Source organism: Nesoenas mayeri (assembly GCF_963082525.1).
Source record: "Nesoenas mayeri genome assembly, chromosome: 1".
Taxonomy (NCBI): domain Eukaryota; kingdom Metazoa; phylum Chordata; class Aves; order Columbiformes; family Columbidae; genus Nesoenas; species Nesoenas mayeri.
Genome location: NC_137541.1, coordinates 36,022,598 through 36,152,075, shown reverse-complemented (window position 1 = coordinate 36,152,075; position 129,478 = coordinate 36,022,598). Strand labels below are relative to the sequence as shown.

At 40.5% G+C, this 129,478-nt stretch overlaps 3 protein-coding genes across 7 annotated transcripts; 1 reads left to right on the top strand and 2 right to left on the bottom strand.

The window, feature by feature from the left end:
- Positions 1-59,317: 59,317 nt before the first annotated feature.
- Positions 59,318-87,596, bottom strand: TBK1 (TANK binding kinase 1). Of its 2 annotated transcripts, XM_080363365.1 has the most exons (21): positions 87,553-87,596; positions 85,359-85,479; positions 83,427-83,567; positions 82,504-82,633; positions 81,341-81,522; positions 80,364-80,524; positions 78,347-78,457; positions 76,378-76,557; positions 74,808-75,004; positions 72,588-72,646; positions 71,409-71,500; positions 70,893-70,994; positions 68,120-68,198; positions 67,169-67,290; positions 66,966-67,042; positions 66,571-66,610; positions 64,185-64,286; positions 63,977-64,073; positions 62,909-63,015; positions 62,526-62,597; positions 59,318-61,808 (listed from the first exon to the last, which is right to left on the bottom strand). In XM_080363365.1, the coding sequence occupies exons 2-21, from the start codon at positions 85,443-85,445 to the stop codon at positions 61,757-61,759; spliced, it is 2,190 nt and encodes a 729-aa protein (XP_080219491.1). In that variant the 5' UTR covers positions 85,446-85,479; positions 87,553-87,596; the 3' UTR covers positions 59,318-61,756. The 2 variants fall into 2 exon arrangements, 1 of the variants encoding a protein (XP_080219491.1); XR_013923583.1 differs by lacking the exons at positions 59,318-61,808; positions 62,526-62,597; positions 62,909-63,015; positions 66,571-66,610 and having other exon boundaries at positions 64,034-64,073.
- A 6,850-nt stretch (positions 87,597-94,446) lies between these two features.
- On the bottom strand, positions 94,447-123,760 carry XPOT (exportin for tRNA). 4 transcript variants are annotated; one of them, XM_080360632.1, is made up of 25 exons: positions 123,739-123,760; positions 118,592-118,725; positions 116,604-116,686; positions 115,400-115,456; positions 113,802-113,871; positions 112,390-112,608; positions 111,625-111,809; positions 111,099-111,267; positions 109,563-109,799; positions 109,196-109,234; positions 106,147-106,209; positions 105,043-105,167; positions 104,031-104,175; positions 103,755-103,874; positions 103,507-103,601; positions 102,654-102,723; positions 101,956-102,194; positions 101,166-101,451; positions 100,109-100,298; positions 98,776-98,892; positions 98,575-98,690; positions 98,028-98,075; positions 96,439-96,510; positions 95,496-95,552; positions 94,447-95,015 (listed from the first exon to the last, which is right to left on the bottom strand). In XM_080360632.1, exons 2-25 carry the CDS (start codon positions 118,649-118,651, stop codon positions 94,989-94,991), a joined length of 2,889 nt encoding a protein of 962 aa, XP_080216758.1. In that variant the 5' UTR covers positions 118,652-118,725; positions 123,739-123,760; the 3' UTR covers positions 94,447-94,988. The 4 variants fall into 4 exon arrangements, with proteins under 4 accessions (XP_080216758.1, XP_080216757.1, XP_080216759.1 ...); XM_080360631.1 differs by lacking the exon at positions 123,739-123,760 and adding an exon at positions 123,444-123,611; XM_080360633.1 differs by lacking the exon at positions 123,739-123,760 and adding an exon at positions 123,444-123,611 and having other exon boundaries at positions 98,776-98,886.
- A 1,164-nt stretch (positions 123,761-124,924) lies between these two features.
- Positions 124,925-128,511, top strand: RPL18A (ribosomal protein L18a). Its single transcript, XM_080363863.1, has 5 exons — positions 124,925-125,024; positions 125,429-125,608; positions 126,188-126,317; positions 127,851-127,960; positions 128,368-128,511. The coding sequence occupies exons 1-5, from the start codon at positions 125,007-125,009 to the stop codon at positions 128,458-128,460; spliced, it is 531 nt and encodes a 176-aa protein (XP_080219989.1). The 5' UTR covers positions 124,925-125,006; the 3' UTR covers positions 128,461-128,511.
- Positions 128,512-129,478: the final 967 nt, after the last annotated feature.

The window sequence follows — 129,478 nt, the reverse complement described above, 5'->3', positions numbered from 1 at the left end:
GCCTGGTTGCAGGCTCAAACCTGAGTGTGTGTGGGTGGACCATCAAACTGGCAAAGAGGATCATCAATAAACTGCTGCAAAGCAGCTCGAGTCCATCTGTGCAAGATCAGTTGCAAGTCCTAGACTTGAGCTTCTACGCTCTCTGGCAACAAAGCACAGCATTCACCTTGTCTGTGAAGCATCATTTATATTGATAACACTAACAGTATCGTTTTCTCCTGCTGCAACAAAAAACAGTGGACAAACTATGTCTAGCTTCCTTGTGATATACCTTCCAATAGGATTTCACTCCTCAACTACAGCTCTGGTTTTAAGTCTACTAATTTTGACAGTGATTTTTATTTTTAATTTGACAGTGATTTTTTACTTTAATTTTTTTTTTTCAGATGTGACACTGAATCAAACAATTCACATGAAGGTACAAACAGATGTGATGCCTTTCAATTTTGATTTGCTTGGTGTTTTTGAACAACATTTCCAAATACTATTGATTATTTGCAAGGCTGATACTTGAAGGTGAATTGGTGCCCCTGTGGATTTCCCTGTTCCCAAGCTATTCTCTGTTCATATTTTTAAGTTCTCTGTGCCCAGACAAGTACTTTTCCACCTTCTCAGATTGACTTCTTGATCTTTTCTAGGTAAAAGTCATCCAAGGCTCTTTGTCAGGTGCTGCATTGAAACCTCTACACTACCAGCCTTGCATTATATTCAATTCACTCTGGCAACCCTTTTAAATAGTCAACAAAAAAAAACCCCACAGTGTAATGAAAACAAAGGACAGCCACGTCTCAAGATAAAGTTACTAATGAGCTTTCTGAAATCATACTTGTTCTTAAGGAGAATTATTGAAGCATTAGCTAAAAATAATGAAGTTAAAATCCAAGGAATGTGGCACAGGAGAGAGATTTAAAACACAGATAAGCACTATGAGGCTCTCAATCAGTCCTTCTGAGAAAAAATTCACTCCAGCGAGAAATTAAGTTGGCAATCAGTTATCATAGATCACACAGGCAGTTGGCAAGAAGAGGGAGATACTTCTGTTTTTATTTTTAATGAATAAGTTCAAGTAGCAAGTAGAGGTAGAAAGACTTGTGAAGAAGAGAAGAAACTTTTTTTTTTTTAACTAAAGCTTGATGACACAGATATAATTTCAGAATATTTTTAAACTATAGCCTACTCGAGCCAGTTTAAAATTGTTGACTCACGTAACACAACCGAACATAGTAATGGGGACTCTTTTCCAAAGCAAGAGTCTCATGAATAAAATACTAACAAAAAGCAATCACGGGCAAAGATAACCTGTGTGATACAGTTGTTTGTTGTGTAGGAGGGAAAGCAGTATTTTAAATCACTGTTACATTCGAGGATAAAATTCAGCTTTAAATCACTTTGCAGTTTTGGAGAGTCAGTTCAGAGAAATGAAACATCAGGCATAGCTTCCAGAAAAGTGGAAATTAAAGCTGAACTTTCTAAAAGGCAAAACAGGTGTGAATAATTTTATTAGTTTGGCAAGGATTATGACTTTCAACTACCATAACTGAAATAACCCTTAGCACCAGATATCAGATTTCATAAAGGTGGACTGCTTCACAAGGTCCTGCAGCTTCCTTTGTTTATTTGTATTAAAAGATCACTTTATCAAAGTGATCACAATACCAGAGCAAAGCACAGTTGAATGGGATTACAAGTAGTTCAGTAAATCCACCCCCTGCTCTGAGGAAGAACCAAAGTATTTGCACCGTCCCTAAGAGACCTTTAGCTAACTTGTTCTTCAAACCCAGCACGGTAGTGTAGCACTGCCCCACAGGTCATCCTTTCCAGTGTTTAAGCTACCTATTGAGTTAGAAAGTTCTTCTTAAAGATCTCATAGAAATCCTTAACCTTGCTCATTTGCTTCTTAGCAAAAGAGACAGAGAACCGTCCATTGCTGTTTTTTATAGCAACCTTTTGGGTATTTGAGGACTCTCCTTGTTACCCCCCTTTCTTCTCCTTCCCAGACTAAACAAAGGGGCAACTGATAAACCATCCTATAGCGTTTACATTAACTCCATCAGCAACTGCATGATGTTTACATGCTTCTAAAACATCCCCTCAGACCTCTGACATAGCAACTGGGAAGACTCATTAAAATGGGAAAGCTACAAAACATTCATTCCTCCAGCAATGCTGCATTGAGCACCAGACCAAGATGTTCACATCTACACACAAGCCTTGATCTTTTGTCCAGATTTTTGCCAGACTACATCAAAAAGCAGTGTGTTAAAAGAGCAGAAAAGCTAAAAGCAAGACAGGGCATGGACTCAGACAGTCCTGCAGCATTTCAGACTACATTTCTATTAAAATAAAAACAGTAATGTGGAGTTCTCAAGAAAAGAGTCTACGGATTCCTCCTTTCCTACCTCCCCCCTGGGTAAAACCCTGCAAGGATGTTTGTGTCCCCCAGTAACAGGACCTGTGGCAGCCCTGCAGCTGTGGGCAGCAGCCTCCAGTGGGATGAGAGCCATAAGGGAAGCGGGACCTGCACTGTGGGAGGGAAAGGGTTCCTGCAGGGACTAAACTTCCTCACCTCCCTCTAAACCTGCATTAGTACCCCTTGGTTTGACCAGTGTTTTGCAGGAAGAGTTTCATTAATGACCCTAGCAGTATTTATAATTGCTATGAATTTGCAAGATGCCCCAGCCCCTGTCTGCTTCAGGAACCCTTTTGGTCACTTCTGGAGTCCTGCGGTTTGCTCTCTCATAATTAGTCCATATGGGAGATACTAAATCTTAAAATACACTTAAGACTGAAATCCAAAAGGCTTATCTGTAATATATTTACATGGAAATATAATTATTCCATGATGTCCATTATGCAAGTTATGGCTGCATAGCAAAGACTACCTAAAAACAAGTTGCAGAGGAAGAAAAGACAGTTTGTAACAGACTATCCCTTTAAAATCAGAAAAAAATAATTCCGCTATCATGTGGGTTTAGTTTTTTTCTACATTCTATCTGAAAACAGTGGTAAATTCAAATGATCAAAGCAAAGCAATAAAGTTGACATACAACCCCAACACCGAACATCCACTCAGGCCTGTAGTTTCCTTACACCAGTAAACTTTCTGTTTACTCATTTCTTCCATTTGTCTTGAATTAATAGCTCAGGTCTGTTTAGTACCACTGGCAGCAATGACAATTACCCTTTGATTCATACTCAGTGACTTGTTAATTCAAACAAGGTCATTCCAGCCACACAGGCACATGAGTGCAGACTGAAAACAAACAGGAGCCAGCTAAGCAGCCTCTTTCCATCTCCTGGCGAAGAAATGCCATGGGGACACATCCTTGCTATGGCAGATACAACCTTAGACAGCATTGTTAGGAATCCTGTTCTAGCTCCTAAAATTCTTAACGCTGCCCAGCCCTTGGTGCAACTCTTTCATCTAAAATCCTTAAAACAAAAAGGAAACCTGGAAACTAAAAATAACCCACATAATCGCTTTGTTACATGTTCACACACTTGCAGTCACGCAACAAACGTGGTCTTCATCTACCATACTTGGACTGGTCAAAAGATAACAGAACCCAGAGCAAGCTCACCTCCCCCATCCCATCTGGAGGTTGTGCTCAGAGCAGTCAGACCTATGTTATTTTGAAGGGAGATAAAAGGAACAAGGAGATTGCACTTGTCTCCTTTTTTATGATGCTGCATACATGTGGCCACCTGCCTATGTGCATAGTTTTACTGAAATCAGTAGAGCTACTCATAATTGTACATATACACAGAGTTCGGAGGACTGGGGACTTTAATCTTGGTTCCAACCAAAAGCTATAGAGTTAAAACTGTACCCTTCCTGACAGTTTTGGAATTACCATCATCCTCGGGTTAAAGTTTGACAGTTTCCCAGAATATTCAAGCAATACCTCTTTTTATCTCAAAAAGATGTGAGTGTCATCAATGCAGCCTAGCAAGATGACTCAGTATTGCCCAGTGTAGGACTACAAATACATCCTTCACCACAGGAGTATTTCTGCAGTTTGAAGACACTGCCATGGAGTATGGCCTCATCATGTGGTGTGAGCACCAACCGTCCCACATCCTGCCCTGGCCCAAAACCCACTGGGACCAACTGAAAGACTCCCATTGCCTTTGAAAGGCTTTAGATAAAGCTCATGAAGCCAGTAGTACTAAGAGTTCAAAGCTGAGTGCCACATTACATCTGGCAGTCCATTCCCTGCAGCAATGGCCTTCTTAGCTTATACTGTAGCCGGCCCTAATAATGTCAGATCACAAGTCTGTCAGCACCCAGATGTAGCCCAGAAGCCCTGACTCAATAAACAGGTGAAGAATTCATCTGTACTCGCACAGTCCCATTGATGTGAATAGTCAGACAGAAGTATAACCTAAAGTTGGCGTAGGAGAAGCTCAGAGGCCTGGGAGTGCTGTCATCTAATGCTCTGTAAGCACCCACGCCTTGCCAGGGTAAGCACTAGAGCTGCTATGTAAGAAAATATAATCTTAAGGAAATATTCTATAATAAACTGTACAGAAAACAGACATTCTCCTACTTTTAATTAGGTTCCTAATTGCTAACAGTATGTAAAAATACTCGGGGCACTAAAATTAACGAGGACCTTCTGGTTTAAGTATAGAAACCACAACTGTGGAAGCTCAGCATGCTTTGTGGATACCACGAAAATGTGAGCCCTAATGCACTGTAGCTGCAATCTGATTCCCAGCATCTGTCCTCAGACTGGTGAATTGGTGGGGGAAGGGGCCTTCTGGTCAGGGAATCACATCCACATTGTCATTTCCTAGACAAAGAACAAGAAATTGTCCTGTCATACTGCATACGAGATGACGTTTTGCTCTGTTTAATAAGCCTGATTGTGATAGATAGTAGAAACTCCCTAGAAACTGTCCCTGCAAATTCAGGACTTTCTAGTAAATCATCTTGACAACAGACCATAAAGATGAGCATCCCAGAAAGACAGCGCTAGTTCACAGGACAACAGATCTGAAAACTTGTTGCTGGAATTCTTATCTACTCTATCCAGTCCACCTTTAGCTGGAAAAATCTGAAAAAAATTAGCCTCAAAGTGCAGCGCAGTGTGCAGGCTGGGCCAGCCCTACCAGCTGAAGTGCTGGGGGTGCAGCAGAGCGGCCCCGCTTGTGTTCTCCTGCCCACCCGCCCACCTGCTTCCCAGCTTGCAAGCCCAGCAGGTGATGGTGGAGCTGCTAATGCAAGGTAATTATTATTTTTTCACCCCCTGTATTTCTATAGTGCTGCAGAAGATTAACATTTTTCACATTTTCAGCAGGATGTGACCACCTTAGAAAATTTTGCCCTCAATCAGTCTTTTTTCTAGCTAACTCTCACTAACTCCGTTTACGTTTGGTCCGTGTTCCATTCACTGGCCTAAGGCTTCCCAATTCCCACCTTTGCTGTCATGCTCTTCTTCCCCCACTGTGAAAGCACCAGCGCACAGGGAAAAAAAAACAAAGCAGGACAGCTTAAAGAAGAGATAGGAGTGCAAGGACTGGAGAAAACGAACAAACAAAACAACAAAAAACAGAAATCAGAAATCTGCAAATTGGCCAAAGTAAAAAACAAACAAACAAGGTAATATTTTGAAATAAGTATCAGGTTTTTCTATCCAGAATTCCTGAAAACCCCAGAACAAATGATCAGGCAAATTTCTGCGTGGAAAAAGAGCACATGTCTAGGTAAGCTGAGATGTGTATTTCTTATTTTGAAGGAAGATTTAAAGAAAAAATATACTGAAAAATTAAAAAGGATAATGATGGGAAAAGCAGACTACATGGAAGGGCAGCTAAAGAAAGTGCACGTGTCAGAGGTGAGAAGATACCGGAGAAGTAGAAAGGAGAAGAGAAAAAAAGACTATATGGTCCTTCTTTATTTCTTTCAAAACTGCAGAAAGATGTGCACAGCATCGTGAGTCCTCAGCTTAGGAGGTTTAAAGTCGACTCCCTGGCTTCACATACAGAGGGAAAGGGAAAGGAGGGAGTGGGCACCTTACATCAGTGAGAAGTCCAGCGGATCTGCAGACTGCACGGGGCTGTAGCCTTGTGAGAGGCTTCTTGCTTCTGTGCAGGCTTTGCTCTCCTTTACCTACATTTTATCACCCAGATGTAGTGACAGCACTTTAGAGAAAAAAAGAGATCACCAGAGGGAAAATAAGCAACATTTGCACTTAGATGTGGCAGAAGAACCATTTCACCCTGAGGGAAAGAAGTTATTTATGCCTCTGCCTGCTGCTACATCTGGTCCTGCCACGGGTGAAGAGGTCAAAGCCTGAGTACTGGGCTGATACAGGGCAAGTTGACATGACTTATTCTTATCTATTTCATTAACAAAACCCCACAAATGTCATAAAAAAATAAAACGCAAACAAAGGCCCATACTTGTAAGCTGGGAAATGTCTTCTCCATCACTGGCCACCTTGAGCTTAACACACGCCCCGCCAACCCTGCAACGCAGGGCATGATCAAGACCCCCGTTACTTCTCTAGTTTCCAGCATAGGTCAGACACAGGCCAGTATTCGGGTCATGAAGGAAATGGTTAATCTGGCATTTTATGTACTTTTGCCTATTTGTTAGAGATAGCCTTTTATGAAGAATATGTATGACATGACCTACTTATAGGACTTGGACCTGTCCTGCCAAATAATTCAGCTTTCCAGCTCAGTCCCAGGGTGTGGTGCAATGATAGTCTTATTTTACATTTTAGTTCATCTATGGGCCCTCTTTTACAGCAATTTAGTGCATTTCCTTCAAAACAAACCCCAGAAGTGCTTCCAGGGGCAGTCAACACCAGAAATCACACGATCTTGGCAGCATGGACCCTCAGCCTTCCTCTGCTCTTCGCCATCCTCTTATGCCACCCCAGCTGGTGCCACCCCCTCAGCCTCCCCTCACGTTTTCCAGGCAATTTGAATGAATAAAACATGCATGCTGTATCTTGAGATCCACGGGTACTGGGGTGTAGGACACAGGCTGCTCTAGGAGGGGGCATCTCTAAGAAACGTGGACCTGAGCCACTCTGTACTACCCAAGGCCAGGGGTCACTCCCGGGGATGGAGGCCTTTGGCTGTAGAGAAAAATAATCATGGCTGGCTCAGAATTTGTGCCGCATCAATGTGTTATTTTTCAGTCTTGAAAAGCAAAATACTTAATTTTGCAGTCATTGCTTATGTTTACCTTGCTTATAATACTGAGCTTGTTTTCTAAAACCAGAAAAAAAACCCCACTATTCTTAGAAAATAAAATTCTTGTAATATTTTACTAAGCTTGGGTGATTACTCTTCACTGTGATTTGAAAAGGGATGATCTGAAATTTTAACACTGTTATCATTTGGATGGAGAGAAATGGTGGAAGAACATGTAAAAAGAGGTTTCACTCTGCAGAGCTTTTAATATGAAATTTTGCCAGTTGCAGGACATAGCAAACTGTACAGAGATCCTACCAAAGCAATATCTCTGGTATTTTCCCACTGCAGCAATGTCCAAACTCTGATGCCATGGCCACAGATTGATTTTTTAAGGCTTTAAAGAGATTCTGGAAACCAAACTAGTTTTCAAGTAAGCAAGATTTTTATAAAAATCACCTGTAATTGTTATCCATTCCTTTTTCTTCAGCCATGGCCACAGACTCACTGCACAGAAGCATTATTTACCTGCCACTGTTTAAGAAATCAGGCGGGTTTAAGGCAGGCAACTACATCGGAGTGTTATACAAGAACAGTCTGTATTTGAGCACTGCCTGTCCAGCATGACCTGTGCTTTGTGGAAACTTCGTTAAAAATCACAGATATCAGTATGTGTGAAGGAGAAGCTGGGGGAAGGCAAGCAGAGGAGATGAAGCAGATGTGTCAGACTCAGGCTGTTTTACAAGCTATGACTCCAGCATTCAGTACCGAGCATATGCTATATTTTCTACTTGAAAGCTGACTGCCACTTCAAATGAAAATGGTTTTGTATGTGCTGCACCATAAAATTACACAGACACAGAGGTCTATACTAACTAGCTGTTTACCTCTGTGTTCTACCACAGCACATAAGTTATAATCGGAGGAAGGAAACTCCTAGGAGATCTGAGGGCTTTAATTGTTTCAGCGTGCAGATGGTTTGCATTACAGCAAATCGACACAGCTCAAGGCCAATTCATAGTTCAGCAATAGCTGCTTCGGCAAGTGAATTTCGTTTGTTTACACCTCTTCTGGGGAAGGTTTAACTACTTTGTTACTTATTTTATAGATATTTCTAGGCTTAAGAAATGCCGCAACAGGTGAAACTGGAGGAGCATAGTTTGCCACAGCCATTTCCTTCATGTCTGGTACTAAGCAATTTTTAGAGCAGCTAAATATAGCTGTTTTCCTACAACATTTGAACACTTTGTTTCGACATGTTCCCTTTTCTGCCACTGACATAAAAATGTTCTCTACAGACCCACAAAGCCATCTCCCACAACTCTGATTTTGCTGAGATTTGCCCTGCAATCGCTGTACCCAGAGACTGAGGCCTGATCCAAGTCAGTGGTTACTCTTGCCCTTAGCTATCAATCCGAGCTGCCCCTTTCCCAGAGGTTCCCAGTCCCTTTGCATGGGCAGCTCAACTGTTTGTGAAGCAGCTGCTGTACCGCCATAATTTAGGATTTAGATTGTTAGGATAAACTGGAACCAATTTCTTTTTTTTTAATAGCACCAGGCTGAAATCTGCCACAGTACAGCAGCTGCTTCATCAGCTGAGCCATACTTTCAGGAGAAAGGGAGCTCCCCAGGAGGAAAACACACTGGGCACCAGGGCAGGGGAGGCTACTGTAACGATACCAGGGTAAGATGTCACCGGTCAGAGGTTGGAAACCTCCCTGTAGGAGAGGAACACAAAGTACTGTGGGGCACAGAGCACCAGCCTGCTTGAGCCACAAGAAATTTCTACTGCATATACTAACTGGATCCCAGATCTGTCTGAGTAGCTGCCACTGCATGGGTAATCCCACCAATGCCAACTCCTAAAAAACACAGGTAATCCCACCAATGCCAACTCTTAAAAAACGGCATTTGGCAAGAAGAATGCATGATTTTTGTTTTAAAAGGGATGGTCTTTGTTCCTCACACCATGCCTTTGAGTTCTGCTGATAGGGGTTTATGCCCATCAGTTATATGCTGTCTCCATCATCTACCATCTACCTTTTGTCCTACAGGGGCAGTGCCAGACCCCCACAAAACTGTGGGGCAGCACCATGTCTTCCCACCTGCACTTGGTGTCTGGAGTGACAGACCTAGAGAGAAGCCACAGAAATGCATTGCAAACTGAGGTTATGTTGGTGTGACTCAACAGATGTACCGATGTGTGTACGTGCAGGTAATTCAACACTGCGGATGCTCCTCCCCTCTCCTAATATGTGACCACATTAGCAGAGTCACAGGATAATTGAAAGATGGGTTATACCTCAAAGACAGAAAGTAATTGGTGAACTTGCAGACCTCAAAATATGTCAGAAATGTCACTGAATGTGTGACATCACAGTAGAACTGCGCTAAAGAGCTCACACTCTGCTGTATGCATTAGGGTGTCTACCTTGATTTTGTTGAGGTCCGAAAGTCATTTTAAAAGCTAACTGTTTCAAGACCTGTTTTGAAATTAACCTAGGAAAACTCTGCAACACTTTTTAAAAGAGGCTTGTGGCAGGGTTGTGAGGATTTGAAACACAGATTCACACCAACATTGTGAGCCGTATGTAAGAATTTCACATCCACATCCAGGAAGCCATCTGCTGCAACAACCCCTCAACACTGCACTCAGCGGTCCTCAATGTGGCCTTAACATCTGCTTCAGCATCTTCTCTTCTGGGAGGATCTGACTCTACATGTTTTGCTGTTTTCAGAGGTCTGCCTACTATTGCTCAGGCCGATCTGTAGTTGGGCAGATACCCTTACAAGGAAACGCAGTGATTTGTCCCCCTCCTCAGTGGGAGTCCAGTTGGTACATCCACCGCTATAAATCCAACTTTACTGGGTCCATCTAAAATAACTTCGGGTGGCAAAAGGCAGCCTGAGCTTTAGTTCTAATTCTTCACATAGATAACAAGCTGAGGTGCATATACAGGACAGTGTGTAAAGTTTGTCTAGCTCCTAACTTGGACAAGAGGCTGCAGACATCTGGGCCAGAGGTGTGGGGCTGCCAAAACAAAGCAAGCGGCTGGAAGCAGAGCAAACTGCCTCCAGCAGCCCTGCCAACAGATTCTGCAGGTCAGCTATTGAAATGATTTGCACATCAGCATATTTCAAATTTTGAGTGCAGTCTTTTCCAAAAGACCGCAGCAAGAGCGTTTGTAAAGAAGGGGCTGTTCTCAGAGGAAAGCAATTTCACAAAGAATGCATTTCCTTACTCAAACACCAGAAAGGTGAAGGTTTTCCTAAAACTGGCACCAAGGGCATATCTGTGACATGGAGATAATTACTGGAAGTAACCAGTGAAACTGCCAAATCAAACTGCAGCAGAACTGCCAGAAATTTTTTCCTTCTTAATTGCAGCCAAAAACCACAGGTGCCTTAAAAGAAAAGTGTGGGGAAGAGTGTGGAATGACCAGGCAAGACTGCTCTTTGCATGGCACTTTAGCACAGTCTAGAGGACTTGTCTATGAAATGCTGCCAACCATTGGACCATGGCCAACTCATCTCTAAATTCGGGTAGCCTGATGGTGGATGGGAGGGCAGCACGCACGCTTCCCTTGCCTCAGCAGCCCCGTGTCTGCTACACTCTCTTTCTGGCTTAGGATACTGTGCCGACTCCCCAGCAGGCAATCTCAGTCCAAAGAATGCTCAAAACTGTGAGCTGAGGACACAAAAAAGAAGATAGTTAATAGATGTTTACAAACTGACATTGAAACTGGATCTGTTGTGGCAAAACTATGCTCTCACTGACTCCACTGAAACCTCCATTTCGTTTTTCACTGTCTAACCTAATGAAATGATTCTCAGACCCAGGACTGAGGCTGCCCTGGGAGGTCCAGACTACATGATGGGAGACAGAGAGAGACAAGAATAAAAAAGCCAGATGGCTCCTGTCAGCCCCTCTTGTCCCTTTTCTGTTTCTCTCTTCCTCTTTCTCTACCAGTGAAGGTCTCTCCTCTCTCCAGCCCCACCATGGGGAATGTGCACATGGGGCAACCTACTCCTGCATAGGGCAGCAGGACCTGCCTGGCACAAGGTGGGGGGAGGCCAGTGGCTCCTGGGGTGCGGGTTGATGCAGGGGAAGCTGTGGGAGCTGTGCAGCTCAGCACAGCTCAGGAGGATCCTGCTGGGAGATGGAGTGCAGGATCTCAGAAAGATGGTTCAGCCAAAGGAAAAGACCCCTGACCTACCCCTAAAGAGGTAAGGATGCTTCTCAGACAGGCGGCAGCTGCCTAATGGCAACTGGAAATATGGATCCTAGGTATTTCCAAATCACTTATTTCTTGCATGCATTCACTCCAACAAACCGTTCCTGTCTCTAGCTGTATCTATTAATTGTGGGGAAAAGAATCTAAAGAACTCAGTAAAATCATAGTTAAGAAATGCAGATGAGAGATTTTACTCCTTTCACTTTCTTATACTGAGTTACCTCTGAATTTACCCTATCTGTAATCCTCAGTTTTAAGAACTCATGCTTGCTTTCCTTCCCCAGATTACAGATTCTTTAACAAATGCAGGAACATTCATAGAAATTACAGTAAAGCATAAAGAAACAACCAAGTTCTCAGAATGTAACTCTGTGCCACACTGTACATTTATTCACCAGTAATACTTTGCAAGGAAGAGCTCATCTGCAGTTCAACTATAAGTGGCAGATAGGCAAGGAACATTATTCACAACGTCACCATTTCCAATAACAACTTCTGCTTCTGACTCCCCACACTGAGACATATTTGAGGTAAAATGAAATAGCAGGTTTGCATACTGTGGACACTTACCTCCCCCTAGAAGAAGGAAGAAAAGAAAGTTGGAGGTGAAAGACTAGAAATTAAATCAGCACATCTGAAAACCAAGGCCAAATTGACTTGCTGAAGGCCATATCTAATCAGTCATTAATAGAGCAAGGACTGCAAATCTGGCTTCTTCAGTCCCAGTTTCACGCTCTAATTCCTACCTCCAACAAATTGCTTTATAATAATCATAAGACCTTAGTGATGAGTCACATATGCAGATAAGGAAATCTCTCTTCAAGGTTACTGTAAAGGAAAATATTAGCTAGGATGGCAAAAGAAAGGTCAAGGGGAGAGGACAGTGCAAATGGAAAACTCAGCGCAGACCATGGACTGAATAATGTTCCTTTAAACACAAGCTTAGGAGCATTGGGAAATGTAAAAGTAGTGTTGAGCCTTGCTATACACTGTTTTTCCTACCCCAGAGAATAATGTTGCAGAATTGTCTGGTGAGGTCATTGTGACAGAAAAGCTTAGTGAAATCAAGACAACATAATTTAGTCCCAAAGTCAGGCAGGTGAGGTCATGGCCAGGCAGGATGCGCAGTGCTGACCTCATACTGCTGCCCCATGGTAACTATCACCACTGCTTAGTTCTCACTTAGGATTGTAAAGCAAAGATAATCAATGATGGTTATTTATCTTGCTATAAAAATACACTCTGTCAGAGAACACAAAGCCTTAAAAGGGGGTGGACCATGGCTACATACACACTTGCAAGCACTGGCAGAGAAAGAGGTGGAGAAGCATAGGATATGATTTACGCAAAGCAAATAATTGTATCCAGTTATCCAGCTGACTGCAGTACATCAGTAGGCAAAATACCAGAAATAGGCATCTGCAGCTCTCCATTGGTTCACAAGACTAGTTGTAACATCTGTTCTTGAAGATCTCTTGGGGTCCCATGATGAAAGTTTTCTTTTCAAACGGAAAGGGGAGATGACTTTTTCCATTCTTCTCTAGAGATTAGCCATATAGGACAGGCATGCAGAGACCAGCTGGGTTTATCTTCTCAGGGCACTGTCTGGCATCCAAGTAGCTTGGCTCCAGGATCATCTGGGCCAGGAGCTGATCCAAAACTCATCCTTAGGAGAGGCCTCCTGATTAAGAACCACATTGCAAGTCATAAGAATATAAAGGTCACAGGTGAAAGGTGATCGAGATCCAAAATTACCTCTGGATCAAAAACCTCATCCGGAAATCACAACTATAATGTAAGGTGTATGTCTTGAATGAAGCAATGAAGTCACTTTATCCCATTTTTGAAAGGGTTATTACATCACTTGTGTAGCTCTGTGTCTGCATTCAGAAGAAGCAAGACAACAGCCATTCTGTGTATCTGTGCAGCTTCTTTTGCTTGGCTGTAAGGTCTCAGAAGGTCCCAGGAACCAGAGGTGCAGGATCTCCACTGGGACCTATGCTGCTGGAATGGAGGCTTACAATAGCTTAAATAAACAGGGAGAAGGAAACACGACAAAGTGACTATTGCTCAAGATCTCCCACAAGTCCTATGAGAACCCAGTATGTTATGATCCTGGGAGAGCCAGCTACTTTATGTTTTGAGTAGGAACAAGAGGACTACCCCTGAGAAGTTTAATTTGTATGACTTCACCATTGTTTTTAAATGACGTTTAACAGGTGAGAGTTTCCTCCTTCCCAGTAAGCATTTTGAAGCATTAACACTTACTACATGGCTGAATTTTTACATGCTTATACACTCTATTTGCAGAGTAAATAGGGAACATATAAGTTCTTATCCACACTGCCTGTGGAGCAGACTGACAGGAGGCAACATATACAAGAATGGAGCTTCACTGTAGAACAAGTGGGAGAAGGGGAACCACCACAAAGCACACACATGGAGCTGGGGAGAAACAGAGCTCATGCAAACAGGGAGGCTCCTCTGCACCGAGGGAAATCCTGAAGGGCAGATCTTGGGCAGCATCCCCAGGTAGAGGAAGCCATGAATCAGTAAGGAAAAATGCTACCTCCTGTCGTTTGATTCCCAGTCTCTGTGAAACAAGGCTTTACACTCCTGTAAGATAAACAGGACTGCATCAGAACAACACAGGGCTCTGTTCTCTACCTGTTTTCCCAACAGCTGTCTGTGGCTGCTGGGTGGCAAGCTACTTGCATCAAAGACTGGGAACAAATATTTTCATATCTTCACCTAGCAATGTTATCATTAAAAACAATCAAAACCGCTCCCTACCTTCCTTCCCCACCAGGGAAGGTTTTTGCATCATGGCCTTCCTGCACTGAGTGGAAAGGCAGCAGCAATCTCTTCTCTGTATATTTCCAACAGCTGCTAACGCCATAAGTCAACAAAAGAAGCCTGATACAGTAGCAAAAAAAAAACAACGAGAGGGTGTGAAGCTCCAAGAATATTTTAAGCAATCGGGATGAGAAAACGGGATATGATTTTCACAACAGTTATGATTTTCTCTTCTAATCAGGTCTCACTGCCATCTTGTTATTTGCTTAAGACAGGTGTACGTGGCATGAATTAAGAGGTCTGTAGTTGTGTTACCAGCCCAGCTACCTTCCTGAATATTCAAATGGAAAATAAAATCAGCCTCGTCAATAAGCACACTAGAGACTGTGTGATATTAAACATTTCTTTGGACCGTTGTCCTGCTTGGAAACCAGTCACCACTGTGGTTTAATAGATGAGGACAGACCTGATGTGGCTGCTGGTAGTTCCAATTTGGTCAATATGCTTTATGGATATAAAGTAAATAATGAGACAGTCTGTAAAGGGAGAGAATGAAAACCGCTGTCACTCTGTTTAACAGCCTATCTCTAACAGAAAGGTGAAGTTTAGTTGTCTGTCACAGCACAGGGACTTTTGAGAGAAGTCAGTGTTAGGATTGCACCAAGACAGACTCACAGGGGCCGTTGTTCACTCCCCACTTACCAGTTTCCCAAGCAGCACTCATTTGCATGTTTTGAGGGTTGAATAAGGCACTCAAGACCTACCTTGAAAATAAGACCTAGTGTGATTTTTCAGGATTTTTGAGGATGCTTGAAATATAAGCCCTACTCCAAAAATAAGCCCTAATTACAATTCATAAAAGAAAGTCAATTTAAATAGTGGCCAGGCAAATATATATGTAAAAAAGTACTAAGTTTTGGAGCAAAAATGAATACAAGACCCTGTCTCATTTTCAGGGAAACAGGGTAGTTAGTGATTTATCACCCAGCAACAGGGCAACTTCCACGTACAATCACAACCCACAACATATACCAGCAAAATACCCCTCTTCAAGCACGCACGTTTTGATGCAGGCAGCCAAAATCCATTTGCCTACACACGCCCCATCAAAACCGATCATCCTGGTGATCGTCCTGATCTCTTTGCTGCAAACTATCATATGCCCAGCCCTCGGGATCCTGGCTTGCTCAGGCAGAGCCCGGCCACCCTTCACATCACTGTGCACCTATTTCATGCTGTATACCATACACAACACATAAAACATAATGATTTAAAGGACTGTTTCTCCTTGAACTTTTTCTCCAACAAGATTAGGCAATGCTATTTGAGCATTGTAGAACCACCTAGAACACACAGGATGTCCAAGCCTATATTACTGTATTAAATTTGTAATGTGATCATCTGTGCTCTGCTGAACATGCTGAGATACTGGGAAGATATTAATAACTTTGAATCAGGAAGAAAAGTGCCATAATAAAAAAATGCAGTTGATATTTTACATCCTACACCTGGCACAATACTGACAGCAGGAACTAGAAAAGATTGTGGAAAAATGTGTGCAGTAAGAACCGTCTCTATTAGAAATAAATGGTGGAATAAGAACATCAATCTTCTAACGACAGCTGACAAAACAGCAGGTTGAAGCTGGCCACATTACCAGAGAAACACATATTGTTTTCTATGGATACTATACAAACTTTTTGAATATGAAAACACATAACTGTGCAAAAATCAAAAGTGGATTTTAAATGTTCCCATTGTCTAACAGCAGTATTCTTCTGTAATTTGAAGCCTTATCTGCTTCTTCTACGTAACTAGGAAATCAGAGCTGTTTGACTGGAGTTGATCTCGTTGCTAAACAACCTATAATTGATCTTCCCTGGGTTTCAGCAATATGTTCTTTAAGCAGTGAACTTGCTGCCTTCTGCTTGAAAGGTCAGGTCTGTACTCTATGCAAGTTAAAAAAAGAAATTTAAAAAATTTAAAGGTAGATTTACTGATGTAAATGTGTGATTTTTAAATAACGTTTTATAACCATAGTGGTGTAACAACATTATTCTCATTGCTTCTACGGGCTGAAAATTCCCACCAAGTGCCAACAAGATGAAGTCCGTTCTGTTAAAAATATTAATTCTAGTATTATGTCATTTGGTGGTATGATGATACAGGTCCACTCAACATGTGCCTCATCCAGTCTTTATCGACTGGACTTTAAGATCCACTTTTCATTTTAAAAAGACTCTCTTGTTTAAATGCATCTTTTGTATTCATCCTACTTGCAATATTCAACTACTGCCTCGTCACCATTGGCCCAAGCATTTACTCGGTCTGATCTAGCAAATCTGACAGACTACTTCCTGATGCCTACCCCAGAGAATACTAAAGAAGCCTAAATATCTGATACAGTAAATTAGACTTCTTAAAAATGTTGCGAGGAATATATAATTTGAAGAACTCCGGTCAGTACTGTGCAAAGCGTATATTAGTGATACTCCTGTGAAGGAAAGCTGCACACAGTGGCAGAACAGTTGTGGATATTCTCAAATTATTTTTGAAAACTTGGGACTAATTTCCAGTCCATATCATCTGTCAGGGCTTTTATTTATGCCAAATGGATTTCCCTAAAAGTAGCCTGAGCAATATTAGAACTGAAATCAGCTCCAGGTTTAGTTCAAAATTTTTCCCAGTCACTGGTAAAAATGAAACTAAGCTCCACCTGCCAAAACAAACATCATTCAGTTTTCCTCTTTTCCTTTCAAGTACTACCAAGCATAGTCAGGTTTAGCAGAGATCTGAAATACATAAGCCATAAAAACCATACCCATTGTACATACAGAGTACACACCACTACCAAGAGTTAGTGTGGGAGAGCAGTCAATAGCTCAAGAGTAGCTTTCATTATTAATCAAGAGCTGTATACATCTCCATCATGATATTTTGCTCTGTATTGTCCAATTTTTCCTAAAGGAGATCTTTTTGAAGAGATGTCAAACTACCTGACTTCTGAGTGGGAAGAGGCGAAACTACTTTCAGTTCCAGTTACATTCAGATGGTAACCTCAGTGCACACACAGGTCCTGATGTTTCCGCATTTGCACTGAGATCCTCTCAGTCTTCTCTATAGCAGGCTCATGGGGGTTGTTATTATTCAAGTCATTTGGGACAGCTTATATGTCTTTCTATACTTTATCAAGTGCCTCTGGTCTTGTACAAACCTCATCTCTGACCATCTCTGTCTTTGGGAAAATGTGAGTGCAGTGAGACGTCTTTGGGACGGCATGCTGTCTTGAAGGAGGAAATAAATTGTATCTGTGGATCATACACAGGAAATTTTAACATTTTGATCCATCTGGGATGTAAAAGGCAAAAATGAAAGTCCACATAATGGCTTTGATACTTCTTAAGAGTTTGAGAAGTCCTGGGCAGTGTCAGTCAGAAGGTGTTGGTCCTGTAACTGGCAATGTGGTAGCACAGGAGAAGATGGCTGGGAAGGGGCTCTGTTCATCCCCCTCTGCTTGTTCCTGGAGGAAACTGGCACCTCTTTACACAGTTCTTTCTGAGTGCTCTGTTGCAAGGTCACAGAGAACGTATATCCATCATTTCCTCTTTAATTTCTGTAGGAAGCCTTCTTGCAAGCGAAACATTTAAGGCCACACAATCAAAAATATCATCCCCTAGTCACCTGAGCCATGTATTTCTGCAAGTAGGTACTTGCAGTATGTTTGAAATTGTGAGTTTCATTTACAAATAGTCAGCCCTGTAGCCCCAGCAATCTCTCAAAAATAGCTGCATACTGGAATTTCTTAGACCTTTTAAAAATGAAATATGTGTGTATATGTATATACATAAACACACACAAAGTTCAGGCCTTTTGAGCTCCAATGACTTGTTAACATTGTCAAGCAGCATGTCCATGTTCCAGATTCTGAAACTATTTGATGGCCCATGGGTGCACCAAAGGGCTCCAGTCACTGGCCGAGTTGCACAGGATGGAAATTCCTTGTAAATCTGTTGACTGCATTTGCAAAATCACAGAATCACAGAATGTTAGGGATTGGAAGGGACCTCAAAAGATCAACTAGTCCAATCCCCTTGCTGGAGCAGGAACACCTAGATCAGATTACAGAGGAATGTGTCCAGGCGGGTTTTGAATAACTCCAGAGTAGGAGACTCCACAACCCCCCTGAGCAGCCTCTTTCAGTGTTCTGTTACCTCCACTGTGAAGAAGTTTCTTCTCATATTTAAGTGGAACCTCCTGTGTTCCAGTTTGAACCCGTTACCCCTTGTCCTACCATTGGTTGTCACTAAGAAGAGCCTGGCTCCATCCTTGTGACACTCACCCTTTACATATTTATAAACATTAATGAGGTCACCCCTCAGTCTCCTCTAAGCTAAAGAGCCCCAGCTCCCTCAGCCTTTCCTCATAAGGGAGGTGCTCCACTCCCTTGATCATCTTTGTGGCTCTGCGCTGGACTCTCTCCAGCAGTTCCCCATCCTGCAAGAAATTCCTCTTCCCCACAGAAAAATCCTAAACCCAGATTCTCAATCTGTGGTTCAACAAGATGTTTGTTCAGTGTTATTTGGAGTTCAAGGTGTTCCAGCCACACCACGACACCCAGCCCATTGTGCTGACAGGGCTGGTCACAAGCTGTGTTGCAAACTAAAGAGCTGACTGGGCTTTGCAAGAGCAAACATTGGCAGCCACACCATTTCCCCTATCCATATTAAAACACATTGTCCAAAAGCAGCAGTACTGGCACCCCTGGGAGTGGAAGGGCATTGGGGAATGTGTGACAGCATGAATGTGTGAATGAGCATCCAGGACCAGGAGCTACAGCCGAGCCACAAGCTCTGCTGTGCTTAGGGTGCCACGAGGTCACTGCAGCAGGACAAAGTGCAGTTTATGTCACCCAGAGCAAGTAGGAGATACACTCACCTTGCCCCACTAGCCTAAAATGGTCTTACGCCTTACAGAGTCAGGTCTCAAAGCATTTGTCTACCATCATACTCAGAGAAATTGTCTGCCTGTGTGGAAGAAGTCACCAAAGTATAAAGGTGCTGTGGCCCTTCACAAGGAAAGATCTAAGCTGTACCAGCACAAGAATGGCAGTATAACAACTTCAAACTAGCACTTTGCCCACATAAAATTATTTTAACAAAAAAAAACCCCAAACTTTTCAAAACAAAATGGTCATCCCAGCAGGAAGAAAATGGACAAAGCTCAGGACTAAGTCTTGTTAGCAAGGCGTTCCTCTCCATAAATACTATAAATATCCAGCAGTTCTCCTAAATCCTTCCATATTTTCAGTTGATGCTCATCATTTGGGTCGGATATCCCCAAAATACATGTGTGGTGTTTGCAGCTATGCATTTTACTAGCATAGCTCATGCAAAATTAACTGGTTTTGCAATGTCACAATGTAGATAAAGAAGAATCAGGCATCACTGGAGCACTTAATGGTTTGCTTCTTGCTGAGGACTGTTCTGTGCCAAGTATCTGATGCCTACATTAGTAAATACTGTGGTGCAACTCCAGCAGCTCTGTAAAGCAAAGCAAGTGGTGCTGAGAACCCCCAGTCCTCAATATAAACACTTCATAGGTTTTGCTTAAGGTAATCTCTGTTTTGATGCTGTAGACTGAATGCCCATTGTGGTCTGAGCATGTCAGGTGGGCTCCTGGAGCGCCTCTTCTCAGAGGCTTCAGGAAGCAGCTTGATTTTCATCTGAAAGGGAATTAAGTTTATGTGCTGTAAGACTGCTTGCTGATACCAACCAAAACAAGGGAAGTGAGGACAATTGGAAGATTTGCTTCAAAAGCACACTCCTGCATCTAGCTAAAACCCTGCCGACCAGACACCATCCACAGAATAAGGATGCAAGAATAATTTTGTAAAGGAAATAGATACAGCCTTTTCCCCATCCCCTGTCTCCTTCATTATCTTATACTAAACACCTACTCAGTTGTGTATGTGAGATGGAGGTTCAAAGGAAAAATCACCTTAAGACTAAGTCCAGAAAGTTTTAGCATGGAAGGAATAATTTTGAGAAGGCGGCTGAGCAGGGAGTTGTATTTGATTAAATAGTAACCAGTAAATGCCAGCTCTTGAGACAATGTTTCCAATCACAGATCTTAAAATTATTTTTAAAAATTCTAGCTCCTTTTTACCTAAAAGAAGTCTAGAAAGACAAAGCGGAACAAGCAGGTAAGTAGCAGAGCATGGAGCGAACACGAACCTTGCAGCCTCCATCAGTGGCTGTGTCAGCGCTGTGCACAAGGGACAGCCATGCACAAAGAAAATTACTTCACCCAGTGGGAAACATTCCAGGTTTTGTGCATGGTAATGATTGCTGCTTCAAAATCAATGGATGATGAATGCTGAAAACAGCATTTGAATCCTCACTTACTTCTATCAGTTGTCAGACACACACTGACCCAGATACCAGTGAGAAAAACTGAGATGTGAACCACTGTCATCCACAGCAAACTGCCAAATTGTGACTTCTTCCAAGAGAAAGGAATCAGTAGGGAAAAAACAGTACTTCTTTGAAGCAATCTTGTCACACACAAACAAATGCACATGAAATTTGGCTTCCCTGAGTACTGTGAGGCTCAAACAACAAGGAACAGTTTCCTTGCTCAGTATTCATAGCCGCCTCACCCAAGACAGCACTAGCGCTTTTTCAGATCTCTCATGGTCAAGCTGTACACGCCTTTTTGAATATAAATGGCTTTTAATGGTCTTCTCTTTCTGCTCTTGTAGTATTTACTCGCTGATAGTCACCCACACTTTCAAAATCTGTGTTGCCATGTCCTTCCTCCTCCTCCATCCCTGCTGCTCCTCCTTTCAGCATTTGAGTTATTCTCCTTTGCTCTGCCCAACAGCAAGTCACCAGGAGCTCACAAGAGACACTGTCTCCTCAGTCACAGTTTGGGTGACTGGAGCAAGGATCACCTCTACCAAATAAATGTTGCACTTGCGGAGAAAATTCAGTGCTGACCTGGACCACATACAGCAAGCTCAGCAAAGGCACTGAGAATTCTGATGCCCTCAGAAGCTTCTACTGGCTAGGTGTAAATATTCAAGGGCTTAACATCTGATTAAGTTTGGATGGACTTTTGTGGAGGACAGAAGGTAAATGTATTTGAAAATGCAAAGAGACACGAGCTAATTAGCACAATACAACCTTTGCCACACTGAAGGTCTATGGGGCTCATTATCACTGTAGGAATCTCCTTCTCAGAGAACGTCCCCTGCTTTGTCTGCAGAAATGTGCTGCTTTGATGTGCTCCCTGAACAAAGAGAAAGGCCCTGATGTCAAGGGTGAAACACAAGGAGTATCGTGCTCTGTGGTGGTTTAGGAAAGGAAATGAGGAGGCACATTGTGACCCACTGAAGCTGCTGGGGAATCCAGGCAAGGAAACTGGAAACAACCCTAAGAGGAGTTTGATGTGAACTGAAGGATTAACACAAAACCAAGACAAAACTAGTAGGATCTTTAATGGTCACAAATAGCCAAGCCCTCGGTTTTATTTATCAACTCGTGGCACCGCACTCAGCAGCAGAGGGCACCTGGGTTCCGAGCTCATTTGTGAGCTGCTGCATGCTATGGCCAAGTCTGTCTGAGCATCCAGCTTCGTGTTCCCATCCCCTGCCATACATGCCTGCTCTGACCCCACAGTGGCTCAGTTCAGGCAGCCAAACCAACAGGAAAATTACCTTTTTGTGGAATTGCTTTTCAGCCAGTTTAGCTGAAAACTAATTGGAGCAGGAGCGACCCAACTGGCAGCAGCCAGGCGTAGCTTGACCCAGCTGTACTGTAAAATCACTGCCTTGGGTGGGAAATTCAGCTTTGCTGGCCCTGCCTAAGTGAGACATTATTCCTGAGCAGTTGGGTAAGGCAGGCAGGCCATACTTCATTATTGAGCTGTCAAGAGAAAGTGGTAATTACGTGAACACGAGATCTATTACCTGACCATTGCTGTAAGATGGCTCTAAGGTGTCCTGTGGAGCAAGGCAGTCCATTAATTTCCCATTCCGCCGGCAGCCCAGGTGCACCAGATCTCGGCAGTGGGCATGGCAAGTGTATTTGCAATCTGAAATGCACAAGACACACACACACACACAACTAAATTAAAAAAATACAAGTGTTTAGAAATGCAGTTGCTGCGGGCAGGACCTAGAAGCGAGGTACATCCTCATTTGCCACGTGACCCCAGAGAAACTACCATCTCTTGACTCTACATGCACAAGTAGAGATAATAATAGTTATGTATTATTGGAGATGTAAATTCACTGGAGCAAAGGTGACAGTGCAGCACACCTCGGGGTCACACTGATGCGGCTGCAGTGATGCAGCCCAATAGTTAGATTGAGGCTGCAATGTTTTTGCAAAAAGTCTGTGCCACATACTGTGTATTAGCTGCTGTCATGCAGGCTCGAAAGGGGCTGTTCTCAGAAAAGACACAACATTTATGATTTTCAGGTAAAAATTTCTATGCAAGTACAATCACTGTTACAGGGTTTTACGTGTTTTAAGCTTAGGTTCTCTTAAGAATATGCACATGAGTATTGAAAATATAATAAGAAGCTTATCTGAAGCTGCAATTAACTTGCTAAATCATGAAGTTGCCTTCAGGAACAATTCAGAAATTTCACTTGATGGCTAGCAAAATCAACTGAGATGATAATAGAGGCAGATGGCCCTATCTCTAGTAAGAAATCAGATGATTCATACAGCCTCTCATCTCAAAGACAGAATTACTTTAACAGTATTTACAAAAGCAACCTGTATTTGCTCTGAAGCCATGTTGAATTTGCTGCTTTTCTATGTAAGTTGTGTAGAGTTCATGATGCCACCTTTGTCTAGCACTGACTGTCACTTTCTATATTTAGTTTAAAATTGTTCATCATTTTGCCAAAGAACAATCACTTCTACTTCAAGTTTCCATGCTGGGGAACATCATGTTTGTTTCAGTACACGGCAGTTTAATTCAGCCTTTCCAAGACTGACTTTTGGAGGAAATGCTTTCATTTTCCCTAAGTAAACTACTCTTAGAAATACTTGCTGTTGTTACAAAGCTTTACACTTCCCCGGTTTATAGCAAAAGCTGAATTCTGGATGTTTGGGGGGTTTTTGTTCCCTTATCTGCCTCCCAAAAATCTCAGTTTCCCTTATGTTTGATTATATTCTCGCTACAGTTCCTGAAGAGTATATTCTTCAAGGCGCTCATTTCCAATCCATACTCACCAGCAGCGTTCTGGGGCAGGGCGGCAGGGTGTTTCCTGCAATGCTGCTCCTCTTGGCTGGGGACTGAGTCTCTAATGCAAGATCCTGCACCAGCAGATCATCCAAAAGCAAAAATGTTAATGCGGATCAGGTGTAAACATGCAATCACATTTCTGTGCCTCATACAGAATTTATGCTGTGCTCGCACTAAGGCAAGAATAGACATATTCTCTTTGGCACAAAGTCTGCCAATATAAAGTCAACCAGTCAAAACTCTTCCAATACTAGTGACTCAGCATCCATATTGGATCAGATAAGTGGGATGTTTCTGATCTTAAACCAGACTGACTAAAACGCCGTAATATGTGTCAAGTCGCACTCCTCTTGGGACATCAGCACACAGTCAGCCATGTGGCAAGAAGGACCCTGTTGCAGTATAAATCAAAACACTGACAAAGGCTATAACCCTCTAAAATAATTTCTATATTTAATGCAGGAAAATAAGAAGCAAAATAGGCAGAAGACTACAGGGGGAGAAACGCACTATATGTCTACCTTTCTGCCTTGCCCTGTAAATCTGGGAGAGCTGCACAATTTCAGACACAAATGGTCTAAAAGTTAATTACATTCATATGAGTTTTATGAAAATTACCTCCTGGGTAAAGGAGGGAGACCCAAACTAAAACCCGTGCTCAGGGCAAGCACACAAAACTCAGCTGTTATGCCATTGTCTGACAATGCCTGGACAACCAGGTACTGCACATCCCCTCCGTGGTGAGGAGATCACAGGGAATGGGGCACAAATCTGTAGGAAACCAGGCTTCACTAATTCCCCAATAATTACTCAAACATATATACTGAGCATGCACTCATTCTAAAGATGGTTTTTCACAAATAATATTAGAAAAATATCTGTTAGCTAAACAGTGTTCTGAAACAGGATTACTAATTAAGTTAGGAAACATTATCTCTCAATGCTATTTTGTTTGTCATTTATATTCATTTTAATTTGCCAGTTCATAATGTCATTTGTAAGACAAGCCCATAATTTCCGCCTGGCTATTATAGACATAATTGCAAGAAATGTAAAAGCTTCATCTCTGAAACTCTTTCAATCATAAACTAGTTTTTAATATACTTATTCTAAGTTTAATGAACAAGACAAGAAAAAAGGATGATTTTTTTCTGGAACAATAATCCTTAAGCCTTTTTCACCAATGTGTTTTAGCTTTAAACACATTATTTTATTCCATTCATGGCATACAATGATTCACAAAGGCCCAGGTAGCATCAAATTAAAAATAATCTATTTTTCTAGTAATCCTTTACTGGACCACTCCCCAAATTGCCATGAGTTCAAAAAACAGCTATTATTCTGGAAAGGTTGTTTTCGTCATCAGATTGTGGATTGCCATATTATATCTGCTTGAAAGCAATCAGAACCAGGTGTTCTTGCCTGATGTGGTCTGAAATGAATGCCGTCCTTTGAATTCAAAGATCTGGGGGCTTTAACTGGATCCAGTTGATAAAAGCATTCACTGACATTTAGAAAAGCTAATAAACAGGTTTATTTTACTAATACTCAGACTGTCCTATACACAGAAGTTATTTATGAAAGTGATCCATCAATGCACACTGAATATGCATAATTGTCCTGCATCATTAAGAAATCCAAAGTAAGCATGTATTTATTAAACATACAAATATTATCCTTTAAAGGTTTCATTGTCAACTACTGGAACATAATATAACACCTTATCATTTATTATTCTGTTTCAACGATGGCTTGACTAGAGTCATAGAAAAAAATAACATAGCAAATTTTACAACTACATGAAATCAAGACTACTCCTATCTCACCTTCACAAGGGTGAGTTATAAGACTTCAACACATTCATTTTTCATTAATAGTCCCTACCTGATGCTTGGGTTTTCTTCACCTGAAACTTGATTTTGCATGACAGCTCATAAATAGCTGTTCCTGTAACTGATTCACTCCAGAATGGTGCAGCAGAAAGCAAGCAAGCAGAGAGCAACACAACAGATGCTCCAACATCAGACCCCAGTAACCGAGTTTTACTGAATCAGGCAGTGGCTCGACAGCAAAATCTCTCTATCCTGCCGTGGGCCTCCCTGCCTAGGAAATGTTTGTGTTTACTTCTGTGGTGGCCCAGACAAATTTAACTTCCAAATGGATATGCAAAATGCATGTTGTGCCTGAGCAGCTGAAGCACATGGAAAGTTCAAAGCCAGATTTGTATTACATTTCCATTATTTATCAACTACAGTAAAATTGAATAAGTCTTTATTAGAAAGTGCGAGGAGGGTATACAGCTCCATCCTGCTACTGTTTGTATTAGGAAGTTAGCAAGTAAAATCATCTTTACTTGAGAGCCTGTGGCTTGGTTCCCAGCAATCAGAAGAGCGATTACTGCTGTGCTTGCTCTATGGAAAGTATGCTTGTAAAGCTTCTTGGAAAAATATTCAAACTACGTAAGGTGCTTAAGGCTTTAATTCTTAATCCATTTTCAGCCAGGAGGTCACAAAAGGAAGGAGAATGAAGTTCAGCAATATTTCTCCTGCAAGGCAGAATTACAATATTTCTATTTCTACAATACATTGATATCAACATCTCACATTTCGGTTTGCACTAAATATATGTTGTGTTGTTTTCCTTTCTGCTTATGCTCAAATTTTGTGCTGAAGTTGCTACCAAGATCTTTTTTAGCAGTTGCACTAGAAGCTGTAATGGAATGAGAAACCTATTTGTATAAACAGCTTTCAGAACGTGTTAAGCATGGCTGCTAGGGGGTGGAGATCTGCTGTAACATCGGTTTTATCTCTGTGCAATTCCCTTTATTTTAAATTATTTGTTTATTTATTAGTCTCATCTAACATCAGTCTGAGGTTAAAATAAAGTTAATTGTAACCATATTTCCCAACTAGTGAGTTATGGGTGATTTTTAAAGGATCACAATCATTACAGATGAGACAGACTTTCCAAGCTCCTTATGGCCATCCTTTTCCCTGAGGGATCTCTGTGCACATTTTGTGCTCTTCGCCAGTTGTGGAGCTAAGCGAGGCTCAGATCAGACTGTAGTCCAGCAAAGCCTGCATCTTCCAGACCCCTGTAAGGTTGTATCTGTCCACAAGTACCACTTTGCTTCTTAAGGTCTCCTAATCTGCTGTTTCTCTGTATGCTCTGCCTTCAGCAGGTACACTGGCCATGGCCACAGCCACTGGCCATGGGGCCCTGTATATGGAACACACGCTTCCCATAGAGAGGATTCTCATCTTCCCAGGCACAGGAAGAACACACAGTTGGGCTAACTTACTTTCTAGGGAATTGCTGCAAGAAGCCGGCTACAAGAATCTCTAAAAAGACAGTGAAACCATTTTGTTTCTGGAGTGGCACCAGGCAGGCTGAATTAGGCCAGAAGATGTAACCAGATGTGCCTTCTCCTTCAAACAGATGAATACTGCCTGCTGGAAAGCAGGTGGCTTCTCATTCAGCTCCTGCTTCCTACAGCTGTCGTAACTCACTCAAAAATATTAGCAGACAAGGATGGATAGAAACAGAAAAGGATTAAGACTTTTGAAGTGCTGATGCTAAAACTTGGCTTCATGATTTATAGTTTAAATGTCCACACAGAACTGGAGTCATCATCAGAGGCAGTGACACTGATTGCTTATAGAGCACTCAAAAGAAATGTTGGGTGCTCAGCATCCCAGACAAATGAAGCCATTATTATTCGAGTGCCATGGTTGGAAAGTTGCAACCATTGTGTCAAATTTTCATTGTCCGTTCCCCTCCTGCACTGCAGAGCATGGGAAGCTACAAAATCAGCCTCAGCTTCCTTCCTGATGCAAATACATAAACTGCCATGCATAAGCCACAATAGGTGAAGTATCCCTATTTATCCTTTCCTTGCTGCATAATAACAAAGAACATAATATCTGACATACTGCTTTACAGAAATATGATGTTCACTCTGAGAGAAGTACTAGACCAAACTTCAAACATCAGTAACATTAGTAGCATCTTAGTATCAAAAGGATGGTAGACTTGTAAAGCAGAAGAAAAAGACACAAATTCACGATACTTTGAACAGAAATGCAAAAGAAGCAAATGAAAGTAGAAGGAGGCCAGCTGACAGAATAGCCTGCATTGTATAAATGCATTTTTTCTTCAGTTCCGCTAAAATCCTCATCTTCTGTTTTCACACATCTGGCAAATATAATTTGAATTACAATCTTCAATCAGTAAAAATCAAACAAAAGCCACTGAAATGTTCATCTAGTATATTCACACATTTTACTAGTTAAATAATAGTCTACAGTATATTTGTGACAAACCCTAAAACTGAAGCTAAAAAACAAAGTAATATAATTACAGATACATAGTTTACCAAGAAGAGTTAAACCATGATCTGTTGATGACTTTAAAGAACTGCACCTTTGTTAATACTAGTCTATGCAAAAGCATCAAATTACACACTAGTCTTTATGTTTAATACTGATTTACCGAACATAATAATTTTGAACAGATAAAGTCATACTTAAAAACTAAAATTAGACCAGTTATGGACTTCAGTAATATTGTCCTTGATGAAAGAGGATATACTGGCTATAGAAGCAGGTTTCCTATTACAATATAAATCAAATGCAGACATGGCACTTTAAAACATTCTCAGATCAATTGGCTCCTATGAGGAGAAAAAATTTCATATGACACGAAAGTTACTTCCAAGTTTAAATGACTATTTGGAAACAATTGCATTTCTGCAAATTTGTATCTGAGATCATTGTTTGACCTATATCTTTCTGACTTCAGATCAACAGAAGCAAGAATTACTCTGGATCCTGGCTAGAGAATCAGAATTCCAAGGTTCCCCTTCAGAAGGGCAGGAAATTAAGAAAAAAACCTGAAGTTCAGTTCCCATCCTGCAGTCCCACCAAGTCAAAAAGGGCACCTCTGGAAGTTTTTGTGCTTTTGAATCACAAGAAATGATTGATATATGTTTATGCTGATTTTTCAAAGATCTCTACACTAGCAATCGTTGTTTCTTTCTGGCTGCTAATTTTTTCAACCCTGCGTCCTAGCATTGTGCAACCCCAAACATTTACATGCACACAGATAAAACTGAGTCTCTGCCAGGCCTGCAACCCCATCTGTGACTGCCGCAGCCCCACTCAGGGTCAGGAACCCTGGCCTGAGAACAGGATAAACTCCTGGAACAGGCTCTATTAGGAGCTACTCATGTTGATCAAGATAAAATTAACTAGAGTGCCTATGGCACAGACCTGCAAAATCATGTATTTGCATACATTCGGACCTCAGCAGAAGGTGGGTGCTTTAACTCTAATAGAACAGTCCAGGACTCAAACCAAATGCTCACTGGGTTTTTGTCTGCAAAGCATCTTACCAAGCTAGAGTTTGAGTGCTGCACACACAAAAAATAAATAAATAAAGCTATATTACTCAACAGTTTAACATTCAGAGTTTTTAGATAACAGTTTATCTATCATCTGGGCAGACAACAACCTGACTTTGCCAATCCAGAGGACATTACATTTGCAAAGCAGGAGGGAGTGATTAGCTTCTTGATGTGAAGATGAGAAAACTCCTTCTTGAGTGAATCACTGACTCCAGGGAGGTGTGAAGAAGATGAAGTGTAAAAATCATCAACCTCCATGATCCTGGGACTGCCTAACATCCCTGCTGCCTGGGAACACAGGGACCATATCTCTGATCACATGCAACAGATAGTAAATAATTGGTTAATAAATAAATCCAGTTTCACAACTGCAAAACAGGATGGACCAACAGGCATTTTAGATTAAACAGCCTAAACCAGATTATTTTTCAGTTTCAGTTTGTGAACCTCTACAGTCCTGCAATCCGTTTTGGAGCTTTTAAGTACTTATTTTTGTATGAGTTTATCTTATCCTGGTTTGTTCTGGAGTGTGTGGTAGATAACTGGTAAACACCAAGATACTTGAGTTCTGTGAACATGGTCATCTTTAGCAGGGGGCGGTGAGACAGGCTCTCCAGGACTGACATACCAGGGCAGCTCACCAGCCTCCCCGAAGAGTGGAAGGAGACATTGCCACCTAGCTGCATGTTGAAGAACTGGGATGTAGGAGTTGGCATGAATGAGGCATCCTCAGGTGACCACTGTTAGCCAGATCAGCATGCTGGAAGCAGCCACAGAGAAGGTCCCTGATTGCTGAGAGAGGATTGTCCACTCTTCATGCCAGTGACTGTAAAAACCATGCATGAGGAAGGGTTAATGCCTACCGTCAGCTACTCAATCCTACCCTGGCCCTCAGATGCTTAAATGTCCCTGAGCACCTGGCCCTAAATGATGTATTAAAATAAATCCCACTGATTTGGAATCATAGAATCATAGAATGGCTTGGGTTGGAAGGGACCTTCGAGATCATCTAGTTCTAATGCCCGTGCCATGGACAGAGGCACCTTCCATTGGACCAGGTTGCTCAGAGCCCCATCCAACCTGGCCATGAACATTTCCAGGGATGAAGCACCCACAGTTTCTCTAGGCAACCTGTTCCAGTGCCTCACCACCCTCACAGTGAGGAATTTGTTCTTAATAACTAATCTAAATCCACCCTCTTTCAGTTTAAAGCCATTACTCCTTGCCCCATTACTGCATGCCCTTTGTAAAAAGTCCCTCTCCAGTTTTCTTGTAAGTCCCCTTAGGTACTGGAAGGCTGCTACAAGGTCTCCCTGGAGCCTTCTCTTCTCCAGGCTGAACAACCACAACTCTCTCAGCCTGTCCTCATAGGGGAGGTCTTTGTGGCGCTACTCTGGACTTGTTCAAACAGATTCATGGCCTTCTTATGTTGGGGGCCCCAGAGCTGAACACAGTGCTCCAGGTGGGGTCCCACAAGAGCAGAGCAGAATTGCCTCCCTTGACCTGCTGGTCATGTTTCTTTTGATGCATCCCAGCATCCAGCTGGCTTTCTGGGCTGCAAGCACACAGTGCTGAGTCATGTTGAGCTTCTCATCAACCAACACCTCCAAGTCCTTCTTCTCAGGGCTGCTCTCAATCCATTCTCCACCCAGCCTGTATTGAAACCAGGGGCTGCCACAACCTATGTGCAGGACCTTGCACTTGGACTTGCTGCATCCCATCCCTCCAGCGTGTCAATCACATGACTCAGGTCTGTCTTGTCAGCAAACTGCTGAGGGTGCAGTCCCACTGTCCACGTTGATGACAAAGATGTTAAACAGCACCTGTCCCAGTACTGAACCCTGTGGAATGCCACTCATCACTGGTCTCTACTTGGACATTGAGCTGTTGACTGCAACTCTTTGAGTGCAACCAACCAGCCAATTCCTTATCAACCCAGTGGTCTATCTGTCAAGTCTGTGTCTCTCTAACTCAGAGAGAAGGATGTCATGCGGGACAGTTTCAAATGCTTTGCACAAGTCCAAGTAGATGACATCAGTTGCTCTTCCCTTATCCACCAACACTGTAACCCCATTGTAGAAGGCCACCAAATTTGTCAGGTACTAGTCGCTCTTAGTGAAGCCATGTTGGCTGTCACAAATTGCCTCCTTACTTTCCATGTGGCTTAGCATAGTTTCCAGCAGGATCTGCTCCGTGTTCTGTTCTGTGTTTTACTCTGGAGCTATTAAAGAACTGAACTAAATTTAATTTGTTTGTAAAGCTCATTTGTATTTTTTTTCAGCATGACAGCAGTCTCAGGTCTTCTTCCTCCTTCCAGCTCTTGCCAACAGGTTCCAGCTATGACTTGTCACAGGAGACTCTTGCACAAACCTGGGATCCTATACCAGGCTGATGCTCCTGAAAACTCCTACACTTCTTTTGGGCAGATAACGCTCTGTGTGCAGTCCTATTTACAGTCACCACTCCTGCAGAAACAAAACACTCATGTTTGCCAGACCAACCTGAGATAATAACAAAATCTGTTCGCAAACAAGGCTGAAAATTTTTACTTCATTCAGCTGAGGTTAGAGTAAAAACATGAATTTACAGTAGTGGATACACTTTGAAATTAAAAGCACAAGACATGTAAATGCAAGTTTAGATTGTATTTACTAGTCACAATCTCCCTTATCTGTTTCAGCATCACAGCCAGCTGGAGAGCCAGGCCCGTCCCCTCCTCAGGTCACCCCAGGGCTGTTGTGCTTTTGGGAGCTCATAGATCTACCTGTTTCTGGGAGGGAGCCTGAGGGGCACAGGCTGAGCTCTCCTTCCCCAGCCTCAAATTCCTCCTCCCTGTAAGGGCTCCCCTGGAATTAACTGGGCACAGGATCACCACGCAGTAATGGCAGCATTTGAAGGAGAGGAGATACCTTGTTATTCCTTCCACTTTAGGTTCTCTTGATACACACACATCCACAGCATTCTTTAGTTAGTTTAACTTCCAGGCTACAGCTTTAACATGCCTCTACTTGTACAGCCTTCTGAAAAAAAAGGTCTGAATTGCAATGCACATCTTGAGAAACAGGCTCCTCAGGCTGATAACGTTCCTTCTGTCCTGAGCTTTGAGACCAAACATGAAATTATGAAATTGGGAAAGTGGGGTTTCAATCAAGCAAGCTTCTCCTCCCCATATACCTGGCTAGTCTGCTGAAGTCCCCTTCTAGGGACACTGTCACACTCTGCCAAAAGCCTTAAGAAAACTTCAAGATTTAGCAGATTTTTTAAACACCCTGTAGCACTGTAATTCCTACTGTTTTCCAAAGCTCCATACGTGAACACAGTGAGTCCTGGTAAGACACTTACCTGGTAATAAATGCAAAGACTAGCAAATCATACCCACATTTCACAGCAAATGTGAAGGGAATGACTAAGTGCTCGGCTCCCACTACCACTTTTACAAGGATGAGACCTCAGAGAGCGAACTGCTTGTCCCAGTCAGAAGATAGAGCCTACAGCTCCTACTTCTCCATGCCAGACACGGATGGAGAGACCAAATTCCTCTGTGAAGTAACTTCAAACAAGGGATTAGTGACAAAACTCAGTAGATATCTTGATGTATCACCTTGTCTATCCTTTCGTGACAGACTTCAGAGACCCCTTTTGTACTGCTGACACCAATCACATCCAGGCTCATGGGAGAAAACACCAGCGAAAATCTGATGGATCTGGAGAATGAAGGCTTTACTGACCACATATGGCGTGACAAAACCAAGGTACCACAAAGCAGCTGTATTTCTTCTTCAGTTCAAAAGGAAAAGGACTATGTTTCTGGAACAGAAATCGTATTCTCCACTTTTGCTGTTGATGAACTGCAGTGAAGTTATGCCAGAAAAAGGAAAACGTGCCCTGTAGATAAATCCTAGATTCTACCTGCCCTGGAGAGCAGCTTGCAATGACTTATTTACATTTTATTTCCCATAGAACTAGTAATTCTTCCTATTATGCTTATTTGTGTGAGACTGCAGTAGTTGCTAGGTATCTCTACAAACTGTTGAGAGGCACAGTGCTGAGCCCCTGGCTGGTGGCCACCTTGCAGTCCTGCCCTGTGCCACACGTGGCCACACAGCCGGACTGGAAGCAGGCACAGGGACTGCCACCAGTGGCTGCCCAACAGCAGCTGCTTCCCTTTGCCTTTTCCCACCCGCCCCATGGGGCCAAGCAGCTGGAGAGGAGCTGTGGTGTTGCGCTGAGCTACGCTTGCAGCAGCAACGTGGCTGCAGCGTGGCTATGATGGTAAAACACGAGCTACAGCCCCTTTCCTCTGACAAATCTGCCCACTGGCATTCAGATCCCAACTACAAGACCAAACCTAGTGCATTCTACAAATTGCTAAAGACCAGCCCACCTGAATTAAATTAGATTTTTGTAAGGAAATCACACAACCCAGCAGCCCAGAGCCCAAAGTGGTGAAATCCCATCCCCTGAGGGAACAGAGTCCTGAGGATACGCCAGCTCCCTAGGCCTGTTTTTCCCTTTGTGGCTGCTTCAGAAAATACCTTTAAAATCCACCTTTGAGAGAATTAAGGGCATGAGATTTTACATTCAATGAATGCCTGCACAGGGAGCATATGGCTGCATACACTTCTGCACTGCAAATGTGATAGAAAGCAAGGGAAGAATTTAATACAATTAATAAAAAGTCAAAAATTGATCTGTGTCATGCTGGTATTCTGGGACTTTTGCTTGCTCTGTCAGCCTCTTTCCAATGTTAAAAACCTAAACAAATGGGAAGAACCCTTCCACATAAAAAACAAACAAACAAACAAACGAGCTTTCTCTTCTGTATGTAAACCCAATACCAATACTGTTTTTTAAAAATCGTTTACTCTAGTGCCCTCTATTGCTGAACCCCCCAAACAGCCCACACAAAGTTAACTCACAAATGAGCACTTTCTTTTGGTTTTCCTTTAGAAGAAACCTGACCAAGAAGTAAAAACTGGAAAGTATGGCTTAGACCTAGCTGCCTGCGCTGCCTGACCAGACTTGAATCAATAAACTACCTCTTCTTGCTGGATTTAATAGCAGATAAATTCATGGAGAGGATGGATTATAGAAAATCAGTCCTAAGAGTTCAGTAGAGACCTGATTTGCTTGCTTTACCTGGCCATAACACTGGGAGTTCATGCTGAATCACTGCTGAAGGATCAAGTATAAGGGGGAGGTAAAATCAGCAATTATATTCTAGCAGAACATAAGCCAGACCTTTAACTGACAGATAACATGAAATTTTAAAACCTGAACATTCTGCCAAGTAAAACCTGCCATCTGTTACCTTTAGACTGGAGATGGAAAAAAAAAAAGTTGAATCAAACTCATCAAATTCAATGAAGCTTAATAAAAAAGTATTTGTGTTTGTTTGGAGAAGCAGCAGATGTATGCACCTCTGACACTGGATACAGCTCAATTCTGAGGATGCTTGTGCATGCTGCATCCAAGCCTGGTCTGTGTTTACATATCAGGCTCTAATGTTACATTACCTCTTTAAAGCAGGTAATTCCACACTACTACTTTATTAACATTCCTCTTCATAAATGACCAATCCACAGCTTTTATTTTAGATGTTACAGGTCATCATTCCCACCCTGATAGTGGACCTTGATACATGACCAGCAGATATATTGGGGAGGTGCTTAGTTTAATGCACAGAGTTGGTCACTCTCTTTCCTTCCTCTTATCTTCCTTGGAGCTCTCAGGGCAGCAAAGGGATGCAGTGGAGAAAACCAGCATCTCCAACTGCTACTGCTTGACATTGGCCAAGAAAACAAGAAATGTGGCAGCAGAAAAATAGAAAGTAAAATTAAATATTCCAAAGTACCTCAGAAGAACACGCACACAATAGGCACAGCGCATGCCAGCAATCCTGGTGATACTGACTGACATCTCCCCTGTGTTATGGACATTGACTTTGTTAATTCTCATCCAAGAGCAATTGGGTGCATGAGTTGATGTTCAGTCTCTGAACAGACTTTTTTTCTTACATTTATTACAGGCTGATGAAAATCTTAGTAACTCTCAGGGTACTCAGGATTTTCCTTTGGAAGTGAGGCGGAGCAAGCAAAGAGACTTGTCTTGTCTCATTTAAAACCAGTAGAGTCAAGGAAAAAGAAATTTAGTCACATTAGTCTCATCTCATTATCTGAGAAATGGAATAAACAAACACATGATGCAATTTGCAACAGCCACATGACTGGTAAGAGCTGTGAATGATAACCACCATGGAGAAAAACATACCATGGATTATCTGAACACTGACAGAACACTGACACTGTCTCCCTTGGAAAAATACAGACTCACAAACAAGGGAAAAACTAAACAGCTATTTAATGGGCGAAGAATTACACAGAAATCAACAATAGTGAGAGAGGTTTTCATATTCCCTGTTCCAGTATTGCACTTGAAAAACGCTAGAACAGATGGATTGGTTTAGACCAAAGATCTACCTAGGCCAGCAGCCTGTCTTGGGAAGAGCCTGCCAGTAGATGGTTAGGGAACACGCATAGGGGAAAAAAAAGTGAATTTTTATGACCTTCTACTCTGCAACTTAAAAGAAATGAGACAGAGGCTGTATCTGCATCTCTTTATTTAATATCCCATTATGTCTCTTTCCTACATTAATTTATCTAATCCCTTCTCGAATACAGTTATGTTCCTAGCATCCTCTGTCAGTCAGTTCCACAACTGAATTATGTGCACCCATATGCACATGAAAGGGTAGTTTGTTTTAAGCCTCTTGTTTGGTCATATCATGGCATGGCCTTGACTTTTACGCTATGCAAAATGGTAAAAAACTATGCTGTTTTCAATTCTCCACACTACTCTTATTACTACAGAAGCATATTGTCTTGCAGCTGCCTCTTACCAAGCAGAAAAGCCTTGGTCTGTACGAGTTTGTCCATCTCTTTGATAATCCAAAGTCTTCTCTTGTATCTCCAAACACTACTGTACCTTTCAAGAGGGCAGGGTGACCAAACTGCTTCATATGGACCAAAATGCTTCGTATGGACTAAACTGCTTGGTATGAACTAAACTGCTTCATATGACGTGTGAGCACTGGACGGTTTTCTGGGTTTCCACTGCATTTCTTTCCTAATATTTTCATATATTCAGTTCCCTTTTAGCTTGAACATTGAGAAGAGTCTCTTCAGAGAACTGTCCATGCAATTAATTCTGTTTTCCAAGTGATACAAGCTAAGCTAGAAGCCACTGTTCTATATGTGCAGTCAGCATTTTCCCCATATGGTTTAGTTCATAACTACCAACGCTGAATTATATTTTACTGGACAGTTACTCAGAATGATGTTTCTTTCAGCCTTCTACAATTAGCTTTAAACTGCCCTGATGAGCTGTTAACATTAACATCCCACACCCACCTTCTTTTTAATTTTGTTAATAAATGTATTTTACTTACCGGCCACAGCATAGCCTCCTCTAGAACTAGATAAGTGAATTTTTATGCAGGTAATAGCAAAAAAAACCCAAATAAATATATACCTAAAATTCTAAGAGATAGAAAACCACATATAGAGATGTTTTTAAAAGGAGTCTAGAAACTAAAATCATGCTTTCACAACACAAGGGATCTTCAAATGGCAAGCTTCCATTAATAATCTGTGTTTTCTTAAATGAAGATTGAAAACAGACTATTAAATGACATTTAAGAACATTCAAATCAAGTGAGCTGAAATGTCTGAAGCAGATGAGCAAATATGAACTGCAAGGACTGCACTCAGTCCTAACGCAGGCAGAAAACCTGCATGTATGGTCTGATGGTAAAAGGCCATGATCTCCTACCTGCTGCAGTACCCAACTGCTTTCAACCTGCTGCAGTATCCAACCCATCTCCAGCACTATGTAAATCGTAGCCATGACCTAGATGTTCAGGAAATAAACAGATACAGCAGTGGGATCAGAAGTCTTGGTTACCCACCCAAGTAGGTCCCAGTGAGATGCGACCTCGGTTGCTGGATCCACGCTCCAGAATGGCTGGCCTTGTCTGCTGCCACGTTAGGTTTCAGTAGAACTGATTCACATCCAAGCTGGTTTCCACTGAGTGTCCTTCTGCTCCTTCGCCCAAACACTGCTAATTAATCCTTTAAATGATATTCCCTTGAAAGCAACTATCTCGTCCATCCAGGTGAGCTTGAACACTCTAGAGCCACAGCTCCCAAATGCCCCTACACTCCATTTATCCCCTGTGTTGGGCCAAAACTGTCTCCATCATCCTCAGAGACAGACACTCTCCTGAGCACCCCTCTGCCAGTTCTGCGAGCCCTCGCTTGGCCTGACGTATCCATCACATCAGAGAGATGGGGGCCTCAGTGAGCTGTGGGGATGGCCAGGTGAACCGTTTTCTACTAAAAACACAGGAGTCACACAGGTGATCACCGGACAGTTGCAGGTGTCTGTGCAGGAGACATGGACCTGACTATAGGAACTGTAGAGGTGTGACATCTGTTCAATGATTTCCCAGCTACGTAGTCTGACAAATGCCAGGTACGCTGCCTCTACATACCCAAATTGTTCTCAGAATAGCTCAATTAAAGAGGTCGAGTAAGGACACAGGCACTTACAATGCAAGCCATCATATGTTAGCTGGCCAACTATAAAAATAAGAAATGAATTCACAAATAGTTTAAAACAAGCCATTCTAAATGGACATATCACACCAAAATTATGTTCTCCCTTCCCATGTGTGCTACAGGTTTATTTTGTCAGCTGGATAAAGAGAGTCCAAAGGCTGACTTTTCTCTTTGTCTGATCAGTTAGACTTTTATATGTGAATTCTTTTAGGAGGTAGCAAGTTTAAAGCATATCACCATACCTCTGTACAAGTTTCTATTTGTTTTGTATAACACATATTCTTATATAAATATGATTTTATAGCGGATGCTTGACTTTCTGATCAAAAATCCTTCAAAATCAATACAAATACTCTATTCAGTTTTATGTTGAAGGACTAAAGGGCAAGAAAGAGCAGAAAATCACAGAAAACCCCAAACAACAGCAAAGGGTAAAAATCAACTTCAGGCTCTGTGAAATCCAGTTAGTTGAAGATTTTGTCAAGGAATTTTCTCTTTCTGTCCCCTGAAAGAGCCTTCCTATGTACCTGGTAGGACAGTAGCTCAGCCTGATGAGAACCGTCCTAGTGAGAGCTGAGAGTAAAGCTCTTTGTGAGCCAATAGGATTTGGTGGGAAATATGACTACAGAGGATCTCTCACCTCAGACTGACTTAACTTACTGTATTTATTTATTATAATGGCTTCAGAGCAAGCAGGGTTGGCCACTGGGGGAGATTTGTCAAAGTAAAATAAATGATAGCAAGCATTGTGCTTTTTGTGTTTTCCACAGGATAGCATGAGATGCTTTTCTAAACAGCCCTAGAATCTGGTTTTCTCCTGTATAAGCCTGAAAAATGTCATAAAGGTTTCAATCAACGCAGATCATAAAATCATCTCTACCAGGGGTAAGCATTAGTTGCTTAACAAGAAATTGCAAGAAACAATAACAGTTGTGGGATCTGAGCCACAAAATTATCTCAAACTAGTCTCTAATTGTTAAAAATTAGCTTAAAGCCTGAAGCAAGAAGATTTATGCCCCTTTCAAAGCTTTTCTTGTAGCTTCAATTGTCACAATATTGAATATTCTTATTCTTCCAGACCCTCCTTAAATCTTGTTACATTCCTGACCTCAGCAGCATCCTCTGGTAATGAGTTCTACAATTTAATTACATTCTGAATAAAAAATAAATTTTAAAAATCCTTTTATCTGCTTTACATTTGTCACCCCTCACATTATTCCTCTGCTACAAGACAAAGAAAATAGGAGCTACTTGTCTATTTTGAGTTTTTTGATCATTGCTTTCTATAGTTTTGTCATGGATTTCTCCGCTACTTTTCTCTAGTTCCTTTGTATTTCAATACCCTGCCCTGTGTGTTTGTACTTTACCATGATAATTCTTACAGTAACATGATGTGTCAACACAAATTCTGCTAAGATGTTGTAGGAAAAAATTCCAAACATATTTCAAAGAAATAAAGGTTCCAGAACACTAAATACTACATCTCTCAGTTTAAGCTACTTATAAAATATTATATACCCATAATTAAACTGAAGGCACCTAAAACATTGTCATCTACATGTCATATATTCAGAACTACACCTAAGACATTATTTTAGTCCTTCAGTAAGTAATTTAATCAAAACTGGTTACTGAAAAGCACGCTCGATTCTTTTTTCCCTCTTTTAGAGCTTAGAAAGAAGCATGTTAGCTGTAAGCAGTAGTCCGTGGCCAATAATCCCAAAGTATCCATCTAAGCACAGACTGGAAAACTAAGGATTTTTAGGAACAGCACCCTAATTATGCTTCGACAGCTTTTTCTGAAGTTGCATCAAATGCAACTTCCTGAGCACAGTGACCTACAACAGTACTAAATTCACTGTCATACTTAAAAACTAATTTTGTGCCTTGGCAGATTTTGTTTGTGCGTCAGGCAGCAATGGCGAGGCATCCTGAGACACAGAAGCAGAATGAAAGCAACACGTCTGGGGGTACTGTGCCCATCTTTGGGTTCAAATGATGTATGACTTCATAAAATCCATGACAAAGCAGGCTAGAGGGTGTAATCTCTATTCTTCCTAACACGTCCACATCATTGAAGTTTCAGCTTTGTTCTTGTTAAAACACTGATATATTTGTTAGAGTGTAAGTGGCTAAAAACTATCAGTAATTATTATTGAAAGCTTTGATTGTCAGCTGGGTTATTCACATGTGGAACAAGCCTCATGATGCAGAATTGTTCTGCTGGCTCATCCTGGCTGACCCAACCAGAAAATTGTGTTAGTGCCAACACAGGAGCAAAACCTGGCACGAAAAACAGATGCAGAGATGAAGAAAATTAAAACTCTAGTATGCTGGAGGCAAAAGTAAAAGTAAAACTCTTTGTGTACCAAGGTAACTAGATGATCAGCGCTGCTCAGACTAGGCTTATGTGTTGGAGAACTCTCTCAGAAGGACAGGAGAGCAACTTTGCTAAAAGTTACAAAAATGTGGAGTTTCAGAGTTAAGGAAGATGTAAGTAATCTGGTAATTCCTCAAGAACCCAAACAAAATTCTGGTCACCCAAGAAAAAGGTAGGAATATTGATGGACTTGGGCATAGCCAGGGTTTCATACCACTTGCTCTCTTTGTAAAGACTCAACAGGAATTGTCCGTGCAAACGGGAGCTGTATCCCCTCCCCTGTGAGATATCACCAGGGCTTCAGCTCCCAGTTTATTACAGACGTACTCAAAGAGATTGGCTTCTGTAAAGTTATGAGAAGTTTGAGCTGAATTTTCACACAGAGATTTTTTTTCTGCTTGGATGTAATCTTGTGCTAAGATGTCACATTTCTACCGAAACCACAATTTTGTGATAATCATCTCATTGCACAGGTAGAAAAGAACACGTTGGGCACTTCTGACACTATTCACAAATTCAGTTCAAAAGAGAAGCCAATACATACGTTAAAATTACGGTAGATAGGTGAATCTTATTCAAACCACTAGCTTTAGAGGGAGATGAGAGAAAAAACACAAAGCGTTAATTGTAAAGCACTCAAAGTTCACATTGTTTCTTGTTACAAGTCATGGATGTAATTCTTTTGTAGTACTGAGGGAAAAGACAACTGGCATGTAAACAATTTCACATGCATGTAACAGCTTGCAATTAAAGCTCTCAATAGCATTCATTGACACTTTTTAGCTGCTTATGCTTTTATGGTAACAAAAGAGATATGGGAAGATCTGATGTGTTATGAGGACTCAAGATGATGTGATGTATTAGGGCAACTTGAGAACACCAATATTCAAACAGAGGTTAATTAAAACTCTAATTTTGGTCAAGGCGAGTTTCGCCACAGACTTCAGTGAGCCGGGATTTCCCTCTGGATATTTGAAACTTGTGGACTCCTTCACATGGGAAGAAGTCACATGTCACATGTGGGCCAACAACATTTCTACGACAGATTTCAGATGATCCAACTTGGCCTTCCCCTCTCAGACTCACAAATCTGTTATTGAAGTACAGCACTAAATTGCTCAACTGCAGAACTGACACAAATCTCATCCCATACAAATAAAAATTTGGTATTAATGTTGTAATACTTGCAGAATTGACAAGTTCACCATTTTAGTCAAAAGAGTCCCCATCAAAATAGAATGGATCTTGTACAGTTAGTCCTTTAAGAAGAACAGAAAGAACTCAGCTTCCTAAGCTATGGCAGTGCATGTTCCTTCAAACCCTTAAGAATATGCCTCAGCTCCAGCTTTAACAGACCATGCTAGAAAGATAAAACAGTCTTTGGGCTTTAAGGGTGTTTCTGAAAACGTTAATCTGAGATGCAAATGCTGCTCTGCCAGGACTGGGCAAGGATCAGAGCCCTGAGCTGTTGTTAGGAGCAGTGCCTTGTACTGCACTTCAGCTGGTAACATGGGAGCTAAGGACAGTGCGTTGCTGCAGAACACGGAATAATGGGTTTAGGTCTTTACTTCAGTCTTCACACAGCCTTCTAGACCAATTAACAGGTTAAGGCAATTCCAAATAATTTTCTGGCAGGTATTTGAGTCATATTAGAGGTTCCATATACATACCTAAGGGTATGTATATACTCTGGTTTCTCTTCAGATCATATAAATCTTTTGCCTTTTACTAAAGATTTCCATGGAGAGGAACAAGTACGAGTATCGATACCTAAGGGAGAAACAAGGTCTACAAAAACAAGACACCAAATATCACTGACATGAATATTAATAAAAATAGACTACAGATCTGCAAGAGAATTCTTCATCTGAGCAAGCTGAATGAACCTTCTGTTGCATTTCCAGAATATTTTTGCAACTTTGCCTAATGAGCCTCAGAGAATGGAAAAAAGCAAACAATGCTGGCCTGGAAAAGTTAACCAGTAGAATGAAAATAAATGATTTTTCCCTTTTAAATTATTTTTAGCAGGAAAAAAATCTCTTAAGAAACATAGCAGCAGACTTACCAGCAGACTTCCAGAGAAGTTTTACTGTCCTCCTCCTCGAACTGCTCAATGACTTGGGAAACCAGTAAAAAAAACGTGCTATCCTCCTGATGGTTTTGCTCAAGTCATTTCTTATTGCCATGGCTGGAAGGGCTCCACAGCTACACCAGCAACACGTATCCCGACATGGGAGAGAGGAAAGCCCACGAACACCCGCAGAGAGAGCGCTCGCTCTGAGCTCCGCGTCAGCCAGCACGTCTCAGGACCACCTGTTAGCCCTAAATCCCCTCCCTCTCCGTCACTCCGCTCTGAGCCCTCCAGACCTCCCTCTTCATTACCAGAAGCAGCTATATTAATAGATGCTTCAGCTAAAGAAAGACTTCAGAGTCTTAACCTGGTACTGTGTTTCCAGTGATGTTATAATAAGACATGTTTTCTACAAAACAGGGTTTGAATGGCCCATCTGTATGTCTCTAGCTATGTTTTCTAGGCTTTGAAAAAATAAGCTCCAAAACTGAAAGAGACAAGTCCCCTCTCAAAAGCCTTTAATTTAAATCAACAGGATTTTCTCTAGAGAGACAGTTTCTCAAAGACCTGCTTATGAAGGTCTTTAGCAGAAAATTTAGCAGAGGTTTCTACAGATATACAGGGTTAAAAATGTGACTTTTACTCTTAATGGATTTTAAAGCAAATACAAGAGTCAAATCATTCACTGCCACAGTTTGCTTAAGAATTGAGCATCTATCAACATATCACTATGCAAAGACATTAACAGCATCACAGTACTTAGACTACACATGCTTCAAGCATGACACGTATTAAATTCTAAACCCAGAGATACGATGAACTAATATATGCCCCACCCCCCCCATATATCAAGAATTTTAGCATGCATTTTTAACAGTAAGACTACTTAACTATTCCCAAGCTTAGTATGATTTCTTTGACTATGTCACAAGTTTCTCTTCGGCTTCTCATGTTATATTTGATTTTTTTTTTCCTGCTAGATCTGGATGGTAGAAAACACTGAGAACCAAGACTAATGTCATTACGAAACAAAGATCCTTTTATATCAACCTTTAAACTACAGAAAGTAAGGGCTTTGTTAGACCAGCTACGTTCACAGCACATAGTTAATAACTCTTCTAGAATTCACGATGTATTTTTCTATCCCAAAATATGTGAAGTATTTAACCCTATTTTATACATCCGACATTTTTAACATAGTGCTACTTCTTGGGACCAAGCTAGACAGATTGCATTTCCTCTGGTCAATATGTCTCCAAAAACAAATAAACATTTCCATTTATATTGTATCTGCCACAATTCTTCAGCCAGTGTCAATGAAAGAGCAGAAGGAAGGACTCAGGCTGCCAGACTTGTCTCTTGTTCGAGCTCCACCCTGTCATACCAGTAGGAATTTAGCAGCAAAGTGACAGTTTTAGCACAAGTAGGAGGTCTGCCACCCAATTCCGCACATGCAAGGAGTTAAAGGCCTAACAGCTAACTTGCTTCTTTCAGGAAACAGCATGGGTTTGGATGTTTAGGAGCATCTGCCAAATACTGAATCAAACAATGACATGTTTTTTTCTGAAATTTAAACATAAAAATTTAATGAAAATCTAAGTGTCATTATAAAAATGAAACGAAACAAAATACTCAAACGTAACATATATTCATTTATGGTCTGAAATAGTAAGATGATTAGTTTTACAATTTGACAAAGAATCCATATAGATGCGTGTAATCTTTAGCAGGATGTGAAGGGCACAGGAATATTTTTCTTGCACTTAACAGAAAATGACAATACAGTGTTTTTGTTAAAATGGTATTTTATGAGGCTTAAAAAATACTTGGTAAAACACACCAGAGTGCAACAATACAAATGGGCAAATTGACTTTGCTGATGAGAATAGCAAACCTGTGGAGGTTTATACCTTACAGTGTTTAGTGTCTTACTGGAACAAAAAACAGGCAAGAGCATAAAGCATTGCATATTACTTTAAGGGAAACAGAACTCATTCTATTAAAATAAAAAGTCAGTCGGATGAATCTGACAATTATGCTACACAAGAAAGCAGCTAACACAGAGAGAACATGGGCTTGAATTCAAGCTGAACTGAACAGCAGCGATAGTTAGCCTTGCAATAATTTAATGACTCCTCCGCAATAATTTCATGACTCCTCTATCACTTCACATTTCTAAGCTTTAGTTGGGCCAAAACATGGAGCTAATGGACGACAGCCTGTCCCCCACAGCCCAGGGATGGTGATGGGGGTTCCCCTCAGCCTGAGCCGTGCACAGAGATGAGCCGCGGTGCTGTCAGCCCGCATCAGCAGCATCGCCCGGCCAGGCAGAGCTCACACAGCCCCTCCTCAGACACCCCCGCTCGCTTACACTGCACTGAAGCATCACTGAAGTTAAGAACTCACTGTGTTAAAAAGATACTACACAGGGCTACATGTGTACCTTTCAGTCTACCCTAACAAAGAGCACATGGAAATGCTTTCCAAGGAGCACGGAAGGACCTGAAATGTGAGCACTCTTGATCCCTGCCTCCCTTTAAGGAAAAAAAGCCGTGTAAGGCTTTTTCCTGCGGCAGATTTCAATCCCCAGGTCACCCTCTGCTCATCCGAGCAGGGCGCTGGAGGAGGGGAGGCAGCGATTGCTGCCCATGCTGCCGTCCCACCTGCCTGGGACAGGAGGTGAGCAGCTGTCCCCTCTGCAGCGGGGGCAGCCTCTGGCCTCCCGCCTCCCCAGCACGGTGCAAAGGTCAGATCTCAGCAGGCCTCCACCACGGGCAGGAATGGCACACACGGACTCCATGTTTCTGCTGCCCATCTCACCAGCTCTCCATCCATGTGCCGGAACGCATGGCGAGTCACTGCCGTGGCAGGAGAGGAAAGCCGGGCACGATGCGCTGCTCTCACCAGCTGCCCCACAACGTGCTTTCCACATGGAAACCTGTTCACAGCAGTTGGAAAGCAAAGGGGTGCTCACGAAACATCTGGCGGTTTAAGACAAGTCGCTGTCTACCCCGACCTACAGAGCCGTGCAGACCAGCCCTGAACAGAGCTACACAACAACCCAGCGGCTGCCTTGCTGTAGCTCTCCCGTACCCACTGCCAGAGCTGAGAAAACTGAAAAACAAAGCAAAATAAAACAGCAAATCCTCGCTGTTGTGTAAAACACTCTTAAATGATAAACTGTAAACAACTAGCAGTGTCTGACAGGGAATATTTTCTTGGAGTGTGCTGAGTTTATCTATATTTTTAAAGCAAAGTCTTTGCTGGTAAGCATTTGTAATGGCAACGCAGCAATGCTGAGATACCATAAACATGAAGTCTAGCAATGAGGGGAGCACAGGCCGTGGTATTAATATCAGTGGGGGGACAAATGCAGCATTTTCTCTCCTCAGGGGCAGAAGAGCATCTTTACTCAGTGAGGAGCCTTTTCCACTCCTCCCAGCTCTTGAGTAGCAAATGACTGAGATGAGCAAAGGATTTAATTTTCTTTGACTTAAGTGGAACTTCTCCATTTAGTCTGGTTTCAGGAACAAAGGTTCCCACGTACCTATTCACAGTGGGAGCTGTGCGTAGGAAAAGCCCAATGGAGTAAGGAATATCTGTTTGCCTGCATTAGCAAATGTCCCTATTAGCTGAGCACAAAATGAGGTTTTGCTTTCTTTGTAGACAATAATGTACTTGGAAAACAAGGTGGTGTCTTTCCAACCTGTCACAGAGTGGCTATGTGACACTACGCTGCATGTCACACCAACAGGCATAGCTCAGTGTGGAGGGGGATTCACAAACGAGTCTTCACAAGGATATTTTCCACACTGATGGAGCTTGAACTTCCAGAGAGGGAGGAAGAGACTTCCAGATCTCCATGGGTCACCTGCCTTCACTGACTGAGATCTGAAATGGACTAAAAGATCTTAGCAATCCAGAACCAGGTTATACAGAGAAACACCATATCTAAGCACTGGACAGAATTGAATGTGTGAAACATATTTATCTATAAATTATAAACAAAAGATGCGACCTTCCTTAAATCTTGTTAAACTGTGTGTCAGAGTAAATTTTATCCAAGCAGCCAGGGATGGTCCTGCCTAACTAGTCCCTGGGTTTCAGCACTACTGCATTTGCATGACACTGTCAAGACACCATATCGCTGATTTTGTACTGAAACATAATTTATAACATCAACATGTGTGAAAAAGCCATGCAGTTGCTAGGAAGCTTATAAAGAACACAATACAACTACTAAAAGTAAAGAAAACAAAAACCTGCTGCATTCGAGCTTAGTACAGCAAAACTAGCATAATACTTCTGATTTCCAGCTCAGCTGTTCATCCCTCCCTAAGCCAAATAAGTAGCTATATTTGTGAGCTTTCTAAAAAAACTTTTGATTCTCAGCAGCTGCACATACACAAAAAGAAGGGATTAAAAAATAACCAGTGATTTGCAATCTGCAGCTTCCAAAACCTTGCCTCCATTTGGAAGATGGAAATTGAAGAACCAAAGTACTCAAACTGATGTAAAACACATTTGTTATTAGATTTAATGATCTATTACTTTTCAGATAAATAAAATTAAAATAGAATTGTATAGACACCTTTTTAGCTGTGACACCAAAAGTATTTCACATTTAATTCTCTGTCATCGAGGTTCCCAATACACTGGTTGATAATAAATGTGATATGAAAATAAAGAAAACTGACAGAAAAGGAAAAACGTTGAAAAACTTACACAATGCACTATGGATAACAGTTATGTTAAGAGACAAAAATATTATAAAAAGGTCACACAACCCAAACCTTGCTGCACATCCAACTATACCACTATCAGATCTATACCCCTAGAAACTCCCATCCAACGTTGTTTTCTGCAAAAAATCTTCTAGTCTAGACAAATTCCTATGATTAGAACAACTTCTTAGGTAAAACAGCATGAAATTTGGATTAATCTCATCCAAAATACAGAGGGAGCAAATTAACATTGAAGTAACATAAGCAGTTTCAACCCCTTTTTATGGGCTACGGAAGCTGCTCTATATGAGCAGATAGTTGGGCTTGGTCTAATTGAACACAGATGCCTGCAGTTGAGCTCGTTGTCATGGCTCCCTTCACAGTGGAGAAAGACCAGTGCCTCTTGGGCATATTTATTCCCATCTTGCAGTAAAGCTGCAAAGTCCGTGAGGTGAACTGTGTCCTGCAGGGTTTCTGGAGAAGCCAGGATGCCACTGTGGAAAGCAGATCAGAGGCTGGGAGAGTCTTAGTCCTGCTGGGCACTGCCTCAGAGCAGGCGTAGGGACAAAAAGTGGTGTCCTGACTCTTCCATGGCACACTGAGCACATCTTAAATGGAAATCCCTGAGGTTGTGCAGGTATGTCATCTCCACCAGGGACGGAGCACAGAACCCAAAGAGACTGAACCCAGAACAGGCAACCAACACCTGCAGGTCTTGTATCAGGGCTCCGACATAAACACCCAGAAGTTCTGTCCAAGTACAGTGGGATTTTGGTTCATTTTCTTCAGGTCTTAAGTGCTGTTCATTTAAAATAAAGTACATAACACAAATTCAGTCTATCAATCATGTCTCGGTGTCCCCTGAGATTAATTGCTTACTTCTATAGGCTATCTGCTGCAGAATAACTAGATTTCTCCCCTTAAAAAGTAAAGAGTAGGAAGGTTTCTTCTGAGCAAATAGCTAAAATAAAGCACATCCTGGATTTTGAGGAAGAAAATCACAGTGCCAAAGAGCATTTGTTTGCATCTGGTTAATTCTTACTCCGCTCTACAATATATTACACTGTCATTAAATATTTTCATACATCGTTATGTGAAAAATAATATATTTTTGTGTATTTCAGCAATATTTCTGCTTGCTTCTTTTCAGTATCTTCTTCATATCATACAGCTGTTTCCTGTTTTGTTTTGAATATTTTAACCTGTGCAATTTGTTGTAATTTGCTTTATGTCCTTTTCCAGATGCCGGAAATGTGCAAAGGCAGACAGGACCAGCACAGCACTGTGGTGCTGGTGTGCGAGAGAGGACATGGCTGTGCTGATCCGCCTGGGCATCAGGAAGATGATAACATGCTACTTCCCAGAGACCGCTGCAGTACTATGTGATGCACTTTGTCATTTTTAATGTAGTTTGACTACAGGTTTACTGTATATATGTATGTAGATTTATGCATAAAAATTAAAGTTGAATATTAATTTTAAAAGTTAAATGCACAGAACAGTAGTGTAGCGTGAAAATAAGAAATTAGTGTTAATTTTAGCTAAGTAGTAGATATTACACTAGTAGCGGTAAACTTGGGAAAATGATTGAACAGTCTTCAGGAAAGCCACTTTTGCACATACACAGCTATGCTTTAGAGTACAGGGAAAATAAAACTCAAGGCTAAAACTGGAGAGAAGATACTGAGTTGCCTTGTAACATGGTTTGACACATAGGATTTGACTCAGTGGATGATAGACCAACTCGCCTGTGGGCTTCGGGTGACTTTGTGCCAAAATTAGTAGACATCTCAGTGAGAGCTTGCACGGAACTATTGCTAAGGGAAATCAGATTGGGTAAGAAAAACAAAAATATGTGTTAAACATTGCTAAAACAATAAGTTTATTCATTGAAATCTGGTCTGCTTAAGACAAATGTAGCCTGACTATACTTTAGGGTACAAGAAAGCTGTAAGCATCCTTCCTTAGATCTCTGCATGTTGTATGGATGATGATGCACAGTTTGCACTTGAAGATTAACAAGGGTGCACCTTGTACACCTATTATCCCTTAGACGAGCAGGTTTTATCTTATTTTAGCCATGGCAGCTACTAGATAATAGAGTAATATTTCAAACTGTCATGTAAGAGAAAAACACACAAAAGAGAGCTTGCAGAGCTTAACTTTCATTGTAGCCCTTTATACTTTCTTCCAAGCTCCTACACTCACTGTCAGGCCATTGTACCCAAGCTACTATACATGACATGCTCTTTCTTTACTGGGCAAAATCATAAAGGCATTCATCAGTACTCGGTACAGTGTGGAGGAAACAGACACATCTAACAGCTCATAAAGCCACCAGGCCAGAAACAGCATCACTATTTCCTTTCTGCTGTGCACACCGCTGACCTGCATTTAACTGCATGGATAAAGAGATCCATCCAGTCATGCTGGAGGTTTCTGGTCAGCGCTGTTCAGCAAGGGAAGGAAGAGATGACTATAAGCACTGGACAAGAGCTGAGCTCTAGTGCTGGCTTGGCCAGTGACCTACAGGCTAACCTTGAAAAAGACATTTTAACTCCCAGCACTTTCATCTGTGTCTGTTTCCCTCATATCACTTCAGACCAGTGGCTGTTCCGTCTCATGCAAGCATACTGTTAAGGACTTAGCGTGGCTGGCAGCTCCTATTCCTGATAGCAAATGCAAAAAAACAAACCAAAACAACAACCAATAAAATACTTCAGGAAAAAAATAAATAAAACAAAACCAAAACCAAAGACCAACAAACCTTAGCAAAGAGCTATGTTATCAACTTACCAAAAAATACATTATCCGGTAAAAAAAATCAGTATTATCTTTTCCCTTGGTGTATTAAAAGCACAGATATTAGCAATATGTAAACAGCATACAATCAACACAACACAGTGTAACTGAAAAGACACCTGTATCGTTACTCCCCACAATGCCCCAAGCTGTAGCCAAGCAGTGCTGACCACCTGTTGAACTTTGAGTGTGGTAGGACTGTATAAAATGGGCATCAAGATACAGCAAGCTCTCCAAGGATTTCATGTGACAAGGTCAAGTGTCTCCTTGGTTCCCCAAGGAGACACTCAGCAAGCAGGCCACCAGGACATATCACGCTGGTAAGTAATGGCAACGGTTTTATTGCTAAGAGTTTCTTTGCTTTTGTAAACAGATCACTGCTTTGATGTTTGATTACACATCTTGGAGATGTCCTAGGTTCTGAACACTGCCCGCAGAAATACCTGGTTTATCACTTTTTCATTAACAGGCTGTTTTCTACTCCCAGCTCTCAAATACCTATTTGTTCAAAACCAAGACTTATGGCATCTGGCCTCCTTGTACCCCCTGTGAAATGAAGCACAGGGTGACTCCTCAGCAAGTTGCCCCGGCAGCGAGGGCTCCTGCCCACTCACCACAGCCTCTGCAGGAGCTCCCTGCACAGCGGCTCCAAAGCATGGGAGGAAGACAAGCAGGAAAACCTCGCAGCATTTTCAGAGCCTTTCAGCGCTGGCATCTGAATGTGATGGGAAGATGTTTGGCTGTATTTTTTTTTTTTCACTGCTATGCAACCTGAATAACAACTGCTTGTGTTCTCTTCAGTCTCTCAGGGTTGTATGTGAGACACTCAAACTTGAAGAACACTGTAATTAATAACTAATTGTATGGTGAAAATGAGAATAAAGAAAGAGATGCTCAGAGAAGGGGTGAAAGCCTCCACATATGACAGTGTACGGCTTAGGGCTGGAAGATGGTCCTCACACAGGAAAGGAATGTCAGCGCTAGGAAAATGGGACCCACAATAACCAAGGAACTGGGTGAGGAGTCACTGTTCTCTGCACACAGGGGTGAAAGGGTTCAGCTTTGCAGCAGTGGCAGCCTTGCTGCAGCTGTGGAGACCACAGGAACACCCCAGGAGGTGCAGAGAAACTGAGGAAGCCAGCAGGAACTACCCTTGAAGAGCAGACTCTATCAAAGTCACTTCTCAGTCTCCATTTCTACACCTCTTCCTTCCTCCCTGCACTGGGCACAGCCTCCTCCAGCCCCACAAGCTCCAGCAAAGGCCCCATTGTGGGGGCAGCTCCTGCGCCCCTTCAAACTGAAGAGGGAACCCGGGGCTTGCTCCCTCTGCAAAACCCAAACCCTGTTGCCTGCTGCTGCTCCAGCCCCTACCAATTCTGAGAAACTTCGCTACTTTTGGATTTAAAATAAAATAAAGAAAAATTTGAGAACAGAGCATCACTAACTCTATGCAGAAAGAATGGGAAAGGGAAGCAGCCTCCCACCACTGCTATGTCTTATCCACCCCACAGTTCTCACTCTTGATAAAACTTTCAGAAGCTCCTTCGAGCCTGAGTGGTTTTGGTAATTCAGTTCGTAACTCTAGAAGTAGCTTTAGCAACTTAACCCCCTCATTACTTGAGATTAAATATGAACACACTCCTGCTGCAGAGATAGCGGACAATGTCTATCCTCATCTTTAAAAACATGAAAAAGTATCTTACACAAATTGTTTGTCAAAAAAATACCCTTTTGAAGGAAAAAAAAACCAACAAAACACTAATCCCTGTATTTGTCCTTCCATCCATATTTTATCATCATTTTTGTAAAGGGGAATCTGCTTCTTTACCATTCCTGTTAACTAGAATGCATTTAGATAACACACCCTGATTTGTTCTAAGGGGATAAGTGGCTTGGGTTTTTATTTGGGTTTTGTTTGTTTTTACACATACTCAAAAAGCCCTGTAGTAAGAGAGCTATGTCACATATGAAATGAACACTTCCATTCTTCAGCTGCACTAAACCAGGAGTCAACTAATGAATATTCAGACCCATTGTCCAAAACACCCAATAAAAACAAAACGAGGCACCCCACCAAAGGCTACCCTGTACTTCCAGAATACCCATTTCATAGGCCCTAAACTGCTTTACAAGGGAAGGTTGCTCAAAAAAACGAAGTCTGAAAAATATGTAAAAAAGATGTAACAATGATTCAGTGAACAAAGCTGAAATGATTGCCTGGTAGATTTGAGAGGAAGAAGATATTTGGAGTCCCATCTAATCCCAAGGGCTTCTGCCACTCTGCAGAGTACCTTACAACCAGAGAGGCTTCTGTGCCGGGCTAGGGGTGTCCGCCTGTGCACAGGTCACACTACACCAGGTAATGTTACAGGTGTAATGCCACAGGTATAGAAAGTAATACTGCAGGCAAGGAGGAAACAGGCTGAGGGACACAACTTCCAACTAGCACTTAAAGGATAAGCACTGAGCTGATGGTCATCGATTGCAGCTTTATAAAGGACTCCAACCATCAGAAATCTGACAGAAACATTCTGTTTTTCCCTTTAGAAGGTAACTTTTTAGAGGCCACTTAACAAATACTTGTGAGTCTCTGTTTGCTTTGCAAGGTCCTTACAGTATTATGTCTTCCCACCAGCCTTGCCATGAAAACCCAATACATACACCAACACATACGTTGTTGCATGGGCAAAGTACAGTTGGTAAGAGTAATAAATATCAGTTCATCAAGGTCATGCTTTTAACAATAGCATCCATGAATTCCCAATCATGTCCCGTCACTAAAACTGGAAAGGAACAACCTATTTTTCATGGTACCTCTTAATACCATCTCCCTAAATATCTTCAGAAAAATTGAACCAAAAGTCATGTAGGATCTATAATTTCTCTATAATCTCTTAAATGAAGAAAAAAACTTCAAAAAAGGTCTAGCGACATTTCTGTTTGGTTCAATGAAAAAGTGCATCAGAAATGAAAGTGTCAAAATGCAAGGTAAAAGAAAAGTTATAGCAACAAACTAGGAAGTCCAGAACAAGTAGTGCACAAAATAATCCCTGTCACACCCCCGCCACCTATGTACACCCAGCCTGTTGGCCAGACTATAGGGAAAATAAACCTGTTCAGAAATAGTATTCCAAAACCTGACATCGCAGATTTTCGTCTACAAGTATGAGAAATGCTTCATTTTTCAAATGCCAAATGATATAATGAAACAATGCAACTACTCCAGGGATACTACCCTACATAATGCTACACATCATGAATTCATCAATATGATATAAGAAACTGATAGTTATTGCTACTGAGTACTCTCAGATTTAAAGAAAAATCAAATGCTAGCAAAGAAAACCCACTCTTTACGTCATTTCACTGCACAGCATCATCAGGGTTTTATCCCAAACGACACAGGTGAAAAGGTGAATGGCAGAGCAAGTCTGGGCTGCTAAACAAATTAAGTCTCTCTTGAAAAGGAATCCAAAACAACAGCAAGAGCTCAGATACTACAAAGCATCTTTTCAGAGGTATTTCTTTACACTTGGCTTTCTTCCTGGGCTGAGGTCCAGAAATATCAGCGCTGCCCTATTTTTTTTTCCCAAAGAAATAAGTTGTTCGAATAATGTGCACCTTGTGCACTGCATTGAAACAGATGAACATTTGTCTCCTTGAACTCTTTTTTTCCATTCTGATCTTTCTGCCCAGAGTTACACAAAAGTATTTTTTTTTTAAGAGAATCCTAAAAACAAATTTGCAAATTACAAACGAAAATCTCACAAAAGGCAGAAAGAGCTTATCTCAGTAGTGCTTTATTCACTCCAGTGATCTCACCTCACTTCATGATGTGTACCAAGGAGTGTACAAAAGACAACAACAGCACCACTGTGAAATGACAAAAGAAAAGTGCAGCCTCTGCTGAAGCTCAGCTTGGGCATCTTCTCTATTCCTGTGGGGATGGCAGGACAGAGACACTCAAGAAAACCTCCACACCGATAAAGGCATCACAGATTGTTCTGTTAGACAGAAAAGTCTGCACCTAAATACTTAACAATTACTCCTTTGATGTGCCTTTTGACTACTTGCCCATCCTAGAGGGAATTTCTCATGCCTTTTAATTCTTATCAGCAAATTCAGCACCTCTGACTCTGATCTTGTCTGAGGGCAACAATCCAGTGAAGAACTGACTTCAGCCAACACTCAAACAGGGCAATTGAAATAAATATAATATTCGTGTCTTTGTGAATCAGAATCATCATGACAATTTAGCACGGAGCTCCCTCTTTATCAGCAGTGGAGTATCTGGAAGATGCTGTCGCGTCTTCATTTTAGATGACATAAGATGAAAGCTCCCACCATTTGTGGCCTCTGGAAAAACAGAGTGACCTGGGAATCCTTCGGCACTGCTACAAACTGCCAGGCAGCTTAAAATCTTAGAAAGGTACTTGCAATTGTAACTTCAGTTGCAAGTTCTGCTTCACAAGTGGGTATCCCAAGGGGACTGTAGCATTGTCAGCAGAGGCCACCACAGTGGCCACAAACCCAGCTGTAGCCCTAGAAAGTATCTGCTGCAGCTTTCAAGGCCAGTTCAGACACACTCTCTAAAGCGCACATGGAGCACAGCTGTGTCTGCTGGCTTCCCAAAGCAGGGGACATCTTTTTCTTCTGTGTTCGCGTCCTCACAGAAGAGCCGGTGACTGAGGGTGCAGATTGAGGTCTGGCCACAGAGCAGATTCAGCAGCTCTGAGCTGTGAGGGCAGCCGGCCACACATTCCTGCACACCCCGAGCTGTCCTGGCGCAGCCACGGCTTTTGTTGCCCTCAGCCAATTTTTCAGCCAGATCTGTTCATCAGTCTGGCTCACTGGTGCCCCTGCAAACTGGGAAAGAAGACAGGTTCTTGCAGCAACCCTTCTGCGCTTTGGCTTCTGCGCTTTCCTTTCATCTCCATGCTACTTTACAGCTTGTAAATATTATATTCATGCTGGGTCATAAATGTTGAATACCTCCTCTGCTACTTAAACAGCAATTTAAGAGAGCGACTTGAAGTACTATGCCTCACAAAAATGGAGCTTGTCATGGAGGAGAAGGAAAAACATTGTAAGCTGTAATCACTCTGAGAAAACATCGCTGGAAGATATATAATCCAACATGACACTTGAAGCTTTTGCTACAGAACATTTGATCATAAAAGAAAAAATATTCTTTTTAAAGTGTATTTTCATATCAGTGCATTATACATCCTGTCAGAACAAACAGTGCATTAACTTAAATGATAAATAAAAAAGATTTTCTTTTCACAGCCAAAGTATTTCCATTCCAAGAGTGACTGTAAAAATAGACCTCAAAGTGAGCGTAACTGTGAGAATATATATCATAACAGAAATTTTATATCTCAGCAGAGGACAGTATGAGGTTTTTACGTCTCATTAAGCCAGAACAAAACAATAGGAAAAGACCGACCTTTCTGTCCCACCTTCATTTTCAAATATCATCTGTTAAACAAAGGCTCAGTGACACAAATCAAAAGCAAACCACACACCTCAACTGTCACTTCACTCGAGATAGCACCAGATTGTCCCAAGAAGTGCAGCAGGACGGCAGCCATGGCCAAGGAGCAGCTGGAGGAGCGAGCACCCCTGTGGGGTTCTGTGCTGAAACCTCTCCCAGGTTCACCATGAAACCCAGCAATGTGGCCAAATGGTTCTCCAACCATGGGATGGCAAATGGGGACTTTTCACCAGCACTAGATTATATATGTTCTCCCACCATAAAGAACAGGAGCTAGCAGGTGAATAAAATCACTGCATTTTAGAGTGTAGCAGCAGTAATGAAAAGGCTGAAAAGTTGTTTTCTATGCAGGGAAAGGAAAACGTATCCTTGTCTACTGCAAGCCAGAGGGCTAAAGGACGCATACGTGGTGTGTACATGGGACATGCGATACTCCAAGACACAGCCTCCTCCATACCTGAAGGACTGGGTAAGGCAGAAGACTGCACAGTTTTTGCCAGGGGTGAGAGCCCACTAGAGCCCTTCGGAGCAGCACTATCTACACTTCCTGAAAGATGTATCACCTTCCCTTTGAGTGGGGATGGAGTGCTTTCCTCGGGATCACACAGCACACTACGCTGTAACCCCATGCTACCCTGTCACCCCATGCTACTCTGTCACCCCAGCCATACGGCACAAAGGGCTTGGCTCACGGCAACCGCGTCGGCAGCCCCCAATGCTCCAACACTCCATGTAGGGAAACCCAGGGTCCTGTTCGGGCCGGGTAAGGAACACGTTCCAGAGTCCCTGATGCAGATCAGGAGACACCCGACGTGGCTCCCCAAGCCTCGTAACCCTCAATTTTGTGAGACCCGGGATCCCCCAGCTGCCCCGACCCCGCGGCCAGCGAGGCAGCGCGGCCCCGGCGCCCGTTTCCCCCGCCCGGGCGCTCACCTGCGCAGCGCAGCCCCTGCGAGAGGACGAAGCGGCAGCAGAGGTCGCACCACGTTCCCGCCGCCGCCGGCCCGAAGCGGTGCGGTGGATCCGGCGGCGGCGCCGCCTCGAAGATGGTGCGGACGTGGCGGGGCCGCGGCGGGGCCGGGCGGCGGCGGCCGCCATACGCGGGGCCCAGGACGCCGGCGGGCGCGTCTGGCTGCGGGCACATGGCCCGCACCGCCCGGCCCCGCCGCGGCTTCCCCCGCCCGTCGCCCGGGGCCGCCGCCATGCGGAGCGGGTGCGCCGGCCGCTGGCTGCCTGTCCCCGCCGAGCGGCCGGGGCGGGCGGCGGTTGACGCCTCACGCACATGACACCCGCGGGCGAAGGGAGCGGGGAGGCGGCGGAGGGTGGGGGGCGCCGCACCGCGTCCTCCTCCGACCTGGCGGCCGCCGCTCGGCTCGGCTCAGCGCCGCCGCGGAGACGGTGCGGGCCGGGGAGCGCGGCGTGACCGCCGCCGCCTCCTCTAAGCGCCGCTCTGCCGCAGCCGCGCTCCCCGAGGCCGCTCACCATCGAACGTCTCGGGGAGGAACAGCCACAGCCGGGGGCTCTGAAACGCTCCCGGACTGCCGGCCCCGCTCCCGCGGAGAGCGGTCGGTTTCACCAGCAGTTTCACCTGCCGTTTTCGAGGAATTAACTAATAACGACTATTACGAACGGAAGATGTGGAGGGTTTCCAGGAGGTACGTTTTACGACCGTAGATAAAACAATTAAGCCCTAATAATACGCCGCTTGTGGCTACTGTGTGTTTGTTTGTTTGTTTGTTTGTTTTCCCAAGCTGCAGTTTCCACGGGGAGCGTTTCAGGGCGTCGTTGCCTTTCCCGGCAGGTGGGAGCCGTGACCGCCGCCGGTGCCGCCCTGCGCCGGGAGTGCGGGCAGAGGCGAGCGCAGGGCGGTTCCGTTCCGCTCCCGCTCCCGTCCCGCTCCCGTCCCCCCGAGCCCAGCCTCTCCTTCAGGAGCGAGCTGGCAGCAAGTCACGGCATCGCAAGCGAGGCAAAGCCCGGATCTGTCAAACCTACAGCTTCAGAAAACAGTGAGCTCACTGGTACGTTCGACTGTCACGTCTCTCAGCTGTTAGAAACATCGTGTTTTAATGCAACCTCGCACTAAGCAGTATCAAGTGGGATGTATTCCAGCTCTAAGGCGTTTTCAGGATGTGGAGATACAGGATTTATGAACGATTCGTCTGAACATTCACACGGGAAATAAAGTGGAAAGAAAAAAAAAGTGAAGTATTTTCACCTGGTTTCTTTAAAGGTTGTAAACTGCTCCTGTCTGCTTGAATCTGAAACCGCTGCAGGGCTCCCATGGCCATCACCGCGGGAGCAGCAGCACGGTTGAGCTAGCGTCATCTTCCACCGTGAGTTAGCAAATGTGCCTGCCAAGCCAGGCCCAGGGCTCATGGAGCAGGTGCCAAGCTTGGCTCTCCGGGCACAGCGCAGGGCTACCCAGATGCACTTGCTCACAACCAGCTCTGCCATCACTAACAGACCCTGCACCCTGCAGTGTAAATGTACTTGAGGGTGCTGAAGTGACTCTCACGCTGGCACAGGGTGAGCTGGCAAGGAGTCTCGTACTCTGGAGGCATTCCAGACCTGCCTGGACCCCTTCCTGTGTAACCTCATCGAGGTGTTCCTGCTCCAGCAGGGGGATTGGACTAGATTTTCTTTCGAGGTCCCTTCCAATCCCAAACATTCTGTGATTCTGCGAAGGGCAGGTGATGCACTTGCAGGTTCTGATTTAAATGCCCTGCCTAAGTTCCATAAAGCAGCTCGTCCAGAAAACATTTCCCATGGCTGGGCAGCAGTGACACAGCCCATACCTTGATGGTAGAGTGCGGAAGCCTGGGCAGTCACAGCCTTCACTGGACACTTGTCATTTTTCAGGAGCAGAATACAGCCCACTCGTCACACACTAGTGTTCCTCGTCAATAGGAAGTGAAGTTCTTCAGAAGATGTACATCTACAAGCACAACTACTGCTGGCCGGGCTTGTACCAGTGTCAAAAGTAGCAAACTCTACTGAGGGATCCTACCCCTACTGCATTATTTTTTTTATCAATGGAACAAGTAACTACAACAACAAAGCTGCTTAGAGCACAGAAAATCAGCCACAACAGCACCCAGCAGTTAACCTGCTCCTAAAACCCCTCTGTAAGCAATCCCGCTCAGTTCCCAGAACAATCTGTTCTGGCACTTGACTCTCTTTACTGTTAGAAAGACTTTTCCAAACTCATAGTCTGGACTGTTTTGTTCTGTGCACTATGATTTATATTCATGATCTCTAATCCTTTCACCACAGATGTGGTGGTGAATGCTGATATTCTCTGACAGCCTTTAGTTGAGCAAAGACTTTTGCTCCCCCTTTCTTCCAATCTTCTTCCTGCCAACTCCTATTTTTCCCAGTCCCCCTCAGATGAGTTTTCCAGACTCTAGCCAGTCTTTTTTTTCATCCCTAATTTATCTTGAGGTAGCCAGTATATATATATATATTTTTCTAATTTTTATGGGCAAACCAGTTTAAAAGTGCTCATCTTCATGCTGGACACAGTTTCACCACCCTTCCCTCTGCACAGCCCAGGGTGTGCATCCCTCCACCTGATTTGCAGGTCCCTGGCTGGAAGCCCTCACCGGTTTAGCTAGCCAGATGTGGCCAGCCAGAGCAACAGCCATGCCCTCCTGGGCTGGAATTTCACATTAACAGCAGGCTATGCAACTTGGCAATGTGCTTAGTAATAGTCGTTCTTTAATTTTACCCAAACAAGTTTATGCAACTGCACTTGATTCCACATCTTCCCTTCTTTTAGGCTTTGAGCTTAAAAAAACAATATCCCCAAAGTAAACTTTTCTATTCAGCCTTTTAAATCCTTGTCATAGTACTATATCCAAAATTATTCTACAATTAGCACTTCTACAGTGATTAACTAAAACGGCACTGATTGATCTCCACCAGTGGACTGTTCCACACCCACCAGGGACTAGGAACTTTGCCAGTTACAGAGAACTCCTTTTGCTCCAAACACGTTATCAGCGGAGTAGTTAAAATAAGTAAAAAGGATTGGTGGCTCTACCACATCGCCTGCGTTAGTGATTTTGCTATATGGGACATGTTTTCTGGAGAGCTGACTAATGCAAGCTAAGCTGCAATTCGATACTTTAGATTTCAGGCTCTATATTGTACTTATGAGGAAATAAAAAGTATAAGGTAATACTGAAATTAACAGAAAGTGAAATTATGGAAGGACACAGAAGTAAGTACACACTGTACAGTCAGTGGTTGATGATGTATTTATGTCATTAAGTCATTCACTCATGCATTTTCACAATACATATGAGGACAGGTTTGTTCAAGTAAAAGATAATTAATATACTAAGCTAAAGCCCTGAAAACAGTAAACCAGCCTCAGGAGGAAGAACCAGATATTACTTTCTATTACTTCTTTTGGCAAATCAGTAGCATGACTGATAGTATCAGGACACTTAATTTGAGCCAAAAATTGATAATACCATACACTACGCTTTGATGTGAGAAGTGTATTTGCTTCCTAAGAACATAATCAGCAGATTATGAACTGATTGCTTCAAGTTTCTTAGCTACTGCTTAGTTAAAATTGCTTTAGAGAAAGAAATTTTAACAAGATGAAGGTTACTGATGCATTTAGCAACACTAAACCCAGCAATGTTTAAAATGAAGAGAAAATATAACAGAAAACGTTTTCAAACATGTAAAAGAATGCCGCACGTACTTCAATATACAGACTATATTGTTACTACAATTTTCTTTCTTTTTCAGACTGCTTCAGTATGAAGTTGAAAATTATATATTCCAACTAACACTTGATTTCTTTCAAAATTAAGAAAGTTTCAAACAACAAAGTGTTACAGACATAATATTGTAGAAAAACACAATTTATGCACAGTTTGAGAGCCCAATTCTTTTAACACTTAGGCACGTGTTTTACTGACACTCAGTGATACTGTGGACATGAATGAACAAATGTACAAGCAGGCATTAAAACATTCCAGTTAGACACGATTCCGGTATTTTAAAACAAACAGTTAAGAATGCCACGGCTAACCATGCAAAAACACGTAACAAATTGTTGAACACCTTTTGCATAGCTAGATTTTTTGGGGGACAAAGCTTGCGAAGTCAGAAGCTGCTCACATGGATGTAAAAATATCTGAGTTCCCTTTTAGTACTTGATTCTCATCTTGGACATCAAGGCAGTGAATTTCCTCTTCTTCTAACAACAAAAGAATCAACTATAAATTTCATAAGTTTCTATTCAAGATATTGTTTGTTTGGTTTTTTTTTTAATTGAAACATTTTGTATTCTGACCTGGACAGATAAGCAGGGAAAAAGCATCACAAACCTACCAGGTGCTGTCACAGGGTACCACTGTTTAGTTTATACCTATATGCTTCACCATTAAGTATGGAAAATCCTAAATATAGTTGGTTCAGCTCTTCTTACAGATGTAACACAGCCATTAGAAGTGCTGCTGGAAACCATTGAACATCCATGGCCATGTTTCCACAAGGAAAGAATGAGGTCTGCAATTATTTGTGTGCTCTTCATCTGAAACAAATAAGTACACCTGTAGTATCCAATCCAAGTGAGGGATGTTTTCTGAGATTGTGTCTGTTTTCCTCTTTCTCCTCTCCTACATATTTTGGAGCAGGCTCTATAATTCTGCAACTCTGCAACCCAGTCATGTAGTACTGAAAGTAACAACCACTGATACTGGGAAATAAATATATAGTGTTACTACATTTTCCACCTAAGTTTAATATCTCAGTTGTAAGTCAGCACTGGGTGTGGTGCCTTTTCAAGATCTAGACTGGTAACTTATTTTTCCAATGTTCAGTCACCACTGGGGCTGATGCTTAGGGACATGGTTTAGTGCCAGACTTAGGTTATGGTTGGACTTGATCATCTTGAGGGTCTCTTCCAACCAAAATGATTCTATGATTCTACCTGGTCTACTGACTGCCCACAAGTTCTCCTAATGTTGATTTCTAACCTTCTAAAAAACTTATTCCTGAAAACAGGATTCTGAAAATGCTATTTTAAGAACCCGCTTCTCTGGTGGTGAGCAACAAGATTCCAGAGAAATTCTGAAAATGCTGTACTCTTAAAAAAAAGGAATTCTTACATTCAGTCTGACAACCCGGAGTGCAAAACTTCCATATACAGAGCAGTCAAATCATTACAGACAACATGGCACCAAATATGGAGAAGAACTTAAAAATATTGTGAATTTGTTTTCTGAAGTAGATGTAGACTAACAGTTTGGATGTGAAGGAAAGAGAAATGCATTTCCACTAGGGTCCTATCTGTGCTTTCAGTCCCTATTCCCACTTATTTAAAGAGATCTTTAAAACAATCGTCACGTTCTGTGATTATTAGAGCCTTTCTGCTAGACTCCAACATAATAGTGGTGGTTAAAGGAAACTCAAAACACCATTTAAAGACTATTGATAAAGTTTAGAGTTCTGCGCATCCTCTTGCAATAAAGACTAAATTTCATTCTGAGAAATGGGGCAATATTCAAAGAAAACAAATGTCAATTTCATCAATGACACTTTTGCCTTTAGGACTTCAGAGATCCTCCAAGGGGCTAAGTTCCCTGCCAGGAATAATTCTATCCTAACATTGACCAAAAAAAGACATATATTTCTTTTATATTTACATATTATACATATTTACATTTTTTAATATTACATTTGCAGAGGGGGAAAAAAACCCTGGTTACAGATTTATTATCTGCCTTTAAAAGTCCTACAAGTTATTTTTTCCCTTTGAAAAAATTTACAAGTCCTCTTCAGGTCCTTTGAAAGCTAGATACAGTCCACGTTCCACAGGCCACCATCCTTAGTCAAAGCACCAAATCTAAAATGAAAAAACAATCTATTCTTAGGTGACTGACTAGATTATAGAATAAATCCTTAATTTGTTATAATTTAGTTGTGGGTTCTTCCTTTCCATAGCCACACGCCAACACAGGCATTTTTATTATCTAACTTTTGTATGTGAAAAGAAGATAGAAGAGAGGATATTATGCTCCCAGTATGGGACTGGGAACAGAACAAAACTAATTCAGCTTGAAGCCACACTCAGCTCTATTGGCAATTGACCCTGAAGCTTTCAGAGATAATTATTTTAATACATTTTATCATCATGAGAAAAAAAGCAAAGTCAGTATGTACGTGATAGTGACAATACCCTCTCAGGATTATAAGAAATCTGCTTAAATAAAGTGAAGAGGTCAACAATCTGAAAACTGCAAAAATCGTTCATTCGGATTGGTATAATTCCACAGTCATTAAAAATTATGTCTAAAAAAAAGGAGTTAAAAGACACCACTGGATTGCTACAAAAGTACTGTGCTTAATTCAGAATTAATCTGTCTGTGCAACAGATATTTTTATTAGCTAAACATAAGTAACATGAAACAACAATGCCACAACTGCTGTGTCAGAATGATCTTACAGTAACGTTTCGAGCTTTTGAATATTTTTTTGTTTTGTTACACCAACTGGGTCTACAAAATGTACCAAATTAAGCCTGTTCCTAGTATCAGCCCAAACAGGGAAAACAATTGCTTGCCTTTCCAAAATGTGATTGTTCTCAGCCAGCTGTTTAACAACCCCTTCCATTTCTTCCTTTAGTTTCTTCATGCTGTAGTAACAAAAAGCGCAAGAAAGGTTACAGTTTTTATAGGGACAATTATCTGCTACGATCACTCACCATCGCAAAGCTTTCAGCAACTCGTCATTACATACAAAATAAGGAACAGATAACATGCTGGTTATTTACTAAAAGTGACAGATGATATATTACTCGCTTCTAAATCCATACCACCACTTTAGCGATATGAAGTTTTTTCTGCAATACAAAATTCTTGGTCTTAACACAGCAACCACTGAGTCAACAATTCACCTCTGTAACAGGTACAGAATACTACATCAATCCAATTAAGAAATTCTTACCCAAGAGTCATTTCCACTAATGTGTTTGAACTTGGATAAACTGTATTCATTGTATGTTTCATGCCACTGGAAACTGCGAACATTTTCTGTGGCAGAGCATCTTGTAACTGTAACAGATAAAAAGGAAATGTAAGTTACAATATAAGTTGTCATATGTATCTTGATGCCCACCTTAAATCCTTTAAATTCTCCATTGCTATGATGCCTCACAAAATCATTACAGTAGTACGGCAGCTGATATTCCCCAAGTTGAGACCATCTTGGCAAGTTTTGTACTGACACTACCTATGGTTCCCTGATGTGTTCCATCTTCTTAACTGTCTTATGCTGTCATACCAAACTCTCAGAAGGAAGATTATCTGTTATGTTTGTAGATATCCTAAGGCAATAGGATCCTAATCAATACCTGACTTCAGTAGTGCTACTAAAATACAAGCAAATAACAAGTAAAATGCTGCTCTCCACCATTCCCTAATTACTTTTACACCTGTCAGGTGCTTTTCTTCCATTTATATGTTCTTTATAAAGAAGAATAGTTTTACTGCAGTTTTGATAAGCTTGCATCCTGCAGAGTCACTGTACAAATTTTAACAAAACGCTTTCATTCATGTCACCAGGAGCATTAGTTTAGCATGTATCCCCTAATCTTGAATACGGGAGTAGTGTTTTTATGCTTTGTAAGAGTATTAAGATAATCCTCCAGGTACTCAGATACCATTATGGTAACAGTTACATAGAACACTTCTCAATTAAGCCACATCCATTTGTACACATTTTTTGTGGGGAACGCTAATACCACCCCCCTCCCGCAACCACAAATCCCCAAAACAACAACAACAACAACCCCCAAATAGAGTCAGGATTCAGAAAAATCAAACCACTCTCTATGCCACTCCAACATCAGCAATGAAGCTACTATAGACAAAATGCAAATAAATCAATGCACCCCTATAGTTTAATACAACTGCATTAATGTATGACTCACTATAAACCACAGTACTGATATTAAACAACATGGAATAGTCTTTTATCTATGCAAACACTTTACATAATTTTGAAGCATTCTACCTCATTGATATAATCCTGGTATTTGGATACCTCTTCTTCAATATCAAAGCACTGGTTGGTGAGAGCCAGTAACTGCTTCCTTATGTGAAGCATTTTCCTAAAAGAAAATAAGTTTTCTTTAAAAAGAAAATAAGTTTTCTTTTAAAAGCTTCCTTTTATAAAGTGGTGCAGTGAACATTACCAAATACTAAAGAAATCAATAGCTTGCCTTGTCCAGTCCTCAGCCTTGTCCAAAAATGTATCATACTTGCTGACACATTCATCTTTGAATAGAGCTATGGCTTTTGTTGCGTGCAAACACAGCTTCTGCCTGCAACACAGAAACAACCAGAATACTGTTATACTGCTTTCAAAACCCCGTTCCTCTAATTCACTTTCTGAAACTTGAAGAAAACTTATGTGGACTTAAAATCCCTTCAGCCAACTTTATTCATGCTGTTGTAATGCATGAAAAATCAACACACTGCATAAACTGACAGTTTATGTTTCAAAAAACATAACATTTTTTTTCTCCCTACTAGGGAGAAAAAAAATATTTGAAGCATTTACTTGCAATTATTTGTATACTAACAAATGGTCAAATGTATTCTCTGAGTCAGTATTTATCTGAGCAAGTACATTTAAGGAAAAGGGATTCTAAATGGAAAGGACAAAAATCCTTATTATTTCTTATTTGCCTTCTGCACACCCTAGGAACTTCCAGCACATACAAATCATCCTTCGTGCTGAGTAATATACATGCAAGAGAAAAACTGCATTTTTGTGTCAGCTTAGATTTATGATAGTAGAAAAAAGAAAGCACATATAGAGACAAGGACAGGAAAACAAAACAAACCCCAATTCTGGTCAGTGTTGCAGACTGTAATCCCAGTGTAACTGCCTCACCATGCTGTGCACTGCACTAAGGGGTATTGGGACACTATAGTCTAACACCTGCTTCTGGTATCTCATTAAGTATTGCACGATAGCTATTGGTTAATCCAATTCTCGCTGGAGTTTAGCTGGATTGTCATCAGGCATACATAGTGTATCATTCACCCAGAAAAAAAAATAATCTGAATTGAGTGCTGCTCCCTTGTCTATCTAGTGGTAAATATTACAAAAGGCCAGTTTCTGTTGCTAATGGCACCATGTTCTTAACACAAACCGCTGCCATTTCTCTCTGTGACCAATCCAGTAAAAGAAGATACAGTTAGGATCTCAAAGATACCTGAACAATTCCAAGGAGACACTTGTGTTAGGAAACATACCAGTACTCAAAACCATGAAAGTGAAGCCTATTTATTTACTCACATATTAATGCAAGGGCACAGTTTGCATGGTAGAAAAAGCCCTAACATTTCTTTAGTCTGCCCAAGGTAGTGCAGTTTTAAAATGAGCTGTGGATTGCATCCCAATGTTTGCCTGTTTTACAACTATATCCTTAAGAACATATGGCTGGAAATTATCTCTCACATTAAGACCATTCCCTTGCAGGGCAATGACGTGTCCAAGTCTCCATCGGTGTATCCAGATCTGTCTTACAGGTTTCCTGCCCCTACTGTCCTTTATCTTGGGGCAATCTCCCCCCGGCTTGGCAGTTACCCCATTTATCTTTCACTATGGGAAAATCAAGTGGCATGTTTGTGAGAACACCAGCACCTTCTGCACATCAGCTTCCTAGCTGTAATTGTCAGTGAAGCCACACTAGTGGTAGCAACAGCAATAATTTTTAGAAAATGACAGAAGCAGGGTCTAAAATCATATAGCACTCAGCAAAGTACAGGGAACCCACTCAACTGACCAGCCACTAGGAAAACAACTACTTAAATATAAGCATTTAGCATCATTGGAGATGCACAGAGATACCCTGCCCTGCTTCTGTCTACCCAGAAAGGTGCAGGTTTCCCATTTGTCTTGTGTCCTACCTCCCAGCCTCAGAGTACATCTCAGATACCTCAGGGCCACTTAAACAGTATTAGACATCTGCGTATAAGGAACTGAATCAATGCTGAGACCAGTACAGCAGCATGAGCAGAGCAGCTGTTCACAGTTGCTCAAGACTTCGTCAGTAGGTTCAGTTGAGCCTGATGGGAGCCCAGATACCCAGGTTACACATAATGTGGCCACCTCTCATAAGTGACAATTTTAAACAGGCATGGACAACTGCATTAAAATTTATTTTTTGTGCTATATTTCCTAGAAGATTAAATAAATCTAGAATTTCATTCAGCTAGTTCATATTTTATTCATCTGTAGAAAATTATCTGCATCTTAGTTACAAAGTCACTTTACACTTACTTTTCAAACCTAAAAACACAGGAGGAAAAAAAAGTGCATCCTGCAAGACAATTACACCTAGATAGCAAACAGGTATTTCTCACCTACATTTAGAAGATCTGCCAAGTGAAGGAACTCAGTTGCCAGAAATCACCCTATTACCATATGCTGGCACCACTATGGATATTTAAAGGAAATTTTTTAAAAAGCAATCCTAAACAGGTTATAATGTACAACAACAACAACAAAAAATTAACAGAAGAGGTTATTGGCAAAAGCACCTGAAGGACCTGAAAGCAATCATGGTATTTCCCAAAGGTAACATCAAAACTTACTTGTCAAACTTGTGAATTTGTTCTTCATTATAAGGAAGCCCTAGGATCAGAGCAGATGACAGACATTACCAGTTTAATTCTGTTAGTTTATTTATGTAAAACTCCACTAAATATATTCATTTTCTATATGGTTTCCTTCTCCTATCCTGATAGGGAAAAGTGGTCATTTACTTTTTTTTTCCTCCTCTTCAGTCTTGCAATTCAAATTTCTGAGATTAATGGTGGCATTTCATTCAGATGGGCTTTAAGACAGTACCTCACCAAAAGGACGTACAGATGTATTCACTGTTGCTGACTAACTCTCCATTCCTATTATAGATATCCTAGTGGAACAAGGACTGACCTGTCCTTTATCTTACAGTTTATGTTAAAAGTGAATCAAATAAGTTACTTACTTCGTTCTGCTTTGTCTTTTTTGAACTGATAATAAATATCTGTGATGGAACACAGCAGCACCTGCAGCCTTTCTGGACTAGAGTGACAAAAGGAAGAAAATGAGATATTTTATATACAAACTTAAGTAGCTATTAAGGAGCTTTATGAACTACAACTCATGTAGAATTCAATATATATTAAAATAATTGATAGAGTTACTCACTTTCTGTCCTTTGGATGCATGCCTTCCTGATTTGCCCAGGTGTCAGTCAGTAAACCACCAGGAGAAAGTTTGTTTTTGATGTCTTGAAGACTAGTTTCTATTGTGCCCTGCGAGCTGGAGAGCTACATAAGAGCAAGAAAGTTCAATCTTACCACTGGGTAAAGTAAAAAATTAGTGAGGATGAAAACAGACTGAGCACATTAATACTAGAGACTCATTTGTTTCACTGACCTTCATTAAAGAAATATGCCTAATTATCTGCCTAGGCTTTGCTAAAAGTAGAAAAAAACCACAGTTCTATAAAAGAATGAATCATCTTTGATGCTGGAATTTCTGTTAGTTAATATTTATTTTCTCCCAACAATAAGTTTCTACCTTTCATATATTCCCTATTTACTTCCACACTCATTCTCTTGTTTTGTTAAGAATTCATATAATGAATACCCACATAAATCATACCTTTCCTTCAAAATAAAAATGCAGTAATCATCTTTTACTTTTAGACTGGAGAACTTTAGGACACCAGTGTGTAAAGTTACTTTCAGTTTTTCCTTACTTGTCTGGAAACTTGATGCAAATTTCAAAGCCGATCATTCTGAAGTGTGTGTCTGTATCATTCTAGAAAGCCAATGAAGTAGTTCAATAGAAGGGAAAAAATCTACAAAGTAAAATACGTTTCACGATCATAATTTTTGGCTTGAGTATGATAGAAAATGAGACTGTATTTTCAGGAACTGATTATTTTCACCACCCTGGCCTAATACAAGGATTCAATCTGTTTTCAGAAAGATATCCACATCTCAGTACGGGCATTTTAACAGCCTTTGGCAATCTAGAACTGATTTCAAAAATTCAGAGTTGTTATTCACAGATAAACCTGTGTTAACACGCATTCAGTGTTTTCTTTAGAAACAGCATTCTGAGAATGACAGAGGTTTGCAAGATACTTACTCGCAACAGTTTTGTGTGTATCTCTGAAATTTCATCCACTTCTGGTGCTTCCAAGTTCATCTGTATCAAATTCTCATATCTGAACAAAAAAAACAACAGCACATTTAAAGAAGAAAATCAACAAGCAGTGAAGAGACTCAAAATATTCCTTGAATCTAGAGATTAACCATAACTACCTTTTGTTTTATACAAAATACTGTCTCTGTCAAGCAGCATCCATGAAACACTGACAACCTTAAGTGGACATTAATAATGGAAACATTTTAGTTATGAAAACAAAGTCCTTGATTTTTTTTTCTATATTTGAACTGTTAAAAAGAAGTTTGAAACTTCCATTCCTGACTTCTTTATTCTGTTCTCATTATTTGTCCTTGACTGGTTGTGGGAAACTATATTCTCTCATCAATTTTAAAAGGTTACCAAACTAAAGTTACTTGAAGTAGTCAATGACATACAACAAACTAATATTCCAGTGCACCAAAATGCTCTTCTGTGGAAACTTCTTGGAAAGGCTGAGTTACCAAAACCTTGGGTTGGTTGAGTTACCAGAACTTTAAAGGCTGAGTTTGTAGCACCATCTGTTCATATCGATACTTTCCATAGGACCAGAGTTCAAAGTGCCAAATAAATAATTTGGGACAATATTTTTCCTGCTGAGTCTCAGGCACATTTTATTTTTAAAAACACTATCAAAACCAGCTCAGCTGCTTTCAAAAAAATACATACTTTGCTCAGGTTCAGTACTTTACCTTTTCAACTAAAAGTTTTGTATTGTCATGCTTTAAAGCACCCTTGAAAAGGGAGGGCAAACAAGAGGACATGTCCTTTGCTAACACCATAAAAGTCTTCTGAAGTCAAATAAACTGAAAATCCTGCCCCTTCCTACCAGGCCAAAACACCATGTGCAAACACAAAGCAAATTTCTATTCACAAAACCAACACCAGTTTGCAAGCGAACATAATTTTTGTTTAAATCCCTGCTCTGGGATACCGCTGAAAGCACAGAATCACAAATCAGAATATACAGCAGTTTCTTCTGAGCTCTAAGCAGCTTTCTCCTGTGGGCACCAGGCAGGATGCAGGAAGAAGCTGTCTGAACCAAATACAAAGCGAACAAGAACCAGCTCTGTCAACTAGTGTAAACTGGCTTGATGAAGAGTTTGGATTATAGCCCTAATGATTTGTAACTAGGCCACACAGGTATACTGTTATCTTGCTAGTTATCAACTTTGCTACAGTTTCACTGTTGTTGGTTTTTTGTTATGTTTTGGTTTTTAAAACAAGTACCTTAAAGCCCAGGGGTGTCAGTTTGCACATGTCTGGCACACACAGGGCAACTCTGACAAATCCTTGGGCATCCGCAGTCACTACATAGAACCTGTTCAATTCACACATGCATGTGGCTTAAGTTTACTCTTAAGTCTACTCTGCAAACCCCATGGCTCTGCATTTGTGCTTTAATCACCTTGTGGGCATCTACATTTTCAGAGCAGCCTGGAAGCAAGTTCGGAGAATCCTAAGACCAGGACAGCATTTGGAGGAGACTGGCAGTAGCATGAATAGTAAAACAACTACCCATAGGAGAATCCTATAAAGAACTGGGGTTTAAAGTTTGTATCCAACTGTATAACATACCTTCAAGACAGAGATAACGCTAGTTTGTGGAAAGACTGAACAAAACACCACAAGGACACTTTAATTTGACCAAGAATTGGACATTGAGTGGGACTCGAGGGTGAAACAAAAATCGGGAGAGAGAAAAAAAATAAAATTTGGGAGGAGAATTCGATAGTGCAATCCCACTTCCTACAGACAGCACTTGACCAAAAAAGGTAGAGCAGAAAAGTCTGGAAAACATTTGCTTCCTTGGACTGGAAGACAAGAGAAATAAACATCCTCTGCTGTCTTTGAAACTTGCAAGTCTCCTACACTAAGAGATAACAATTCTTTAGTTGCTCCTTGTTATAAATTTTGTCAGTTTTAAGGAAAGCACTCTAAAATCTTTCTACTATATGTCCCAATGGGCGACAGTGAGACTCTGTGACACAGACCTCTGCTCTTTGAATCAACCAAAATAGACAAAAGTAACGCAATAGCCAAGCACTTGAAAAAAATTACAAAAGTGCAATTTCCTGCACAGTTTACTTTTGGTATCCCTGTGTGCATACACTGTGATATACTAATGCAGCTTTGTTTTTTTAGTTGGTGGGGCTTGTTTTGGTTTGGATTTGGTTTGGTGTTTGTTTTTTTTTGTTTGTTTGTTTGTGGGTGGTTTTTTTTGTTGTTGTTGTTTTGTTTTTCCTCAGCTGTTCTATGTTATACTTCAACATTAAAATTATTTCCATGAATAAAAAGCTACAGCATTAAAGCTGTGAAAGGGGCAGTATTTAGTCACCCTTAATAAACACACACAAGCCAACTCAGCAACAAAAGCACTAGAGGACTAATGAAAGCTACTCAATTCTTTGTCCAGACTTCACTGTAGCTTCTAAAGTTAAACAACAGCAAATGAGCGAGTCAGAGAAGAAAGGAGAAAAAGAATACATAATAGCAATTAGTTGTTCCCACTAGATTAAGGAGCAAAATTAACACTCCAATTTGAGTGAAGCGAATTACTAAATTTGCTTAAGTCACTGTGATCAGCAAATCCATGGAGATTCCAATTTTTTTTTTTTTAATGCAAGACCCCTGTAAATAAACATAGCATAAAATACCACTGTCATTGAAGATGATAATGAAAAATCAATGCATTTGCTGTAGTGCTTCTACTCACATTTTTTCAGCTTTCTCAATGTTTCTGCTGCAGTAATCCAGCCTGATGACCACCTCTGTCTTTTTATGAACCAATTCGTTGTAATCATCCTTGATTATTTCACTACAAAAGTGAAGCATTAGTCTATAACAAAAGTATTTAACTGCCATCTTACCAGCAATCAGTAATACAGTAATAACTGCTAGTAAGAATTGCTTTCAGTTCCAGATGCATTAGCATATTCCTCATATAAAACTCTCTTGTGCAAGATGCTCAATTATACCTGCATGTTACCAGAGGTTAGACTTAAATTACCCACAGAAGAAAGAGAAATTGCGAATACCTAAACCTTATTGATAGAAAAAAATATTTTTGTTTCCTTAATGACAGAAAGAAGGAAAAAATTCAGAAAGCTTATTCATATTCAAGTAGTAAGAAAAAACTCCCAAAGTACAGGGAGAACACATAATTATGTATTGATAATCAAAGCATATCTCAATTTAAAAAAACAATGTGCAGATTCAATCAATTGCTTACATTAGCCATTGTATTCCTTTTCGCATCAGCTCCTGGTAAAGTAGCAAAGAACTGGCAACTCTACAGGCATAACATACAATACCTGTTACTGCCTGGTGGAAAAACAAACAACATTAGCACTACTCTGGCATTCTCTTAACAATTGTTTCAAGTCAATTAATCACAACAAAGCAACATAGATTAAGAAAAGAAAGAAAACATGAAGATGGTAGTTTGAAATGTGTAACTTTGCTCAAACTTTAGTCTGGAGATAACCGAACACTCATGGAGGCAGAGCTAAACACGGTAGTGTGTTCTTCCAGTTTTGTTGCAATGTCTGTCAGGGATGAAAATAAGTCTCTTATAAAAAAAAGTGACACCACTTACTCTTAGGATTTACATTAATTTCTAGAAAGTCAAAAGTATGTTTCTTTAGTAGTTTAGGAATTAAACATACACACTAAAACAAATATGTAAAAAAGGACACATTTTTAAATTCTAAGGCTAGGGACCCTCTCCACCTAATTTCACTTACAAGTTTGCTGCATTACCTAGAATTGTGAACAAAGTTTCAGAAATTATAATTTTAGATATTCTGAATAATTAATATCAACTGATTACTTTCTGTTTATTAAATTTAAAGACTTCTGGAATTCAAAGAGACATACACTTTGAGGACTACCATGCCTGAATACAAGGCTCCTCAGCAGCCAGTATTTTACAGCCATAGGACAAATGATGGTCACAAAGTCAAAGCACGGCAACGCGCACATTCGGTTGTTTTAGAAAAATGACCACAAGAATGAAATATCCTCCACTTGCCTCCCACAGGTTCTGAAAACTTGCACGAGAGGCAACAGAAATCCTACGCTTCTGCAGAGTCCTAGAGACTCCCTCTCTATTGAGAGATAGATGAAAATTATTTTCCTTACATTAGGTTTTGCACCATCACAGGGAATGTTTTGAATCTTCTCACTAACTTCAGGACTCCAAAGTGACAGGATCCTTTCCCCCCATCACTGAATTACAGAGTAACAAAGGGGTTTGTTTCTGATTGTTATTTTGTTTTAATATACAAACATAATTTGTATAAAAAGTATGGCTTTAATCTACTTTTCAAGTCCTTGTTAACAACTTCCATTTCAATATCATTTCAGTAGCATTATCTGAAGTATATAAATTAAAATCATAATTACTCACTTTAGCCATACTGGCATCCCCATCCAAGTCATAACGTTGATGTACTTTAGGAAGTAAAACTGAAATATAAAACAAATATCTGTATTTTCTTACTTTGCACAAGATACTTCAAAAGTCTTAATAAATTATTGGATACACTAGTATACCTTTTAGAAATGCACAGAATGGTTGGGGCTGGAAGGGACCTCTAGAGATCAGCTAGTCCAACCCACTTGCTAAAGCAGGGTCACCAGAGCAGATCACACAGGAAAGTGGCCAGGCAGGTTTTGAATGTCTCCAGAGCAGGAGACTCCACAACCTCTCTGGACGGCCTGTTCCAGTGCTCCGGCACCCTCAAAGTAGTTTCTCCTCATATTCAGACGGAACCTCCTGTGCTTCAATCTGTGCCCGTTGCCCCTCATCCTACTGTTGGGCACCACTGAAAGGAGACTGGTCCCATCCTCTTGACACCCACCCTTGAGATAAATATAAACATTTATGAGATCCCCTCTCAGCCTTCTCTTCTCCAGGCTGAACAGACCCAGCCCTCTCAGTCTCTCCTCATAAGAAAAGTGCTCTAGGCCTCTACTCATTTTCATAGCCCACCACTGGACTCCCTCCAGTAATTCCTTGTCCTTCTTGAACTGGGGATCCCAGAACTGGATGCCGTACTCCAGATGTGGCCTCACCAGGGCAGAGTAGAGGGGGAGGAGAACCTCCCTTGACCTGCTGGTCACACTTTTCTTAATGCACCCCAGGATATCATTGGCCTTCTCGGCCACAAGGGCACATTGTCGACTCACGGTCAACCTGTTGTCAACCAGAACTCCCAAGTCCTTCTCTGCAGTGCTGCTTTCCAGCAGGCCTGCCCCCAACCTGTACTGGTGCCTGGGGTTATACCTCCCCAAGTGCAGGACCCTACACTTGCCCTTGTTGAACATCATTAGGTTCCTTCTCTGCCCAGTCCTCCGCTACCTCTATACAAAAAAGCATTACTGGATATCACCCAGCTCAGCATATCTTCTCCCACAGCTGCCAATAGCAGAGGCTTAGGGAAGAATGCAAAGACAGAGCAAAATAGAATTCTCTATCAGATTCTCCCAGCTTCGAACAATCTGTGGTTCAAGGACTTCCTGAGATCTGGTGAAACTTGTGTTTAACAAAAGTCTTGGTAGTTTTTATTTTTCTTCCCTTCCTTCAATGGAAGCTTTCTGAACCAATTAAAGCCTTTAACATAAATAAAAAGTCTGGCAACCTAAGTATGCTTTGATTTAATGCAGGTGTCCACTAATGATCTCTCTCCATTGAGAAAGCCAACCATTTATTTCTATTCTTCAGCCTTGTGTTTGCCTGCATGGGAGACTGTTCCCTCTTATCTCATGGCTACTTAGTTTCACTGAGAGTTTTAAGGGTAGGGCTTCCCCAAAGAGCTTCTTAAAACCTAGGGCAGCCTCTGCCAACTGAATCTCCTCTGTTCTCCTGCTCATTGACGCCTTCAGAAAGCTCTGACACAACATAAAGGCCCAGTTGATCTTTCCACAAACATCTCACCTACCCACAGGCTTCAGCACCTCCGTGTGAGTGCCAGCTGGCCCCAGCAGTCAGTACGTGGGACATACTGGCAAAAGCAATGCTGATTTCTCAACTGGAGGCATGTCCTCAAGCTCACCTCTTATAAAAAAGGGCTCTGGCACAGGGCCCTCTATAAGCCTCTCAGTGATAAATGGAAATGCAAACATAATTTCTTTTTTATTTTTCCTGTTATGGCATTACCTTATCTTCTAAGCAAAGGTAAGTTGTTAAGACATCCTCTGCTAAAAGAAAGACTAACTACATTCACGATAACAAAAAAAGCAAAACTTGAATTTCCACTTTGTGAGTAGCAGAACAAAAGAACCAACTTTGAATTACATTCTACAATGTTCCTTTCTACTTGCTAAGTATCATGCTTCAAAAAATTTCAGAACTCCATTTGCACCACTACATCTTCACACACAGATGTTCAGGTTCAGAGCACTGGGAACATCACAAGCAGCTACTGTTTCTGCAAAAATATGCTGGACACTCAGCATTAAAAAAACAAAACAAACCAACATGGACTGCGTATTTACAACTTCAGGTATCGACAGAGAAAATTTTCAAACACTATTCCTGAGATATAACAGATATAAAATTATAATTAAATAACCCAAACTATTTACAAAGGACAGCTATAAGAAAGAGGAAATGACTTTCATGTACCTTCTTCATAGATTAATCCGACAATGTTCACAGCCTCCCTGCTTACTACAAAGATAGGGTTCTCCTCAGTAGTTCTGGGGAAGTGCTGTGCCAATCTCCCAGGCTCTAGTACTAAACGCCGACCTTCATATATCAGTTCTTGATTCTGAGATGGTATTTTTGTCTGTTTGTAGACCAACTCATGAAATATAGCAGCTCTATAATACAAACGATACATTCAGTAGTAGTTAGACTCACCACAATAGTTCAACAATTCAGATTTTGTATTATTTAAATAAAAATCCGTTTTACTTCTGATTAACTCATAACTGGTTTTACACATAAAGCATTTGACTTACAAGCAGCACAAAAAGCAGCGCACTGCCTAAGGCTCCAGGTTGCTCTGTTACGATAATAAATCCTATTTCCTGCAAAATACCACACTTCCCTTTCTACTTCTGATTTTCCACCAAAGCACGTCTGTGTAAACAAACTTGCTTTGGCCTGGAGTCTGAAGGTCAGTAAAAACAGACAACACCAGATGACAGGAAGAAAGCACGCTTTAGTTTCCTCAGGCATACCCATTTCGTTAAAGGAGACAGACAGTCCCTCCAAGAGAAAACTCTATAGTGTTTCACATGTCAAAAAGCACACACCTTATATTCAGCCTGTAAGCTAACAGACAGCCAGATTATCTCCTAAAACAGCAGTGATGAAGAAAATGAAGGGCACTTAGGTATTTTATTTCCAGCAATCAATGGATACAAGGAATAAGAATTTATAAACACTCCACTCTTGCTCTGCATCCCCAAAAAATATCAACAAACAAAACCTCCCACAAAGAAGAAAAAACTTAAGCACACTAACAGGAAGGACCAATTTGCCTCCTGTGCAGCACTGACACCTTTTAACACTGCAGCTCATATTCAAATAATCATAAAGGTAAATAACTCTAAAGTACAAATAGCAATTTGAGCTACAAGGAAGGCTTCTCAGCAAAACCAGTACTTGGGCTCTCTCAAAATACAGAGAAAGGCCACTGATTTTTGTATCAAACTGTAAACCAGAATTTTAGATTTTAACATCAACATTTGATGACCATAAAGGCAACTCCATATAACTCAGGATCCTAAATCGTACCAATTAAAAGTTCAGAATCCCTGTAAGAGCTTTATGTCAGATAGACAATGTGCACATATGTATTCTTGAGGATAAGATAAGAAAAGCGAGAGTTAAACAGAGCCTCTGGAAAACTACTTTGTAAATAAGTAAGATATACAAATGGGTGATGAGTTGGTATCCATTAAGAACAGAGACACCTTGTAACATATCAAGGATTGTGTGTTCTGTCACTGATTAAGACCAAATTTAAGATCAGTTGACTTGACCTTCAATTATTTTATTTTTATTAGAAATATTTTATTATCAACATGCTTCTATGCACTGTGAATACACAGAAGAATTACAAGCTTTCACTTCCACAGATAAACCACTAAGGAAAGGCTACCAAATTTGTAACACTGGTGATCTCAGGTCACAGTAACATTCGCCCGAATATCAGCAAAGAAATGAAAACAGAGAGAACACTTACGTATTATAGCTGTGAATATAAACTTTGTGCAAGGTCATCTGCTGTAGTGAAAAGATGTGGATTATTATTCGGTGCAGTATATCACTTGTCTCTGCAAAAAACTGGTCAAATCCCCAGCACTTTTCCTGGTCTGCTTCAAGAATATTCGCAAGAACAGGTGTGAGCAGTACTTGCAAACCCCTAGAGGACACCAGGAAGACACAAGACAACTTGGATCTACTTTGACCTTTTTATCTTGTAACCAGTTGCAATACTTCATTGGACACATCTCATGAATACAAACCTATTATCCTTGAAGAATATCCAGAGCTTTTTTACTTATTTTTCCCTCTACTGAACAACAAAATGTTCAATGGTAACATTTATTGTTTTTCATTAATACACATACTTTATCTCTTTCATTTTTAGGCTCAACTATCAAATATTTTTTCCTTAATATCTGACAAATTTCACAGGCATTGGAAAAATGGCATGCAATTTAAAGACTACATTGTAGAGCTAAGGTCACCTTCTACCACTGCTGGGCAATAGTCTTTAACCCAGCTCACCTCACAAACCACCATTTATCACTTTGAAGGAAGCTACTGTCATTTATGGTTTGCTGGCTGAGCTGCTTGTGTGAGGACACTATATTGCTTTCAATTGAAATCAGCTGGGTTAGCAAAGACTCATTATTTAAATTGTCAACACTAACAGAATTCATCCTGATTGACACAGGGCTAAATAAGCACTCCACATACGCAGCTCAACTGCTGCGAAGAAAAATGTACAACTATTGCCTTACAGTCATTACCATTCTAGGAGAAAGGCCAGCTTAAATTTCTTGTATTTCTACTTTGAGAACCTGAATTGCAAGGACCTTTATGGATGCCACTCCTGTCTTATCATTAACAACCTCTTCAAAGTTTAAACATTATGTATCAAACCTGAATCCAGCAGCAAAACTGGTAACATTCTGAAGCAAGCTCCAGTGTGTTACAGGCACACTGATGGCCCCATTAGAGGTCAGCGGATGCTGTGTTTAAGCTCACTTTAGTACTAAACAGTAAAAGCTGCTTAAATGCTACTTCAAAATATTACTGTAAACAGATGTTTAATTAAAAAAAAAAACATGCTTCCTTTCATATTTAAAGCACTTCAATTGTATGGAATAAGCAAAGGAAACAACTGAGCACTATCATGAAAATTATATATAAATTGCTAGTTCTGCACACTGTAAACTAATGAACTGATACAAACCAGACTTTCACTCTACACCTGTTGTGGATCTTATCTGACTTTCAGAAAAGTTAGTTTCTAGAGTGACAGAACAGTTTCTGTCTCACTTTACTATTAAAGTAATAATTTTAAAGTACTGAAAAAGTCTCAGGAAGATAGACAGATAAGTGGGTTATGGGAGGTGTTTTTAAGATCATGTTGAGATTAGATCTTCTATGGCTCTTCCTACTGAGTATTATGGCATATGAAGCAAAAATATGATAAGAAAAAAATCCTAAAAGATACTACAAAAACATGTTAAATGTGCTGACATGAAATGTTCTCTGGCAAAAATGCAAGTCTCGGAACTGCCTTATCATTTCCTTCCTACTGCCTAATCTTTTTAATATCTGAAGTCACATTGTTGCAAGAAGGGGGGGGGGGGGGGGGAGGGGGGGGTATCACTTTAAAGTTTACTAAATCTTCATACTCCTTCCTGAGAGTGGAGAAAAGATAGTAATAATCTTTCTTCTACTCATACCACTTCAGATTCTCAGGTGTTCACTTGTAAATTAGCAGTCATAAAACTATTTGGACAGATCGGAAGAAAAACACTTGATAAACTAATAGTGAACTATACCAATCGATGGAAGAGTTTGAAGAAAACAACTGCAACAGCCAGATCTCTGTTCCAAAGACCCAATCCTGAGAGAATAAACAGAAAAGCCCAATCATGTAGCATTGAAACACTCTGTGAGAAGTTCAAACTTACTTTGAAAGACTGCAAGAAACAGGCATCTCCCAGCTCCACTCAATTGGTCCATTTTCTGCTTTCTGTATCCCAGAAATAGCACCAGAAGGCTTTCCAGTGATTATTTTATACCTGCGATATATCATAAAAATAGAGACTTCAGCTACTATCTCTTATACATACATAGGTCTCGTAACTAATCCCCAATGGGATATCCATAATATAAATTCTACACAATAGGTTGGCCTAAATTCATAGGTGGTGCAATGATTAGGAAGCTTCAGTTACAAGCTGACAGAGAGTGGTGCTAAGATAATAAACAATGAAAAGGAAACACTTTGGGGCATGTTGAAGAAGCAACTTCATCTACTTCAGATTTGGGAAAAATGTAGGAGATATTTCAGGCATCACTGAAGGAAGCTGAAGTTTTTTCAGGAGTGTTAACTAATCAAAGTCAGATTTCCAAGGCAGTTCAATTTAGGCATTTGCATTACTAACTTCTAGCATGTTCAATGGCAAGAGATAGCAGCCACCACCAAGGTATTTGGGAATAAAGAAGGAACAGGAGGCAGGCTTTGAGAAATTCCTTTAACTTGGAAACACCTAGCAATTTGGCATTGTCTATACCAAACGGACTAGTATTTCTCAAGTGTCTCATGAAATTAATCAGGAGTGATAGGATTTTTCCAACCAAAAATTTCAGTTGTGTTTTCTCTTTTTGGAGGATGAGGTACATACAAAACATATGTTCCTTGCTTATCTTGCAAGTGGATACAACAAGAAGAATGCCTGTTGGCAGTTCCTTAAACTACAAAAACTGGAGTCAGCTTTGCAAGGAGTATCGCAGCAGAGATGTTATCAGCCTATCAGAATTCCCAGGTACCACCTTGCTTTATTTTTTAAATGCAACACACACAACAGCAACAAAATAGAACTACACTAAGATGAAACAGGAATCTATTCCAACCAGCACGTCATAGATACAACATCTGTTTCCCATTCAAGAGCTACTCCTGTTATCTTCAGCCACAGTCCACAACTCTGATACTGAAAAAATGTCAGTCTCATGAGCAGCGCATGCATTTCAAGGCTACCTGGGAAAACAATCATTTAAGGGACAACAATTTGCAGGACTGAAAACCTATTTTAGAACATAGTAATTTTGCCTGAATATCCAAGTTATATACACCACAGCCTATTGCCATGGTAAATGAAATATGTGTGGAAATACCATTAGTATTTTGAGGAAGCTCTGATGTTAAATTTAGGTCTTAAGGTGCCACACAGTAAAATCCTTGTTGAAGCAAAATGTTTGTACTGGTTTTGGCTAGGATACAGTTAATTTTCTTCATAGAGGCTCATATGGTGCTGTGTTTGGATTTGTCACCAAAGCAGTGTTGATAACTCAGGGATGTTTTAGCCATTGCTGAACAGTGCTTACACACCACCAAGGCCTTTTCTGATTCTCACACTGCCCTGCCAGCAAGTAGGCTGGGGGTGGCAGAAGTTGGAGGAGGACACAGCCAGGACAGCTGTGTCCCCCAAGGGATTTTCCACACCACATGACATCATGCTCAGCAATAAAACCTGGGGAGGGAAGTTTGCCAAGGCAGTAGTTGCTCAGGGACTGACTGGGCATCAGTTGGCTGGTGGTGAGCAATCGGGTTTTTTTTTTTTTGCATCACTTGTTTTTGTTTTCCTTTGGGTTTAGAGAGTAGGGGGAGGTGGTGGGTTTGGTGGCTTTATTTTTTTATTTTTTATTTTTTGTTTTTTACTTATTAAACTGTCTTTATCTCAACCCACGAGTTTTCACACTTTTACCCTTCCAACTCTCTTCCCCCTCCCACTGCAGGGGAGCGAACAAAGAGCTGTATGGTTCTCAGCCGCCTACTGCGGTTAAACCACAACAACGTTAAAAAATGTTTTTCCTTCAATATTTTCACTATTTTAATGTTTACTATATATGCGTAGGATTTCTTGATAAAAAGCATTTCATGGATAAAATTCACAGATAAAATTCTCCTTCTAAATTACCTACATCACTTCCTTGTTTCTACGAGGTCCTTCAAAGGGTCGGAAAGGCAAACTCCCTGTTGCAGCGTGGTAAAAGGTCACCCCTATGCTCCACAGATCAACTGTTGCTCCGTACTTTTTCTGATGCTCTTTCCTCAAAACTGCTCGCTCATACATATCAGGATGCTAAAGAGAAAGAAACAGAAAAAATAAGAAGTCAGAATTGCCATATGAACAATATAAAGAAACAATCTATCAGCTCACAGAAAGATAATTAGCCATTCTAAACTTTCAGCTCTGTAATTGAAAAGCGAAGTTAGCTTGTATCATAGAATTTGCTTAATCTATTCTGACAGAATATCACAGAAGTGCTCCTAGGTAACACAGCCACTTTTATTAAAGGTTTGCAAAAAATACTTAAAAATTTAGCTAAAGTTTGACTACTAGAATAAGACACCACTGAAGAGGAGATAGCCAGTATTGCCCCAGGTGATTTTGAGACAACAGAAACCAAATTAGAAAGAGATCCATAGCCGGGCAGACTAACAGTTACGATACTACATGTGGGAAAACATGGCAGGAAGACAATTATGCCTAAGGTGTTTGTATTGATGCTTCTCTGCCTGCCTCTCTTTGGTTAACTGTCAAGTAAGCGTACCTTAACTACACCCAACATCACCCAAGTAGCTCAAATACAAACTGAAAAATATCTACAGAGATAAAGGCAAAGACGTTCATAACTAAAATACTGTTGTTCTTCTTTTCACACAAGGCAACAGTGGAAGCTGGACATGGAAATTACTTAAAGGCTACTGTGCTCAGACCAGCAGCAGAACTGGCATGACCCAAGGTGAAAAAGGTGGAAAGTTATACATACAATTATAATACAAAAGTTTAAATACTAATTCCCAACAGTCTGATCTTCACCTACTCAACTCTCATTAGAAAGGGCCTCAGGCTTCCAATTTTTCTTTAACAGAAAGTGAAATAATATGGGCTTACTAAATACTCTTCTGTCCCATAGAGAGAAACAAATTGTTCATCATCTTCGAGTTCTCTTGCAGCACCAAAGTCTGTAAGTTTGTAAACAGACTGACCATCTTCACCTATAACACGCATTATGTTGCCTGGTTTGATGTCACGATGCACTATTCCGTTCTCCCGGAGATGATTCATCCCAGCCACTTCAATTAAAAACAAAACAAAAACCAGAATTTATGTATGTATGTTGACACGGACTGCGCATACATTGAATTGTGAACTGAGGCTCAGAGACATATATGTTTACTTTCTCATTGGGAAATGGGAATGAGAAGGGACACTCTATTAACAAAAAGATCAGAACCAGAGAATATTCTAAGCATTTTTGCCTTTTTTTCTTTCAAACAGCTGAATTACGGTATTTCTTGCTCTCAGCAACATTTTTCCCATAAAGTAACAGATGAAAATTTTATAACAGGCAGACACAGGTAAACCTTGTTATTTTTCTGATTTACACTTCTGAGATTAATTATCATAGAATCATATAATAGTTTTGTTTAAAAGGGGCCTTTAGAGGTCATCTAGGCCAATCCCCTGCAATGAGCAGGGACATCTTCAACTAGATCAGGTCGCTAAGAGCCCTGTCCAGCCTGGCCTGGAATGTCTGTGGGGATGGGGCATCTACCACCTCTCTGGGTAACCTGTGGCAGTGTTTCACCACCTTCATTGTAAAAAATTTCTTCCTCATATCTAGCCTTAATCTCCCCTCTTTTAGTTTAAAACTATTACCCCTTGTTCTGCTGCTAAAACCTCTACTAAAAAGTCTGTCCCCATCTTTCTCAGAGGCCACTTTTAAGTAGTGAAAGGCCACCATAAGGTTTCCCTGGAGTCCTCTCTTCCCCAGGCTGAAAAATCACTAGAAATCAGTCCAACATGTGACAAATGATCTTGAAAGAAACAAACAAAAAAGAATCATAATAATGCTTTAAACAGAAATGGTTTCTTAATACAGCTATCTGTACCAATACAGACATAAAAGATCTGACTCCATATGACCATATTAATTTATTCAATTAGTTGATAATAATTTGAATTCCTCATCTCATGCTGTTTCAAGATACACAAAACAAGTATGAGTTCATTTTTCAGTCAACAGATTAGACTAAAGAGCAAAGTCTACATACCCACATCTCTCAAAACAATTAAGAACTCAGATTCTGGCAAACCAAAGGCATTAGACGGCTCTTCTAAAACTGTATATAAACTCCCACATGGACAAAATTCCATAACTAGTACTTTGTGTCTAGTTGTTGTCTAGAAAAAAAATTAGAAAAGGTAAATCTGTTACTATTATGAAAACAATGTCAGAAATTACACATAACCACAGGATCTTACTTAAAAAAAAAAATAAATCTGTAGCTAGATCATAAATCCCATTCTGGTGATACTCTTCTAAAGAAGTGCAGATTAATTTTTACATTGTTTCATGTATTCTAACTTGAAGAGGGGGAAAAAAATTAAGAAAGGCTCAAGTTCTAGGCATTTAGAGGGTGGACAGCATACTGATGGGTGGACAAATGAGAGACTACAGCACAGAAGAGCAGAGAGCAGTAATTGTCCTTCCTTCCTCCTTACTAATCTCAGCATCTGGGTCACTTCAACTGATGAGTCTCAGTTTCAGGACAACCACTGCAATACTAACATACAGTTCCACATGTCCTACGTTATTATTTTACTTGGTTGGAAAGCAAAAGCATAAAATTGTCAGGAATACTGAAATACCTCCGGCTACCAGTATGTATTAAATATCCATACATGCAGATAGCTTAAAAGTCCTAATTCAAAATAATGCTTAGGACAGTGGCTTCTTGAGTTGGCTTTGAAGAATCATAACCTATGCCTAAATATTGAAAGCAAGCACATTCTTTCAACAACAAAAACAAATAAAGAAAAAACAGTGGTGGTTGTGTAAGAGTATTTATATCATCATATATGTCAACATTCTTTAAAAACGTAGCTTAATCCTCTATAGTAAACGATAAAGCAAAAATGCAGTTACTGTGGTTACTCCCATGCATCTCAGATCACAACCACAACAATTCATTACCTCTTCTTCAATAGCAAACAATTTGACAATGTTCTTATGATTTAATTTCTTCAGTACTTCAAACTCTCGCATCTGAACATCGACAGGACGAAGGAAACTTATACTGTTAAATACTTTGACAGCATATAAATCCCCAGTTTTCTGTTCAAAACAAACAGACAAATCACTAATCAAACAAAAGCATAAGACTGTAAATGTACACACACCCATTATCCAAGCATTTTGAGAACTTCTGTTGTGCATACGAGCACACTGAGATTAGAAATAGCTCAAAATAGTATTTTGTGTTAAGGTGGGAATTAAGATGCTACTAAAAAATTTATATATATATATATATATATATATATATATATATATATGTGTGTGTGCGTATATATATGTGTGCGTATATATATGTGTGCGTATATATATGTGTGCGTATATATATGTGTGCGTATATATATGTGTGCGTATATATATGTGTGCGTATATATATGTGTATATATATATTTGTTTACCTTAAAACAGACTAAAAGCAAACAGATTAGCAAAACAGAAACTCAAGGTTGGCCCACAAAATATAAGTGCTTTTAAAATATAGAACAGTTAGGTGTAACAAAGGCTACATGTTTAAGAATGACCCATAAACTTAGCTGAAAAACATTTTTTCAGCAAGAGGTAAGCCACTTGCACAAATCAGTAAGAGACATGAACATACTAAAATTGAGAATCTTGGCTTGCTTAATTTAAGACACAACTTTCAGAAGCTGAACGCTGCTCTCTTTTTCTTTATTGTTCTCTTTATACTGATAAAGCAGTTTAGGTTTTTGTTTGTTTTGGTTAGCTTTGTTTTGTTTTTTCAAAGCAAGCAGAGTTGAGCAGTATGTATCACCATGCAAAATCCTGAAACAATTCATACCCACATAAGTGACAGGAGCCACAGTCATGAGCTTAATCAGAGACTTAAGTTCTCAGGTGGGACTAAGCCCCAACATGCTCAGGCACCCACAGCACTGGCTGAGTGCAACTTCTGTCCCTCTTAGGGCAAAGAACCTCCCTGTGCCCACTCTAGGAACAAGCGTACATTAGCATCCTTTGTGTGACAGATTCTTTCTAGGGACAAAGCCTTCCTGCGCGTAGACTTGTTGTGTTGTACAACACATAGAAACACTGTAGCTTATAGATAATTTCACGTTGATCTCAAATAGACTGTCATTACTATAAGGGAAGGTTACTTTCACAACTAGGCTTATATTAATTTTGTGAGATGTATCCTGAAATTCACTGGAATGGAATGACCTACACAAGTAAGGTCATTTTAGCCCCTCACTCAGGTTACAATATATACATCAGTATATGATTTACATGGCAAAACTGCTCAAAGATGTACCATTTTGTACTGATTACTCAAGGCATGTCACCAAGATGGTATCCCGGACATGTATGAAGTACTGATTTACACACAAAGATTAACAGCAACTTTATCTCATGATAATATGATAATATGTAAGAATACTTCACTTATGGTACAAAATCATAAACATCACAAGAAATGGGGTTTAAAAGAACAGGGAAAAACTACAAAAATATAATTTAACAAAACCAAAATAACATATCATGTGATAAAAATTGCTAAGACTTGTATTTCTATTTATATCCCTAAGCAAGAAGCATTATTTCCACAAAATTGAAGAACGAAGGAATGAAGAATTAATAAGTTAGTATTTTACAAGGACAAATCATATAATATTTAAAACAAATACTGAGAAATAACTGTATAGAACTCTAATTTGACAGATGAATATTAAAAATTTAAAACTAAGTATTAAGTTATAAAGATATATTTGCTTTAGGCCTAAATCTTGAACAGCTTGTCAGTGATTTCATGATGCTATTCATATATGAAAAAGTTCCAATTTTATGTGTTACTCAGATTACTAATTCCTCACAAACCTTATGTCGTCCCCGAAAAACATTTGCAGTAGCTCCTTGTCCTAGAATGTCAGACAACAGCCAGAGGTAATTCGGAGTGCTCTGCATCTTTGCTCTTTGATTAGACAGTTTTCTTTTTCACCTTAAAAACAGAAGGTTAAAAATATAGTATTATAATGTAGTAAAATATGGGGGGGAAAAAGCCCAAACAAACACCCACAACTCCAAAGACATATAGATATGATTAAGAACAACTAAGCCGAAGAATAATAGGACAAAAAAAACCAAGCTCAACAATCAAAACTAATGCCATAGACACAACATCTCCCTGCATTTGAGGTCTTTACTCCCCAAACTTTGTTTGAAAAATCAACTGGAAAAGTTAAAGCTTTTTAATTCCTCTTCTGTTGTACATAGGTGTTTACATGACACAGTAACAAAAACTATAGGAAAGGGTCAAAAACACTTGCACAAGGTCTTCTGAAAATAAGCAAGACCTGTAACTGAATTCCATTTTTTAGTATATATGCCAAAGAACAGACACTAGCGATTATGGCAGATACGTATATAGATCTTTTAGGTCTCTTTGGCTCTGGAATTTGTACTTCAGTACAACTGTAAAGGAACTGGACTAACTACTTTAAAAAGCTATTTTTACATGAGCTAGATAAAAGTCACAATTAACACAAGTATTTTCAGCTACTTGCTAGAACTACCAACTACTACTGGAAGGCGCATTTCTAAAATTTAACATTCGGTATGTCACATGATTTCTAGAAAGACAGCCTGGCTTCCCCACCCTTCCTGAAACTTAAACCGTCAGACACTCAGGTCTTTGCAGATTCAAAGGAAACAGAAAAAAAAAGTTTCATTAAATTAAAGCAATTTAAATAAACATTAGAACTGCCAGATTTGCCCCCTTGCCAAAACAGCAGAAACTGCAGGTGAATAACCTTACTGTTTTGGTTTAAATAAAGCACTCATTTTTCCATTAAATCTAGCAAAATGCACTAAGATCAAAGATGTAGGTCCTCAGATCTAAAAAATACTAAGAGCAAAACAGGAACCAGAGCAGGGGAAGGCCCTACACCAGCGGCCCTTCTTCACAACCTGGCAGAGGACCTCGCATCAACCCATGTTAATTGATAACAGCTAAGTGATATTCAGAAGAAACAAACAGAAAAAGCCTTTCCCATAACTACTGGAAGAAGAGCTTTGACAGAATTTCCTGTGCATGTTTGTTACGAGAAGGTGGTTTGCATTTTTGAGAGCTCCTCAGTGCACCAGATGACAGCACCCAAAGCCACACCACATGGGCTGCAGGGGAGCGGAGGAATCCACAGTGTGGCCACTACCCCAGCCACACCAGCACCAGCCTGTGCACTGTCCCTGGTCACAACCCACGTCACACCGCAGAGATAGACATTTCCTCATGACTTCAAAGACAGTTCTCTATGCTTAGTGACTGCGGATTACATACTTTCATTTACCTATTTGCTCATGTAAGACAAGGAGTTTCTTGCAAAGCTGTCCCAAGACATCCAGGCAACTACAGGTAGCATAGAGAATGCCACAACACAAGCGAAGAGCTGACATCACTCCAAACTAAATTCAGTCATTCAGCAACACCATTTTAAAAATCTAGATAAAGTTCTTAATGCCCAGAAGGGAATAAAAGGTTTTATCTCAAGTCTGAACCAAACAAACCCAAGAACGTACCCTAAACCCTTATAATTCTCAGTTAACTCTGACAAGACAATTAGCAATAGCAGAATAAGACAACTTCTCCCAGCTAGAAATTACTGTAGGTGCTGAGGAGCAATCTCTGACGCAGGCACAGAAAGCAAGGAAGAGGTCTGCAAGGAAATAACACACAGCCCACTCTGTAAACCATTTGAAAAATCTCCGAGCTAAAAAATTCCTCATAATTAGAACCCTGCTTTTAGCAAGCCAGCTGGTACATTACCAGTAAACATGTATTTTGTAATATATTTCAAAGCAACATTCGTAAGACCCATACCAAGACACAGAAACATAATGAATCCTTTTCTAAGCAGACAGAAAGTGCACAGAAGGATTAAGTAAACACAGTTTCTCCAACGATGACTATTCAAATGCTAAAAATATTAGCAGTCTATTAGAGACTGAATTATTATCTTGCCCAAAGTGATAGAGATGAGATAGCTCATGTACAAGATCAGCTCTCTTCCTTTACCTTTTTACTTTCTAATTAAATTTGCATGAAGATCAATGGGTGAAAATAAAACAAGCCTGCAACAAATGAGGTTGAATATCATTAGATGGATTAAAAACAAACAAACAAAACAAAACAGCAAGTCACTAATGAGTTCTCAAGGTCTGGGTTTTTTTTCACTTGTAAAAGCAGAGATATAATTATGTCAGTACTAATTCCAGGGTAAATAACCAGTGCCAAACCAAAGTCCACTATTACATATTATTTGTAAAAAAACTATTTTTATAATAATAACAAAGTCTATGCTCTTTTAGTAGTCTTCACTTTGAAGGCATAAAGTCTCACTCAGCTTTGATTTTAATCTTCAAATTATAATAAATTTGATTAAACAACTTATATAACATGTTAGACCTCCTTTAACGTTTCCTTTCTTAGACTGATTCAGAACAATCTTTACTCAACACTCCACATTTGCTGAGTTTTCTGTTCACATCTTCCATTACCTCCCTAAATCAATTCACCAAGAGTTTCATATTAAAAAAAATACATCTCTGAGATTGGTCCTGTCACTAGATTTAACGCTGAACTTTCTATTTCCTCACTTAAGGTCATTATATCTGATACTAGATGAGTCAGAAGTTCCCTACACATATCTACAGGTATTTTTCTCCTATCAGCAGTGTGACCTACTGTCCCACATGATCCATTAGAATTTCAAGGGTCTGGGAGATGTTTGGTTTTTTTTTTAATATATTTATCTGCTTCTGGTAATGCTACTACTTCTTTACTTGTCAGCAAAGGAAATTGTAATAGAAAAAGACTGCATTGCTAATGTGATAGCTTTTTTTCAACTCTCAGTGCTTTGAAGCAGGAGCACTGTCTGCTTCTAATTAACGGCAAGAAGTTTGCTGTTACCTCAGGCATGTGGGACGTGCACACAAAGCAGGTACTTCCCCTGTTAACAGCTGTAATGTACAAGTTCACCAGGCAAGTTGGGGCAGATGATGGAGTTAAAGCAAAGGCTCTTTCTGTCTACAGGCAAGATCCTATATGCAATCAAAGCTGACAGGCAAGGTGCTGAGGTGCCAAATAAATGTTATGTTAACATTATACAGTCTGGTAAACATGAAGGGATTATACTTTCCTATATGCCCTTTCTTAATGCCTAGAAAGTAAGTTGCTCACCCTGAAATTCCTGCTTTTTATCCCTGCTCTCTTGACCTGACCTCCTGCCAGGGGGTTTCCAGTCCAACAGCTAGTATCTGAATTACCAAAATACCCTACTCCGGGCCACACAAGGTGCTGCTTGAACCCAAATGAAACAGCACACACTCCAAAGGCCCACAAAACAAAAGTCAAGCCTGGCTTCAGTGCTGCTCATCACCACCGCGTTTCCAGTCCATAATGGGAGAACAGGCCTCGGCCTTTGCCTGGGGCAGCAGGTCCCGAAGGCTCCGACAGGCCACGGGTGGCCTGAGCAACCCGGCCACCCCACACCCAGAAACGCGGGTGTGGAGCCCATCTCCACAGCAGGACATCGCTCCTGAGGTAAAACTTTAACAACTTCTACAAAACACAGAGGTGATGCCGCTACCCGGGGAAAGCTTTACACAAACCGCAGGCAAACATACGCCGGCTCAGCTTTCCCCACCTCCCTTTCCGATTCCGAAAGTAAATCTGACGGGTGGCATCCACGGCGCCCTGCCGACATTCACGGCGGAGTCGCGGCGAGCAGGGCACGGGACGAGCCCCGGGCCGGCCGCCGAGGCCGCAGGCCGGACACCGCCTGGCCCCTCGCGGGCGGCGGCCGCTCGGCCCGCACAGCCTGGCCCGCTGCAGCCTCACGGGGCGCCGCCGCCGCCCGCGACCCTCCGCAGCTCCCGGGAAGGCCCTGCCGCCACCTCGGGAAAGCGAAACCACCTCGACCCGGCGGCGGCGCGTTGAAAGCCGCTTCCCCCCGCCACCCCCACCGGCGGCAGACTAGGGGAAGCTGCTGCCTCCGCGCCGCCGCCGCCCACCTCGGCTCGGCTCGACGCGGCCTCCCCTCACCCTGCCCGGCCCACCGGCCCCGGCCCCACGCACCGAGCCGCCTCTCGCCCTGCCTGCCCAGCGCCCCGGCCGCTTCCGGCTTCCTGCAGCGGCGCTGGAGAGGCGGGCTGGCAGAAGCGCCGCCTCGGCCGCCGGTACCGCCCGGCCTGCCCAGCCCGGCCTGCCCAGCCCGGCCCCGCCCGCAGCTGGGGGGCGCGGGGGTACAGAATCACAGAATGACGGGGAGTGGAAGGGACCTCGAAAGATCATCTTGTCCAACCCCCTGCTGGAGCAGAGATCAGGCTACACAGGAAGGTGTCCAGGCGGGTTTTCAATGTCTCCAGAGAAGGAGACTCCACAGCCTCCCTGGCAGCCTGTTCCAGTGTTCTGGCACCCTCACCGTTAAGAAGTTTCTTCTCAAATTTAAGTGAAAACTCCTGTGTTCCAGTTTGAACCCATTACTCCTTGTCCTATCATTGGTTGTCACTGAGAAGAGCCTGGCTCCATCCTCGTGGCACCCTTTACATATTTATAAACACTAATGAGGTCACCCCTCAGTCTCCTCCAAGCTAGAGACCCAGCTCCCTCAGCTTTTCCTCGTAAGGGAGATGCTCCACTCCCTTAATCACGTTTGTCAGGGTCGGCTGGCGGGGCCCCGTGTGGCCACCGCCCGCTCCGTGGCGGGGTGAGAGCGGCGCTGGCGCCCGAGGCCAGAGGAGCCCGAAAGCGGGAAACATCTGGGAAACATCTGGGAAACACCGAAAAGCGGAAGTAGGACGTTCCTTAAAAATGGTCGCTCCGGGTATTTCAGCTGCTGTGATGTTCACAACAAGCTCGGGCCGGTTCCGGTGGGGTTTCCGTGGCGATTTTTTGCTGCGAAAGCGGCTCAGCGGCGGCTCCGTGTGTCGCGCCCGCCCGGGGCCGCCGGAGTCACGCGTGTCCGTGTGAGCCGCCCTCCCTCACAGGGGCTTGTTCACGGGATGCACAGCCAGGAGAAATATCTCTCCACCACGGGCAACTTCTCTGTTTCACTCTTCTTAAACCTCACGAAGTTTTGGTATTTTTCATGCATTAATGCTCTCGCTTATTTTTTACTTAAATGTTTTAGAGCAAGCTTCCTTGGTGACTTATATCTTGCTATTTGTGTGTGTGTCTGTTCAGTAATGTTGCTGTTCCAACAAATGGTCTGTACAGCTTTTATAAAGAAAAACATTGATAAAGTTTATAATTTACGCATACTGTAATTGAAGCATCATTATGCATGGCAATACAGGGTGTTTCAAAACTATGGATCCAAACCGCCTTGTGTTGTGACTTCAAATTGGCTCCATCGTTTTGAAGCACCTTGTAGTAAAAAGAATTATTTTTCTTCCTGCCCAAGACTATCCTTTTCTTTTGATCCTCTGCATTTCCTGTTTAGAATTACCATCTTCCCAAATTTTAGAAGCTTATTTTCTTGAGGAACTGACATAAAAGACAGCCACCTTTTGCTCACAGGCTTTATTATGATTGCCTTTTCTTAAGCCTTATCACAAGACCAAACTAAAATTCTGCTTAGTGGAATCAATAAATTGATTTTGATACATTTTATGCTGTTAATATACATGCTTAATTTATATTCCTTGTTTGTTGGCATCAGAGTTTTCTTTCATAATGCTTCTGCATTACAGAGGGAATAGCTCTCATCACATCCACATTGTCCTTGTGTCTTTTAAGACACTGCAATGCTCCTCTGAAGGTATTATACAAGGTTTATTTCTGCCACCCCCTCCTCTGTACCCAGCTTTACAAGCCAATTTTTTTTCATCAGGTGGAGACCCATGAGTTGGCTTTGTCTTCTTCAGAAACACTCATCAGATCAGCCATATGGATTTTAGCAAAAGCCTTTGAAAGGGTAATGCCTGTGAACTTCTATTTGTATATTGAATGTGTACTTGCTTCTGAATAAGCCCAAGCTGTGGGCTTGGTATGTTGATGCTTTTGGGAACTGGCCATTTTAAATCATAGTCTCAATCAGGCTGAATAGGACTTTGGAGGTCTCTGGTCCAACATCCTGCTCAAAGCAGGGTCAGTGTTGACTTCAGACCAGGTCCCCCCAGACTTTGTTTACTTCAGACCTAGAGCATCTCACATCACACCACCCTTGGGACTGTCTTCACGGTTACCAGCCCATGTGCTTCCTCCAACTCTTGAACTGATGAATATGATTCATGTGCTTCATGTGATTCAAATTGTCCATTTTTCCAGAGTATATTTGTAACATAATCAGTGATCCTTATGCAAGGAGGATTTTCTCTAGCCTTTAAATGTTTCCCAGCATGAATCATAGGAAAACAGTACATTGAATGTAAGAACAGGAAAAACAGACATCAAAAAAGAAAATGTCATTATGGCTTCACTCTAGAAATTTTTACTTTGCTTCTTTCCACTTCTGTTCAATGAATTAGTAAAACTTCTAGTATTTCACTCCTGTGAGAGCGTTCCAGCTGGAAAACTGACTCTCCGAAAGGGTGAATAGCTTTCTAAATAGCCTTGAATTTATTTTTAACTGCTTTGAAGTTTTTGAAAAATTTGAAAATCGTTAATTTGCAAGATTAGCTTTGCACTATAGATTGTCTTTTTGGGGAATCAGACAAGTGCCAATGCTGACAAGAGAGGGGATAAGGGCAGATTGCCTCTCTGGACAGCAACTAGCTGCTAAAATGTTGTACCTGCATTGACAAGCCATTCCCTGAGAAAAACAGTCCCTGACCTCAGCTTGTGTGGAATTCATTGCCTCTGCTTCACACATGGTAAAGTGCTTGCAGGCTCAAAAACTTGTCTTTAGTAATTACACTAGCTTGTAAATAAAAGATACTACCTCTCTGCAAGGGATGTAGAGTCTTTTAAAAGTCTAATTAAAAACTTGCAGCTGTATTTCGTACTTATACACACTACAGGAGGAATGATTACCACAATGCTGCTTTAAGCATCTTCAGTCTGGACAGGGGCATTTTGACCAATGCAGGTGCAACAATGTTAAGTTGTAGAGGAAAGCTGCAGGTGCTTGTATTTGGTGCAGCCTTTAACTCAGGTCATCCATTGCCTGAAGAAGGAAAACATGTAAATAGTGAATGTCAACACAATCTCTCAGTGGAGTGTTCCCATCTATCTTTTTCCTCCTCTCCTACCTCACAAGAAGTAGTTTTTGTAATATGTTCAAAGCATCTAAACACTGCCTGGAGAGACCAGTTCACACTCTAAATACAGGTTTCATCACCAGATTTCTCTTTGGGGATAACAAGTAACATGCACATCTTTAACACCCCAGATTAAAAAAAAAAAAGGCACAATGCAGGAATCCATCTCTTCAAAGCTGAGATGTAGAAACTCATCAGTTTCTAAACCTCTTTGCAAAGATAATTAGGAACTGCATACCCACCACGCAACCCAACTGCAATATAACAGCTGCAGACCTGTGGTCTCTGCATCGCTGAGGGTGAGCAGAAGCTGCTAAATTTCCGTTTCAAGGGGAACTGCAGAAAAAATAACCTGCTAGTAGCCAGAATCAATGTTTACATGTTTATCTAAAGATAAAGAAACCAACCCACAGATCCTGTTTTACAGCTCACACCTTGCGGAATTCCCAACAGTAAATTATTCTGATTCAACAGGGTCAAAGCATAGGAAAGCAACCAATCCTTTCTGAATTCTTTAGGCTGAACCAAGTAAGTTTCTCCGAAGATTCAGACTACCTAATCCTTCATCCTACAGGACATTCATTCAATCACAGATGGAAGGTCAGGGTATGTAACACAGCCAGGCTCACTCCCAGGCTCTGCGCTCTCTGCTTTATGTCCCTTCTCACCCAACACCACCACAGCAGGTGACATGCTCTGAAGGGTAAGTGTTCCTGCTACTTCAGCTTTTGAATAGCTCATTCTGGGGTTCAGTGAACACCAGGTTTGGCACAGAGGAAGCTACATGGGGATGGCAGGGGTAAGAATGGAGAGCAGTCTCTTTAGGCAGTGACCAGTTTAAAGACTTTTCTCATGAGGATGTAATTTGATAATATCTAAATCATGCTCTGTTAGTATAATTGTGTCAGTTGTCTAACAGAATTACTAAGTGTAGGCTTTTTACTGCTTTTACGCAGTAATAAAGCAGCAGTATTACCCTTACTTCAGAAAGCAAAAGTCTAAATCCTCTGAAAACTAAGTGTGACTCCATGACAATGACACTGTAGTTGAAAACCAAAACCAGCTTTGCTAAAGTTTCTACCTTCTTCCCTCAGTGAAAAGGAGGGAATGACAGTTTGTATCCTCAAAACATCACCACACTCCACCCCTGGTTGATATTTCTGATTCACCTCCTCATTGATTTTCCATTGAAATTGGGTGAAGAACCCAGCACCACACAATATAGAAAAATGCTAATCTGATTATGCTAGAGGCAAGTCAGCTCTTTGTTTCTGGAAAAAAGCATTAAAATCCTGTGCACGGGACAATTCCTAGCTTACTCCTGCCCCTATGGAATAGCTATGAATACTGTGATGTCATAAAATTAAAAAAAAAAAAACAAAGGCAAAAAAACAAACTGACCAACTGATAGATTTTGGGACAGAAGTAGCAACACTCTACTAAAAATCTCTGTTTAGACCATTGATTCTACTGAAACACCACAGTGGAATCCAATTCTTTCTGCCAGCATCTTCCACATGCAAGACTGCAATACAACTTGTTGTCTAAACATCAGAAAAAAAAAATGCCATATTCTACTCAAATTTAACAGCCAGGAGGTTAAAAAATGCTGCAGCTTCTAAAGATTCAACCAAAATGATTCAAAGAGACTTAACATTTCACTGGATAAAATTTTATTTTGTTTTATAAAAAAGATAGAAGCAGATGCTACTTTTAAATGAAATTATTTATTAAACCAATCTGTTTTATAGGAGGTATATATATATATTTTATCATTAAGACAACTTCAATGAAATGACTATCTACAAGAATGACTTTGATTGCTTTATTTTCATGTCACCATACATGAACAAATGAATTTTGTCTTATGAAAACATTTTACTCAGTATCAAAAATGTACACATTTTAATAACCATTGGTATGGTCTGACAGGATTTTTACATTTAATTTCAAAAATAAGTGTCATTTCATTGCTGTACGCATTACAGCATAAGCTGAAATCATCCTATACATCAAGGTTTGTGTAGGTATACAGACAATTTTTCACGTCACATACCTTCATGTTTGAGACACAAGTAGGGGATTTGCATTTCTCTTTTTTGTGAAAGGCTAAAATATGTACTTATGTGAGCACAAAGCAACATGTCTTAAAAACAAAACCAGTTTGAATGGCACAAGTTAGCGTTCTTATAAATTAACAACCAGAGTTCTGGATTATGGAAACAAGTACATGAGATTCCAGTACTTTCCTTAGGGCTTCGCTCTCTGGAAGAATACCTGTTAAAATGTATTAAAAACAAAACCAACATTTTAAGACAAAGGCAATACAAGACATGGAATGGTTGAGGTGTAAGAAAATTAGTTTGACAGAGCTCATTTTCTTGTTTAACATACTGGTTAACACACTAAGGTTCAAGGTTGTGACTTGTGCTATTTGATTACACTCACACCCTCAAAAATGAAGCATTCTGACACATTCTCTACCATCATAGGATCACTTTTTTGCTATTTCAACCATTAAACATATCCTGTGAGAATATCAAGGTATTGAGGATATGTGACAACTTTACAGATGTAGGTTTGTGGTTGTTTGCTCTTTCTTTCAAAACAACTGCTTTTACTGTTTAGAGATTCCTTGTAGCTAAAAACTATTAAATAATTCAATATTTCCATTTTACTTCAGGTCACTATCACAAGTGAAATGTGTGACAAAGTTCAATTACAATTAAAAGCTATTTAGAGAAAAAAAGTCCTTACCTTTAAGTAATTTTTAAAAACTTTAGCATCAGGCTGCTGAAGTGCTTGACAGAATTCCTGTAAAAGAGCATAAAGAAATACTGAATACTAAATGAAGCAACAAGACAACCTGAGATATGTAGGAGAATATAGAGTACACCTTGTATGTAAAGTCAGTGATATTAGTTTGTATTTTCCCTAATGGGCAACCAAAGTAAAGCATATTATGGATAAAAAATGCAATAGGTTATGACAGGCCAAGTGCGTTCTGGGGTGAAAATCAATGTATTTTCAAATAGAGGATATCACATTCACTTTAGCTGAACAGACAGAAACAGGGCTATCTACAAGGACTGCAATCAAGGAAATTCTAAACCTTGAACTTTTCCAGTAACTTTGGTGGCTTTTCCTTCAGAAGATCATTTACACTTCAGCATTATGTACACACTAAGAGGCTCTAGATTACAGCAGAATGTCTGTTACTTGAAAAAGTTATAATCTTGGGTCAGAAAACAATTGGGTGCCAGCAAGAGATATAACACTTGGTCCTTGCGTATATTTAACACCACTTCCAATTTCTACAGTTGAAGTCCTGTCACAAGTACAGTTGTCTCCTAATGCAGCAAACCCAATTACTATAGTATCCAAATTAGTTGCAATTAATTTGTCAGCGTTCATCTAATAATTTCTTCATGGCAATGCTTACTCATATGCTTAATGTTGAGACAATGGTCAGGTGTAAAGTTTCACTTTGGAGTAGTGTAAGAGGGTTCTCAAAAGTATGCACACAAAACACATTTAATGTTGACATAAGTTTTTACAGTAGAACCAGTGCTGTGGCTTAAGTTTCTGTAGCTTTTACTACAGCTTTTATCATCATACTTCCTATACATTCAACATTCTTCATTTTTCTTTTGAGTTATTACCATAAATATTCTGATATTTTTTCCTCAAGAATTCCTACCTGAATTATCTCAGGAGCTACTTGCAAAGAAGGCAAATACTCTTGCTGAAGATACTGAACGCACTCAGGACCCTAAAGAAAAGTAGTACACAATTTATTCAAGTATATTTTCATACCTATGGGAAGTCATAGCCCTATACTGTATGGTACAGAAGAGTTTGAAAACAAGTGGTCTGCTTGACTTTTACAGAGAAGTTATGCACAACAAATACCAAATGCTCATGTTATTCTCAGCCGTTAGCAAATAGAAACACTTCTTAACCTTGGTTTTAAGGACTCTACTACAATTTGTTATGTTTTGTTACATAACAGAAGAACGCACTTCAAGCTGCACCGAAACAAGAATTACTAGACAGCCAGTCAGTTCATAAAATATCATCTGTAAAAGTCAGTTAAGTAAGAAGGCCCCTAATTTCACTAACATGTGAAAGCCAAAAAAAAAAAATATCTGGCAATTAGTACCTGCCAATGGCTTTACCATTCTACTCCCATTGTGAAATTTAGTAGCCAAGTACCCTTGAACGTAGTGTTTTTCTTCTTGTAACATTGACTATGTGATTTGCAGTAGACAAAACAGTAATAAAACTGAATTTCCAAACCTCTGAGAGCAGCAGACAGATAGGTCTGTTTTGGTTAACAGATTAGTTTGTTTTCTTTATCTGCATTTATCAGATACTCACATCACAAGAGGGATTACTGTACACTGGCAGTATACAAACATAACCTAACACATCCAGAAGAGGAAAGTGAATCAACTTTATTAATTCAGGCATAAGTTACCCTAGAACTGCAATATGGTATATGGTTCACATGAGAGGAAAAGAAGATTTCAGATCGTTTTCTTATCATTTTCTTATTTGATTCGGTAGTGTTAAAATAAACAATATTTGTAATAGGAAGTAATTTCATTTACCAAAGCTTGGTTTCCTACAGATGTAGCTCTTAATTGCTTTTGGGGAAAAAGGAACAAACCCAAAAGCTCTCCTCAATTAAAACACAATCTCTTCTCTGCCAGTTTATAAATAACTTCTTACGGTTTTTGTATAGTTGTGACTTTTACTTGCATTTAACAGAGAAGTTAGCCAGCAAGTTAAAGGGTAGAACAGGAAACAGTAACACAAACATAGAAATAGTTTCATTTCCCATTAAAAATGGAAATACACTATAGTGTTTTAGTCATTAGACAACGCAAAATTCAATTTTTTCCATAAATGTTTTTCAACCTAGTTTCCTACACATCGAAAGATACCTTTAGTTTTCACAGAAATACTCTATAGTACATCACTCATTGCTCTTTTACATCAGTTTAACTACTACACTGAAAAGTGGAAGAATGCCAACTGATTGATTAAACACAGCAACAACCAGCAAGCAGATTCTTCTCAATGAGGAGTCGGTATTTTGCAGTAAATTGTCATGGGGCAGAACTACTGGATCCTGTATCCGTACCCAGCATTATAGTAATCCTATTATTTGATATAAAAGTCGAGTAGCAATTCATCCTAGTAAGTATTTAATTTTTAGAAAATGATAAATCACTGGAAAGAAACATACAAGAGTTATCCCCCGCAAAGTATTATTAGGCTTACCCTTTTGAGATGAATTGTTTTTAACGTCACTGCACATTCTGATAAAGCCTGCAATGTAATACATAACATTAAGACTTCAATTAGTCTATTGGTTACCTATTTAAAGCCAAGGAACATAACAAGGCCAAAAACAAGGGCTAGTTTATGCCATTACTCCCTCATTTTCCCCTCACACAACAATAACAGCCTCAACCTTGCAACTTTTGTTTCACTCCAACCAGAAACATTTGCCACGGCTGAACCCAAAATGAACTGAAAACCAGCCACCTGTGTATGTTCACTTTCACTGAACATTGCTTAATAAGTAATACAGGTCAATGTTTAATATGCAGATCTGCTATTCTCTAGCTTGATTTTGAGCAAAGGTGAACTACATCATACAATACCACAATATTCAATAATTAAGCATCCAGGTACCTCAATAAAAAACATAAGGGATTTTATTTGTGAGACAACAGTCTTTGATATCACATGGCCATTGCAGGTTTCTTAAATTGAATCTGCCCCACAAGAACGAAAGAAAAAAAAAAAAGGCCATAATACACACCAATACTGTCTGGGCATCTGCTAAGTCAAATGTTTGCTTCAAAGGTGCTAAGAAACATGCAGGAACAATGTGCTTGTAGACAAAGTCTGCAAAACCTACTGGTCCATCTTTACCTCCTGAAAAGAAAAACAACATTCCATGTTCTATTACTGCTTCATGGCTAGCAGCAGCTGCAAAGGAATTATGGGAAGACAGACTTACCCCAAAGCTCCACCAACTTAGAAAGAATAATAAAACAGGTCTTCTGTGCAATAGGATCTGGGTAATCCACCGCTCCTTGAATGACAGTGAACAACACACGCTCCACATTCTCTGCACCTTAAACACATTAAAATAAGCTTGTCATTTCAACTTGCAGCCTAAAATGTTTCTGCATTCTTACACTATTTCATATAAATACTGACCTGGAAGACATGCTTCAACTTCAAAATAGCTCTTTTTTTGCACAAATCTCAAATATTTTTGGGAAGTTTCCCCTATGATCTAAGACAACTCTTATTTGGATTACAATTATTTGGTTGTTGTGGTTTTTGTTTGTTTTTTCTTAAAGTTTGGAAATTTTAACTGTTCTTCTGGCCTTTAATACGCTCAAAGGTGAGAGGGCACTTTAACCTGCTTACAAATAACAAGTTTTCTCATCTCTATTCAAACATAGAGGAGTTAATTAAAACTCAGCAGCACTGAAGTAGTTCACTTATCTTCCAATATGTGGAAAGATATTTTAATCACACTTCAAATGTATGTGCTGCATTTATACTTATCTAAGATTCCTTTAAAAATTTCTTGGCCCATCGTAACTACCGAAGTGCCTCTCTCAAGAAAGCTCTCACTACTTCTTAATGTCACCCTTTCCTTTCCCACAGGTATTACCATCATTTTAGAATGGAGGAACGAAGTCCAGACTCCACCTCATCACCTTTAAAGCTTCGAGCCATTTTGATGGAATACGAACTGAGATAATTACTTCAAGAATCAATCAACTGGACATTCGACTTCAAATTCCTGCTACAAAAAGTATGTGTATTTGGCAACTAAGGGTGAGGAAAACCTGGTAACTACATATTTAAGTCATGTGATGCCTTCTACCATAGAAAACACAATCAGGTGGTAGTAATATAATATTACAGAAATACTAAGGTATCCTTCAAAAAATGAACATCACAATGAATACTGGCAGCTGTGAGTGGTCTTGCTCAACAGTTTGAACATCGCTATACATTGTTATATACTGTATGATCTCTGATTCACCAATCAAGTACAATGATGCATGAAGATCTATTTATATACCATTCCTTATAAACCCAGTGATCACATGTAAGCTGAAAAGATCAACAGGAAGAATATGCCTATTATAGCTAGATTCCACAAACCCAGATTCTTGCACAACAGGCATGTTGAATACTGTATTTATGCTAGTCCATTCTACCTTAACATAGTTAATAGTACTTGATAGGAACTAGGCTATTGATTTTAGTAGACAAAACACAGATGTGAATAACCATAGTACAATCCTTTGAGCAAGTGAACTACTTGCCTTGATTAGCTATGACTTCACTCATTCCACTGCCAGTTACTGTCTGCAGAAAAGCAAAGTAACTCCTCCGTAGCATTTGTTTTTCTAAAGCAGCAGACTGGTCATTTTCTTCTGCTGGAAGGAGCAACACCTCAAAAATTGCATGAAGTAGTGGCATAAACATCTGTTGCAGAAAAGGTGAAACCTGTGCCTGTGGAGATTGGAAGAGGGTTATCAACTCAGTTACAGAAATTGAACATTTTGAAATCAGAATTTAAGGGCTTGTTACAATTCTCAGCTTTGATTCAGAGTGAACGTTTTCATGTACCAACTATTTATAGGGTCACATCATGGTCACCATGAGCATTATTGCATCTTGACTTACATGTCACTTATTTTAAGTCTTTTGCACAAAATCTTCTAGTCCTGCCTAGTCTCATCCTGACTAAGAACAGAAGCTTCTTCAGGATTTCTCATCCTTCTGTTCAGATAGACACTATTTCAAATTCCCTGAAATATGAAGGGAGGCCATTGTAAAGTCACTGTAGTTACAGAAAACGTATCTCTCAGTGTTAAAACTGGCAGCAGGCCACCTTTTATAGGCCTGCTTTTTTTTTTTTTTTTTAAGCAGACTTTAAAGAGTTTTCCTGAGCTGAAATACTACTGGCATTACAGAATAACCCTGTGATTTATGTCCCACTTGCAGTGAGAAATATATGTAAGGGCACTAAACTAGTTGAATACTTACAAACTGAAAAACTGAAGTGTGTGATATTCAGTCATACCCTAGAGTACCATTAAGAGGCAACTCAGATATTATTTTCTTAACACTTAAGCAAGGTTTTGTCTTTAATTTCCTCTTTACTGTACCTTGCAAGTATTCAAGGTGAGACCCCTGAAGCTAAGATCTTTTAACATATTGTCCAGCAACACACAACTGTGGTTAAAGACTGTGTTTCCCTTAGAAATACACTTATTTATTAAGAGATAAGGTTCTGACACACAGCTTATTTCTGCAAACAGAAAAGAGGAGACATCGGCAACACTTTGACCCTGAAAAGCTTATGCAATACCACACCTTAAACTTAGCTGTTATTTGGTTTATAAGAGGAATGAATTCTTGAAGATCTTTTGCTTCACAATCTTTAAGCATGTGTTCAGAGGCAGAAGGAATGAATGGAAGAACTTCCTCCTCTAGGCAAATAATCATGCGGTGAAGGAAAGTGCGGACACCACTTCTCAGAACTTCTTTTTGTAATGGACAACTGAGAGCCGGCAAAAATGTTTGTAAGCAGTCCAGATAAACCTCTGAGCAGCCACACTGTTTTACAGTTTGCTTATTGCTGAAAGCCTTGCTGGTTCGGCTGTAAAAGCAATACACCAAGGTATATATAAGCTCATGTTCTGCTACAATGAAGAAACAACACCACCAAGAACAACATATACTTTTTAAAACCCATGCACTAAACTAGAATGTTACATTTCATTAAATGGGAGCCAAACAGTGGAAGTAATTAATAGAATTATAGAATACAAAGTAGCTACACTTTGCTAGTTTTTGGAGAATTAATTCTAACAATTCACAAACAACATATGATTAGAATATCTTGACAAAACTCTTTGAAGAAGGGAATATATGCTGTTTTGTTAAAAACTTGCTCAATATTCTCTGTACCTACATCCATAGCAGCTTTTTCTAAGGGGACATAACTCATAGTCTAGGCTACCATAACAAATGCTACAACCACTGGTAATTTTCTAGGTCAGTAAAGCACAGGTAGAAACTCAGCCCCTCCTCCCAATAAATCCTTTATATTTCCCTTTTACGCAAATCAGAAACACACACACAGTCACTGTGCTGTACCTACCTAGCAAACCCAACGGCATGATTGAGGCAGTCAGCCAGTGCCATCTGTCTGTCCTCATCTTGTGCCATCATCAGCTTTTCTAACAATACTTTGAACTTCTCCATCAGTGGAGTCAACAAATTCCTCATTAGAACCTGTTTTCTTTCTGCAGAATATTCACTGTTAACTATTAATACTCCAGCTGTTTCATAAATGAAAAGTTGATCATCACTGCTTAGCAGAGCCTGGTAGCCATTTTCCTAAAATGGAAGGTAACGGGCATAATTCACTAAATGTCCTTTATCATAGTTGTCTTCTCAAAGTTTAGAGATACTACTCTTTAATCATGTCTAAGTAATTCTCTATAGTACATTTACAATAGTTTAATTCTCTTGCTACTAAAGAATTATAAAAATGTAAAGTACAGGTGAAAACAGACTTGAAGGAATGACTATTTTTATACAATTCAGACAGATAGTCTATATATATATATATACACACACATATACACACACCCTATGTTCCCAGAAACACGCATAAGCAAGATTATTAAAATTAGGTACAAATTTAAACATGCAAGTGATCTCACACCAAAAAAGCAGGACAATAATTTCTGTTTAAATGTTTGTGTGCTAAGCTTACAATTCAGTAAGTACTCAGGCACACCAATGAGTAAGTGCAAGCCTTGTTTATTGCAAAAACCTGCTGTAAATACTCACAGGAGGAGAAAGTTCCAGAAGGTCTTGTATTCTATTCAGAACATCTTCAATAAAGGGGTTCATTTGCTTACTGAAGTAAAACACAAGTACACATCACTATTTAGAAATGTGTGCATTTTAACAGGTTTCCTGGCATTTTAAGTTGTAAAGCTAAACACTAAACTACCTTCTCAATATAGAACTTGCCTTTAAGTATCACAGCAGCATTGTAGAAAAAAGACGGTTTATGGATACGGTGCTTGTTGTAGGCCAAAACATAGTGGGAAATAAACATCTCTTTCCCTCATTTTTTTTTAAATGCATAAATAGCCTCACTCATCTGAGTGAAATATTTTCATTAACAGTTGAAAAATAGGACCCTTGTGAAATGTGAACCAGCCTGGAGCTTCTCCTGCCTCTACATTAAATACATTCCTGTAAAATAAGACCAACAGGACCAAAATGTCTGAAGAGCTCTAAGACACTAACTAAACCTCAATTTAGTATCATTTCTGTAAATATTCAGATTTGGTCAGGGACTGGGAAGAGTTACTCTTGGGAGTCTTCAGATCCACTCACTCTCAGCTCTGCTCATTGAGAAAACCAAGATGGACATTTCCATTGTTGATCAGTTTTTAACATCCAATCAAAACAAGCTAGGCATATGTATTCCAGTACTTCATTCTGGGACAGTTCTTCCACTGCTACTTAGTATTACACAACAGCACAACCCTGCTAGAGCACTGTTTTGATATATTACTTTATTACAGTCCTTTTGAAGTCCAGCCTGTTTCAATGACAATTGTGATGTAGCAAAGGGCTGTGTATGGTAAGTTCAGTGCAATTTGGATACATCTGTGACAGCTTTACTCACTTGAGAGACTTGACAAATCTGGAAAAGAGGTAAGCTGTTCGACTTCGTACTTTGGGACTTGTATGGCGAAGACCACGGTGATCTAAAAATGCCATCTGCAAATTAAGAAAGTATCTCAGTCTTAGAATCCGTAAACAAAAGGAAGGGGGAAGTTAACCATTCAACAATACTACAAACCCAGGACACAAAAAAATTTCCTAAGTCTAAGGAACTTATCTAGTCTAAAATGTAAATGCGATGAAACTTACTAGAACGGTTGGAATGTGCTGAGGTTCAACAGAAAAGAACTTTTCATATCTAACGACTGTTTCAAAGAATTCCAGGGTCACTGATGTATGTTGATAGGCACTAACACCAGAAGTCACCAGCTACAAATAAAAGCATTAGCAAGTTAGTATTTTAACCATTTATAACATCAAATTACAATATAAGTGACATATTGGTAATTCAGATAAGTCATTTGAACTGGCATTTTCTGGTCTTTATTAGCATTTTTAAATAGCTCTCACAACCCACATGCTTACCGTTCTCATCATGTCCTGTAAAGCTGTAGCTTTTGTAACATCACCAGAGAAGTGAGCACCATGAGATACAGGAAGAGCCTCAGCCAACATATACAGCAGCCTTATTGCTACTTCTACTTCCATGAATCGCGTAGTCTGCCAATTCCTAGAGAAAGAATATGAAGATCATGTTAAGTCTGTAGTAGCTTAAAAAATAATCAACAGTTCTAGCATCTATTTTCTTTTGAACCTTCTTCAGATACACAGCATAAAAAGAACGGATTTAAGCTAAGAAAAACACAGTAAGACCAAGGCAGCATTTCAGGATGCTTCTGGAAGATTTTATCCACAAAGACAGCACCTCTCCATCAGAGAACTTTCACCAGTTCCAACTTGAAAGCTACAGATTTCTTGAAGTGCTTATTGACATATAAAACCACCTACTATGATGTGTGGAAAAGCCATTCAGCTTCACTTAAAAAGAGAGCTCACCAAAGAGCAAGGTACAAGGAAATCACCAACAATACTGGATTTCTATTCATACACACATAACTGTTCTGCTAGTCAGGAAACTAGTTAATAATATTTCTTTATTTACATGCATAGTTTCCAGGATTCATTCTGCCCATTTTGTAAAAAAATACTTCACTTTTTTTCCCCCCTATCCAATCTTGATTTTCTGATAGCAGTAATACATAAAATTATTTGCTGCATCTCATAAGCATTTCCTTGAAGTGTAAAGTGAACACCTGTCCAAATGGCCGTTGCTGTGTAGGTAAATGACAAAGATCAAGAAACATCTCTAGAAAAAAAAAATAGCTGCCATTAACGGTTACAAAAAGACAGATTTTTCTTTCTAAGCAGCCGAGCAAAAGATTATCCAAAGTTCTATTTATTATGAAGTTGTAACAAGCTCATTCTATCAATTGGATTAACCTTGCTATATCATTTACGTTCATTACAAACCCTGACAGTTACAAGAGACAAAAAAAGCTAAGGAAATAACATAAACAAGTTAAAAACCCCAACTTACTGAAGTGTAGTGTTAAAAACTCTGCGGACAGATGCCAACAGTAACTCTGGCGAGACCTGGGCAAGTCTGTCCAGCAACAGTTTCAATTGCTTTCTGTACTCCACAAACATTGCTTCATCTTCACCCTACAAAATATTTGTGTCAGTGAAATTTTTTGTTTAAATTAATACAAAACCATTTTAGACAATTACACCTAAATCAAAAACGTGTACATACAAGAACAGTATACCACACTCAGAGAATTCAATAATTCTCATCCTTTGCTCTTGCAAAATAACAGCAGGCTCCTATTTTGGCTGGTTGGAATATGGCGAGATCCACCGCATTCAGTCCAGAAACATATTAAAAAGGCTTTCCAAACTGAAAACTAGCCAAAAGTACAAGAAAGAGAACGCTCTTGGCCAAGCCTTATTGACCCAATTCTTGAAAATTGACTCACTCCTCAAAAGATTTTATTTTTCTTGGCGTCAAGCTTAGTTTTACAATTAAACTGACAGAAACATTTATGATGAACTGTATAAAGTGAACCTTTTTAAGACCATAGCTCTCCAAAGGGCCTGGAGCAAAAGTAAGTCTGTCTAACATATTCAAACATTATTGCTGGCGGACAGAGATGTAAGCATGGGAGAAAAGTGAAATCAAAGACCTTCTGCCTCCTTTAGCTTATTTTTGCAGAGGTTTGATTATCTGAAGTAGGTCGAGCAGCATGTCAAAGAGTTTCATTACACAATGTTTCTCAAGTATTTTTGCAAGACAGAAGTGATGTGCAGAAACATGCAAACTCACACTGAACAAGCCAGCTCAACAGCTATGTTTAGCTAACAGCACAGCTGTATTTGCCTAGGAACAGTTCTGCACAACTGCAGCCAGAAATATTCTGTTAACCGAACTGGCTTGAATATCCCTTCACTAAGTTGTTTGTCCTATCCAGACATGGCCAGAGGTTAAAAAAGCTTTCCATATAGGAAAAAATTCAGCCTACAGACTTCTGCTTCCTACCTTCAAATCCTTAGTCTACCAAAAATAAGGATTTTAAAAGCACAAGCAAGTTTTACTACACGCAATTTAAGTTGCATTTGTCTTTTTAGTCATGTAACACAATACCTCATTTTCAAAATTGTATTCTTCGTCATATGTCAACTTCTTCATAACAGCCAACATGATTGCCTAAAATAAAAACAGAACTGTGAGCATAGAAGCAGACAAGTGGTAAGAAACAAAAAGTTAAAATCCTACAGTAAACATTAAAGTGTTAAATGTTTACAAACACTTTAAAATCCCAATTGAATTTTATTTTTAGAGGTTTAACAGAAGTAACAGTCCAAATTAAAATAGATGGATTATATCCAAACAATATGCAGATGCCATTCCAGATAAACAGCACGGATGACTTGGAGCTCTCAGTCTGACTGTATTATCTGGCATTGTTTCCTGCACGTAATCTGTGCTGGTCAGTTCACAGGGAAAACAATTAAAATGACTGAACTAGGCAGAGGAAGCTGAACAGGTTGTCCAAGATCCTGTTTTAAAGGGGCAGGTCAGCTTAGCTCTAACATTAACTTCTCTAATAGCTCAACATCCTCAAAAGTTTTTTTTTGGCGGGACAGGTTAACAGGCTGAATTGGTTCAGTAAAGAATCCAAGAGTAAGAGCCAGGAGCAGCAAACAAGAGTAACAAAAGCAAAACCTTCCCTTTTCAGCAGCAGCAAGATGTTAGATCAGTTAAAGCACTGATGTTCAGTTTCACCTTAGTAGGGACTGTTGACAAGTCCTAAAACAGCAATAAAGACTTGATCTCATTTCTACTCAAGTCTCAAACTCGGGTTTTTAGAATTCACATTTAATATTTAAAATACAGGCAGTACACAATTCCATTCATGCTTCCAGGACGGATAGAAATTGCATGACACACACAGCCAAAATAGTGCTTAAAAATCTATTATATTTTTACTTTACTTTAGTTTAAATTTGTTCTGGGGAACTTACAAAAATGTGTATTAAATCTAAATACACAAAATTGGCAGAAAGCTATTCTGAATAATTAAAACTGTATCAGAGGCAGACCACTTCTATATCTATGACAACACAGAAGTCTAAGAGAATATTAAGGAGCAACAAATAATGGGGCAGGACACACCCATCTACCTATCAGAAGGAACAAGTTCACTGAATATTGGAGAAGGCTCACCAGAATTGTAACTGGTATTTAATGAGAATTACAGAGCACCTCATCTCCATACCTATTACCAGGTGAAAAAACAAACTTGTGTCCTTTTTTTTTTTCATATTGGTTAAATTCAGTATGAAACAGCTTTTATTGTAACTATAGCAATGTTGACGATATCAGCAAGATCTTGATTAGCATTTTGCAATTCTCTTCCAGTACTGGAGGTTCTAAATGTGGATATAGCCATAAATTTCAGACAAATAATAAGCAAGAGAACAAGGGAAATTACAAACAAACACCAAACCTTTGACAAATGAATCACAATTGTATATTTTTCATTTGAAGTGCAAAACCTGAAGTTCTTTAGCACCCAAATGGTCCAATGAATTAAACCTAGGTTACCGAGGTCAAATTCTTGGTGATCTTGCAAAAATAGACACTTGTAATACTTTGAGGAAGAACATGGTCAAATAGCAAGAAGGTAATCAGGCTTTCTATGGACACCAAGTGACAGCATAATCTGTGAGAAGTCTATGCTTCTCTGTAAGAAGTTATAATGAGGAGTTAAAATAATAGCAACACACTAATGTGATGTGCTTGTAGCCAGAAATGCTTAGAAAGACTTGTAATTTTAAGAATTAAAAATGTGATCCTGCTGATGTGTACAAACTTTCGGACTTCGAAGGCACAATAAACAAGACGGCATTTTTCTCCCATTCAAATAACAGGTTGAGTGAGAACTTATTAGGTGCAAAATTTTAAAGGAATGCTCCTAAGCACACAATTCAAAGCGTGAGACAGACAATACTAAGATATAGACTACTTCTGAATACTTAGTGTCCTCAGTTTAACACAAATCCTCAAGAATTGCTCAGTAAAAATAATAAATAATCATACCACTGAGTTCTTTAGTTTGAAAGCAAGTTTAACAAAATAACAGATTTTGGGACAGTAACACATTCAAATTTTAAGTCTTAACTGCATTGCAGTAGTAGTTTGGTTTGATCCAGTTATAAGAACACAAGAGACACAGTAACAAAAGTAAAAATATTCAGTGATGTTATCAAACTTATCTTATTGTGTTACCTAATCCAATTTAAATAGACATTAGACAAAGCCAGATCAAGATAATCTAGACCACAGTTATCCAAATTCAACTTTTCATGTTAGAACGGGTACAGAATTCAGTTTTCTTTGTAAAGGAAAAGGAATCACAGGTGTCAGCTGTATTAACTTAGAAAACAACTGCACCAATCTAACCAGTTCAACATCTAAATTGCTACATACACATTGGTACAAAAGGGTATAGGGGAAATAAATGAAAAAAAGGACTGTGCTGGAAACAATCAAACAAGTTTACTACCTCCCAAACTGGACCTTATTTATTAAACTTAATGCTTTATATATAAACTTAAGCTTGTGTATAAACGCAAGCATATAAACGTAAAGCTTAATTTACAGTTTAATGTAGTGTTTAACATATAACTGCTCATCATAAGTATAACTTATACTTCAATTGCAGCTTCTTTCATAAGTTTAACTTAAAATTCAACCCATGGTAGTATCATAAGACAACCCTCCCCATATTTCTTCCAATCCTTTGAAATTAGGGCAAGTTTTAATAAAAATATAAAGCTTCAGGAAAAAACCCCTCTTATTCTATCTTGATTCAAGATCAGTCTGTCAACAGTACAGACTGTACAGGAGCTTACCAACATATGCTCAAGGGTTGCTTGGAAAAAACAGCTCTAAAATAGCTTTTATCTTCATACACAATCCAATATAAGTTTACTATTTAAAGAAACAGCTGTTGTTACTTGGAAGATGGAACATACTGTCCTAACTTTTAGGTCTTCCCCCTTGTAATTGTTGTCACACGCACATTTTAAGGCGTATAAAGAAAACGTGATATGTTTCAGCAAAGTGAAAGATTCTGATCCAACGTGTTCTTGAAAAAAAGAATCCCTAGTAAAAAGAAAATACTTACCTCTACATTAGCTTTTTGTTGGTCTGAAAGTGCAGAAAGCTGTAAAATAAATTTCAAGTGTTATTTTTCATATAGTAGCTCTTTTATAACTGCCTAATAGGAAAAGACAGGTTTGCATTTTTAACAGTCATATGATCTGCAAGCCTTCTTTCCTCTTAATGCAATATTTATCCCAATCCCTTCAGATTTCTAAAGAGCACTGCAGAAATAGCACAACCACAGCCATTAAAGATGCTCAATGCTAATTAGTCAAAGCGCTATTTTTGCTAGTCAGCTTGCACATAGTATGAGATTCATGTACTCCCACAAAAAACAAACTAAATTATATGTCAAAAAGTGATGTTAAATCGAAGCCAGACATATTTACTTGTTTCAGGATGTGAAGGTAGTCATAACAAAAGCCAATGATATTAGATGAGATGTCGTCATCTTCGTGAATTAGCAGTTGCAACATTAGGGCCACTTTTGCTTCAATAGCTTGCAGAGTGTCCTGAGCACTCTTCATATCACCATTTTTTATTAGTTTAGTCCAACTAGCTATTAATGCTTGCCCCATCCCATTGACCAGCTTTGAAAATCTGGCCAGAAAATCCACATCATCTTCCTGCAAGAAAAGACATCAGATTAAAAATACTAGCAGAGCTCACATTTAAATGGCATGACCTTACAGACTGTACTACCCATGTCTAGTACACAGAAGAAGTAAAACAAACATTTGTCTCCTAGATTGAAAGTACAATCATCTGGTTTGTTTCCCCCAGGGAAAGGAGAGAGAAAAATTAAAGGAATGGCAGATTTGACTGTCCTCCATTATATAGTAGTAGCTTTCTTCATATCTTCCAATTAGGTTTTTTCTCTTTTTACTTTACAGCAAGAAGCAGGTTCACAATAAAAGCAGAAGCACATATCTACCATCAATTTTAGGCTGTATAAGAGTAAAATATTTTTATGGGAAAACTTCAAAGAATTAACAGCTGTAGCTCACTTCAGAAATACTGATAACTTTCAATACTGCCTGTAAGAGCGAGTTAATATTTACAGCTTAATCTTGCAGAAATACATTGACTGGAATTTAGAAAGATCCCTAGAGCAGTCACTCCGAATGGGTGCTTTTCTCTCTGCCATAACTATACAAAAGAATAACAAGTCCTCCTCAGAAAGACTAAGGTAAGATTTTTAGAGGAACACCTCTTGAACTGACGAACACACACTTTCTGCATTCTAGTAGGAATAGAGATTTGACAAAGGCTTCAAAAATGAGAAGATAACTGCCATGCAAGCTAAGGACTACAGCTTCATAAGGACTGGTTTCCTCTTTCTCCATGGCATATAGCAAGCAGCTGTTCCTCAAACACCACAACTGCCAGGGAATGTGTTTAGTTAGCATGTGTGTTTTTCCAGCTTAAGGATAAGGATTTCTAGCCTCATGTCTGATGGTGGAGACACATAGAACAGCATATATTCCTGTAAAAAAAGATCCTTCCCCTACCTAGTTACACACAGCTGATCTAATGTCTCACCCTAAAAAGCTCTACCTTGGCTGCAGCACCTATTATGGAATCATCCAGAAGAGGAGATTCAAGGTAAAGACACACAGAAGCAGCTTTACAACGTACAAGTACAACATGCTTTAGCAAAGCAACAGAGTTACAGAATACCTTGGTTCTAAAAACAAAAAACTCATGCTAAGGACAAACAAAATGCAGTGTGTTTAAAATGCATAAGGAATATTAATAACAATCTGGTAATTTAATGTAAGAAAAGTTTAACAAGTGTTCAGCTTTGATGCAGAAGCACAACCAATTCTCCCTAACTGTGGACTTAGAGTTTTCTGTTTATTTGCTTATTTAAGAACTGCCAGAAACCTATGACTCATTCCTACTGTGAAAATCAATATACAAACCTGATCAATACTGAAGAGGCCAGCAGACTGCAATACTTGACATAAAGATTCAACCAATTTTGTTTTGTCAATCGGGTCCATTCCCTTATTTACAATTTCAAACAAACAATCACAGGCTTCTTCCCGGAGAACTTCCACAGACATGTGACCTAGCAGCATATTTATAAACCTTCAGAGAAAAAAAGAAGTTTATTTTTATACATACACAGTAGCATTGTACAGAAGCTTTATATTATTTTTGTGCATGCTTACAATGTTTTCTTTTTATAAGACAGCTTTAAACTCTATTATACTGACTGAACTCAGCATTTTGTACATTTTAAGGAGAACCCAGCAAACTGTGTAGTGTCTATTATATCAGCTTGGCTTGCAAAGTCAATCAGTCTACAAAAAAAAACAAAAATCAAAGCTCACAAGATTTATACAGAATTGTATGAAAAGGTTAGTTTTAATTCTGTTTCACAGAAATACAGCCAGCACATACAAGGCTATTTTTGGGAAGATATTACATCTAAAAGACGCCTACCTTTCATTGGCTATCAGGCTCAAATCTATCCAGGATACATATGCTCCAACTACTTCAAGGCACTGGCACGTCAACTCTGAGTTATTATATTGATAGTTTTGTAGGATTTGGTACCATGATTCCACCAAACTTGGAATGCACTGTTCCCTCATAGTATCTTTTAATAAGGTGTTCCTACGAGCCTCCTATCAATACAGAAAAAGGATTAATCAGTCTTGTCATAGATTAGCATCTTGTCAAATTTGTAGCATTTTTGTATCTACTACCAGACACCACTTGTCCCAGTAAGATAAATAACTCAAATCATAAACATAAAGAGGGCATTTTTTTTTCTTGCAAGAAATAAACCAAAATACCCTATTTTTTGCACTTTTTTCTACCACAATGCCCAAACACTGAAGAAAGGCAGAGGGCAAAAGTCCTCTAGACCGTTAAACAGTTTTTTGATGTTAGGACTCCTTAAAACACGCACTAGAAGAAATTAACATTTCAAAATGAGTCTGTCTAACATTAAATTGGCTAACTCAGTCCATTAGTTTTTGTTTGCTAGCTCTTCAAGCAAAAAATACATTAACTGAAAAGTATGAAATCATAAAAAGCATTATAAACAACATATGGCTTTTGGATTTAAACCACCTAACTAACGTCTTCAAGGCAGAGTTAGCATAAGAAAAAAACATCATCTCTGCAAGACTTCTGCTCTAATTAAAGAAAGATAACTTTTTAGAAATTTAAAACAAATGTTAATGCAAAATAATAACTTGCCTCTGATGTATGAACAACATCCCGGTCTACCAGCTCAGCATCAACAGCCATAAGGATTCTGAGGTACATGTCCACGCCTCGTGGATTAAGGTCAACTACTGATAGAATATCAAAAAAAAACTTGGGCCATTTTGTGAGATATTCAGTAACAAAAAGCAATGCAAAGACTTGTGCTGCTTTGTTGCGAATAAAAGTCTTCTCAGGTTGGGGATTCAGCATCTAGTGGAAACAAGATATTTTATTTGTATATTCTTACTAAATTAGAGAAGAATCATATATCTCTGTATAATGATTAATGTATTCTCTCTCTTCCTGGCTGAGATCAATAGAAAGCCTTACCTTTCCAACGATTTCAAGAAAATTCAGCTAAATTGTCATGAAACAGAAAACATTCTCTCTAGGTGATACAGCCCTAAGCCTTTCAATCAGTTCTAAGACATTAAGTGTACTTATTCAAAAGACTAAAAGCTAATTTGTTAGTTTGGTGAAAGGAGTGAACAAGAACTTGCAGAAAGCAAGTTACTGTCCTCTTGTAGCTAGCTTGTGCCTAAATTAGACGTTAGCTTTAAGAACAGTAAAGGAAGTTTCTAAATCTAAGCTCATCAGGGAAAAAAAAAAGAAAACCAAATCTATCACTACCATCTCCCCCTCTCTCCTTCCCATTTTCCATAAAGTCCTCCTTAATGGAACAGCTTGCCACAAAGAAAAAAATTAAAATAATTTAATCCATTTCATATTTTTTCAAGTTGAATGATATTCCATTTCCTGCTCTTAAGTCTTCTACAAAGTAACTACGTTAATTTCCAGCACAGAAGTGTAATGATAACTAGGTAATGGCAGGTATAGGCAAAGACTTGTATCAGTCCACTTGATGCTTCTGCTGATTGCAATCTCTTGGGTCCAACTGATACTACATGTTCAGCTACAAGAACTGTAATAATTCTACAAGAAAAAGTAGCCAGTACTCTACCATAGTATTAACAGAGGAGTGATGAATATTCCTTCATAAACATTGGCTAGTATTCTAAGCAGACAGGAGTTAAGCCAAGGGGGTCTTAAGAACAGAATTACTGCTCTTCCTCCAGACACTCAGGAACATCAGGAATCTGGATTCTACCTCTCTAAAGAGAAACTTATTTCACACACAACTGATTAAGCCACAATCGTTATCTGACTCAAGAGTTTTATATTTAGCAGTAAGTTTGAGCGTAGCCTTCTTTATAAGAAACTCTTTAAATCCCAGCTTGCAAAGATGAGCATGACAGAAGCTTTTAGCCATGAGCTGCCACATATCTTCGGGAAACCACCTTTAAACTCAAGTGACAGATCAAACACTTAGCCCACACTCGATGCCTTATGTCAGCCTAATAATAAGCCTACGGTGTACGACTGCTCTGAAGGGACATCCTTACCTGTGCTTGCAGCCATGTTATGAGTGTTTCCCTAATTAGCTGCTGCTGGACTTCAGTAAGTTCAGAGTATCTGAAACAAAACACAATGAGATCAAAATACAACTGCTTCATGACAAGCACAATGTTCAGTAAGGCAAAAACTCTTTTAACATTGAACATAATAATGCACACTAATGCAAATGAAACTTTTCTAGAAAAGGAATTTGCACAGCTATTTGCATGTAAAATTTTGAATTGAAGACATAAAAATAAAGCAAAACATTTTGTCCATATTAATGGATTACATCTTGATGTGCTATTCCCTCCTGTATTGGAGCAGGAGCTTGAAATTTTGCAGGAAGGCTGCTCTATCAGGGACAGAACTTATGACCCTGATAAGAATACACATTCAACCATACGTCACAGAGAGAAAGAAGACACATTTGTATATGCTCAAACTTGTTTACTATACACTGAAGACTGTCAATAATGAGTACAAGGAAGTCTTCACTGATTCAACCTACAGTACATTTATTATCAGAACGATGTCAGAAAAAAAAAAAAGGGCCAACAAGTAATTCTGCATTATGTTATAGTCTTGACAAAATTTGACGTAACACCCAGCACACCTCACATACTACCCACACAACATGCTCCATCCCAGGACTAGCTAAGCTGAGAACACTTTGCTTGCACTGGAGCTATCTATAGGTTTGGTACAGTCCTTAAGGGGAATGATTTCTGAATGTGACTGCAGTGCTACTGTTACGAGTAACTCTTCATTAAGGAAACAGCATGCCCACTGAAAATGCTCAAAGAAAATAAGCAGCACAAAACCAATAGAAAACGTACTGCGGGAAGTGGGTCAGGTGTGGAATAAGCAGAGGAAGATGGACAATGAGGTAAAATCAGGTAAATAAAAATCACAGAAAGTTAAGTCTTTCATTTTTACTCTGATATATAATTGTGAAAAAAATCAGTCACAAAATACATCTTATTCTTACATAAAGTCTGAACCATATGTTCAATGTATTGCAACCAGTCACAATGATATTCCACAAGGCAGACACCTGTGTTGCGATGTTCAAGTCCAGACCAAATGAGCCCAAAATGTGAAAAAAAAAAATCCATGCAATTAAACATATTATTTCAAAGTTGTTTTTTTTTCTAAAATTATGATTCTATGAAAACATCACTCAGTGAAAAGACTGCTTTCTCTAAGATCTCTGCCATGGTTACTGAATGAATAGGGCTTTGTCTGAAATCCAGGACTCTGCACTGAGCAGGGCTGCTGCTTGCAGGACTCTCTTCTGCAAAAAATCAGTGAGAGTACAGAGTAAGGCTTGAATCTCCAGAAGGGAACAGCTAAGTACTTTTCAAGCAGTCCTTGGTAATTTGCCGTACACAGGTGTTAGACTAACTAAGCAGAGCATACTGCTCAAAACTCAGTTACTCCTCTCCCAGGAAAAAGCAAAGAAATACAGGAAAGTCTTCTGGAATAGATTAAAGCCACCTCATCAACCACACCAAGCTGACACAATTTTAAGTTTCTTTACAAGCAGAATAAAATGGGAAAATTAGGTGGATGTATGTGGTTGGTGTCAAGAAAGATTACTCACTTGAACTTAACTTGATGTTCCAGAACTTGAAAACAAAAAAACTTGATGTGATCATCACTAGAAAAGAAAATTCTGTTAGTGGTGGCAATATGGTACACTCCTCTGCAAAGAAAAAAAACATCCTCAAATACTACAACCAGGTCATCCCTTTGGCAAATCAAGAATTACTGTGCATCAGAGAAAAATGCTACTGCTATTACTTCAAAGCAAAAATGACAAATACTTGAGCAGTTCATTTGGTAAAAATGAGCAACAGTTAAACTAATATTTATGTTTTATATTACATTACTTTTTTCTATAGCCACGATTTTTTTGTGCTTTGATTTCAGTATTGAACATAGAAAACTATAATACCCATTGTAACCTGCCTTTATAAAAATCTGTCAGGCTTCAGTAATACATTTGAGGTTTCTTAGTACACTAAGTGCAAGTTGTACATTGTACCTTAAAGGGCAAAGCTAAAGACAAACGGAGGTATAGATTTGGAAGGGACATTCCACATGCTATGTAATCTACACAAGCTTTTTATTTTATGATCTAAAAATTCTAACAATCACAATGTATTTTGGTAAAGACTACAAAATGCTGCTTTTAAATCTTGTGTGCTTTTGTTAATTACTGCATACTCTGTTTGAGTCAGAGGTTTTGATAAAGCATTTACAAAAAAAAGCATTCACTATAAATCACTGTTGTTATTCAGGAGATATACATCCCTCAGTTTCCTTCCAGTTTGAATTATTCTGTGATACAGCACCAACCTAGTATTTGAGATCTAAATACGCAACTGTGTGCAAAACCAGTGGTGACTACACACTCTTTGCATCTTGAAAAAATGGGACGGGCTACTCCACTGAATAGGGGCAAGGAACTACATCTGAGATTATGGCATATAAAGCATATACTCTCACAACAGGAAATTTGCAACACTCTTCTCCCCAAAAGATAGCACTAGAACTCATTCTTTTTCCCTGGATTCCATAAAGCAGCAGCCTTTAGGCTACTAAATTAATATGGGGTTTTATTTATACATTGCTCTTCCTTGAAAGGTGTTATACAGAAGCCACAGATCACCTATGATACTAAAAATGTTATGAAGACCATATTAACTTCCAGCAATTTACAGTTTGCCTATGATGGTGTAGAGCTAATCCCAGGCTTAAACATATTACTAATGAAAAGAAGCAATGACTCTGATCTACATTACCTGTATATACCCTGAGCTAATGCTTCTGCACAGACTTGCCAAGCATCCTGAGAGATCTTCAGCTGCTCAAAGTAGGCTAGTGCCTGCAAACATTCAAGTAAGTTTCATTTTAAAAAAGAACAAATAAACCACACTGCAAGACATCTCATTCACACTTAAGACTCGCACTTTAAACAGCTCTCCTTCAAAAAAACAAACCTATTTGAATACATCTAAGTATTTATAAGCCTCCCTAATTACATAATGCAAGAGAGTTTCTTCAGTGGTAACACTACAGGTGCTCATTTCCACTTTACATTCAATACAAATATTTTTGTAACTGGAATATAAAAGCCATAGAATCAGAAATGTTGAGGTTAGAAAGGAACTCTGGAGAAAGGGTCAACCAGAGGAAGTTGCTCAGGGCCTTTTCATTTTGGTGGAAGTTCACATCCAAGTTCAAATTCCTTCCACAAATTCTAAAGAGAAACTGATTTAGATTTTTCACTGAAAAACACATACTTTTTGTTGCACCACTCTGGCTGTATTCTACACCCCAAGAAAAATTCAAACACTGATTGTGTGATAACTGTCAGTTTGTTAATCTACTACAGAGACTGCAAAAAAACCTTCTACCACATTTTAGATAATCAAGTTGTTTATTAGAACTTCTAAATAGCTTTTGACAATTTTATTTGATCTAATTGCTTTAAGATTTAGTGTGCCCTGTTATATAAAACAGTAACGTAACTTTGGCAACAGAGATTAGATTAACAACATTATTTCCATTCTCTGAATGCGGGTATTTCAAGAGGGTTTTTTGGCTGTTCATGGTGTTTGTTTTGGGTTTTTTTTCCCCCTCTCTTTTTTGAGGGGGTGAGATCTGTGTTGGTTTTTGTTTGTTTATTTTGTGTTAGTTCAGAATTCTATCCATTCACCAAAGTAATTTCCAAAAGTAACTATTCAGTGAGTTGAAATAAGCTCTTAAAGCAAGAATTCACTTCCTGTAGATAGTATTGGTAGTTTTCTTATACTGAATAGTTTTACTAGAAATTGTTTGATACATCTTTTATATGTTACATCTCAAATGATTAGTAATAAGGTAAGTCACCTTCTACTAGGAAGTATTTCAAGATTAGGCACACTGCATAGTTAAAAGGTCGATAAATCTATAAGCTTCAAATTTTGCAGTGATATTCTGTTAACAGAACACTGAAGATTAGCTATAGCTGTCCTTTCAAAAGGGACAAATACCCAAACCAAACATATTTAACAGGCTATTTAGCAATACCAGGCTGCATCAAACTACATCTTTAACTTTCTTGTACATTCCAGGATTTATTTTACTAACATCTTCATTTCTGAAAGATTGTACCAGAGGTTATATCATAGGCAGATGAATCAACTTGATAATCAATCAGTAAGCAGAATGATTTCCTCATTAAAGGCATACAAATTTTAATGCCTATATAAGCATCTCTCTTTTACGAAGTAACTATTACCCACACACCATGATTACTGTTTTAACCCCTATGCTAATACAAGCCTCACTAGATTTAAAGCCAGACATTTCATTAAAAGACACTAAACGTAGGTTATCCTTTCAAATTAAAAAAAAGCCCAAACCCCACACCTAAGAATTAAAAGGGCAGCTGCAAGAAATACATTGTTTTCAGTGGCATCTTTTAATTCTGTGGGAACCCACCGAAGGAGCTGAGCAACAACTACAAAGAATTGAGAGGACTGAAAAGGTCAGAGTCCAGATAAATAAATTCTATGGACATAAAGTGTAGTTTCGCAGAGTTTGTGACAAAGGACCTTCAGCTTCCATGCTTGCAACATGACTTTGTTTTGTACTCACCAGCACAAACCCCATGCATTGATTAACAAAAAATAATTAAAACAACAAAACAAAACAAGAACAACCCCAAGCCACTCCAAGAAAATATGAGACTCGCACTGCAACAGCACCCCCAATTATTAGAGAGATAAGCAAGTTAAGTACATACTCTTTGTCTGAAGTCTGCATCGGCATTTGGGTTTAGTCCTAATAGGGCTTGTTCGTCCATCTCTGCTGCTATACTCTTTGTTTCCTACTCCTAACTGGTTTGCCCACTTCCTCTAGTGGGGAAACTACAATCATCTGAAAATAAAGAAAGAAAAACTATTTGCTCAGCAGAACAATGAAAATTAAAAACAGGACAGCAACAACCACAGAGGTTTGCCCACAAACCTCAATCATATAGTACATACTCCACCAAAACATGAATGTGCATGCTTCTGATACAGATATCAGAATTCTAAGACTTTTAATCAACTTATAATAGCACTAAACTTCACTGAATAAGGAAAATTTGAAGTGTCCATGTATTTCTGTTCACTTGAAAAGTGCTAATACCATCTTAATTAAGAGAAATGGCATGATGTGTACTATTCAACTGAAAGTCTTGAACTCAAATGTCAAGCATGCAGAGGTTTCAGCAAGATATGACATAAGCATAAATCTGCTACTTAAATGATAGACCACTGTATATTTTTCCCCCACCACAAAACTTCATAATTGGAAAAAAAAAATCTCTACCCATTTCTATAATATTGTTAAGATGCTTCATAAACCCATTTATGAGGTATTTCCCCTACGGAGGCAAAGCCATTAGAAGGTCTTTCTTGTAAAGCAAGTGCACACAAGATAAGTGTCATAGAAACTAACCACAAAATACATCACATTGAGTTGTTAACAAAGTTTTCTGTTCCTACTAATGGGTACTGATTTACTAGCAATGGTTTTTATTTAGAAACTTCAGTGTAAAATTAACAAGCAAGCTAGACAAATATTCTAAAGATGATGTGCCTCTACAGGCTGTTCTGCAATGCTCTGGTAAAACAGTGGATTAAAAAAAGAAAAAATCATCTTTGTCAAATACTAGGATGCTGCTAAACAGCACGAGCAGACAAAAATCCATCTATTCTTCCAACACTGCCCCCCCAGTAAGATTATTAATTACGCATGAAATAAGGCCTTGTTACATAAGTATGTAGGAGGTAGAGGAAAGGAAGATAAACAAGAGGAAGACATGAAATACAAAGAAGCTGTGGTTTGAAGCTGCCTACATGCCTATAGGTAGAACTTCCGATTTCTTAGTGTTGTGTGTCCTGTGCACACTGTACTCTTCACCCTCCCCCACTGGAAAGTGGCACAGTGACAACAAGCATGACTGGAGAGCCCAAAATTTAACATGGTAACAGACAGACATTTCTATAAAACTCATTACAGAACACATTATAACAAAATGCACCATGAAAAGCAATTTAATAAGTAAAACTGAGTTTGTACCAAAAAAAATGCATGCTGCAGCAGTATAGAAACCAGAAAATCTGGAACAAAGCGATGACTCGTGGCAAAACAAGCTTCACACGCTGCCTTACCACACAGAGCAATCCTGCTCAGGGTCAAAACCTTTAGGGATTAAAGTTGCTCTGCAGAGGCTTCTGCCTCTGTGCTCCCAGCCCCCAGCTTGTTTTCCGCATAATCAACATCCAAACCAGCCAGATTAAAATAAAGGTAAAATGCTGTAAGGAATTTTTTTAACAGCATCTTCCAATTAGAGTCTGGTCCAGAGTTATACTACTAAAACTATTTAATATATAGGAGCATATTTTGGCACATTTTCCTGCAGATATCACTACATTATCTGCCCAAAGGGCAGTAATCTTCTATCCCCACGTGATAAATTTTGCTATTAAAACTAAGCTGTCTCAAACATGTATTCTCTTCACTTGTTTAGCTAACAGAAATGCCAAACAGTTCTACTAATTTTGTATATGGTACATGAGCATCTTTAAAATTTCATCTTCTACCATATGTCCGTTTCTAAGATTTTTCAGCTTGACTAGCCAACTCCAGAAGACAATTAATGAGACAGACTATCTGAATGAGCCTTTTGAGAAAGTTAACAAAATAGCTTCTTGTGCTATATGGTTTTAGTTGAGCAAGCAGATAACTTTTCCAGCACAGATTTATTTTACCAGCGAGTTACACTTCAAAAGCAAAATCAAACTGCAATTTTAATAGTACTTACAGTTTGCAAAATCCATTGTAAGATATACTCAGCTATAATATCAAGTATGTCGTTAAAGCAAGTTTTATTTATAAAAAGTAATAACATTAATAACTAATATGCAGCTGTGTAGAAAGTATTGTCTTGTTTACGCAGAGACGCCTTTTTGTGAAGCAGTACACTGTTGGGTGGCAAACTGATCTTATTTTAATTAGGAGGGTGCAGTTCCTTAACAGTGAAGTCATACAGGTGTATGTATTTCTCATCAAGATACTTTATTCCCTTTCACATGTTAAATACTTATAAATGCATTTGATAGCAGAGGCTGCTTTCATACAGGAAAACAGGTTAAAAATGTAGTCACACTTCAAGTGGGTATGATGGCCCAGTTTAACAATATTACCACGGTCAAAGGTATATAACTTGGGTCCAGACATGCACTAATAATGAAAGCATTCAGAGCATTTTAACTACAGATGCTAACCATGAAAATAATTAGCAATTCAAAATACTTCATTTACAGCATTCATTTTAGGTATTTACAAGATCATGATAGCACACATGCTTCATTTTAATTCCCCTGACTTTTCTCTCTAATAAAACAAAGGCAGTAAAAGACCATCTTTCACATTCTCTTTTGATCTCTATTTTGCTTGCTGCAAATCTTGATCATATTTAGAGACTCTTAGGGTCTAGGGCCTGTGGTGGATGCACTTGACCGACCCCTCCAGCCAAATCAGCAGCAGTTTGGTCCAGGCTCCAGAGGAGGTAAAGGCCTGAGCCACAGCCAGGTCAAGAACTCCTTTTGGGAAAACCACAAGGAAGCAGAACAGTGCACTGAACACTGATGAGCTGTGGGTGCAGGGAGTCTCACGCAGGCCTTTCCCACTGTATGCAATTTGACTACAAGTCAACCACTTTATTCTATAAATGACAGCCTGAGTGAGCCCACTTTGAGCTCTGCTAAATAAGCTGACTGCATGGCAGTGGTTTTACTACTCACAGGTCAGTGGATGTGCCCAATATAAGTTTCGTATTAATCATTTAGCTGAAATAAATGCATACTGGATATAACGAATCATCTAGAAGTATAAACTTGTGTGATTTTAAATATACTCTCTGCTTCATGCTACTTAGTAAGCTAGATTTGCTGAAATCTTATGTTGCTCATATTTACCAAGAGCAACTACAAACTACACTGAATGCTTGCAAGATAAAGCCTGTTTCACACTTCACTGAGAAGAAAAGGATTTATTCAGAAAAAAGAGCACCTACAAGGCTATGGGCTATAAACAATGTCTGCAGCTGAACAAAACAAAGGCACATGTGAGATCAGTGAAAAGAATCCAATGAGAAGCAAGAAGATCCCAAAGTGAAACACTGTTATTAGACTGAATCATGGTATGAATGGTCTGTAGATATTTAGAAGTTTATGGTTTTCTATGCTCGGGTGATCTCTGCACAGGTATCCAGCTTGAGCCAGCCCTCCTGCTATTCTACTCCATTAAATTTTCTTTTTCTGATAATTTTGTTGCCTGAAAGTTTGCTTTCGTGAACAGGTACAGGCCTCCCCTCAAGTTTGCCTTCAGATCTCTAAAATACAGACTCCAGAATAAACAGTTATCAGGGAGAGAAGAATCCTCAAAGTTTGCTTCGTGAAGGGGTACAGGCTCCTGAAGAAAAGGTAAGCAGCGTTCAGCTTGGCATATTTCCCCCATACAGTAAATAACAGAGTGAACCCGCCACCAAACTCTGAAGTCACACTTCTCTTTGAGAAATCTAAATATTGTTCTGCAGTAAGCAGAACCCTAAATTACGCCTCCGCGACAAGGCCTTCACACTGACCTAACATATGGCTAAAATGAAAAGCTGTGTAATCGGAGAACTTTGCAACCGGACTAGAAAGTTGTTCATTTGGGAAGTGACATGTCACGTCTTCATTTCAGACATATTCCTACCGGCCAGAAATTCCCTATGAGGAGTAAGACCTTCTTTCCCCCCACCCCGACTTAGCCAAAGAGCGCAGCCTCCCCCCGCTGGAAACCCAACCCCACTGCGTGGCTCCGCAGCTCGGCCGGGCAGGGTGACCAGGCACCCACACCCCACCGCGGCCAGAGCTGCCGGTAGACACTGGGGCTGCAACTTAACCCCTTTGGCCCCTTCCCGGGGCCGCTGCGGGCTGACAAAGCGCTCCTCCCTCCCGCGGGGAAGCACCGTGGCGAAGCACTCCGAGAGCAGCGGAATATGGAGATGCGGGGGAGGTGCCTCCCCTCACGCTGCAGCCCCAGAGCTTACGGTTCCTTACTCCCCCACCGGAGCCATAGCAGAGGACAGACAGCAAGGCAGCTCCCCCAGCACGTCAGTATAAGGACAGCACAGGTTACGGCGTACATCAGAAGAGAAAAATCCTGATATTTTTTGCGGCCGCATGCACGTACCCCCAGCCGCCACCGGCCCACGGAGGACCGGCCCGGCGGGGACAGGCCGACTGCGGCACCCCCACTCCCCCAGCTGCGTGGCCGGGCGACCGAGGCGGGCGGCGGAGGCGAACGCCCGCGGAGGCTGCGGCGTCTCGCCCCTTCCCCAGCGCCTCACAGCTGCGGGGAAGGCGGCGCCGGGCTGACTGGAACCGGCCCGGTGGCTCGAGGCATCCCGCCGCCAGCTAAGCGGCGACGCCCGCGGGCGCCCACACCGCCCCCTCCCCGCCGCTGAGGAGCCGCGGCCCCCGCGAAAGGCCGGGGAGGCCCAGCCCCCCCCGCCGGGCTGAGTCACCCCGCGCCGTCCCTGTCCCCCGCGTCGTTACCTTCCCGGTCACTCCTCCATCGCGGCGGCGCTGCCAGCTCCCACCGCCACAGCTCCGCGGCCGCCACGAGCATAGGGAGCGGGCCGGGCCAGGCCGCGCCGCCTCGGCTGGCGGCGGGAGAAGGAGGACGCCCAGGGGAGGTGCCGCGGCCTTCGCGCGTGCGGAACGGCCTCCGGGAAGGAAAGCTGCCCCCGCCCCTCCGCCCGCCCGCCCGCGGCGGAGCCGCTGCCGCAAGACTACGGCTCCCAGCGTGCCGCGCGGGGCCCCCGCCGCTGCCCCGGCCCGCCGCGCTCACCTCCCCTCACCGCCGAGGCGCCCGGCCGCGGGGCACGCCGGGACCCGCCTCGTGCCCGGCCCCGCCGCACCCTGGGAGCCGTAGTCCCGTCTCTGCGGCGCGCGGGCGTGGCCTCCCGGGCCCCCCCGGTGCCGGTCCCGGTGGCCGCCAGCACCCCGCGCCGCAGCAAAACCAATCGCACCGATTTGGTAAACTGGACCGGCCCGTTCGCCCCCAAACTCCCGCCTGGACCTGGAAATCGTGCTTGGTCAGCGGCAGCGGGGGGGGATGGGCCGGCGGTGCCGCTGGTGCCACCTCCGCAGTCACGGGCGGAGTAACGTGCGCGGCCCCCCGCACAAAGACGAGCCTGGCCCGAGCTCGCATGCTGCACAGGCAGCCGCACGGGCTTGTCTGCAGGGAGAGAACGGTCCAGATGATGTCTGCAAACCGGGCTCTTCCACAAATTGTTCCGCAACGAAACAACCTGTAACGCAGGCTTTTTCATAATCACGTGCGTGTCTGTAAAATCAGACTAAATGCAAATAACTGCAGCAACAAGAATCAGCTGCTTACAAAATCATTCCAAAATCATGTCATCTTTCAAGGCACAAACACGTCTATCCCATGGCTATGACCATGCTGTGCGTGAGATGCCTGAGAGACCTTAACTTGTCATTACTGCAGAATCAGCTCCGGTTCAGGGCCCACAGGAGCGCAAATATTGGGGATCAGACGTGAAAAAGAGGATCCCGTCAAACCGAGTGTGGGGGTGATCCACAGGGGCAACCCCAGGGCATCCAGCAGCCCCGGTCTCCCACGGACACTCGGGGCAGAAAGTTCCCCTGGCTGCCCTCCAAGCCCGGCTACAGCCCCGACGGGAGCCCGGTGGTTCCTGTCTGCGCCCGGGACTTCCCTGCCACGTCTCCCACGGCAAAGCGAACAGGCCCGGTGGGAGATGGATTCACGTACAATGGGGCCTCTTCCGCCGGCAGCGGGACCACGCAGGTCCGCGGTCACAGTCCTGAGGAGAGGCGCCCGCGGCACGGCCGGCTGACCCCCCTGATGCTGGGCTGCCTGTCACCGCCGCAGGCCCGCGCCAGGCCACGCGGCCCAGAAGCCAGCTCCGGCCGCCGCGGGAGGAAACTGACAGCTGCCTTTTCCAATCACGCTCTCCTCCCAGCCAATGGGCGGAGAGAGCAACCGGGGGCGGGGCTTCCGGCGGGCGGGTGACGGGAGGCGGCGGCGCACGCGGCCTTTCCTTTCCTGCGGGCCGCGGAGGAGGCAGCACCATGAAGGCGTCAGGCACCGTGAGTGACGGTTGGGGTGCAGGAAGCACGGCTGGGACCGGGACTGAGACCACTGGGGTTGAGGTGGCCGTTGGGAGGACGGCGGCGCGGGCTTGCGGCGCTTGAAAGCGGCCTCTGCGCGCCCAAGCAGCCCTGCTTGGCCCTTGAGGAGGCGAGCAGCCAACATGGCGGCGGCGCCGCCGCTCTCGCAGGACGCGTGAGGAGGCTGCGCCGCCCCTGTGCGGGGGCCGTGGTCGGCGGGCGGCACAGCTCTTTGCCGGTGGTTTCTCTCTTCCCCTGGGTTGGCCTGCTCTCGCCGCGGTGCCTTCCACAGGCTCGGACCGTGGCGAGGCGGGATCAGGCGGGAGCGGGGGTAGCTCCGCGGCGCTGACGCTGCGGGCGGCTTGTCTTTCGTCTTCCTCCAGCTCCGGGAGTACAAGGTGGTCGGTCGATGCCTGCCCACGCCGAAGTGCAGGACCCCTCCTCTCTATCGCATGCGGATCTTTGCTCCGAACCATGTTGTTGCCAAGTCCCGGTTCTGGTATTTCGTTTCTCAGCTGAAGAAGATGAAGAAATCTTCTGGAGAAATTGTGTACTGTGGCCAGGTGCGGGAGTAAAAACATTATAAAGTCAGAGACTTACAAGGAGTTCCAGCTGGTATATGTGGAAGGAATTTATATGAAGTGCTATTATTGGGGGTGAGATTGAATTTCATCTGTCTTTGAGTTGTTGCAAAGCTGAGTGATAAATTCGGTTTTTTCAAAGTGCACTGTATGTCCAGTAAACCAAAAAGAAACCTGCTTCCCAGCACTTCAGAGCTATGAACTATGCCACTAGCTAGTGGTGCTGTCTGGTTCTTATTCTTGCCTCAGTGTGGAATATGTCTCAAGAGTCATCCTTGGAAAGTAGATATTTGGATGCTTGCATTCCTCTACCTTGATGCTTAAAGAACATTCTATAGAGCTGAAAGCTTGTATGTATTTTCCTTTCTATGCTGAATTACTAAAATACTTTGCTCTTAATTACTAAGATTTGAATGTAGCTATGTTGTGGGGAAAGAGAGCAAATAGTTAGTTTTGACAATGAAATTACAGTGTTTTAGTTGGAACTCTAAAATACATAAGCTAGTAAAATGCTGATTACATACTGTCTCTAACTAATTTTGTCCCCTTGTGTAATTTCAGGTGTATGAGAAGTCCCCTCTGAAGGTAAAAAATTTTGGCATCTGGTTGCGCTATGATTCTCGTAGCGGGACTCACAACATGTACCGGGAGTACAGGGATTTGACCACAGCTGGTGCTGTCACTCAGTGCTGTAAGTACATGTAACTGAGGTATGCAATTGTAGGACCAGTATATAAGCACAAGATTATATCTTAATCTGGGCGTAAAGGGTGCCAACTTGATCCATTATAACTGAAACATTGGAAAAATAAAATTAGAAGTTCATGGAGAAGTCCATAGATGTTTATGTATGATGTATGTGGAGTTTTTATTCATTCCCACTCTTCATACAGTATTTTTAGTGGAAAATATTCCGACTTTGTCTTGGTGTGACTTTCTACAATTGTTGTAATGAGTCTTGCTGTACAGATGGAGAGTTTCATGACCTTTTAGGTGCTGTACTTATTTCTGGCACTATATTGTTTTAAAATAATCAAATATATCCTCTCAACTGTTGCGGAGAGAATATTTCAGATATAAGGTGGAACATACTAGCATTTGTCCTTTGGAGAGGAAGTAAAAAAAAGTAAAAATAAAAGGGAAGAAATAATCTATGTTGTTCTAAGAGCTCATTGCCTCAGTTCATGGAAGTTGTCCTGATTTCAGTGTGTTTTGTGAAGTACCTGAGGGACAGACCTTTTCTGTAGCTGATGCTGCTGATATTTGAATTCAGAAGTGCTATGAACACTACAAAATGCACATAAAAACCCAAAGAATATTGTTCTTAATAATAATATTCTTGTCATGTGTGCAAATATTAAATGTATCTTGTCGCCTTTCAAAAGCTGAAGTGCTGTTGAAAGTGAAATTTAAGGTTCTACATTAACTTACAATAATTCCTGTTAATTAACATACCAAACGACTCCTTAGGAGATCTGAGAACTTGAATTTGTCACAATACAATGACTGATACCTTTATGTACAAGAATGCTATTGACAGTTAAGTTTTTAATAAGTGTGTTAGATCTTCATGGGAAGCATTGTATGCACAATTGTATTTCAACAGGCATATCTTGTGGAACTAGCTATGGACATCGTGATTTGAAGGCAGTGATTTTTTCACTGCCCCAGGGAGGAATTTTCAGGTAGCCCATGTACAGGTGCCCACCTCCTGCTCTGAAAACCTAATTATGTGGGCTAAACATACCAATTCACATTTCTATTTTTATCACTTGTCAGTTTTAGGAAAAGTTAAGATAACCTCAGGTCCTACCTTCACTTGCACCTTCCTTTTGGAAGGGAATTTTTTCTGGAGTTGGTGCCTTTCCAGTAATCACACTTCAGTGTTGATTCTGAATCACAGTATTCTTGTGCAAAAAATGTCCCATGTAGATGACTTCTTTATGTGTGTACCTTCTTGAAATCAGGCAAGAAGAATAAGATGACGCTCACTTGGAGGAGTTTGGTTATGAGTTCCAGGAAGAATTTGCTGCTATGTGTTGGTTCTGTGATATTTCTGTCATCACTGAAGTGCTAATAAAACTGTTGTAATCAAGTAGAGTCGATCAGAAATTTTAAAAGTTATAGATGGTACTGTAAACATTTCAAAAAAAAAAAGATTTTAGTAAGATTTTTGAACCGAAGATGTCTTAAGGCCTGTTTTTAATGAGTTTTCTTGTTACAGACCGTGATATGGGAGCCCGTCATCGTGCCCGTGCTCACTCTATTCAGATCATGAAAGTTGAGGAAATTGCTGCCAGCAAGTGCCGTAGGCCAGCAGTCAAGCAGTTCCATGTAAGTGATGTTGCAGTGGCTGGTGGGTCCCAGTCTAACACTGGACTGAAAGAGGAGCTCTGTCTGATTTGCTTTGCAGGGAAAAATAGGGAGGGAACCAAATTTGCACACTTAGATTTACAATTATATTATGATCAAGACTTTTAATGCTAGAACTTTTAGAAAGGAAATAAAACTAAACCCAGTGTGTATAATGTTGCAGAAGACTTGGCTTTAAGAGGTGTTACTTTCAACAAGAATTGCAAAACTAAGGCATGTGTTAGCTCCTAGGAAGTATATGTAATCTGTGGATGCATTGCTTCTCTATACATTAAAGAGCAGTTCAATATAGCTTAGCAATATATTGCAAACTATACTTTGTTGTTTGTCTAATATGTTAATTAACATAGAAACATTTTTTCTTGCAGGATTCTAAAATCAAGTTCCCTCTGCCTCACAGAGTTCTGCGTCGCCAGCACAAACCACGTTTCACCACCAAGAGACCAAATACTTTCTTTTAGATACGAAAACGTGCTTTTCAACTCTGTGTTGTAATAAAGGTCTTACTTGAACCTTTGACTCCTAGTTGTCCTTTGGAAACAGTGTCCTGGCTATCTAGGAGTCCCCTTTCCTACTCTTTATTTTATGTAAACTGTTGGCAGCCTACTACTAGCTATGATTGCCTTGACAAGGCAATTGTATGTTTCGGGTGCTAACTTAAATTACCCAGATATCCCAGCTTTCCAGGTAAGAGTAAGTCTATTATCAAGCAGCTATAAAATCCTACATTCATTTTGTCTCCTAGGCATACTCAGTAAATATAGTTGAATTTGGGAAGAAGGCAGCATTTTGTGCATGCAGAACTCAAACATGTCAGCTGTAAGAATGAAGACCTTATAACTTCTGTTAAGCTACTTCAGGTTTTAAGCATTTAAAGCCAATACTGCAGTTCTAACCTGAACCTTTTCAAGGATGTTACACACCATTCTGAATTAATTCATGTACATGTACAGAGGTGCCTGCACCTAGAAGTGGAAAGTGGTGAAGGATTTGACAGACTTATCTTTGATATTAGACTAATTGTTTTGATGAAAACTAGTATGTATATCCCAACTCAATCCTTAGGCTACCATATTTACCATATAATGCCACAGTAAAAAAAAAAATGCACTGCAGATGCTGTACAGTTCAGGTTAATTGAAAATGCTGCTTCTCACCTTTTTTTGCATCTGGTGCTTTTTAAAAATCACAGTATGTTTTGAGTGTTTCCTGGATGAGGTAGGCAGCTAGTTGAATTAGCAGAGGGATCTCACCCAGAGTTAAAGAAGTAGTAACCGTGTTTTGTCTAGATGTCAGTTTTAAAACAAATGCAGATGTGAGCACAGGGAAACACTATCCACAGAGAAAACTACTAACATCTTAGTTTTGGGGTATCTGGAGAGCTGCAAATCAGGCAGGAGAGGAGCTGCCTGTTGACTTCAAGCCAGAGCTTTGCTCAGTGTGAAGGGGGTAGCTGTTGTGCAGAGCCAGGACTGCAGT

What these genes read in the sequence shown, in the direction of transcription:
- RPL18A (XM_080363863.1), top strand. An exon ending in AAATTGTGTACTGTGGCCAG is followed by an intron (nt 125,609 to 126,187) that starts GTGCGGGAGTAA and finishes GTGTAATTTCAG; the next exon opens with GTGTATGAGAAGTCCCCTCT. An exon ending in TGGTGCTGTCACTCAGTGCT is followed by an intron (nt 126,318 to 127,850) that starts GTAAGTACATGT and finishes TTCTTGTTACAG; the next exon opens with ACCGTGATATGGGAGCCCGT.
- XPOT (XM_080360632.1), bottom strand. Translation starts at nt 118,651, where the DNA reads ATGGACGAACAAGCCCTATTAGGACTAAACCCAAATGCCGATGCAGAC. An exon ending in ATGCAGACTTCAGACAAAGA is followed by an intron (nt 116,687 to 118,591) that starts GTATGTACTTAA and finishes GAATGTTTGCAG; the next exon opens with GCACTAGCCTACTTTGAGCA. An exon ending in AAACAATTCATCTCAAAAGG is followed by an intron (nt 96,511 to 98,027) that starts GTAAGCCTAATA and finishes ACTTTTCTTTAG; the next exon opens with GGTCCTGAGTGCGTTCAGTA.
- TBK1 (XM_080363365.1), bottom strand. Translation starts at nt 85,445, where the DNA reads ATGCAGAGCACTCCGAATTACCTCTGGCTGTTGTCTGACATTCTAGGA. An exon ending in TATATTCACAGCTATAATAC is followed by an intron (nt 75,005 to 76,377) that starts GTAAGTGTTCTC and finishes TTTGTATTATAG; the next exon opens with AGCTGCTATATTTCATGAGT. An exon ending in ATTGAGAAAGCTGAAAAAAT is followed by an intron (nt 68,199 to 70,892) that starts GTGAGTAGAAGC and finishes TTTTTTGTTCAG; the next exon opens with ATATGAGAATTTGATACAGA.